We start from the raw sequence: 144,179 nt of genomic DNA on the forward strand, positions 1-144,179 counted from the left end.
AAGTATTGGTGGAAGGCATGTGATGCAGCCTATGGATCTGAGTGATCGTGTCTGTTGAGGCACTGTTAGTTGGTTTTTAGTGAACGATCTGAAATGTTAATCCATTTTTTTGTATTTAATGTTATCTAATTGTTTTTACGTCTTCTTGTAACCTGCCCTGAGCCTGCTTCAACGGGAAGGGCAGGATTAGGATATAAATCAAATACATAAACAAACAACAACTTTGCTGTGGCTAAGCAGGACAGTGCCTGGAGGGAGACTTCCGGGGAACCCTATTCCTACCACATGGAATCCCATAATGGGAGAAAAGCAAAGAAGCCCAACAGGAGCAGAAACTTTTCACTACTTGGAAACAATTAATTATACATGCAAAGTTGTTGCCATTGTAGTTATCAGAGCATCTTTCTGAAAGTGTTGCAAGACCTGCCTTCAGGCCTCAGTTGTCAAGGAAGAGAAAGATTTTTCAACACATTTAATGAAGAGAGATTCTGCTTTGTTTTGAAAGGTTATTTTTGTCACCCAGTCCAAATAATCAGTGTGGGATGGACTATAAGCAGCACTTAAAACTCTGTCTTTAATCAGGCTTTCCAATTTCCAACGAACTGAGCAAAGGTTTTGTTAAGGTCCAGTTTCTCAACATCTGGGGATAATACCTCCCCCCTCCCTCCCCAAGAAGAGTACAGTCACCATATTCTTCACAGTTAGAGTTGGAATGTTAGTTCTAGATTTTAGAGAATCTAGGGCCGGAATCCCCAAACTGTGTGAGCCATGCATCCAGTAACTGAACCTAAAATTCTTGATAGCAGAGGAAGTCTAAATCATAAGAGACCATTCTGTCTCCTTCCCAGTCTCTTAGGAGCAAATGATTTCCCACATTTTTGCATAATGTGTGATTTTATAATCTACTCATTCCTGATACGGAAACTGAGCAACATTACCCATTCTCAGAAGAGTCTCTGTGTTGCATCTCTGCACACGTCATTACTCTGGGCTTGCCTGCTTGCTGTAAGAACACGTGCCAGACCAGGGTCTGGAACAGTGGCAGACTCTTCTGAGGATGAATGATTCCAACTCTTTGCACTCAAAATATCCTCTCCATGAAAGAGTGGCACAGGCTTCTGTTAGATATGTCAAGCAGCAGAAATACAAGTGGCAGAGATAGCTTTACAACAACAAAAAACTTTGCATACTAATGACGGAGGGTTTTATTGGGAGTTGAAAGAAACAAAACAATACAGGAATAAACATCCTGTCTTTTCGCTAACCTATGTCTTTCCCCTGAGACTTCTAAACTTCGTGTGAAGAAGGACTAGAGAGACAAGAGCAATAAAGTGAAACCTAATGCTTACTTTTCAGTCCAACCAATCCCAATGGATTGATTACCCAACCCCTATGCTAACTAACCGTGCATTTTGTCACCTAGCTCTGGTAGCAAGTTAGAGTCCTGTGGCACCTTTAAGACCAACAGAATTTTATTCAAAGTACGAGCTTTTGTGTGCATGCTTCAGAACATGGCTACCCACCTAAGACATCAGCATGCATAAGCAAACAGTTAATTCTTTCATCGCTTCAGGCAGGGAACTTGCTAATCTCAACAGCCTCCAATGGAGCTAGATCAAGACAGAGAGCTGTCTGTAGCAGTAGAAAAAAGTAAAAAATCCAGCAACATGTTAAAAACTAGCAAAACTTGTGGTAAGGTATGAACTTTCACAAGTCACTGCTCACTTCTTCAGGATCATTGACTTGGACTTCTCATTTTAAGTTACAGAGGCTTTAAAGGTGTTTTTCAAGGGTGTTTTTCACTGACAGGGGTTGGGAGGGGTTACGCAGGAAACCTGTTTCTCCAGAATCCGCCTGCCCTTTTTTTGTGTGTTGTCCTGGCCTTTCAACATACTGTGGCGGTTTCCATCTGTTGTAGTGGTTGAGACACAACCAGACCAGGAAGCACACACGAAGGATAAAGAGATGATACATCAACAAATTTATTATTTAGGGCTCGCCAGAAGGGAGGCTCTGGAATGTCTAAAAAAGGCAATCAGCTTTTGAAATCTCTCCTCTCTGTCTGAACTTGTACTCAGTCTCACCTCTCTCTTTCTTAAAAAAAAAAATCTCAAAGCCCACCTTTTCTCCTTTAGACTTTGCATAACCTCTTTGTTTTGAACTGTAACTGTTATAAGAACATGTGACATGCAAGTGTGCTACTTTCATCTCCCTTCCTTTTCCTCTGTTATTTTCCCTTAACTATTTTAAGATTAGCATGGTGAAGGATAGGCATCATTCTATATTTCCCCTATTAAACTGAGAGGCATGTGTATATTATAACTATGCATTATCATTGTACCTAATTGTAAACCAGGCCCCGGCCCCAAAACATCCACAAAATGAAGCCACGGTTGAAGATAAAGGCCTACAAGCCTGAGGAGAGCCTCAAGTTTACAGGATTTTTTTTTTTAATGCATTGAGCTTAAAATATCTGCAGTTTGAAGATAGGAATGCCCACTGAAATTTTATGAGACTATGTTTTAAGAAACTGGTTGCCGTTTTGGGAGTTGCAAGGGAATCACAGAAATATTGCTGAGCCTCCCACGACTTGGTTTCTGTAAGTCTAAGACTGAAGGGGGAGACCAGAATAAGTAAACCAGGGAAAAGGGGGGGAGTTATGTGGGAGAGAGAATAGAGGAGACACTACAACAGGAGTGAAAGAGAAAAAGCTGAAGACCAACAGGAAACTAGAGTGAGGGAGGAAATAATGTAAGGAAAGTGATGCAAGGGGGAAATGAGAAGGTTCCCTGCTTGTAGTATATTATTGTGCAAGAACAGCAAACAACCAGAACTTGGATTCCAGAGAGGCGAAGCTTTGCTATCCACTGAACTAACTTGAAAATCTTCAGACCTCATCAGATTCTAAATTAACAAAATTACCTTGGCAATGAAATTGGATCCTAAACCCAGGATTTTCTCTCTAAGAGTCACAACACTGCAAAAATGACCCACTTGTTCTTTATGTTGACATCAGAGCACCAAGATATAAAGAAAAAGAGATTGGCTTTGAAGGTAACTGTTAGAACTGAAAGCAAAGTTCCAAAATAATTTGAAACTGTTACTGGGGGAGCGGATTAGCCCATAAATGTGAGGGATAGGAAAATGATAGAATTTAATGTTCACTTTTCTACAGTTCCAGATTCCAAGTATTTCTCAGCATTAATAAGGTCAATTGCCCTTGGCTGGGAGGGAGAGGGGTTTCATGCTCCCTTTCACTTTTTGTAAGTTTCAACATATATTTTAAGGGTCTCATTCTTACCCCAAGGCCACTGAAAGGAAAGTGAAATGAGTATATAGGATTAAATGCATACAATTATATATTTTCTTAATTTTCCCACTCATCTCTTTGTTCCTGTTTTATTCCTGTACCCTCAAAGGAATGATAATTCCCCTGTCCCATATCTGGTGGGATCTGGTGGCATGCTCCATGTAATCCTCAACATGTACTTTTAATTTATTTGACTTACTTTGGGGTGTCTTCAGTCCCCATAGGGGACTGATGAAATGCATTGCTCATTGGCCCAAGAGTTAGTTTCATAATCTCAAATGTTGTATTAACAGTTTGATTTCATCCCTTTGAAGTGTGATCTTTTGGCTTCTGTCACCAGTTTAAAACAATATTTATCCATTTAAACTTGCTTAATTTCACAATGGAAAGTTCTACCAAATGCAGCATTTACTAAACCCAACAGCTACAGAAGGCTTCTGCGGGGGTCTGTTGCTGAACATATTTATTTAGACTTATCTGTACTTCTTTTCTCCACAGAGTTTAGGGTGACATATATTTTATCCTATATGTCCTATCCTATATTTTTTTCTCACAGCTGCAATATAAGGTAGCTAATTCCACAGGACCGAGCGAAACAAAATCAGTACCTTTGACAAGCGCACAGGAGATTAGGCTGAGTGTTATACTGAAGGAATCTTTCCAGTTCTACATGTCCTGTTTCTACTGCCAATAATCTGATGCACAGCAATTTTTAAAATTACAGTCACAGAACCTTTATTGGCATAACAAAAAATTACATGTTTCGTTCCTCATAAGAAGAGAGAATATTCATAATCTGTTTTCTTCCCATTTGTAAAAAATGGAGAATAAATTCGGCAGCACCAAATTCACTCCCTTCATCCTTAAGCATTAAAAGAACAATAGTTCTTCTTTGCTGCCTCTTTAAATGGACCGAGTTCTCAGAAACCCATAAACAGGGAATCACTAATAAAAAAACTCCACACTGTTGGTCATCTGAACCAGGTTCCTCTTCAGCACAGCAGGGTTACTGAAAGTCAGGGAAAGTCAGGTCTGGAGTAGTGCAGTGGTTTGAATGTTAGACTAGTGCTGAGAAACTCAGGTTCAGATCTCAGTTCAACATTCTCTGTAGTCCTCCTCACAAGATTATTGTGAGGGGAAAATGTTGCAAGATATTATGGGTCCCCATGGGGGGGAGAGTGGGGTATATATTAGATTTGTGAATCACCCAATCACTGAACACAGGGGGCTCTGGCCATGAGAGGGTAGTTTAAAGTAAGGAGAAGCAGGACAAAATAGGCAAAGAACACACCCAGAAGGTGCTCATGAGAAGATGTGCAAGTCAGAAAGGGTCTTTGCAAACTGGAATGGATATCTCTTGTACCATTGGAAGAGCAGAGCGTTAAAAAAATGTGGTTCAACAGAAAGTGACTTGGATTTCTGAAAAGGAGGGGGGGGCAGGAATCTTCCAGTTGGAACTACTATTCACACTGAGACTCACACCTTTCAATAAGTGATCACACTGCACAAGATCTCAGGAACTATCTACTTGTTTACTTCCCAAGGGAGGTCCAGAAGAGCTGACATAATTTCCCTGTCCTCTGTTTTATCCTCACAACAACCTGGGGAGGGTGTGACTGGCTCAAGGATTAAAGTGGCTCGGAGGTGTGTGCATGCTCTAAGAAGTAAGAAGCTGACGCCTTTCCCCTCTGAGAAGGAAAAAGATTTACAACCTAAAAGGAACGTAAACATTCCTACTACAGTGTGAGAAATAAATAGGAGAGTGTCTAAGGGAATTGAGAATAGTCTGACTCGAAAACTCAGCTGCTGCGTGTGGTAAGAAAACTTTTATTAAACTTTCAAGATAAGGAGTCGACACTAGCCGTGATTGATTGCTTAAAATGGCGACTACCGTGAAAGGGCTATCTGAGCAAATGACGCAATTTCAAAACTTAATGTTAGAATCTAATGAGAAAATTAGAGCTGAAATTGCAGAAGTAAAAAAGGAAGTGTCCCAATTAAATATGGAATTAAAAGGAGTCAAAGAACTGGCATTGAAAGTTGAAAATGCCACAAAAGAAAATAAGGTGCAGATTAACCAGCTGAAGAAACAAATTACTGAGCTTTCGGACAGGAATAGAAGGGCCAATTTAATTGTACATGGAATCTCAGAAGAAGTGGATGCAAAACAGCTAGAGAAGAGCATGATGGAATGGATTTCAGAGCAGGGAATAAAATTAAATGAAGAGCAGATAGAACGAGTTCACAGACTGTGGAGTAGAAGAAGAGGAGGGGAACCACACCCTGTGATAGTTAAATTTGTGAGGGAGAAATTACAAGTATTCCTAGCTCTGAAAAAAAACAAACAACTGGAATATAATGGGAAAAAGGTGTTTGTGAGGCAAGATTTTTGTCAGGAAACATTGCAACAAAAGAACTTAATGAAACAATATGCTGAGAGGCTCTTCCAGAACAAAATACAGTTCACATGGGCTTATCCAGCTTCTATAGTAATTTTCAGAGAGGGGAAAAGACTGATGGCAAGAAATCCAGCTGAAGCAGTGAAACTATTAGAGAAGTTGGGAATCGACACAGGAGACACTGGCCCCCAACCGATGAAGGAGGCTTCAATATTGGAAGAAGAAGAAGAATCTTCCACACACCAGGACAAACAGCAAAGGACACTCTCATAAGAAAAGGGAAGTATTCATAAAATAAAATAAGAGGTCATAAGTTAAGGATATAATTAAGTATGAAGGAGGGGGGGATGTGCATACCCAAAGGCATAGAGAGGGGATGAGAAATCACCACCAGTTACAAGCTCTATGTCAGGGGCAGGAGGGAGGGGGTGGAGGAGGAGGGGGAAGGGCAGTTGGGAAACAGGAAGGGAAGGAAAATAAAAGTAAATGTTTGGCCAGAGGGACGGGGGAATTTTAGTGTAAAAGAATAAAGTTAGAATGCTGAAGATGCTTTCACTGAACATCAATGGTCTAAATTCTAATCTCAAAAGGTATACACTTGCTAGATTTATAAAGCAACAAAATATAGATATTATGTGCTTACAGGAAACACACAAAGCCAAAAAGGATACTAAACCATTATTTAATGACCCCCGGTGGGAGGTTCTAGCTGAAGCAAGAAGACTGCAAAAGCAAGGGGAGTGGCAATTTTGGCACACAAAAAGAATGATATTAAATTGATAGAGGTATTAAGTGACGGGGAAGGAAGATATCTCTTGATATCAATGTTATCAGAATAGATTGATAACATTGATAAATATTTATGCCCCAAACAAAGGAGAGAAAAAATTTCTAGTAAAGGTTTTACAAAAGTTACAGAGGTTCTCTGAAGGAGAAGTAATAATAGCAGGAGATTTTAACACTGATGTCACTAAAGACAAGACAATTAGGTGGAAAAAGTGGAATCTGATAGAAGCATACGAAGCTTTAGGTTTGAACCCCCAACCAACTCACTTTTCCAGCAGGCACAAAACAGCTTCATGCTTAGATCATATAATCTTTCAAAGATCAAATAATTGGGAATTGACAAGAATAACAACGCAACCAATATGGATCTCTGATCATGCCCCATTGAGTATAGAAATAGAAATAAAAGGTGAACAGGTTAAAAGAATATGGAGATATAATAATATGATTCTGATTAAAGAAAAAGATAAAAAATTATGAAAAATCAGTTAAAATTATATTTTAAGGAAAATAGAGGGACAGTGGCCACAGATATTCTTTGGGATGCAGCTAAAGCAGTAATCAGGGGACAATGCATAATGAAGGAAAAGGAAATAAAAAAGGATGGTTTTCTAATAAGACAGGAAAAATACAAGAACTGAAAATGTTACAGAGACACCAAGTAAACAAATTTTGCCCAGATAGGCAAAAATTAAAGAATTTAAGAGACAATTAGATTCTCTTGACTCTATGGCACTCTGAAAAAAACAAACTATGGTAAAGAATGAATTTCAGAGGATCACAATAAACTCAAATAGGAGATTGGCAAATGCATAAGCAAAGGGTGAAAAGTATAAGAACACATGCAAATATAACGCAGAACCCGAAGGAGATTAGAGAAGCCTTCCTGGATTTTTATAAAACTTTATATGCAAAAAAAGACATAGTCGAATTTGTGGAGCAAATAGGAATAAGTTTAAAAGATCAGGATAAAGAAAGTTTAGAGAAAGAAATCACTACCCAAGAAATAGTTGAGGTAATAAAAGGTTTAAAAACTGGCAAATCTCCGGGATTAGATGGCTTTACAGAAGAATTCTACAAGGAAATGAAAGGAATATTGATCCCAGAACTGCAGTGTTTAATACTATCATCAAGGGAGGAAGGGCTCCTAATACCTGGAGGAAAGCAGAAATAACTTTAATAGTGAAACCTCAGAAGGATCCTCAAGAAGTGAGCTCATACAGACCAATAAGTTTATTAAATCAAGACTATAACATTTTTGCCAAAATAATGGCAAACAGACTGCGAAACGTAATACCTCATATAATAAAAGAAGAGCAGTCTGGGTTTGTGAAAGGTAGAAGTATAGCACACCCCATAAGAAATATATTAAATGTAATATGCCATAGCCAGGGTAAGAAACTAGGATTACTTAAATTAGATGTATATAAAGCATTTGACACACTGTCCCATGAATTTTTGTGGTCCATAATGTCGACATATGGAATAGGCCAGCCATTTATAAATACAATTCAGGAAATTTACAGAGAAGATACAGCAGTTGTAAGAGTGAATAACCAACATACGGAACAATTTCCAATTTTAAGGGGAGTAAGGCAAGGCTGTCCACTTTCACCAGCCTTATTTATAATGGCAATGGAACAACTGGCTGAAAGAATTAGGAAGTCAGGCAGGATAAAAGGATGCAGGATGGGCAAGGAGGAGATGAAAATTAATTTATTTGCAGATGATATAATTATGATTATAGCAGATCCCAAAGAGGGAATTAAGGAAACGAAAATCATATTAGATGACTTTGAAGCGATATCAGGATTAAGAATTAATATGGGAAAATCAGAAATAATGTATTATGAATTTGAAGGAAAGGAAGGAAATTAATAGGTTAACTAAAAAAGGAATGGGAGTCAAGAAATTTAAATATTTGGGAACAGAAATTTATAAAAAATATTAATAAGATAGTGGGAAAAAACTATTAAAAGGTATGGGAAAAGATAACAAGAGATATGAAGGGATGGAGGAGGAAAACCATGAGTATAACTGCCAAAGTAAAAAGTGTTACAATGTTTTGGTTACCAAATTATATTTATTTCAAACAATACCATTAGAAATGGACAAACAAAAAATGAGTAACTGGAACACAAAAATACAAGGATGGATTTTTGGTACTAAGAAATTTAGAATTGCAAAAAAGTTAGTATATAATCATAACTCTGAACTAAGATGGGGAGTACCAGACATAATAAATTATTATGAAGCTTTTCAGCTTAAAGCATTATTAGAAATAGAAAAAGAAGGGAATCAGAAATGGGTTAGGTTTGAAAATGAAGCTAACAAAGGGGTAGGGAAATTTGGTATTTTTACAAATAAATGGACTAGAGATCTTAAATTGGATACATGACTAAGGAAAAGTACATTAATGATCTGGAGAAAGTGGCAGCCAATGGTTAAAACGAATATCCAGATGGTCACCTTTGGAAACTTTGGAAGAGGAAGGCATAGACTATAGATGGGGGGAACTACTTAAACAAAAAGGATATAGTAGAGTACGGGACTTGTTATCTGCAAATATCTTTAAACCATTTCAAGCTCTGAGGAGGAGTGCAAAATACTGGTTAAAAGCTGCAGACTTATACACAAAAATTAAAAAGATAATTGGAAATAGTGACAAATATTGAAGAAGAGATTTATAAATTAATGGAAAAAAACAAAAAAAGGATTGGTAGGTGTAATTTATAAGAAAATGACCTCAAATGAAGAAGGGATAATAGCCCACCTTCAAAGAAAATGGAGTACAGAAACAGAAAAGCAAAAAAAAAAAATGGAAGGAATTAAGGGAATAAAAATACATAAGTTTAGGGAAATGGAGCTAAAATTTTATACCAAATGATATAGAACCCCAGCCAAGTTAGCCAATATGTTTCTAGGATAAATCCCAAACTGTTGGCATTGTAAAAAAGTGAAAGGATGGTACAACCACATGTGGTGGGAATGTCATGAGGTTAAAATAGTATGGGAAAATATAGTAAGAATAATAAACAAGCTCTTTCAAGTAAAGCTAAATATAGATTTTGAATTGATGTCGATGAGCACTCTAGGCAATGCAATAATAGGGAAAAAGAACCAAGCTCTATTAAAAGCGATGATACTAGCTGGTAAAGCAGTAATAGCAGTAGGGTGGAAAGATAAAAATAAATGGAGAGAAAGAACCTGGCATAATTATTTGTTTGAATTTGTTCAGTCAGATATAATGGACATAACAAACCAGGATCTGCCATGGGAAGATAGAACATCGAGGATCAAAGAAAAGTGGTCTCTTTACCTGAGTTGGATAAAAGAGGAACAGAAGGAAGACATTCAGTGGAAGCTTCAAGCCCTCTGTAGGCCCCTGGCTGAAAGTTTAGATTGAGGAGGGAGGGATGGGGGAGAAAAAATTATAACGGAACAATGAGACAATGGAAAATTGTACATTCTAATTAGTAAACAATAAAATATTAATTTTTTAAAAAAAAGGATTAAAGTGGCTCACTCTCCCTTCATCTATTACTTTGTATTCTCTCCTGGAGAAAAGTGTTTTCCAAATCCTAAAATCACTTCCATTTTGGAAATGCTGGGAATCTTCTAGGCGCCCCCACCCCCACTTGTGGTGCCAGTAGCATGCTTATTATTCTTATTTTTAAAAAGGTAAAGGTAGTCCCCTGTCCAAGCACCAGTCCTTTTTTACTCTGGGGTGACCTTGCTTTCACAATTTTCATGGCAGACCTTTTACGGGGTAGTTTGCCATTGCCTTCCCCAGTCATCTACACTTTCCCCCCAGCAAGCTGGGTACTCATTTTACCGACCTCGGAAGGCTGGAAGGCTGAGTCAACCTGGAGCTGGCTATCTGAACCAGTTTTCGCTGGGATCGAACTCAGGTCGTGAGCAGAGGGCTCCGACTGCAGTTCTGCAGCTTTACCACTCTGCGCCTCGGGGCTCTGTATTATTCTTATTACTTAGTATTAAACGTCAGTTTTCCACTAGGAGGAAGGTTCACAGTGTGGGGATCGCAGCGGTCCCTGTCCTTGTTTTGAGTTATCCTTACATAATGGCAATTGCGTTAACAGGGCACACCCAAATGCATTCAGAGAAGAAGGGGGGGGGCAGAAGGTCGGGAAGTCCCGAGGAAGACTGTCTGCGTCCCATGGCAAAGCAAACCGTCGCAGCTGTGGCCAGCGCGCGGCTCTGGGCTCTTGCTCTCCGGAGTCCCGCAGCCCAGAAGGGCAGGGAGCGGAACTGACCAGACGTCGCCTTCCTAGACGCCACCCGCGCGCACCCGGGAGAATCGGCTTATTTTAAAATAATCATACTAATACCATCTGGATGACCCCCAACTGATCCGATTGTTTCCAATTCGCTTCTTACCTCCGAGGAGGCGGCCAAAGTCGATGCCCAGGACTCCGCTCAACTACGGCTGCTCCGCGGGGTTCTGTTGCCGAATCGCTTTTCTGCAGCAGGTAGGTTGCGCCGCTCCGCTTGCAGTCGCCTCTCGGGAAGGAGAAGCGCCCTCGGGGTGGCTCGCTCTCTCCTGTGGACCGGGGAAGGGGGAGGGGAGCACAAATCGAAGCTTCTGAAGGGATCCAGAGGTGCAGAGACCGAACCCGGGTAAAGCCCCGCCACCCGGGCCAGGATCTTCGCTGCTTCCCTTCATGACTACGAGAGGGAAGCAACTCCCAGGACCTCGCCAGTTCCCTGCTCCCAGCCGGGCCCAAGAGGGAGCCCGGATCCTGCCCCTCCCTCCCTCCCGCCCAGACCCAGACTTCATCCCGGGCAACTTTCCTGTCTTGGGGCGGGGGGGGGGCGGCAGCGGCCCCTTCTAGAGACAGGGGGACCCGCGCCGGGCTCGCCTAGCGCGTACTGACTGCAGAGCGCCGCGGCGCGCCGCCCAACGGAAAGCCGAGCCCGGCCCAGCCGCCGCCGGGAAAAGGCGCTGCTGCTGCGTCCTCCCGCCCTGCCGCCGCCGCCTCTGCATTCAAACGGCCATGTGACGCGGAAACCCGGCAGCGCCGCCGGCCCCCAAACAGCAGGCAGGCGGCCGCTTCCCTCCGCCCCGCTGCCCGCCCGCCCGCCGGCCCGCGCTCTTGCAAGGGCAGCCGCAGCGCTTTCCTCTCACCCCCTGGTGGGCTTCTTTCCTCCCCTCCGTCCTGGCAGCGCCGCTTTCTCGGAACAGAAGCAAACTCCGCCGGAGGAGGAGGAGGATTCGGCTGGCACCGGTAGCGGTCGCGCTGAGGCGGGTTATTGGCCGTCTGCTCGGCCCCGCCCCTCGCCTGTTCCCATTGGTTGCCTGTCTCGACCCAAAAACTGGTGTCTGGGAGAGCTCCCCCCCCCCGCCCTCCTGCTGCCAGCCCCGTCGCGGCCACGTGAGGCTGTGGTTGCCCATCCTCTCCGGCTCGGCACAAATGGAGTCGCTGGAGGCTTTTTTGAACGCAAACAAGGCTGCCCCGCTGGCCTCCCCCGACGGCTCGCTTGCAAGCGAATGACAGCGCCGATCCCGGCCTCCAGGGGGAGGAGGAGGAGAAAGGGGCTGGGATGGGAGGGAGGAGGAGGAGGCGGCGGCCTCTCCCCTCCCCTCCCCTCCCTCCCCTGGCTCTCGCCCGGGTGCGCAGGAGACCAAGGGGAGGGGAAAGCGAGAGGCCCGGCTGCGGGCTCAGGGCCAGGCCGGGATCCTTCCAAGCGGTTGGCGGGAGGCGCGGGACCTGAGCGAGCACGCCCCCTCTTGCCTGCGCCGGATGCACAGGAGCCCGGCAGGCATCTTGGGTGCTGCGGCCACCACGCGCTCTGCCCTGCGATGGGAGCCCGGCTCAGGTGCACCGTCCGCGTCTGGGGGCCCAGGAAACCCTCCCCGCGCCGCCTCCAGCCCGTGCTGCTCAAGCTGCTCCAGGAGCTGCTCAAGAAGAAGCCCCGCCGGAGCGGGCCCCTCCGCCACTCCCTGCTGCTGATCGTGGAAAAGAAGCGCCCCCGCAGCCAGAGCGACCAGACCGCCGCCGCCTCGGACCCGAGCGGCAGCAGGTAAGGGCCAACCGCCCCCCACCACGCCTCTAGTCTTTCCCCGACGGTGCTGCCATTGCCCGGCCCTTCTGCACGCACGCCACTTCTTGCCCAGGCGGCTCTTTTGCCTCCTGCAGAGGTGTCCAGGGCTGTCATCTCTCTGCCTTTCCCTCCTTTCCCGAATAGGCCATCGCATCCTCAGACACCCCTTCAGATCTCCTACAACACGGGGTGTTCTTGGTTTCTTTTCTCCATAGGCCTCCCCCCTCCTGCATGAAAGAAAGAATTCTTCCCCACTTGCAAGCAGTGGAAAGGAACGGACGGCCTACAAGCCATTGTTCGGCCTTCCCTGACTGTAGGTGCCCCCAAGTCCCTCCTCTTTTGAAATCCGTAGGCTGATTTCCCACATTGAGGGGAACTGTTTTTGCCAGGCGAATCCTACCAACAACCCCCAGCAAACCACAAGACCTCACTACTGAACCCTGCCAGGAAGGGAAATAAAATGAGAAGTCGCCAGGCGTGATCGTGTCCTCCACTCGTCCAATTTGATCAGTTCATTTGTATAGCAGCAAGCTGGCTGCTGCTGCTCTTTCCTCCCGGCCTTCCTAGGCCTCAAGAACCCGACTTGCTCTTTCATTCTCTGCTCCTAAATAGGTAGGCCTTTGCTGATTCAAGGGGAAAGGGCAGCCCTATCTGATGTAGCAAAATAAAACAAGACTGGTGGCACCTTAAAGATTAACACTGCTTGTTTCAATATACGCTTTATTTATCAAAACAGTCTGGGGTTTTTTTGTTTTTTAATTCTCTTGTGATGTGCCTACCTCGAGGTTTAGCCTCAGTGCGGATCCCAGAGCTCAGCTACCTTGGAGGGCTTTTTTTTTTTTTTTTTTTTTGCAAAATGGTGTTGTGTTATTCAGAGGACACAAAATGGAGCCAGCGAAGCCGTGCAACAGTTGAAAGTCGTTCAGCACTCTCACTCAAAGCTGGAGAAGGTGGGGGGAGAAAGAGAGAACAAAACAGTTATATAAAGGCGCTCAGTTTTTGCAATCAGCAACGGAGCTGAAAGAATCCACTCGGTTTTTCCACACTCTTCTTCTTTTAATCTCCCTTCCTCCATATTTTGTCTTCGTATTACATCTTGATAACATGGGAGGAGGGGTGAGAATAATGAGAACCAAATTTCTCCACACAATCTTACTCCATTTTGGCGGCTTTATGATGTTGTTTAACATTCAGTAGTGCCCAGTTTGCAATTTTAGGGTGAGTTTTGTCGATTTCTGTGCGGTGTCTCTCGGGCACAGTCTGTTCTAGTCAATTTCCTAGACGTGAAAACTTTTTCCTTAATTAGCATGTCTTGGCTCTTTTTCGTCTTGTGGTCTCAGACTACCTACCTTGATTTTGGGAGGTTTTCTCTGGCATGGCCGTCTGAGATAGTGGCAGCCCAAAGCACTGAACTACTGGGTCAAAAAAATAAAATCAGATGTGAACGTAATTTAATCCCTGGACAGAAACCTCTCCCCTCTGACCCGGAGGCAAACTGAAATTTTAAAAGGCTGAAATTAACAAACTGATATTAACAAAGGCAAAAATTTACAGGCGGTCAAAATATTCGGTGAAGTGGATTACTTTCCCCGGTTTTGCTGCTAATTAGTACCAAAGAGGCAGCGTAGGGTCCTTCCTTCTAGAGCCTGAGGGTTGTTTTCCCGCCTGCCTGAATCGCCCCCAACCCCGATTTTGCCTTTTGCTACCTATGGAATAGTTTAACTTCTTTAACACCTAACTTAATAGGGAAATATCACTTTCACAGCCATTTATCCCTCATAGTATCTGGTGGCAAAAAAGACTCGCTTTTTGAAGGCTCCCAGGCTTACTTTTTAAAAAATCTTGCCTTGTACATTGTACAAAAACATTTGTTTCCTGAAAAATCCTCCTTCATGAAAATATGAAATTCATTTTCCAAATTATTTCTGAATGTCATTTATTTCAGTTGGGAAAATGCAAGTTCATGCTTACCTCCCCCACTAAAACTGAAGGTGAATTTTTCTATTATTGTTGTTGTGGTTATTCACAGTCAGATGTTTGACTGGTAGATGGTGTTCTGCAGTTCGAGATCTAGCCAAGTTTTGGGAATTGCAGATTTATTTTGGCAGAATTCTTCTTGAACCAAGCAACAGTCTTCTGGAGCTGAGCTGGTGTTATATTATTATTAGTATTAATAGTAGTATTATAATATTGCTCAAGGGTCTCTGTGAAAAGAACAGAGATTAAGGCACAACATACTATCGACTGACAGTTTTAGAAATAGCGAAAGTAATTACTGTAATATCTGGAAATAGGCCAGTGAATATGGAAACCTATAGTTTTGAGTGTGTATGGTGCAATGAGTAATATAATATAAAATAAAGGATGAAGTCAGCTCTGTCCGATCTTCTCGCCTTTGACATCGCCGTTTCGTGCTGGAGCTCATTTCCAGTGATAAGTAGGACTGGGAGCGCAAAGCAGCGAGGAGAGGCAAGGTAAAGGGTCCCATGGAAACCAGTGGTGGGTCTCTGGGCACCCAAATTGGGCCGGGGCTATACAGCTTCGCGCTCCTGAGTAAGTTGTAGGCAATGGACTGGGGAGGCCTAACCGTGGAGAATTGATTGGCTTTTGGACCGAGTCTACTTTCTCCTTCACAAAAAGCCTAAATTCGTCCAAATCTTGACTCTTTCTGCCTCGGAATTCGATGCACGGGGCTGTTCGTGATGAGACGGAAACCATGCAACGATTCTGTCGAACTGCCCCGATCCAGAGATTTGTGTGCCAGGAGGCGGGCGCAGCTTCCTAAGCCTGCCCGCTTCCCAATAGTGTCCTGCGCAGGTCAAGCTTCCACGTGCTTTCCAATGGGGAGGCCGGAGTTGTGTTGGGGGGGGGGGGGAGCTGCTCGATCTCCCTGTTGAAAAGAATGTGGGTTGCTCTCTCTCTCTATTTGTGTGTGTGTGGGGGGGGGGGGGTTCTTCTGAATGGCACGTCAATAAAATAGGGGAAAGAGCAAGGAGCCCTGGATGCCGGTAGCAGAATAAAGGATTTGGGGAGGGGGTGGGGTGGGCGGGTATGCGCGCGCACTCACACCCTATCCAGCCCCCTCCCCCACCTCCAGGGGCATCGGGTATACCGTGGGAGGGCAGTAAAGGAATGTTCTTCTATGGATGAACTTTTCGTTGCTTTTTTAAGACGAGAAATTGGAAGCCCCCAGTTTCCATCCTACACTGCCTAGAGGGGGGTGAGCCAGGATCTCGCGGGTTGCTCGGCAAAAGCCCGCCTCGGCTCTGCGAAGGGTTTTTGCGCGGCTCAATATGGCTGCTCCTATGAGCAGAGAGTCCTGGCGCACGTGCTTGCAAACAGGAACCTGGGAATGGCTTGCGCTCGCTCTCATTCCCCGGCTCTAGAAATGCAACAGCTTCACCAACAGAGTGCCTGCCCGGGTGTTCACAAACACCTACCGAAAGCAAAAATGAAAAAGGAAGTTACACAATCCTGGACCGGGGGTGGGGGTGGGGGGGTAGATTCAAACTGTCCTCCTTGGCAAGGCAGGGAGATCGAAAGGCAACACGGTTGCTTGATTTTGCAGTAGGAAAGAGGCCTGTACCAAGCAAGGGCACAGAATCAGTGGAGGTGGTGGGGAGATCTGTAACTGAAAGGGGAAGTGCGATTTGAAATGTAGGCGGAGTGGACTGTTCCTGGAGCGAACTCATGGTGTGCCTCAGCTGCTCCCTTGACTGCAAGTAGTGGAGTGCAGGGGTTGAATTCGGGCGGCTGTCTGACTGGAAGAGCTTGTGGTGGAAACTGGGAAGGGCGGGGGCGGCGGGGGGGGGGAGGGGAAACCCCGCGATCCCACTCGCGCAGAGCAGCAAATCCTTGGGAATTGACTGGCAGGTGAGCGGGGGCCCGGAGAGGCAGGCAGGTGGGTCCTTTCCCAAAACTGCAGCCCATTTGCTCTAGAGTAGACCTGTCCATGTGACTGGAACTGCCCCGGAGTTACAGCCTGGAGGAAAATGCGCAGTATCTCGAAAGAAGCTTGATGGGATATTTTTTTTAATTATTATTTTACATTCTTCCCCAATGAGTTGGATGAGGCAGGGTAAAGCCGGGAAATAAACACTGAAAATAGCTATCTAGGAGAGTACATAGAGGCCCCGGTGTTTTCCACATGGCAACAGGCTTATATGATTTCCCTTTTGCTGCTGTGACAATATACCTGGCAAGTTTTCCCACCCAAACTCTTGTGCCGATCATGTTCCCCATCCTAACACTGCAGGCCTGTCAATACGGCGCTTGATGTACTATCATGATAATATCATAACGATGTGTCTGTCTGAATTGGACGGGACATACAATAAGTGAGGCGACAGGCGCAGGCTGGGGCAGTGAAGATCAAGGAGAAATCCGGAAGGCAGCTGAAACAAAGCCGAACTGTTTCTATGGCACACAAAAGATGCAGGGGTTGCATAACAGGATGAACGCAGAGAGGGGGTCTTGTGCACGTTAGTTTCTCTACCGTTCTTAAAGCCGCCTTTCTCAGCCAGTTCCCTTCCGTAATGAGGCCCTGTTGCCGTGGTTTCAAAAGCCTTCCTGCAGAATTCAGGTTTGCCTGGTGCGCGGAATGCCAGCCAGCCAGCCAGCCAGCCAAATTGGGGCTTTCTCAGGCAGGCCGAGCCCGGGCACCACAGAGGATGCGCCTCCAGGGGCGGCTCTCGCAGAGGCCCGGCTGGAGGATCCAGACTGGGAAGGGGGGGGGCAGGAGGTTCTGAAGATGGAGGGGTCAAAGCCAGGAAGGGCTTAGTGGGTGGGGCTTTACCCTCCGTGCCCTTAAACGCTTCAGCTGCCTACTTGCACTGACTAAACCTCTGCGATTCGTGGGCTAGGCCTGTAGGCCTCTTGGCAACTCTGCTCAGTGAGGAAAGAAAGGAGGAGTGGGGAAGCCCTCCTCTTCACCTGGGAAATTCCCTCAGGTGTGCATTTCATTGGAAACCTTGGGGCCGGGGCTCTTGCCCTCCCGGGCTGCTCTGAAACACGCTGGCCCATTTGTGGCGCCGCTTTATTCAGCCCCATTTCTTTCAGTGCGACAGTGCGGGAGGGCCAGAGGGTTGCCGCAAAGTTTTCGGAGTCTCGTGGCATCTCGGAGACGAAGCTCATTGGATTCCGGCGCTACCTTTCTTGCACTAGAGCTTCATCAGCTGCGCACAGAGTGGATCCCGAGGGCAGGGGTTGGGTTATTGATGGTCCACCTGCCTCACTGTCACTGACAGCAGAAAAGAGCAAGCGTGGTCCCCCAGCACCGTCAAGACCAACACAAAGTGCGGTGTGGGAGGAGCTTTCCTGAGCCACTGCTGACTGCTTCAGATACTTTGGAAGCAGCCAGCAGTCACTCCCGAAAGCTCCGACGCGGCCTCAAGTTTTGTGAGTCTTGAAGGTGCCGCTAGACTCTTGCTCTTTTCAGCAGCCGCAGACAGTCTAACTCGGCTACCCATCCCGATCTGTCTCTCTGAAAAAGCCTAACTATGTAATCAAACAACTCTGAAAATGTCCAACGCTGCTCTTGTTTTGTTTATACGACAACTCAGTTGCTTTCCTTTTCAAATATTAGAGATAAAGGCAATTGATACAACTATAGTATAAATTCACAGAGTCAGTCTCTGGCTCAAAACAGTAAATACAGAATTGCCATTCACATGAAGCAACAAGAGAGAATATAGTCAAGGTTCCGCTCCAGCCTAAATATTCATGTCCAAAAGTCTGAACTTCCATAAGGCACTTCATGTATTGCAAACGCTCCTCTTTTTAACCTAAAAGGCTGGATGTGGTCCCTCCCGGACTGGCTGCTAGCTTCCTGGTTGCCACGTTTCGCCGGGAGGTTGATCACATCAATTGCCTCAAACCTTTCTCCACCCCAGCTGCTGGCGTGGAGAGGCTGCTGATGTGGAGAAAGGTTTGAGACCGTTGGTCGAGTGTAAAGGGGAAGTTACCTGCCAGCGGGTTTGGAGAGAAAATAGCTGCTCAAGCTCCCAGAGGAACAGGGCATCCAGGAAGTTAGCCGCGGGTCCGGGAGGGTCCGCATTCAGCCTTTTAGGCTATGAAAAGGAGTGTTTGCGATACAAGGGGTGCTTTATGGAAATCTTTTGAGACTTTTGGACATGAATGTTTAGGCTGCAGCGGAACCGTGCATATATTCTCTCTTGTTGCTTCATGTGAATGGCAATTTTGTATTTACGGTCTGTGAAATTATACTATAGTTGTATCGATTGCCTGTATCCCTAATATTTGAAAAGGAAAGCAACGTAGTATGAACAAAATAAGACATTTTGGACATTTTCAGAGTTGTTTGATTACATCATTAAGCACAGTAGTTTTGGGGGGTTTTGCCTTGCTTATCTGTGTTTCTTCCTTTCTTTGTGTCACTGAGAAAGCCTCGCATGCAATCTGGATGATGAGACACTTAATTAGAAGTGGACTAAGATTACGGACGTGTGGACAGGCGTACAGACGGGAAATGCAAATGCAAAGCCAAGCAGAAAAATGTAGGAGATAATTAAAAACAAAACAAAACCCTGCCTTCATCAAGGAGCCATGAAATGGCGGAAGAGCAGGGCCTTTGGAGCAGGTAATATCTGTTTCTGTGTTACCAGAGACCTGGAGACCAGCAAGCCCTACGAGGAAAGGCGGAGGGATTTGGGATTGTTCAATCCGGGGAAGAAGAGGACTTTGGGACGGTAAAGAAACTTACTCAGAGCCTCTCTAGCGGACCATAGCCCTGCATTTCCAGACGCCAGCAGAAAGAAAGCAAAGGAGCTTCCGGTTGCCGCTGGGGCTGGCTTCCAGGGGCCTTTTGCTGCGCTACCTTGCCTGGGGCTCGCTCTGCCATTGCCAGGCGGAGGAAGGGCCAGGCCGAAGCTTGGATTCTGCCCGTGGGGAAGAGAGCAAGGCCTCTCCCTTCCCTTCCCCAGACCCGCGAAGCCGGCCAGCGCCCAAGAGAAGAAGGGCCGCCAAGGGCGAATGCCTACCAAGAAAGAAGCCCGCAGTCCTGCCCTCATCCAGGCTTGAGCCGGGCCTAGTGCTTCAGCCTCAGGTTTATGGCCAGAAAGGTCCTCTCGGAGCCGGGGTCCGGCACCAAAAGCTCCAGCAAGGCACGCTTAGGAGAGATTTTCCAAAGCCACCCTAAAAGGCTGGCCGTGCGGGCCCGCAGCTCAGGAGTCCCAGGACACTCCAGCCTCTGCTCCGATCTCTTTGGCCACTGCCGGGATCACTAATACAGCCAATCAGCACTAAAGTTGGGTGGGTTTCACGAACCCCCTTCCCAGGAGCTGAGGCGCAGCCAGCAAATCTAGAGCGCCTCACAAGGGCGGAGGGGGCTTGAGGGTAGATAGCCGCCGCCAGGCTCCTCTGCCAACCTCTTCTGTCTGGACTATTATTCCCCCTCCCCTCTCCGTTCTCGGTGACTGTCTTGGAGGAGGCAGGTCCTGCGGCGGCCCAGGAAGCAAAGTCAGGGAAGAATAGCCCCACAGCAGTATCGCGCTTTTTAAAGACTTCAGCCAGGGGGATTCTTCGGCCGGCTCGGCGGATCTGTTCGCCTGTCAAGTGAGAGAAGAAGCCTTTGGGAGTCCCGGCCTGCTCCGCATCCCGCAGGCGATCCTCGCAAGCCGTCCTGGCAGAGCTCTGCGACGCCGCCGGCCCTAAGGAAAGGGCTCTTGACCAAGGGAAGAGATGCCGCCTCGCTCGAACAGGACGCGGAAGAGGGGCATAGGCATCCCCACACTCACACGACAGACGAGGCACGCCTGTGGAAACCACCCGCTGCTGTCTTTCTCCGGCAGGGTGAGTCCATCCCCGCAGGCGTCGCGCGCGCACCTTTAACAGGAGGGACCATTCCGAAGGGGCCTGCTAGGAAGGACAACCGCAGCCTCTGGCCCAGTCAGTCTGTCCCGTCGATGGCTCTGGACTTCTGTCGGTGGCCAACTGAGATCGCAGCCTGGCTCCGGGGAGAGTACCAGGGGCTTCGCCTGGTCACCTCGGAGGAAAAGGACGATTTAAAAAACCTAGATGGACATATAAATCAGGCTCTCTTTTTTAAAAGACAGTTTTGACTCTTTTCCAAAGAGAGGAGGGAGGAAAAGGAGAGGGAAGGAAGGGGAAGAGAAGGAGAAAGGGGAAAGAACGGAGAAGAGGAAAGGAAAGGGGAAAGGAGAGGAGAGGGGGAAGGGAAGGAGAAGGGGAACGGGAAAAAGAAAATAGGAGAAAGGGAAAGGCAGGAGAAAGGGTATGAAAAAAGCAAAGGAGAGGAGAGGAGAAAGGGAAGAGAGGACTTTCTAGAGAAGGGAAGAAGAAAAGGAGAGGAGAGGAAAGGAAAGGAAAGTGAAAAGGAGAGAGGGAAGGGAAAGGAAGGAGAGGGGGAAGGGAAGGAGAAAGGGAACGGGGAAAAGAAAAGAGAGAAGAAAGAAAGAAAGAAAGAAAGAAAGAAAGAAAGAAAGAAAGAAAGAAAGAAAGAAAGAAAGAAAGAAAGAAAGAAAGAAAGAAAAGGGGAGGAGAAAGGGAAAGGAAGGAGAAAGGGAATGGAAAAAGCAGAGGAGAGGAGAAAGGGAAGGGAGGACTTTCTAGAGAAGGGAAGAAGAAAAGTGTTGGAAGGAAAGGAAAGGAAAGTGAAAAGGAGAGAGGGAAGGGAAGGAGAGAAAAGGAACGGGGAAAGGAGAGGGGAGAGGGGAAGGAAGGGGAAGGAGAGGAGAAAGGAATGGAAGGAGAAAATGAAAGGAAAAAGGAAAGAACGGAGGAGAGGAGAAAGGGAAGGGAAGAAGAAAGGGAAAGGAGAGGAGAAAGAAGAGGAAAGGAAAGGGGAAGGGATGGGAAGGGAAGGAAGGAAGGAATCATAGAGTTGAAAGGAACCTCCAGGGTCATCTAGACCTATCCCATGGGAAGGAACTGGTTTTCCTAATGTGTGTGTTCATTCTGTCGGTTATGTTTGTTGCTGGGGGCCTAGGCATTGTAAAGATTGCGAGCAGGCCTGGAGAAAATGTCCTCTTCCTTCTAACAGAGGTTTTGTGGAATGTTATTCAGCTCCCTGCCCCGGAAAGGTTCAAGTGCTCCTATTAAGTCTTTGCTAAAAGAACAGTGCATTTTTCTCCCGACCTGTTGTCACCCTAGACAGGAGACCAAAATTCAGTTGAAAGCATCTGATCCGCTCGAAGAGTTCCCCAAAGGTCGGGCGGAAGTACTTTCCAGCAAACGGGGACCCCCAGCCTCTGCTTAGGTGACGCTGCTTTCGGAAGCTCCCACCCAACTCTTTTGGTTGCCAGAGCTGCCCGGAAGGGACTGGAGGGGGGAGGGATCCCCCATGGTGCCCCCGGCCGCCTGGATCCTCCTACCTGCCCTGCAATGCGGTTGGCCGGAATTCTCGCTATTTTGCTCCAAGTTTTCATTTTTAAAAAGAGGAAAGGGTCTGTGGCCATGCCAGCCCAATCAGGTCATGCCACCCCTCCTCCACCAGCGTCGGTTAGCGGGGCGTGTAACAGAATCGGAGCTTCTTTGAGCCCTGAGCTGTGGCTTAAAGCCCGAGGGCGGTGTATCCTGTATGGGGCAGCTTGCCTTAGATCAGGGGCTGGGAACTTCCATCCCGAGGGCGGTATAAGGCCCTCGGGGTCACTTGGTGTGGCCCTCGGGGATTGCTGGGTGGAACCGAGCCATGTGGCCGCCTCCCTGGGGCCTGGCTGGCTAGCGAGGATCGTGGGGGCCAGCCGCGCTGTGCAGCAGCCTCTCCAGGGTCAGGCAGGAATCACAGGGCCCAGGTGTACTGAGCAGCCGGCCAGAATTGCTGCGGGGGCTGGAAAAGTTATTGTCACAGTTCAGTTTGCACTTGATTATCCCAGATGGTGGGGCCTAATATGCTAATGAGTGTGACCTAATATGCTAATATTGGGGGATGTGGTCTGATATGCTACTGAGTTCCTGCTGGGCTTTTTCTACAACAAAAGCCCTGGACCTATGCATTTGCCTAGGGTGGTGGGCCGTGTATGTGTGTGTGCCAGATTAGGCTCTCCCCACATGACTTCAAATAGAAAAGCAATTATTTGCATTAATTTTGCTGGCCTGAATCATTCTCCCTCGAGCACTGTTTTTTAAGTTGATAATTTTTATGGCCCTCGAATGGTGTTATAAATATCCATATGGCCCTTGGCAGATAAAAGGTTCCCCACCTTAGATGATTTATTCTGGCTTCTTGAAGGGAATCACGTCAGCTCTCCCCAGTCTCGGCTGCCCCAAACCCCCTGGGAAGTTCTGCCCGTAGCCAAGCCACGTCTATAACTGGACCGGTCACAACAAGCCTGGCGGGAAGGATTGGGGACAAACTCTCCAAGCTCACTGGTCCGATATCTTCAGAGTCATATGATGTTGTCGTTTTCCTCCCCCTTTAGGGACCTGATCCCGGTGCCGAAGAAACACTGAAACCCCTCCCCTCCCTCGCCCCCCAAGGGGGGGCTCACACAAACGGTAAGTCCCCAGCGGTCCCCTGCAGGGCTGCTTCGGCTTAAGAGGCGGGTGGGAGAGGCAGAGGCCTGAGCTCTTCCCTTCCATAGGGGCTGCGCGGCTAGACACTCTGACGTGGACTCAGCGGGTGCCTTTGACATCTCGGGGACTCCCAAATAGCTGGTTTGATATTTTAAACCCTATTTGTGTCCCGATCGTTCTCCAGGGAGCTGGGACAGGCAGGCCTAACCTCCACACCCACCCACACATACCAGCAACCTCTTTCCAGCTTGGCCCGAAGAACAGTGGCTGGCCCTCGGGCCACCCTGTGGATTCACAGGACCGGGTGCTGGGGAGCAGGTGGCTTTGTCCGGTTTGCTAGCGTGTCTCTGGGAAGGCTACTTCCCGATCTTAGCCCCAAGCTCAAACAGTTGCTCTTCACAAGGGGCAGGGGGGAGACCAAGGACCGGGAGACAGGGCTAGATCACTTGAGGGAAAAGTGCAGAGGTTAGTTTGGAAAGAGGGGAGGAAAGGGTAAGAGAGGAGGGAACGGGTAGCCTATTCCCCCCTCCACACACACACACACACACACACACACACACACACTTTCAGCAGATGTACTTGGAAAACGCATCCCCTGGAATTCAGAGGGCCTCACTCCCGAATAAGATGCCTGGACTCGGAGAAGTCCTTTTGGCAGGGCCTAGAAGTCTGTCTGGGGCCTATTCTAGTCTGAGAAATGGCCTTCAAGATGTCCATTTCAGAACCCGTTTCCAGCTCGGGGTCTCCTTCTTTCCTCCTCCCGTTCCTTCGGGTTGCCACCGAAGTTCCAGGCAGAGGCCCGATTCAGCAGGAAGAGTCCGCTGGTTTCCTAGAAGCAGCAGAGGCGACTTAGCTGGTATGGGGGCGGGGGGGGGATGGGGCGTGCTTGGAAGATGCTGGGAAGCCTGGCTCGGTAGGGAGAGGCAACAACGGTGCACGAGGGCTGATCACGTGGGCGCTCTCAGGTGCTCCCTCAAAGGGAGCCCTGGCCATAGTGCTGATCCAGCTCCCAGCCGCAGCCGGCACGACAAGTTAGTCCTCTTCCAAGCCAGGATGCTACTTGCCGGTCCCTGGGTCCTGGCCTGCTGCCTTAGGCCAGCAGTGGTTGCCCGCGGGCCCCAGAGAGGAGAGCTAGCAGCTGCCCTATTCCCCCACCGACCGGGGGAAACCCACGGCCTCCGCCCGTCGCGGGAGCGGCAATCCCTGCAAGGAAATGAGGCGTTCCTTTCCCATCCGGGACCCCCAACGTTTTCCTTCTCCTGAAATGTTACACCGAGCGGAACAGATACGAGCCCTTCACCCCACACCGTTCGCTTGCCCAGCTTTTAGGATGGCTATGGGAGAGAGGGGAAAGGCTGAATTTCTGGCAGTGACCTGATCAGCGAGGCTGTCCTGGCTACCATGGAGGTAACACCGGAGAACGCCTGGCCTTGCTCAGATGTGCTGAAGCCCTTCGCGTCCCCGGAGCTGGCGTTTACTGCATTAGGCTGAGGCTCGCGGGGACGTCTCAGTGTTTCGCCTCGAAAACAACTTCCTGCAGGTAGAGAAACAGAGTCTCAGGAAGAAGAAAGGGATGACCCCCCCCCCCTTATTAACGCGCTAGCTTCCGGCATATCGGGGTTTGCATGCCAAAACGAATTCGGTGTAGGGCAGGGGAAGCCAAACTGTGGCTGGAGAGCTCTTTCACACATACTGTGTGGCTCTGGAAGATCCCACCGCCCGATCAGCTGGCTTGAAGAAGGCATTTTTCTCTTTAAATCAATTCTCCAAGCCAAGCCAGCTTTTAAAGTTAAAGTTGCTTTCTTTGCAGCTCCCTCTCCCCCCATCTATTTGCTCGCCTGCCTGCCTGTCTTTCTGCTCTCAAATATCTAACACTCATGTTTTGCGGTTATCAAACATCTGACGTTTATTCTATGTGGCTCCTTCATTAAGTAAGTTTGGCCATCCCTTGTGTAGAGTTTTCCTTGTGCTGTTGCCTTTCTACTTGCAGGCAGTCTCCCCCCCGGGGGATAGCTGTGCCGCCCTAAACTGATGCCTGAATGAAACGAAATCCGCTCTTCTTACAGGGTTCTCCTTCCGCTCCGCGTAAAGCTTTCCCCCCCTTCCGTGCAGCTTCTTGTGCGCGCTCTTGGTGACGGCGAGGGCCCTGCGGGATCGCTTGATAAAGGCTGCTTCTCTCGCTGGGATGATGATGGCATCACAAGGGGTTCCGAAGGTGAGCGGTTCAGTCCTCCCAGCAAGCCGACCCGCAGCTCACATCCCAGAAACCTCTCTCGTGCAGGGCTTCCCAACCTTGGTGAGCCTGGAGTTCTGACACCGGCAAGCACAACATGGCTGCCGCAACATGACTGCCACAGGAGGCAGAGGCAGTCCCAAAACCGCTGCCACAGCCGCCCGAGGGAATGCTGGCTGGCGTCCTGGCGGCAGTCGCTGCCCAAGCAAGGTTTCTGCAAATCTTCACAGCCGATCCAGTTTCCAATAGCCTATCAGAATCTTAGCGGGGCAAAAGCCCATTTGCCCCCCCCCCTTTCCTAAAAACGCTCAATGGGCTCCAGGAAAGAGGGCCACAGGCGTCTTGGCTTGGGGGGCCGAGGGAAGTCAGCAGGACTGTCCCCTAGCGTGAGAATTGCAGGAGGCTGTCCGCCAACTCAGTATACTGTAGTTAAAAGAATCGGCGGACTTTTAACCCATTCACTTCTTCTTTTAGAATATGGATACCACCACCACCATTTCAAAACACTTTTTGAGGATCTGGAACAGCGTTGCCAACTGTTTGGAGAAAGAGAGAGAGGAAGCTGACTCGCATTCACTATTAGGGACCACATTCGTTTCCTCTTAATTTCCCCTTTTTTGGAGGGGGGGAATCTGTAATGAAGAATACTCCCTATCGATGCAACATAAATTGAAAAAAGGAGGGTGACCTGAACTTAATTCTCCCCCCCACACACACACAGCCCAGTTTTGCAAACAGTTGGAGGTTTCCAAGATTTTCGATGCCGATTCATAGACTTCTGGCTCTCCCCTTCCGACGCTATGCCGCTTACTTCAGAGTAGAGTTCAAAGAAAATACACAATTTGCTCGTGACCAAAGGAAAGCCGCAGGAGTTTCGCCCAGAGTTTGGGGGGGGGGGGGGTAATATAAAAGAAAATGTAATATCTTCAGCATGATATGGGAGATTTCCCCCCTGTGCTGCTTAGAGGTATTGAGTCACTCTTCTTGGTACTGAGGGGCCATGCTCCGTCTGAGTCATCAGGAACGTCCTGTGACCAAGAACTGCAGCGTCTTCCCTCTTGGGTGCTCATCTGGCGGGGCTTTCCAGCAACCGGCGTGATCGGCTGTTTTTTTCTCTTGGCAAACGCAAAATTTCCTCCTAGGACCTCCTGCTAGCTAGGAATTCCCTCCTAGCAAGATCCCAGTTTCCGACAAGCCAAATAGTAATCTAGAACGCAGTCCCTAATCATTTCTCTAAGCAACCTTGTGAATCGTTTCCTACAGTGCAACTGTGGGGATTTGCAAGTTCTCTGACTGAAGTCATGAACGAATTGGCATGTCTGTTTACGCATGCTAATATCCTAGCTTGTTAAGTTTAGGGGCCCAATGGTATAGCCTGCAGGTATTTGCCGCCAGAACAAGGTAACAAATGCCTGATTAGTTAGTACCGGGGTTCTCCAATGCGCTGGAGATGGACTAGAGACTAAGCCTTGGCTTTCAGCTTTATTGCTTTTAACAGACTGCATTAATTGCCTTGTGAAACTCTCACAATCATTCTCCAATTCTGCCTTTGCTGTTCTATCCAGATCAGATGTTCTTACCGTTTGTTCATTTCACTATTTTGCCACTGGATTCTACCACTTTGTATGCTTAGCCACTGCCCACCAGCTGTATGTGGCACTGCTTACTGTACCCCATTCCATTGTGTGACGAAGTGTGCATATATAGGAAAGCTGACATTCTGAATAAAATGGTGTTGGACTTAAGGGTGCTACTAGACTCCTACTTTGTTCTGAGGTTTAGAAGTGTTAAAGAAAAGATCTAGGTGAGAGCAGCTAGTAAGGATGTTCATGCTTAGTTTTGTTCGTTTGATCTTCCAGTTTACCCATCTTCATTAGTAAGTAAAGTGTTTTAAAGCTAGTACCGTGTGTGCTGCAACTCTATCGCCTGCGAAGAAAAGCCCTCTTGAATAATTCAGTTTTGCCGTTTTAACGCGGGTTCGCGCATGCGGTTTTAACCTGTCCCGCAGCAGGGTCTCCGCCCAGGGAAGCTTCCCTTGACCACTGGGCATCTCTCTGCGCCAGCCAGACATGTGAAAAGCGGAGGAGCCCCGTGAGAAAAAGCGACCCCCAGATCAGACTTCGCGGTGCTGGGAGACTTGGGAGAATCCTGTCTCGCTACACCAACCCTCGTCGGCGGGTCTTGATCCACGGGGGCTGCATCACTCCGAGAGACCAGGAAGAGCGAGGGAGGTTCGCGCATGCAGATGTGTGTGCAAACAAAGAAGGAAGGGCTAGGGGTGATTCTCGGCAAGAAGCCCTCACCAGTTCTCAATGCCCTGCAGGACTGTAGGCGGAGGGCGAGTTTATGGCGACAGCTCAGAATCATTGCCCAGCGCAATCCTAAACTGTTGCCACTTTAAGCCCCGGAATTTAGAAGGGTGTGATTCTGTCTAGGATTGCATTGCACCTTCCTTATGTGAATTGGGTTGAAGTACATACTGCACTCAAAAAAAGTAGTGCTATCATTCCCAAACAAATCTTTATTCTGTAGTGTATCAATTTCGCATGTGAAACTGGGGCGGGGGGGCAGAGTTCTGGAGGAAATGTTTCTACCTTTTCTGTTTATCCGTGTGGCTGCAGGTACCATTGGGGGAGGTGGGATTCTCTGCTGGAATACAAGTTATTTTCGCTACAGCATTCTCTCATGTGAAAGTGAAAGAAACGAATGCCTCTTCTAAGTAACAAGCAGTCTTGCACTGACCTGAGGTACTTCTTAGAAGAGTTTGCAGCCTGATTCAGTGATCAAACTCCGAGGTGAGCTTCAGAGCGAGCGCAGTACCCAAGCGTGGGACTGCACAGAGACCACGAAGAAGATAAAAGTTTGAGTCCAGTGGCCCCTTTAAGACCAACAAAGTTGAATTCTGGGAATATGCTTTCATGTGCATGCCCACTTCTTCAGAAGAATAGTTAGGTACCGCAGACCAACCAGGCAGTAAATAGCGTGAAAGTTGAGTGAGATTTACTTCATAAATATGCAGAGGATCCAACTGTCAGCATCATGTCCTGTCTCCATCCCCCTCCCCCATCACTAAGATCGAAACAGTGGTTCCCGGCCATTTTGGTCAGGCGGCCCACGAGTCCAAATGTACTCGGTATGTTGACCCATCCAGGGTTGGTCCTTGGCACCCCTCTATTCCAGCATTCCGTTTTCTACAGTGCCCAAGCAGACGTTTTGGAGAAAACAAGAAACATCACGGGGTGGAGGTGGGGGTACAGCTGCCTCCATGACCGACGCCAAGCAAATCCGAGTTCTTCTCCGAGGGTGCTCGGAAGGCGCTTCTCATGAGTAATGCTAATGAGAAAACTATGCCTGTGAGTTAGGCTCCCAACGGGAATGGAGGGGAAAACGCTCTGGCTCTTCGATAGAGGCTTCACGAGATGCTTTTCAGGAGGCCATGGGATGTCCCTCGGTGCCACCAAAAGCTCCAGCAGACCATCTCCGCACTGAAAGGAACAGGACAGTCTTCGCCACGCCTGTTGGCAACTCTGCCGGTGGGCTCCATCTGTCAGGACTTTGGCCAGCTTTCTCAGGCCAGGTCCGACGTAGGAGAATGGACCCAGAGAGGTCTTGTAGCGTGCTCAGACTCAGAAACGAGGGGCCTTTGCTTTCTAAGCAATTCCTCCCCATTCAAGAATCTTTTCAGCCCTGTCTGCCACGCGAACCTCCCATAGGCGCCGGAGAGTTTCGGGGGGATGGCACAAATCATGAACCAGCCAGTTCATGAGTCAATGATTCGGTTGGTGCCGAATCCCTCGTAGAGAGTCAGGGATACTGCCACAGGAGGTGGTGGCAACTACATGCATAGCCAGCTTCAAGAGGGGACTGAATAAACATATGGAGCAGAGGTCCATCAGTGTCTATTAGCCACAGCTTATCGTTGGAACTCTCTGTCTGGGGCAGTGGTGCTCTGTATTCTTGGTGCTTGGGGGGGCACCGTGGGAGGGCTTCTAGTGTCCTGGCCCCACTGGTGGACCTCCTGATGGCCCCTGGGTTTTTTGGCCACTGTGTGACACAGAGTGTTGGACTGTATGGGCCATTGGCCTGATCCAACGTGGCTTCTATTAAGTTTCTGCGCCTTCAAGCCAAACGATTTTTTTTTGGGGGGGGGGGGAATTAATCCAATACAAATGAATTGAACGAACAAACAAAGGAGCGAATAAACTGTCCAAGCGGGTTAGCAGCATTAACAAACTGCCCCCGCCCCCCGGGCTGTGGTTCTTTAAGGTAAAATGGCGGCGGGGGGGGGGGGCATGTACGCCACCCTGAGGTCCTAGGAGGAAACCAAATGATCAAAAAGACGAGCTCTCGCTTCTTGAGAGACAGAGTGGGGCAGGAGGGGCCAGGCGAATGCCCGCAAGTTTTCTGCGAAGGGGCGGGGCGCCAAAGGGCGGGCGTGGGGGCGGGGCGAGACGCTTCCAGGGTTGATCGCGCTGTCGGTTTTCGCAAACGGGAGAGGGGGGAAACGCCACCCGGCTGGCCTGCCCTTTGCTTAGCTTAGCTTAGCTCCCGGGTCCAATCAGGGCAGAGATCTGCAGGTGGGGGTGGGGGAACGGCGCCTGCCCCGTAACTTGTCCGGGGGCGTGGCCTTGGGGCGGGTTGCGCTCCTCTGAGTGAGTGCTGTGCCAGGCGCGGGAGGCCAAGGCGATGCAGGCGGACTGGCTGGCTCGGGCGGCTGCGGCGGGAGATCTGGCGGGAGTACGGAGGCTGCTGCAGGAAGGAGCGGACCCCAATGGGGTTAACTCATACGGCAGGACCCCCATTCAGGTAGACGCGGCCTGTCTGCTGGTGGCCATGGGGGGCAGTCTTTCTAGACGGCGGAGGCATTTCGACGCAAGAGCCGAGTATTCTGATGGGGAGGGGGCACCCGAGGCGCTCAAACAAGCGAGCGGCGGTTGTAGCAGGAGGAAATGCAGGAGCCCTCCACGGAACACAGTCGGGGCCAGAGAGGCAGCCGAGGCAGGCCGGGAGCCGGGAGTGGGTGGTGCTGTCTGTGCCCTCCTCCCCCAACAAAGAAAGGGCTACGACCCTCGAGCCGGTCCCCCTCCCCAGCAGCGCCGGTGGGACTCTGGCTATTTGGCGCCGATGGCCGCAGTGGCATGGAGAAGGCTCTGGGCGCTTACTTCCACGAGGACACCTGCAGTTGTATTCTTGTTTCTGAAAAAAACAAACCCAAATATGATTTGCTAGCCCACATGCTCCGGCCATTTTGGAGCTGAGCAATGTAACTTATCCCGTTTTCCGACTTTGTCCTCGGAATAGAGGAAGACCTTTCTTGCGCAAACGCTAGATAGAGACCCGAAAAAGACAGCGGTTTGCCTTTGCAGGAGATATCCCTAAGGTTGCAGGTCACATTTCGTTGGTATTTTGAGGAATGCTGAAGCTTGCTTAGGTTGTTGTTGGTTTTTTAATGCCCCAAATCATGCAGGTGTTTGCAGATTCCTTCCCCTTCCCGCCCCCCCCCCCCCCCCCCCCCCGCAATTTAGGTCCCTACAATGTCGGCTTTGGACAGCATTTTTGTTGTTCTTGGAACCTTGTAAGGGAGGCTAGTGTTATAGGTAACTTTCTGGCCAGAAATAAAGGCAAATCTCTTTGATGCCCCAAATTTTTTTAATCAGAAATTTGATGCCCAGATTTGATGTTCAAATTTCTGATGAGGTGCGTTCACAGTACACTAAATTATGTGTTTTGAAAATAGATTTTTTACTGTGAAGGAATAGCAAAAACCCAGTTGCAAAACGCATTATTTAGTGCAGTGTGAATGCACCCTAACTGCCCGTTTTCAGACCTTGCAAGCGGAAGATTGCCGGTCACATTACGTAAGTGTATTTAGGAATGCTGAAGCCTGCTTAGTTGTTTTTTTTTAATGCCCAAAACTGTGCAGCTGTTTGCAGATTCCCCCTCCCCCATTTAGATCCCTGCAGTTTTGGTTTTAATTTTTTTTTAAAGCCTTATAGTATTATAAGATAAGGTAGTGTTATAGGCTACTTTCTGATCAAAAATTTCTGACAAATTTCTGATCAAAAATTAAAAACAGATTTATTTGATGACCAAATTGGTGATCAGAAATACAGGCAAATTTTTGCTTAGAAATTAGTTACACTAACTGCCCGTTTTCAGATCTTGCAAGCCAAATATACCTTCTTTGCACAAACGCTGCATAGATGACCTGAAAATAAGTCTCCAATGCAGTCAGCGAGGTCCTTTTGAGTAGATATGCAGAAGGTTGCAGGTCACATCTGATGTTAGTGTTTTTAGGAATGAGAAGCCTGCTTAATTTTTTGATGGCGCAAAAGCGTGCAGTTGTTTTCAGATCCCACCCCCACCACCCACACACATAATTTAGTTTCGGTTTTGGGTCTACATGATCTTTGTAATTCTTAAAACCTTGTTAGACGGGTTAGTTAGTGTCACTAAATACTAGAAAATAACTTACTAGTCAGCAGTTAAACTAACTGCCTGTTTTTGGATCTGGCAAGTGAAATTTACAAATACTTTCTTTGCACAAGCGGCATATAGATAACCTAGGAATAAGCCCCAGTGAAGACATAAGAACGTAAGAGAAGCCATGTTGGATCAGACCAATGGCCCATCCAGTCCAACACTCTGTGTCACACAGTGTCCAAAAAAATTATACACACACACACATACACACACACACAATGTGGCTAATAGCCACTGATGGACCTCTGCTCCATATTTTTATCTAACCCCCTCTTGAAGCTGTCTATGCTTCCGCCGCCGCCACCTCCTGTGGCAGTGAATTCCACATGTTAATCACCCTTTGGGTGAAGAAGTACTTCCTTTTATTCGTTTTAACCTGACTGATCAGCAATTTCAGCGAATGCCCACGAGTTCTTGTATTGTGAGAAAGGGAGAAAAGTACTTCTTTCTCTACTTTCTCCATCCCATGCATAATCTCGTAAACCTCTATCATGTCACCCCACAGCCGACGGTTCTCCAAGCTAAACAGCACCAAACGTTTTAACCTTTCTTCATAGAGAAAGTGTTCCAAACCTTTAATCATTCTAGGTGCCCTTTTCTGGACTTTTTCCAATGCTATAATATCCTTTTTTGAGGTGCGGTGACCAGAATTGCACACAGTATTCCAAATGAGACTGCACCATCAATTTATACAGGGGCATTATGATACTGACTGATTTGTTTTCAATTCCCTTCCTAATAATTCCCAGCATGGAGTTGGCCTTTTTTATTGCAATCGCACGCTGTCTTAACATTTTCAGTGAGTTAGTTGTCAGTCTCTGCCAGTTCACAACCCATCAACTTGTATTTGTAGCTGGGATTCTTGGCCCCAATGTGCATTACTTTGCACTTGGCCACATTGAACCTCATCTGCCACGTTGACGCCCACTCACCTAGCCTCAACAGATCCCTTTGGAGTGTCTCTCTGGTTCTCACCACCCTGAACAATTTAGTGTAATCTGCAAACTTGTCCACTTCACTGCTCACTCCCAACTCCAAATCATTTATGAACAAGTTAAAGAGCATGGTACTGAGCCCTGCGGCACCCCACTGCTTACCGTCCTCCACTGCAAAGATTGCCTATTTATACTCACTCTCTGCTTCCTATTAATCAGCCAGTTTTTGATCCACAAGAGGACCTGTCCTTTTACTCCATGACTCTCGAGCTTTCTAAGGAGCCTTTGATGAGGAACTTTATCAAAAGCTTTCTGGAAGTCAAGGTAAACAACATCTATTGGGTCTCCTTTGTCCACATGTTTGTTCACCCCCTCAAAGAACTGTAACAGGTTAATGAGGCAAGATCTTCCCTTACAGAACCCATGCTGAGTCTTCCTCAATAACCTGTGTTCATCAATGTGCCTACTCATTCTGTCCTTGATAATGGTTTCTACCAACTTTCCCGGTATCGAAAGACTGACTGGCCTGTAATTTCCCGGATCTCCTCTGGAACCCTTTTTAAAAATGGGGGTGACATTTGCTACCTTCCAGTCCTCAGGAAAGGAGGCAGATTTCAATGAAAAATTACATATTTTTGTCAGAAGATCCACAAGGTCAACTTTGAGTTCTTTCAGAACTCTTGGATGTATGCCATCTGGACCTGGTGACTTATTAGTTTTTAATTCATCTATCAGTTGTAGGATCTCCTCTCTTGTCAGCTCAACCTGACTCAGGTCTTTCAACGCCCCTTCCAAAATTAGTGGTTCTGGAGCGGGAAAACACTTCTCGTCTTCCACAGTGAAGACGGAGGTAAAAAATGCATTCAGCTTCTCAGCCTTTTCCCTATCCTCCTTCAGTAATCCTTTTACCCCCTGGTCATCCAAGGGCACCACTGCCTCCATGGCTGCTTTCCTGCTTCTAATATATTTGAAGAAATTTTTATTGTTGGTCTTTATGTGTTTTGCAATATGCTCCTCATAGTCTCTTTTTGCCTGCCTGATCACAGTCTTGCATTTGATTTGCCACAGCCTGTGTTCCCTTTTATTAATCTTACTTGGACTAGCTTTCCACAGCTTAAAGGAGTCCTTCTTACCTTTTACAGCTTCCATTACTTTGTTTGTTAACCATTCAGGCCTTTTCTTATACCTGCTTGTGCCTTTCCTAACTTGTGGTATATATTTTATCTGAGCTTCTAGAATTGTAGTTTTAAATAGCCTCCAAGCTTCCCCAAGGGTTTTGACCATATTTACCTTTCTTTTCAGTTTCCTCTTCACATGCCTCCACATCTCAGAGAATTTACCCCTTTTAAAGTTAAGTGTGGTTGTGCTGGTCTTTTGGGGCAACTCCCTATTTATACAAATGGTGAAATCAATAACGTTATGATCACTTCTCCCAAGCGGTGGGATCACTTTTACATCTCTCACCAAGTCTTGGGCATTACTTAGAACCAAATCCAGGATCACCCCACCCATGGTAGGTTCTGAGGCCATCTGCTCCATAGCACAGTCACTGAGAGCATCAAGAAACTCAATCTCTTTTTCTCGACCTGAACACATATTGACCCAATCAATCTGCGGGTAGTTAAAATCACTTATTACAACACAATTTTTACGTTTAGCCGCTATCTTTAATCCTTCCATCATATTATAATCGTCCTTTATCTTTTGATTTGGTGGCCGATAACAAACTCCCATAGTTAAATTTCCTTTTGGGCCCTCCATTTCGACCCAAAGACAGCTATTTCTTTTCGAGCAAATATGCATAAGGTTGCAGGTCATATGATGTTAGTGTTTTTAAGAATGCTGAAGCTTGCTTAGTTTTTTCTTAATGTCCAAAATTGTGCTATGAAGTAACTAATTAGTAATTACTAATTGCCCGTTTTCAGATCCTGCAAGTGTTCTTTGCATGACCAGAATCATACTTGCAGTATATAGAAAGTGCATTTAAATTCTAATTTTAATCCCAGAACAGGTCGCGCAGATTTGTAGCAGCATTCACTTTGAATCAGGATCCTGCAGCCTTCACAGTTGCAATCCTACGCGGAACTACTCCACCACCCCACGATGCGTTTACATTGGAGTGACGCAGCCTGGGATTGCACTGTAGAAGGATTCCGAAGCAGCTCCTAATTCACACCTGCCCATTTGGCTAAAATTCGGATTTCCATTTCCACCTCTAAGCTGCCATCTACACAGTGAAATGCATCTGGATGCTGAAGAAACCGGAGTAATTCTGCATAGGACCGCACTCTTCATGCGGCAGGAAAGGGGTGCGCGGAGCAAAGAAAGGAGGCGCGGCAACGGGCTGACAGTCTCTCTCCTCTTCTTTCCCTCCAGGTGGTCATGATGGGGAACGCCAAAGTGGTGGAGCTCTTGCTTCGGGAAGGAGCCGATCCGAATCGTCCGGATCCCGCTACAGGGTCGCTGCCCGTCCACGACGCAGCTCGCCAGGGCTTCCTGGAGACGCTGCTGGTGCTGCGGGCTGGCGGCGCTCGCCTGGATGTGCCCGACGCCTTCGGGCGCCTTCCCATCCACTGGGCCGCCCAGGCCGCCCACCGCCACGTGGTCCAGTTCCTGCAAAGTCAGACAAATGGCCCCGCCGGGGACACCTCTGCTGGGCGCGAAGGGGAGAAGGGCGCTCGCTGTCCAGAGGGGTCTCCGCCTGGCCTTTGAAAAAACACACGCTCATTTATAAGTCGGGGGGGGGGGGAACCCCGTCAATAAAACGGAATTGCTCTCCTGCCCTCCTTGTGTTCGATCTGTCTTTTGCAGGGAGCGGGACAGGCACACCTGAAGGAGGGGCCCACCTTGCTTGTGGCGCCGGCATTCCTGGCCTGTCCATGGAGCAAGTGGGAAAGGCCCAGCACTAGTCGCCTGGTGGCCACAGATGGCAACGGAGTCCACAGAAGGGCTTCTGGTCATCCCAGGCCGGGAAGTGCAGTGGACTTCGCCTGGCCTGGGCTCCAGCCTGCCCCCTCCCTCCTCTGGCCGCTGATGTCAGGAGGGGGGGAGGGAGCTCTGCCCAGCGCCTCGCAGGCAGTCGGGGCCCTTTGGTGCCAGGAGGCTCCGCTCGCTGACTCCGGAGCCGTGTGGATTTCGCCCCTGAAGCCCTCCTTCCTGGCGGGTCTTCTGCTCACTCTCTCCAGCCAGGCCAAACAAAAGGCTTCCACAAAACAAGCAGGCGCCACGTAGGTCCCCTTTGGGAGCCCGCGCTGAGTGTCAGTGTGAGCGCGCAGGAGCCTCGGGGGGGCAGCCTTTAAAGGGGGGGGGGGCAGTCTCTCCCAATAGGCGCGATGAGCAGGCTCATCTGTGCGAGGGTGCAAGAGTGAGCGACAGCCCCCTTGGGAAGAGAGGGGGAGTTTTCACCGCAGCCACCGCCCCCCCCCCCCAAAAAAAAACAAACAAACCAGAAGAGAGCTTTCCTTCACGCCACCCCGAGGAACCTGCAAAAGACACCCACTCGGAGCAGGCATACTGGACAGGGAAAGCCCCCCCCCCCGCGCTTCCCCCTCCTTCGTACTAAAGCAAACGCCGAGAGCCGGGCCCTTGTCTGCGCCGAAGGCGACCTGTGCGGGAGCCCCAGCCCTGTCCCCTGGAGGGGGCTTTTCATTTCCCGAGGCCACCCGGCTCTCTCTCGGGGGCACTCCGGGCCCCGCGGGTTTGGGGGTGGAGGCGCCCGCAGGCATCCCGGGGCCAGGTGGGCCGCCCCAGAAGGGAGCCGGGCCGGCTGTGCGATGCCTGGAGGGGGTGGGGTTGAGCGGGGCGGCTCCTGGGGGCTGGCAAAGGCCTGGGCGGGGGTCTGCTGCTGCCTTGTGCCGGCTGTAGGCTACCTGAAGCCAGAGCGGGAGGCAGCCCGCCAGCCCGGACATCCAGAGCGCCGCCTGGGGGAGAAGGGCCTTCTGACTTGGCCTTTCCGACGCTGACACCCCCCCCCCCCTTCCCCGCCCGGCCGAGGCTTCAAAAAGGAAAAGAAGCTCCCCCCTAGGGCGCTGCGCAAGAATCTGTCTGCCTCGCCATTCTCTCCATCAGGCGCTGGGAATCCTGACGGGTTCAGTCTGCCAGGCACGGCCCCACGCAGTTCCCCCACCACAGCCTTGCAGTGGAGGGGCCGAAGCCCAAACGCCCTCCCCACATTGTTTCGGTTTTAAGGAGGCCAGAGGTGCCTTTTTTGGCCTAGGTTGAAGACCGACCCGCCGGATGCTTCCCTCTCTTTTGTTCAGCTCTTGGTCCACCCAGGTGGGGAGTGAAGCTGCCTCTTACTGAATCAGGCCCCTGGTCCAGCTCAGGCCGGATGATCTCCTCAGACCGGCAGCGGCTCTCCGGGAACTCAGGCGGAGGTCTTTCACATCACCTGCTGCCTGATCCTGTTCACTGGGGGTGCCAGGAATCGAACCAGGGACCTTTTCCATGCCAAGCAGATCTTCTGCTCCAGAGCCATAGCTCCCCCCCCCCCATTTTTTGTAGGACCGGGCGCAAAGAAAACAGTTTGTAAAGAGCAGCTAGAAAGGAAGGCCTGCTTACAGGCAGCCCCGGCCCTGGTGCGGAGGCGCTTATTGAGGTCTTTGAAGCAACCCTCAAGGTGATTCATTTCCAAGTAGGAAGGCGCTCTCGCTCTCGCTCTGCAGTCAAGAAACAGGCGGCCCCAGCAAGGAGTTTTCAAGGCCAGAGGGAAGCAGAGGTAGGTTGTCCTTGGTGGTCTCCACATCTCCTGAAAGGGCTCCTCTGAAATGTACCTCTCCCACCTCTCACTTAGTTGCGGGCCAACGAGGAATAGACCAGGGGAGAAAGAAGACCAGATCGACTCTAGTCTATCCAGTAAAGGTTGGGCAATTTACCGCCCCCCCCCCACCAGCGGGGCTGGCCCTAGACTGCCTGGCACCCTTAGACAAGACTAACTTCTGGCGCCCCCACCCCCAACATCGCGGAATCACATGGGGAAGTCCAATCTGGTGCCCTCAGAAGGCTGGCACCCTAGGCAACCGCCTAGTTCGCCTAGTGGCCGGGCTAGGCCTAGTCTCATCTCCCCCCCAAGTCTCACCAGGGTTGTTATGAGGGTGGGTCGGACCAGGAGGCAAGGCCCTAGTCTGCCCTGAGCTCCTGGGGGGGAGGATAAAACCAGGAGATGGAGAAAGGTTCGCCTGCCTGAGGCCGCTTCCATTGAAAACGAGAGGAAAAAACCAACAAGCAACCCAAGTCAGCCCGCCCGAAGGAGTGGCTGAAAGGCCCGGCTTTCTCACCTGCCCCACCAAATGGCCGTCGGAGGGGAGATGAAGGGAAGGCGACTCCAAGCCCCTTGGAGACTCCTTCGGGCAGAGACAAGCTGACCAGGGAGAGATCGCAGGAAACTACCCGCAAAACAGACCTCCTCGGCTCATCTTAGCTCCAGCGTCCCCTCTATGCTGAGCTAGTGTGAGCTATCTCACAGTTTTTTTAGCTGCCGGCTCGCACATTTTTATTTTGTCTTAGCTCAGGAAGGATGGCTCCAGAGAGTAAACTAATTCATGCAGTAGTCAAGTTGTTCACTCCCGACCTGAATGCCATTGCCAGGAGCTCACAAAGTAGGAGTTTGGCTCACAGCTTAGAGGGAACTTGGTTTGGCTGCCCTCCTTCCGGGAACGTCGTGCTTGGCCCCTGCTGCGGAAAGGGTGGAGTTCTTGGGATTACTCCCGCTCGCCTTTAAGACAAAGTTAGAGTTCAGTGACACCTTTCAGACCAACCAATTCAGCCCAATTCCGCAGGGCCTGTAAAACAGAGCTCTTTGGCCAGGCTATCAGCTGAGGCAGTGGGCGGCTCTTACCGGCCTCCCCCCCACCCTTCATTCCATCCCAGTGCTACAAGACCTGCTGGACCTGGGCAATAGGCCATCTTAGTAACTAGCTGGGAAATGAATCATTGTTCAGTATTGTGAAGGGGGAGGGGAGAGAAGAGGGAGAAAGGTCTGTCATTGTCAACCCCGGAAGAAGATCACCAGAAGATCACACAAAAGGACGGAACCCTGAAAAGTAAATTACACAGCTTAGTCCTAAACAGAGTTACTCCAGTCAGAGTCCATTGATGTCCCTGGGTAACTCGGTGCAGGATTGCACTGGTAACGCTGAGCCATCCTTTAGAATTTGAGTGGGATGTTCATCTATTTCACAGATTTCCCCTCCCCGGTTAACCAGATACCCTGAGGCTACCCACAAGCAGTGCCCTGCCCCCTCCCCACAAGCGTATGTGTCAAGTTGCAGCTCTGTAGGCTTTTCAAGGCAAGAGAGGAACAGGTTTGCTATTGCCTTTCTCTGCACAGGGACTGTGGAATTCCCTGGGGGTCTCCCATCCACAACCAACCCTGCCTAACTTCTGAGAACTGAAGAAATCAGGCTCACCTGGGCCTTCTGGGTCAGGCTCCAAGGATGTGTGCTAGAGAAGAAACAGTCAGGACCTGAAATAAGTTACTAATCAACATCTCCAGGAAGCTCAAAGCAGTCATCTTCAAAGAAGTATGCCTGCTGTATCTCTGCATGTGCTAACATTCTCAATTGCTCAGTGAAGATGGGTAATTCTGAGGTCCATCAGTGCCTATTAGCCATAGCGTATTGTTGGAACTCTCTGTCTGGGGCAAGTGATGCTCTATATTCTTGGTGCTTGGTGGGGGGCACAGTGGGAGGGCTTCTAGTGTCCTGGCCCCACTGATGGGCCTCCTGATGGTGTCTGGGTTTTTGGCCACTGCTTCATGTATACTTGAGTTCTGATTGATAAAGCCTAGTAACTCAGCAGAACTTAGCCACCCTAAAAGGAGTCTGCCTATTGGAACTCTGCAAGAATCAGTATTCTGGGCTTGCCCTGCTACGGAGGTGATTAGCACAGGAACACAGGGCTGGACTCATGGATACTGAAAAAGTAAACCTTTGGGGGGGTGTAAGAGTGAAGCCTGTTTCCAATTTTAATGTGTGCCTTTAGAAGTACAGGAAACACTAATCTAAAGAGACCACCTGTAGCACCTGTAGCAGTTGTTCAAGTAATTCCAGCATTTGTTTAGGGCAGCAGAATTTTTAAGGGTGCTATAGGACACTGCCCCACTTTCCCCGCACAAACTCAGTGCTGCACCAGAGGGACACAACATCACAGAGGATGGGAATAGAAGGACATACCAACAACCCTGATGAATCAGTGGCCCATCTAATACAGCATCTTGATTCACACAGTGTCCAACCTGTTTGTCCTGGAAGGCTAACCACCTTGGCATAGAGGCCAAGGCCTTCCCCTGATATTGTGCTTAGCACTGGCATTCAGAGGCTCACTTTACTCCACAGCTAGCAGGCATTGATAGACCTTGGGAAGTCATCTACTCTCACAACCATCAGCACAACCAATGGCAATGAATCCCATAATTCAGTGACTTATTGAGTAAGGAAACATTTGAATTATTAAAGATTTAATTCTGATGCTGTGATGAGGGCCATTTCTCAAATATCGGAGCAGGAGCCATTCAGACAAGGATAATGTTGGCATGCAAAGTCACAAATAAGTGAGCCCAGGAAAATCCAGAAGGAAATTGTTTTACCTTTAACCTCTGTTTGATCTTGTATGCAAGCTTAACAGGTCAGTATCTGGTCCCTGTGCTCTGGGGGCGGGGTGGGGGGGGTGCCAAGGACCACCATTCTTAGAAGTAGCCCTGTAGCTGTAAGGATGTGTTAACTAATGTAGAATGTATTATGTTATTCTCTTTTATCCCAAGTACCTTTTCCTGATGGCAAACTTCATTTCTTTTGATAAGCAGAAGTCCACCTCTTTTTATGCATCCACCTCACCTCTGATTTAAAATTAATATCTTAGTCTAGTTGTGATTTTGGTTCCATTGTACATTTTCTCTGTTTTATCTTTGGCCTAACATGTGGAGAATCTATGCAGAGGATAGGTGTGCATTTGGGTATATCCATGCAACCCCCCCCCCCCCAGAAAAATACTTTACTGGTATTTTCAAGTATTTTCAAGTCAAATACACATCACAAAATCTGTCAAGCTATAAGGCATTCCCAATTTCCCCCAAACCCGGATTTTTCCAGTTTTTGTAAATGTTCAGGAATTCTGAATATCAGCTGTTAAAGGGGTGCAGAGTTGTCCTATGCCATTTTTTTGCATTTAGTACTGGTTTCCAGTGCAACAGGAGCAGGTGAGAGGGGAGGGGTTGAAGCACTTCTGAAAAGTAAACGCAATGGCACTTTAGGGGAAGCTGTAGTGTTGTTTGCCCAATCAGAGTAGATGTTTTCTCGGGTTATTTGACTTCAAATGAAGAGTCCAACAACCCTGTTCCATCCCCCATAGGGATCCTGAAGAGCTTCTGCTTCTTCTTCTTTCTCCTCCTCCCTCTTCCCCTCCTCCATCTTCTGGGCTTGACTGGGGGTGTTTGTAGGAGGGAGGTATTTGTAAGTTTCCTGTATTGTGCAGGGGGTTGGGATGCTGTTGGTTCTTAGCATGGGAGACACTCACTAGTAGTTGCTTCAGCCTTTCCTCCTTGCTTTTGCCCTGGAGAAAAAAAGCTGGCCCTCATTGGAAACAATGGAAGATGGATGTAGGCACCTTCTTTGGGGCACCATAGAACTAGACCCTCTGATACATTCTTCCTGAAATTTGGAGGTTCCTCTCAGGACAGGAATAAGCAGCTCTGCTGCAAATTCAGTGTCTCTACATTTTTTTAAAAAAAGAGCTCCCCCAGAAATCAGGATAACTTCCCCATAGACTACATTGCACCCCAAAAAATCTGGATTTCTGAAAAAAGTTCAAAATCTGAATACCATACTGGTATTGGAATATGGGGATATCAGGAATACCAATATTTTCCAGATCCAAATACCCAAATCCACAAAATACCAAATTCTGATGCACACCCAGTGCAGGGTCTATGAGTGGAGCCTGGCCTGCTATAGCTTGATGTGGGTAGCATAGCCAGCTCTCCCACTGGAAATAATGGATGGGGTGTTGTGGGGCAGTCTGTCTCACACCAAAAGGAAGGAGGGAGGGAGAGAAAACAGTCAGGATCCCCTTACTAGAAGACAGCTATGTAAAGCTTCAGTGGGAAGGAGGGACTGCATTGCTCAAAATGACAAGTAACCTCCAGACAGTCACTTTGTCACAGCCTAACCTACTTCACAGGCCTGTTGTAAGCACAAAAGTGTGTGTGCGAGGATCATTTTTAGGCTCCCATTTTATGCCAGGCACTTTTGAGAATTCATTTTTGCTTCATGAGAATGGAAAGTGGTTTCTAAGACCCACTTGTCACTTCTCTGCATGTTACACACTACAGGGCAAAGCTGTGAATAAACTATCTTTTTGGGAAGCTCATCTCCTCTTACCTATCTGATCTGTGCAGTGCCTCTGTAAGCATCCATGTGTCTCTGTAGGCATTCAAGAAGAAGCCCACCCACCCTTGCACTCACCATGAAAGCCTCTGGCATTGATTTTATACTTTTTCCAGTTGGGTGGGGGAAAGCTGATATCTAAGTAATTAAAAAGGGATAATTATCAAAACATATGAGAATTCTGCCTTTGAATGAATGGTATCGTGACCACAGAAGTGTGGCTTGATTCTCTGGGAAACATAGCTTTCAAATTCCTAGCAGAAAGTTTGTGTTTGTTTTAGGAGTGTCATCAAAGGGGATTCACAAGCCATATGCAAAAGCATCCACTGCAGAGCCCAATCATGTGCGATATTGTGCAACACAAAACATTTAGGGGAAATCCAGAAAGCAGACAATGCAAAAAACGAGCGAGCTTATGATGCCAAAAAAATAAAAATAAATCAGGTTCTGACTTTCTCCAAACGGATACCCAATAGAGTCTTAATTGGGCAAGGGGAGGAAGCAAATAAGCAGTGTGTATTAGTAGTTAAAGAAATGAGCTGATTGTTTTAGTTAAAAGCAGTCCTCCGTGATGAACGTTCCACTCTACCCCACCCCCATTTAGTGAAAGATCAAAGAGTGAATCTAATGCCTGAACTTGCCTTTGGACTGAATAATTTTTTTTCTATGTGTATGTGAATGCATGCCTGCAAATCATGGCAATTTCTGGTAACACCTACTGGGCATGGAGGACCAGAGAAGTGTCTTGATACAGCCTGCTTCTGCCTTCTGTTCCTGGTATTACTATTCCAATTACTTGGCAGGGTTGACTCTGCCTAGCTTCCAAGATCTGATGAGACTGGGCTAGCCTGGGCTATCCAGGTCGGGGCTAAATCATGCTTTAAAAAAATTACTGCTCTTGGGGAGAGTAAAATAAGTAAATAAAGTCAGGGAACAGTAGAATTAAAGTAACATGACTGGGCGTGTAAGAACATAAGAAGGGCCCTGCTGGATCAGAGCAGGGATCCATCTAGTTTGGCATCCTGTTTCACAAAGTGGCCAACCAATTACCCAGAAGGGCCAACAACAGAGCACAGAGGCCAAGGCCTTTCTCAGATATTGCCTCCTGACTCTGGGATTCAGAGGTTTACTGAGTGTGGGGGGTCCCTTTAGTCACCAAAGCTAGTAGAATCTGATGGGCTGACCCTCCATGCATCTAATTCCCCTTTAAAGCTGTCTATTCCTGTGTCCATCACCACATCATAGGACAGTGACTTCTACATTTTAATTATTCATTCATTTTTTTTTAAAGCATTTTATCTGTGCTGAATCTACTGCCCATCAGCTTAATTGGATGCCCTTGAGTTCTAGTATTTTGGGAGCAGGGAGTAAAAGTTCTTTGGCAACTCTTTCCACCCCATGCATAATTTTATAAAACTTTACATGCTTCCTCCCATAGCCATCTCTTTTCTAAACTGAAAAGGCTCCAACTCCTCAACCTTTCATCATGGGACTTGTGCTCCAACCTCCCAATTGCCTTGGTTGCCCTCTTCTATATTTGTTCTGCTCTGCAATGTCCTTTTGGAGATATGGTTATCAGAACTACACACAGCATTCTAAATGAGGCTGCACAGATCTATATAGGAGCATTATAATATATTTTTTAAATGTTTATTCTCTTCCCTAAAAATCCCTAGCACAGAGAGATCTATATAGGAGCATTATAATATTTTGGGGGGTTAGGTTTTTTTAAGTGTTTGTTCCCTTCCCTAATAATCCCTGGCATAGAGTTTGCCTTTTTTATTGCTGCAGGACACTGCACTGAGATTTTCATTGAGCTATTGACGATGACCCCAAGAGCTCTTTCCCTCTCATTCTCAGCAAGGTCAGACCCTATTACCATAAACTTGAAGTTGAGAGGGTTTAAAAAAAAAAAAAACAACCAATGTGGATTGCCTTACTGTCACCTGCAAAGAACTTCATTTGTCATAGTTTCCCACTGTCAGTTTGTAGAGATCCTCCTGAAGCTCTTCACAGTCATCTTTGCTTTTAACCATCCTGAATAATGTTGTGTCATCTGCAAATTTAGCCAGTACACCGTTCACTCCTCCTGCAGTTCCAGACCAAATTAAATAGCACCAGCCCCAATAATGATCCTTGTGGGCCTTTACTGCTTTCTTTCCTCCATTGCCAGAACTGCTTATTCATTCCTACTCTTTGCCATTTTAACAATTTCTAATCCATAGGAGGAACTATCTTCTTAAACCATGACTGCTTAGCTTACACTTTGATAAGGAATCCTGTCAAATGCCTTTGGAAAGTCCAGAGGTATACTGTGTACTGGATCACTGTTATCTACATGCTTGTTCGCTTTCTCAAAGAACTCCAAAAGGTTGGTGGCTTAACAGTGGGATCCTGTCCTTGAGTTTTACCCACTGACCAAGGATAGGATTGCTACTTACCTTCCTAATGCTGGCAGACCACTGACAAGCTAGATAGATCCAGGTGGGCAGCTGCATTGGTCAAATCCACATACATTCTTTCTTACACATCAAGAGTGAGGGGGCACATCAAACAGAACAAATATTTCAGGCAGATTCCATACAACATCCTGCATGAGATGGGTACATTTTCTACATGACTACATCTCTCCTAATTAGTGAGGCTCTGAATGTATTTTATTTATTTATTTATTTATTCATTCATTCATTCCGGGATTTATACCCCGCCCTTCCCACGAGTGGCTCAGGGCGGCTTTATGTAATGTATTTATTTAATTGATTTCTATTCCACCCTTTCCTGCGAACGGGCTCAGGGCGGAGTACAACATATTAATAGCAACAGTAATAAATCACAATGATTAATTAATAAAAACAAGCCATTAAACAATAAAAATCAATTAACAATAGATAGTGCAATTCCAACGAGAGGCAATTCTGGCACAACAAAGATAGAATCAGCGCTGTGCTACAGTAGTTGGCCCGGTAAGAGATGGCATGATACAACAAAGGAGGCCAAGTTAGATGTAATGTGGACGTCCACTGCCTCACCCAAAGATCTGATGGAACGGCTCCATTTTACAGGCCCTACGAAAAGATACACACTCAGGTGAGTGCAGAGCTCAGCTAGATGGGACACAAGGGTATCTCCACTGCAGTGGTGCTAAGAGGCTACCTGTCCCCCACACTGGTTCCTGAAGCACCAGGAAGGGTGAAAGGACTTACTCTGTCATCTCTGCTCCTCCCATTCATTTGAGATGGATGTAGTGAAAGGATCATGGAGATGAACACTGAAGGGTGGTGGTAAATGGAAATGCCATCATCTTTGCTGCAAATGTGTTCTTGGTTCCTACAGCAGATGGCTGGGATAGGGTCATGTATGCTGTGGGGATGGGGGTGGGGATACAGCCCAGTTCAAGCCCCTGGGAGAATACAAAGAAAGGGCCTTCCAGATAGGACACTAGTATAGCCAATACTGTGTACTGTGTTGGTATAATTTATATGGTACCAATGGTCCCAACAGCAAGAAATGTTAGCCTGAGAAGGGCAGTCACTTATGGATTCCACAAGCAAGTTTTCTGCTCAGCTCAGTGATTGGAATGGCAAACTTTGCTTTCCCGTGTGATCCAGGCATTTTCTAGTAGAAGGGCTGTTCTGCTGTTTATGTTTTGGCTGCCAGTAATGTAAATACTTAGAGCTTATGGGCTTCACCTAAGATCTGAACAATGAGTCACTGAGCAGGAGGAAGTGCTCCTTATACGTTTTTTTTTTTTGCGGTGTGCTAGTGCAAGGAAGGGTGTGGAATATGGTGTGATGCTGAACCTTTTGTTGATTGGTGCCTTTGCAGTTGGTGGGGGGGACGAGTTGCAACATATCCTTTGAGAGCATCCATTGTTACTTTTCTGTCAGAACTCCAAAAAATCTTCTTGTGCCAACTTTGATATCTTCTGGGTGCCTTGCAAAGATGTTTCCCCATCTGATTTGCCTCTCCTTTTAAAATCCTGCTCCCCACTCCTGCCTGAAACATGTTGGCTTGTTCTGCTGCTGTTTTATGCTATTTATGGGTTTATTTACAAGTTCTTTGCTCCTCGGCTGTTTGTTTCATTTCTGCTTCTCTGATTTTATATCACTAACGTCTTTATTTTATGTGCAATAGCTTTATTCTGTGATGTTGTAAGCCACCTTGAAAATATTTTGAGATGTGAGACACATATTTTGTCAAATTACAGTGCAATGGAGCCACAGCTGTGTACTAGAGCCTCCGCTTTACATTGAGTAGATGCCAATATCATGCTCCATCACCCCCAGTTAAAAATTACTTGGTGATATGAAGGACCACTGCCTAAGACCGTAGAGAGCCATTGCCAGCCAGAGTAATCAATAGTTACCTTGATATGTTAAGGTTATGGTTCAGTACAACGGAGCTTCATGTGTTCATTCATCTATTTGATTTAGAAGTTGCATGCATGTTTGTCCAGACCCTACAGTTGGTTATTCACTTGAAAATACAACTCATATTTGCAGGGCTGCCTCTATCCAAAGGTATGCTCATCAGACCACGGATTCACAATGGTTCTTCAATTCAGGTCAGTGAGCATGATCACTCTTCAGGCTTAGTCTTTCTTGGTGGCCATTCCTGAAAACAGAGAGAAGGCCCCAACCTTCCAGAGATTCTGGGGGTTCTATAAGGATGAGCCTTTCCAACATGGTTTGGAGGGCTTCTGCATGGAAGTCATTTACTAGGATGGGTTAAATGGCTTGCTCTTTGCTTATCTGTGTTGTGCATTAGAAATAAGATTTTAGCTGGTTTTAATTATGCCAGTTGCTCCGAGTCTCACTAACAGGGAAGAAAGCAAGACATAAATATTTTATATTAAATATGATAAAAGACTCAGTGGTTCAGGGCTATGAGTGCAGGCAGGACTTTTTTTGTAGAAAAAGCCCAGCAGGAACTTATTTGCATATTTGGCCACACCCTGACACCAAACCAGCCAGAAAGGCATTCCTGTGCATTCCTGCTTAAAAAAATACCGAGTGCAGGTCATTTTGTAAACATTACGCCAAATACATGAGTACTGAGTAGGTGACAAGTGATGCATGATGCATCCCATTCCTCTACTGCATACAGGTCCCTGCAAATTGGACTTGCACAATCGATCCCAAAACAAAAGGACCTCCCAGAGCTAACATAACTAAAGCAGTGGTCCCCAATCTTTTTGGGCCTACAGGCATCTTTTGTCTGGTGGACGCAGCCATAAATCGTTGCCACAAAAGGCAGAGCCAGCCACAAAATGGCTGCCACATCTTACCTTGGGTCACACAGTGAGGATCCTTGTGCTACAGTGGCAGCTCCCGCCAAACCAACTTAAAAAAAAAAATCTGCACAGCCAATCAAATCTCCAACTGTCAATGAAAAGCTTTACTGAGCAAAAGTCACACCTGGCCCTGCCCATTTTCTAAAAACCCTTGGCCCAGCACCAGTGAAATTGTCGCTGGGCACCATGACACCATGGGCACCACAATGGGTACCTCTGAACTAAAGGAAAGCCATAAGCAGGAAATACCAGTTTCCCTTCCTCAAGGTTCATATAAGCCAGCCTTTGTGGTCTCTTGGAGCAGGCGTAGAAAGAACTTTTAATTAAAACAAACTTCCTATAACTTGTGTCACAATGAGTCACCCAATCTAACATCCAATCTAACAGTTTAAGCTGTGCTTGCTTAAAGTTCATTAACATCCCGAGGAGCTTCTCTGCTTAACCAGAGCAAGCTAAACAACAAGCAGGAGTTTTTTACACACACACACAAATTCTATTCAATGAAGATGATGAACAAGAGGAGGTTACATTTGGTTTTATTTGAATCAAGCAGCAACACATTCTTTTCTTAAAGGCAAATGTGGGCATTCAGCATACATAATAATAGAAACAAACTGCAAGAATACATCTGTGTGTATATTGAATATGTTCATCCCAGCTGTTCTTTAAAAGTCAGATTGAAACCAAAACAGTCTCCAGAGACATAGCAGGTTCATCATTCAGTATTTCTCAGCAGAGGATGCCAGAAAGAGGCTTAAATGTTTTGGTACAGAATTTTGTTATTACTGAGCAATATTTCTAAGCACAGCATCTGTGGAACCACTATGAGAAACCACAGGGTTTATGCTTAGCTGACTGCTTTGATGGCTAAGCCATGAGAGCAAAACTGACAAGCATAGGCTTGGGATGAAACCCTGCATGGTGCTGTTTGGGAAATTAAGAGGCTAGTGTGGTCCTGCCATGTGGGCTGCTGACTGCTATGTCTTCCTGTATGAGCTCACTGGTGGCTGGAACTCATTTCAAGAGGTGGCCTTTTGGCACCTCACAACAAAGCAATTGGAAACTGCCTGCCACCAGGGCACCAGCACACGGCCAGTTCTGTCCAGAAAAACTTGTGGACTTGGGGGGGAGGGGCATCAGAAGGTAGTCACTGAATCAGTGTGAGGCATGAGCAGTTGGGTGGTGATAGAACATGCATGTGAAAGAGTGTGGGGAGGGGCACTAGTAACCAGAATAACAACAGCAAGGGTGGGATAACACGTAGAGCCTTTCACAGAACTGCTCCACATCTTGATACCCACACTTTGAGCTAACAGCATTATGCCATGTTCTGAAAAATCCAAAAGAAAATGCATTTGCAGAAGGGGAAAAAAAACATTTTCATGTTAAAAAACCCCAAAAGATTACAAAGCATTTGGAAAATAAAACATGATTGATCCCCAAAAGATTACAAAATGTTTGAAAATAAAACATGATTGAGGAAAGCTCCATTAATCTTTACTAAAAAAATTCTTTAGTGTTTTAAAAAAATGATATTGAAAGAACAGACAGCACTGCAACTGATCTGTAGATCTGCTTTCTGAGATTTACTCTGTTTAGACAAGTGAAGAGCACACATACTAACCTTGCCTTTGCCTTGACGCTTTTAGACTGGGTGATGAGACACTACATGAACCAGAAATGTAGTCCTTCACATCTCGGGCAACAAGTGTGATCCAATTCCTATTCTGTGGTTTGTATGTTTTCATCTCACCCTCTTCAAACCTCTACAAGATTTTTGTTTCCAAAACGAAGAACTTATTAGCAGACAAGAATGAAAATGTTGCAAGTTTTAGCTATATTCTTTCAGGGTACTTGTCAGTTCTTGGAATATTGACCTTATTGTTTGGGATCAGCTTCAGAAAAATCTTCTCAAGTTTTCAATGTTTTGGTAGCATGACAGACAACTGCACAGCATTCTGAAAGACAAAATCAGAAAGAAAATATATATAGGATGTTGCAAAAAAAAAAAATACATGGGGCTGCCCTTGAAGACTATTCAAAAGGTGGTACAGAATTATGCGGCCACAATATTGACAGCAGTGGATCATATTTGACCTATCACTCTAATCTTGTTCCATCTACACTGATCCCCCATTTGCTTCCAGGCTCAATTTAAGGTGCCAGTTATTGATATTTAAAGATCTATGTGGCTTGGGACCAGCATATCTGAAGAACTTACTGCTCCCGTAGAACACACCCATCAACTTTGGTCATCTTCAGGGGCCCTTTTCTTTGGGTGCCATCACAGTCTGAGGCTAGGTGAGTGACAACCCAAGAAAAGGCCTTCTTGGTTGAGGGACTGAAACTCTGGAATTCCTTGCCCAGGGAGATTCGTCTGTCTCCCTCTATCGTTGCCTTCTGCCAGCAAGTGAAGGCTATTGTGTTTTATCGTATTCTCTCATGAACTTTTAGCCTTCTTCCTTGTTTGTGTGTTTATATGCTTCATCTAACTGTTTTAAACATTTTATATACCTTTACAACTCTGAATAAGTACAGCCTCCAAAGTTACAACAGATCACTGCTATTGTTCCAACAGCTGATGCAAGCATGCATGAGCAAATATGAAGAGAGCAGAGACCCTCCAGGCAACAAGGGTGGCTCATGCTGAAGTGGAATTTGGATAACTGTATGCAAAAACAACCTTTTGGATATGTTCTATTAACAAAGCAAACTTCATTGTAATACATGTTTTTATTCAATATCAATCTATTGTAAGTCAGTTTTAAAGGTTTCGTAATTCAAAGTTATAAAAATTTCGTTTAGACACATTGCATATTTGCATTTTAAGGATTGCTTAATTGTTGAAATGATTTAATGTTTGCCATCCTGGGGACTTTGGAATATAAAGATGGAATAAACATTTTTTGAATAAAATAAAATAAAGATTTGCAGGAGAGGGAAATCCCTTCTGCTTCCCACTGCCCCTGCTACTAGTTGCCCTTTTCTGCCCACCTCCACTTTTTGCTTCCTCTTTTCAGGCCCGCCCACATCATTTTTGTTCCACTTCTCTTGCCTCCCCACTGCTGCTTACAGTGGCTTTTCACTACCCCTCTCTGCCCTTGTCACTTTTCGCTTCCTTCTCACCTCCCAGCTGTTACTTTCAGGTCCTTTCTTGGTGAAAAGCCTCCCATGGCCCAACTGTGATTTGGAAGCCCTGGGCTGGTATTTGCCATTTACTGGGGCTTTCAACCTCTTCCATATATCTTTCCTTCTTTTCAGATTTTTATGCAAACCTGGAGCTGTCACAGGTTGGTAGGAAAATCACCCTTCTCTATGCATCGCCCCACTGCAGAATTTTTGATCTCTATTTTGGGCCCATGTTCAGAATTAGAAGTGTATTTGAGAATAAGCTGCAGCTGGTTCTAAGCCAGAGATTCCAGTGAGGCTCAAGAGACCTTAAACAAACGTACAGTAAAATGTACTCTGGACACTGACCATCCAAGTGATCAAGCAACTTCATTTCAAGATCAGGAAGTTAGAGTGAAAAGCTTGGGAATCCTCTGGCAGAGGTTGTCCTTGAAAGGGCAGCTGCTGTGAGAGCCCTCTCAGCCTCACCCACCCCACAGGGTGTCTGTTGTGGGGGGGGGGGGAGAGATAAAGGAGATTGTGAGCCACTCTAAGATTCAGAGTGGAGGATGGGATATAAATCTAATATCTTCATCTTCTTCTTCACTTGAAACAGCTTGAAAACAAGTATGCTGGGGAATCTTGCAGAAGAATTCACACTCATTTCACTTAAAAACACTTAAACTACTTAAATTTCCAAACTTAGCTGCTGTTTTTTTTACTAAGTAGCACTTGTGTTGTAATGTCTTCATTGCTGTGTCACATAGCAGACCCAATAATTGATGACTAGGCAGTTAGTGGTGGTCACTGGGAGGTGCTGCTGTGCTCCTGCCTGCCTCTCCAGGACTGCAGGCAAACAAGCAAGTAGCTGGTGGTGGGGGGGGGAGAATTCAGGTCTACCCTGACTAGTAGATGTGGAGAAGGAACCACCAACCAATCTGGTGGGGAGGAGAAGCTGCTGGCAACATGAGGACAAGGTGAGGGGAAACCTCAGGAATGGTGCTCAGGAGGCAGCAAGTCTATGCTGTTTCCTTGAAGAAGGGGGCAGGAAGTGAAGGCTGTTTCTAGAACCAGGCAGCAATGATGACAGCTTCTTGGTGGTAGGTTTTGCTGAGGCACTAGACCCATCCTCAGAATTTGGACTCCGATGCCATCCCTGGCAATCTCATATTTCATATAATCTATCAGCTATATGTGTATGCATAAGATTGTTTAGAAGGATGCCTCCTTTCAGTTTTTTTATTCACATATGAGGATCCACACACAACCACCCCCTCCGTACTTTTAAATTGTGCTGGGTTTCTGTCCAGTCCATGGAACCAATCTGAGGTATAGCAGTAAGCAGTAAACTGGTTGCTTTATTTGCATTTTCTTTCAGCGTCTTTAGCACCTTGTCCACTGAAACCTGAAAATACAACCAAAAGTCAGTGAATTCACTTACATATTTTATGACAATACACTTTCCCCCTTGAATGTAAGCAGCGCACCACTTCTCTTGAAATCATGGAGATATCAGACTCAAAGCAAAAGTTCACGCTTATTCAAGATTAAAACTAAATGACTGGGCAAAAGTTATTTGGACAGATGTAAAGCAAAAATACTGTTTATCATGGTACTAAATAAATAAAAAAAATTAAAACCTATGAAGTGTTCCTTCATTAGTGGTAGTATATCCTCTCTAACAATAGTTTAAATCAGCACACCCCAGAGTCAAGATATAAGCAAATGTAGCTGACAACTGAATATGCCTATATGCATACGTTAAAGCTGTGGGGGTAGGGGGGAAGAGTGGAAGCTTCTAATTTGAGATGCTTCTCCAAACAGTTCCACCAGTTTACAGTCCCAGTTGCTGCCCTGTTCTTTCAAATGGGTGCCATCTGGAACACCTTTCCTCTTCACTGGACAGGCCAGCAGAAAAGCCTCAAAGAGCCAGACTCGGGGTTCTACAGCTGTCCACCTCACCACCTGTCTCTATTTTTTTTTCTTGCAAACCATCTAATTGGATACTTACTGATAGGAAGAAATTATTTTTGGTTTGGTTTCGGAAATAGCTAACTTAAACATTCCAATTACATTTTCTTCTCTGAAATCAAATTACTAGATCTCTAACTTCAGCAAGAAATCAAATTACTAGGTCTATTCTTTCTCTACTCCAGCAAGAAATCCTTTTGTTATCAGCCACTGCCTGTCATCTGCATGTGGCAATGTCTTCACTGTTTCCACATCCACAGTGTAAAACAGCTTTAAGTGAGAAGCAATGAATATCCATATTCTCCTTATGCAGCTATAAGGAATGCCTGTACCCAGACTGCAGGCTGGATTCTAATCAACTTTCTGCTGGTGAAAGAGGAAGGGGGACCCTCTGGGCCACTGCAAAGGCTGTGCCAGGATTACAGGACCCAACTGGACAAAACCCACAGAGGGTGCAGCCCTTGGTGGGTAGATAAGTTGAGGTTGAGCAGAAAAACAGGTGGGATCCAACCCAAAGTAGTTAATTCAAGAGCGATGCTTTCTATAAATCCAATATATTAAGAATTTTCTCAGAACAGATGATGGCAATGAACTGGCACTAGGCCCGTTCCTCATAGGGTAACATGTTCTCCATTTTATCTTTGCTTCCACAGCCAACTTGTATGGTGACCAGTCAGCCGCAGAACTGAGCAAGCATGCTGCATACATCCATCTCCTTCCTCATTCTGGGCTAAGCACCAAAATCTTGCACCATGTCAAATAACAGGAAAAGCATCACAGCCGGCTTTCTACAGAAACTTAGACTCACACCAGTTTTGATTATAATAAGAAACCATTATGACAAGAAGCAGAGATAGCACGGTAGAGTCATCTCTTCTTAGTTTAATGGGCTGAATCTAGTACCCCTGACAGCTTTATTAATCTAACCTACTTCACAGGGTTGGTGGAAGGATAAATGGAGGAGACAAGAATGATGTACACTGCCCTGTGCTCCACAGAAGATGGATAAAAATGTACTAGATAAATGCTTGCTTCTTATAGCACTTGCAGCCTATACAAAGTACACAACTGTACACTGCCTGATGCTTTATCAATCTAAAACAAAGCCTCTTTGTCAACATAACGATTACTTACCTTCATCTGAACAAAGTTTGAGTTCAGTGCCGCCTTTAAGACCAACCAAGTTTTATTTTGGGTATAAGTTTTTGTGTGTATGCCCACAAAAGCTTACACCCAGTCCCAGAATAAAATTATGTTGGCCTTATAGGTGCCCCTTGTTCTGCTGCTTCAGATCAACATGGCCACCCACCTGAATCTATAATCTTCATCTGCTACCTGTACATAATGTACAGATTTAACATTGTAAACAATGTTAATGGCTTTATTTTTTTCCCAAGCTTGAGGCATGGCAGTCAAGTGACTACTTAGCATTTCCACTATGTCATATCATGAATATCATTCCCTTGCGATGACTCACTGCAGCTTTCTTTCTAGGACCCACCCAAAGCCACCTGCACCACTTGGATCCTGGACATACCCTGTTTTCTTGTACGGCTGTTGGGACTAGCTGGTAAACACTTCTCTAGGAACAGAATTACATTCTAGAAAAGGAGTTAGCAGCCTTTATAACTGAAGAACCAAACTATGTCAACATTCAAAACAAGAGATCAACAAAGAGTCACTACGAGAAAGCCTTGCTGCCTTAACTGAGAATATGCATCTTAACATTAGCGATAACTGACACGATGATTAATAATCTGTAAAATTTCTGGTTGTTGCAATTCATTTATTAGTAAGTGGCACAGGAAGTCTCACACTTAAGTAATAAATACACATGGGGGGCACCCTGCGCAATTGTTTTAGTGCATTGGCCTAAATGAACTGTTCACCTCTATCATCATTTTCCTTTAGGTAAAAGTCCAATAGTCCCATAAAAATCCTTGCCTACCACCTAAAGCATGGATCTCACAGTAAATTCAAGATAATGGAAGGGGGAAGTGAGACTTTTGCTAATTCCCTTGTTCCACTGCAGACTTCTGGCTCCCTCATAAGGGGAGGGGGTCTCCTGCCCCCCCCCCCAAGAGAAGGATTTGGGGAAGCATTTCAAGCTGCAACAGGATGGGGGTGGGAGACAATAAAGTCCTGTTCCATTGTGAAAATAGCTTCTTTTAGTGGAGATTTACCATGGGATCCAAACTCACATTTGTCTAGTGTGCACTGTGATAGTCAAAGTGCTTCACATCCATTATCACATTAATCCTTACATCAACCCCTGTAACATAGGTCAGTATTATTATCCTCATATTGCAGGTGGGAATCAAGCAGGCTTGTAACTACAGTGGGTCCCAGTCTCTCTACCCTTACCCTGGTGGAAGGCCCCCAGCCCCACCACTTACAGCCACCGCCTCTCTTTCTCTTCCAGAGTGCTCTCAGAAGCTCTTCCAGTGGGCTCTTAGAACCTCAGGCTGCCTTTCCAGGGGGTGTGCCTACAGGCCAGCCAGCAGAGCTGCTGGACAGGGGCGGCTTCAGGGGGCAAAGTGGACAGGTGGGGGCAAAGTGGACAGGTGGGAAGCTGTGCCAGGGCAGTCCAGGGCAGCAGAGGTAGCTGGCATGGGCCCCAACATCAGTGGTTGGCTGACTGGAGTGCCCAGCAAGCACTCATTCTGAACAACCCAGGGCTGAGCCTGCAGCTAGGAGGCACCCCAAGGAGCTGGGCCAGGCCAGCATTGTTGACCACTTGCTGAAGGAGGGAGAGGAACGAAGAAAGGAGCATGCACAGAGCTGAGGCAGGCCTGGCAGCAGCAGCAGACAACACTCCCCTCTCCTGCACACAAGTTTAGAGCTGGCATTCAAGAGACCACCAGCTTTTCTGGGGGACGGGGAGAGGAGCAAATGACCCAAGGCGTTTTTATTTTATTTTTGTGATACCACTTTTGGGCCTCACGGCCCCGACCACTTTCCTCAGTGCCCCTCCACTTAAAATTTTCTAGCTATAGGCCTGGAATCAGGGGAAAGAGTCCTAGAGATTGCAGCATGAATAAGACAAAACTGAAGACTTTTAAGTCTCAGCTATCTGCTACACTAGCTTTTAAAAGTGCTTCATGATCTGGAGTGGTAGGACTTCAGTCATGAAAAATACATATTTAAAGAGTTTACAGACTGCCTTTTCCTATAGTGTGGACCCTAGACTTTTATAATTATCCATTGCTTGTTTAGATGGGATTCTGCCTGCAGCATCACTCTCTGGCACAACGTTCACTGTTTCTCAAAGTGTGCATGTAGATTTAACTCTCTGTAAATGATCTACAAAATACTACTCAGAAACAACAACACACCACCAAAGAAAGATTAGAGTTCTTACTCACAGCTTCTTCATGCTCTTTCCAGCAATCATAGTCTGTTGCCATAGCGATACTTGCATAGCAGAGGCCAGCTTCCTTTGCCAAAATGACTTCAGGAGTGGTAGTCATGTTGATTACGTCTCCCCCCCAGCTGCGAAACATCAGGCTTTCTGCCCGGGAACTGAAACGTGGCCCTTCAATTGTGATCATCGTCCCCTTTGAGTGGCATTTGATCCCCAGCTTCTTTGCAATATCCATGAGAACCTTTTAAAATGCACACACACACACAGAGCAAGGATAAAATTATTTGTAATTTTTTTAGCCCTGCTTTCCCACCATATGTCACCCTCAAACTGGCTCAGATACTTCCATCAGAAAACAAGACAAACACAGATGGTGGGCAGATTTCTCAATATCCTTGAGGAGAAATTACATTCACCCACAGGTGCCTGTGAAAAAAGTACAATGCTGCAAGGTAATTTCAGAAGTTAGCCATGTTGCTCTATTGTAGTGCAGCAAAATTCAGGCCTAGTAGTACCTTAGAGGCCAACAAAATTTTCAGGGGATGAGGTTTTGAGAGTCAATGCTCCTTAATATCTGTTCTCAAACGCTTATACCCTCCAAAATCCTGTTGGTTTCTTAAGGCACTACTGGACCTGAATCTAACTTTGCAAGATGTTTAAAACATCCACTGTTAATGCTCAGAGGTTAAGCTAAAATAATAATAATAATAATAAAACCCTCATACCATTAGACAGAGGCAAATGGTTTTTCTATCTAAGCTTCAGTCTGCCAGGTGAGCAGAATGCTAGTTCATACACTGATGTGGGAAAGATTAAAAGAACTTTTCCTCTGGCCCCAGACTTGGGCAAAGAATCTGGCACCTGGCTTGTAATTTTCCATCATACAGGAAGTTTGGGGTCTGACAAGAGTTTAATGGAGGAACCTGGATTCTTTGGGGTTTTTTCTTCTTCTTCGGGGAAAACAGGAGACAAAAACTTGAAATTGATACAGGAAGACAACTCTGCTTTGGCACATAAAAGTTTTAAGAACATGAGAGGTTTGAGTAAAGGTTGGGAAAGAGAGAGACCCAAACAGCCTTAAACAGAAATCTGATTGTGCTGCTGTTTGCTGGATTTACCCATCTTCACAGGATCTCATTTTTTTTTTCTCTAGAGTGGTCAGAATATCAGGCTAGGATCTGAGTGGTCAGCATTCAAATCTTTGCTCATAAAACTTGCTGGCTGCTCTTAGACCCAAAAATGAAGATCAGCAGTCCTCATCCCATGACTTGCAGAGAGTCACCATTGATCAAAAGAGCCGCATGCCTACTCTATGTATTGTACACCACCCCACTGAACACACACATACAATAGTACAAGACATAACTATTAATATCTACTGTATAACTATCAATATATCTAATTCTCAAAGTAGCCATATTTGTGGATACTTAAATCTGGAGACTGGAGGCAGGAACAGACACGATGGATCTTTATACAAGCCTGAGGTTTGCAGAAAAATCCAAACTGGTGGTGCTGTGGGGAGACAGTGCGTATAGTTTCAAGAAAGAAATGCTCTCCCAGTGGTCCATGGCAGGGGTGGCTTGTCAACCACAACAATATTGTCAGTCTTTAAACCCTGCCATCTGCATGCTTCACTCAGGTGCAGTAGTAGCTACCAGGTGACTTGATGCCACACAACATACTTGGCCTCAGCAGCAGCCTCTGCAGAACCCAGGCAACTTGGCTTGGCACAACTCACTTGAATGACTTGCTAATACTGCATGACTTCTGATACAAGGCCAGGCTTTTCCCAGGAAGAGGCTACCAGGGGGAGCATCAGAGGGAAAGCCAAAAGCCAGTGTGATATAATCATTAGTGGCAGACCCAGCTTCAAATCCTCATTCTGTCATGGAAGCTTGCTGGGTGACCTTGGCCCTGTCACTCTCTCTCAGTCTAAGCTATTTCACAAGGCCAGTATGAGGATAAAATGGAGGACAGGAAAATGATGTAAGCTGCTTTGGGTCCCTATTAGGGAAAAGATGGGAAATAAAAGAAGTAAATAATAAAGCTGAAGACTGGGGGTGGAGCAGAAAAAACAAAAAGGCAGGCTAATAAGTAGGAAGGAAGGAAAGAATAGGGGAAGGAAAAGGGGGCTGCCAGGAGAGGCAGAGGATGTAGTACGGGGAAGGGGATAAAGACAAAAAAGAATTGATCCCTGCAAGTCCTTGCAGGTTCCCTGCTTGCAACCTTTCTAATTATCTACAGCTCATGGAGGCTCACAGCTTACCTGTCCTTCAGACCTTAAGGCTGTTTCAAGATGGAAATTACCTACCAACAATGCTACTGGGCAATGGCTTTGCTTGCTTTCCTGGAACATGGGGTGGGTGACACACTGAGGCATGGTGCTCAGAAGAGCCACCAATAGCATGCCAGAGAGTCACGAGTGGCTCCCAAGCAATTGCCTGAGTAGGTATTAAATACTGCAAGGACCAAAACAAGGCAAGCACTGCCTGACATTGATCAAATGCCCAGCATGCTGGCAGAAAAATGGCAGATGCAACCATTTATTTGCACCTTTTCAGTATTTCTCACTCCGTATTTTCTTAAAAATGCATTTCTCAATTATTCTTTTTAAAACTCACCATCCCTCTTACAACTTTTAAAATGCAAAAGAAGATGCTGAAGGGTTTAAAAACGGATTTAAAATAAACGGCACAAGCAAGCTGCCTTTAAAAGTTCCCCATGAGAGAAAGAGCACAGAGAGCAGGTATGTAGACTATGATACCTAATCAGTTTTCTGGGTGCTAAAGCACAATGTCAATTACTAATAAATAAATGTATTGAAATGCTGCTGCAGCTAAAAATAAATCAGCGCCAGTACAATTACAATGAGCAGACCGTTTCACACTTTATGTGGCAGCTGGGCTGCACTGACATTCTCAGCAGGTGAAGCTGGAAATACAGATGTGCCTCCCTGAGCTTTCAAGACGACTAACTAGGGAGACACAACAGGCACAGCTTGATGGGGAAAATGAGCATCCTTTGAGAAAGTGACTTTCTCTTACTCCTGGTTCCAAAGTTGGGTCACCCTGCTTCCCTTCATTATGACTTGTGTCATGAAGTGCTCTCTACTCCTCTGTAAAGAACCGGGAAGTGGCCTTGTATGTCCATGTTTCGCTTCAGAACACATGTTCCTAATAAATCTTCTCACCACTATAATTTTTGTCCAATGAAGGCTCTTGCAGCAAAACCACCATAAATTGTAGCATGGAGGAAGGACAGGGAGAGGCAGATTGACACTTTCTTGGAGTAACTATGGATCAGTGGTGAGAAGTAAGCTGTCATCCTTTGATTACATTTTATGATTTTTCTGCACTCCGTTTAATCATTTTTATGTAAAGCACAGGCTAGAATCCAAAAGGCCACACAGGATGTTCCATTCATGCACTTTCCTGGCTTTTTAAAAAAGCATTCTCATGCAAAGGACTCTTTAGATCCCAGCCATAGGCTATTTCATTTGAGTTAAGGTGAGATTCACTAACTTCTCTGGTTTTGGCACAGAAAGGTTCTGCCATCGAAATGTGACATACTCCAAGAAGGCACGAATGGTTCCCATCATAAAAAGTCAGATGCCTTTTGGTTGTCCTGCAACAAAAAACAGAAGAGAACACTTAAAGGGAACATTTTAAGGACTGGCAAAAAATATGAAGGCATTTAAGCCATAGCCAACTCTACAATGAAGCAATTTGAGATGGTGGCTTCAGGTGGCAGTTGCTGGAAGGCAAAGCAGTCTCTACTTAACTCAGATCACTACATTGCTTCTCAGGAATCAGACACCTTAAACCCCCCTTCATTTTCCAGACTTTTTGAAATACAGCACATCAGGCCACATGTGAGCAAATAGACTTCCTCAACTCTGACATTTCAAGAGTTTGGGAAGCCCTACTACATACACAGCTTGCTGCACTATGTTTAAAGATGCCCGAGGAACAAGGAGAAAAGAAACATGGTCTTCGACTCCTGGGTGTTGCAGAGGGTGTCCATAGGATGGAGTAGTGGCTGAGGGCACACCCTTTTTGAGTGCCACTGGCAATGACAGTGCTATCAACACGCCTGTTTTCTGTACTGAAATTTCAACAAAGGATCATTGCTAAAATAAGGGCCATCTCAGGAAGTGCCAAAATAGACTGAGCTTCCTAGATAATAATTAAAGCAAATCAACTATAATACTCTGTCCTAAGAAAAATTAATGGGAAAATGAAGCAAGTATTAATTAAAAGAAAAATGAAGCAGTCCCAAAGCAAGTGCTTTAAGAATGCAAAACCACTGCAATATTCCACACCCTGCTTAATTGGGAAAGGCAACCTCTAAGAACACAAATCAAAGACAAAAGCCAGCATTTCCAATCTGAAACAGGGTCTGAAATTCCCTGTTCCATTTCAGGTAATTCTGATCTGAAACTAAAACAGGGAATTTGGGGCACTGTTTCAAACCAAAAATGCATTTCCCTAGAACCTACACAGTTACCCACATTTAGCAGAGTTACAGTGAGTACTACAGAGAAACTACACATACATTCCTATTGTTGGGTGGAAACAGATCTGGAGAAAATTACTGTCCAGCGGGAAGACCCTGAAAAACAATCTTAAATCTTGCCAAGAACTACCTTCCTCATTTCTGAAGAACTATGGATGAATTTCAGTGATGCTCTGTGTTTTTAAAAGTTCCTTTAATTAGTTTTCTTTCTACTGACTTATTCTTAGATAGAAACTAATGTGTGTGTTTGTAAAAAAAGGAAAAGAAAAAGCATACCAGCAGCTGCTGACAATGTACAATGGTCAGTACAAACAAGAAACATGCATAGCACCCTCCACTGTGAGTCAGTCAGCATTCCAACTGTAAATGTGCCAAACCTCTTCCTGTATTATCTTTTAAAAACTCACAGAAATGTCACCTGTCTTCCAGCTCATGAGAAAAGGCTGCAGATCTTGCCAGAATAGCAGTGCAACCCTAAACAGAGCTACACGCTTCAAAATCTATTGGAAGTCGGTGGGCTTAGAGGGCTGTCATTCTGCTTTGGATTGCACTGTAGAACATTCAATGGCTAGAACAGAGGCACTAAACACATCTGCGGATTCCTGGCCAAAAACTCCAATGCTTAACAAAACTGGACTGGATGGGTCATTGGTCAGATACAGCAGAGCTGCTCTTATTGATTCAGAGTACCTTCATTTGTACATCGATAGTCAAGAAGAATATTTTGACATAGGTCAAATCTAATTTATTTCTTGTTAGACTTTAGTCTGCTGATGCAGAATCTCATTTACCTGTCTATGAACTGGTCAATCATGACAATATCTCCAGGCTGAATTTCTTCTCTTAAGGAGCCGCAGGCAGTAGTTGCTAACACATGAGAGCAACCCTCTTCCTTTAACGCCCACAAATTGGCACGGTAGTTTATATTTGAGGGCATAACACTATGATGTCTTCCGTGCCTAAAAACACACGAGGCAGGGGAAAATGCTTCAGGTTAAAATGCAAGGAAGAAACACACATTGATGGGCCACTGGGGAGAGGTGGCAGTCACGTGAACATATACAATCTCAGTGTCTGGCTTTACATAATAATTCCATTTATTCATACACATATGGGAAGCCAATCTAAAACTGAAACCACATGATGCTCTTTACTAGCTTAGGATCCCTGATATCAGTTACTTTGGAACTGGAGCAATGTTTCCTCTAAGTGTTATGAGCAAAAATTCTACCTTGTTTTTATTTATTTATTTGTGGTTTATATCCCGCCCTTCCCACCAGGTGGCTCAGGGCGGCTTACAACATATAAAATCTGACATAAAAATATAAAATTATGCATAGAAAATTATACATTCCACAATTTACATAATAAAAATCTAAACATTCACATAGTTATGTACTTAAACCATTCAAGACATACGGCAGTCTTGCAACTACACTCAGTTTCAGTGCTGGTTAGTTGTGGGCCAGCCGGAAGAGGACTGTCTTACAGGCCCTGCGGAATTGAACAAGGTCCCACAGGGCCCTTACCTCTTCCGGCAGCTGGTTTCACCAGGAAGGGGCCATTACAGAGAAGGCCCTATCCCTTGTAGTTTTCAAACGGGCTTCCTTTGGCCCGGGGATAACCAGGAGGTTTTGAGTTCCCGATCTCAGTACTCTCTGGGGCACATGTGGGGAGAGACGGTCCTTTAGGTAGGCAGGTCCTAGGCCATATAGGGCTTTAAAGGTGATGACCAGCACCTTGTACCGAACTCGGTAAGATATTGGCAGCCAGTGCAGAACCCGGAGTCCCGGCCGAATGTGCTCCCGTCTTGGGAGACCCAATAGCAACCGGGCAGCAGCGTTCTGCACCAACTGCGATTTCCGGGTTCGGCACAGGGGCAGCCCCATGTAGAGGGCATTGCAGTAGTCCAACCTTGAGGTGACCGTTGCATGGATCACCGTTGCTAGGTCGTCACGCTCCAGGAAGGGGGCCAACTGCCTTGCCCGCCTAAGGTGGAAAAATGCAGACTTGGCAGTGGCTGCTATCTGGGCCTCCATTGTTAATGAAGGCTCCAGTAGTACCCCCAAGCTCTTGACCCTATGCGTCGCAATCAGCGGCGCACCGTCAAAAACCGGTAGGGGGATTTCCCTTCCCGGACCCCAGCGGCCCAAGCAAAGGACCTCTGTCTTCGCTGGATTTAGCCTCAGCCCGCTCAGCCCGAGTCACCCAGCCACAGCCTGTAACGCCCGGTCCAGGTTTTGTGGGGCGCAGACCGGCCGGTCGTCCTTGAGCAGATAGAGCTGGGTGTCATCAGCATACTGGTGACAACCCAGCGCGTACCTTCGGGCAATCTGGGCGAGGGGACGCATATAGATGTTGAATAACATCGGGGAAAGAACCGCACCCTGGGGCACTCCGCAGTCAAGCGTGTGCCTCCGGGACAGCTCGTCCCCAATAGCGACCCTCTGACCCCGACCTTCAAGGAAAGAGGAAAGCCACTGCAAGGCCAACCCCTGAATCCCCGCGTCGGCGAGGCGGCGGGCCAGTAGCCGATGGTCGACCGTATCGAACGCTGCTGATAGGTCCAACAACACCAGCACCACCGAGCCGCCCCGATCCAGATGCCGTTGCAGGTCATCTACTAGGGCAACCAGCACCGTCTCCGTCCCATGGCCCGGGCGGAAGCTGGACTGAAGAGGGTCAAGGACGGAAGCATCATCCAGGAAGGTCTGTAGCTGCCTCGCCACTGCCCTCTCGATGAGTTTGCCCAAAAAGGGCAAATTTGAGACCGGCCGATAGTGTGCCAATTGGGCCGGATCTAATGATGTTTTTTTCAAGAGGGGACGGACCACTGCCTCTTTAAGCGGTGTTGGAAATTGCCCTTCCATCAGGGATCTATTTATGATATCCCGTACAGGATATCTAAGCTCCCTCTGGCAAGATTTAATAAGCCAGGAGGGACACGGGTCCAATTTACAGGTTGTTGGGCGTGCAGATAAGAGAATCCTGTCAACTTCATCCAAGCTGAGAGGGCTGAAACCATCCAGAACACAATCCGAAGACAGGCACGGAGCCTCGGTTTCACTTACTGTTTCTAATGTGGCGGGGAGGTCGATGCGGAGCGACGCAATCTTGTCCGCAAAAAAGTTCGCAAAAGCCTCGCAGCCAATCTCCAATTCTTTAAAATTTGGTCTGCCCTGAGGCAGTGTTGTTAAACTCCGAATTATATTAAATAGTTGTGCCGGGCGCGATGTTGCGGACGCAATCTCAGCCGCAAAGTATGTTTTCTTTGCAGCTTTGACTGCCACCTCATAGGACTTCATATTCTCTCTATAAGATGTTCGAGCCGCTTCGTCTCGAGTACGCCGCCATTGCCTCTCTAGTCGTCTGAGTCCCCGTTTTAGTTGTCGCAACCCCTGGTTATACCAGGGTGTCGACTTCAAACGGGGGCGCAGAGGGCGCCTAGGTGCGATCTCTTCGATGGCTCTGGAGAGTCTATCATTCCAGGACTCCACCAGATCATCCAAGGAATCGCCAGGGGGCCCGGGATCCCGCAGAGCCGTCAGGAACCGTTCCGGGTCCATCAGGCTCCGCGGACGAGCTAAAATACGCTCTCCGCCTAAACAGGTTTGGGGTGGCACATCCACCCGAGCCTTAAGGGCATAGTGATCCGACCATGGCACTGCTCTAGCAGTAATATCGTTCACTAAAACTCCCGCCACGAAGACCAGGTCTAACACGTGCCTCGCCTGATGAGTGGGCGTTGTGACAACTTGGGAGAGTCCCAGTGTCGCCATGGATGACACCAGGTCCATCGCCTGACTGGAGGCTGCGTCGTCGGCATGAACACTGAAGTCACCCAAGACCAATAGCCTTGGGTACTCCAATGCCCAGCCCGCCGCGGCCTCCATCAGGGATGATAAGGCGCCGGCCGGTGCGTTAGGCGGACGGTACACCAGCCAGATCGCCAACCCCTCCCCAACGTCCCACATCAGGCCGACACATTCATTGCTCACAGCATTGTGAGCAATGCTCCCTCTAAGCTGTGGAGTCTTGTGAGCAAACATTCTACTTTGTGAGCTGTAATGTTGTGAACTACTGTATAAATTAGTTTGCTCTGGAGCCATTCTTTATGAGCTGAGACAAAAATGTGCAAGCTGAAGGCTAAAAAAATGTGAGCTAGCTCACACTAACTCAGCATAACTCAGAGGGAACACTGGACTGGAGCTAGAAGACCGTAAGACAGAAGGCACTCTTCTGTTAGCAGGCACTCTTCTGTCAGCAGAAGGCTAGGTTTCTAGTGTGTTTACATCCATTCAGTTGTAGCCAATCCAGAGGATGCCAATCTCAGGAGCGCATGTTGTACCACCCTCTCCCAGTTCTCTTCTATCCCCTAAAAAAGTGGCGAGCCTCAGTACACACAGACTGAGGCTTACTGGGACCCTAGGTTCTACCAGCAGGACTGCCTTTTCCCTGTAAGTTCTGCTGTAGCAGTTTTGTGGCAGTCTTCTGAAGCTGTCATCATGGAAATGGGTAAGATCTACAGCTGCCCACCGTTGAGTTTTCTTTGCTGCAGCACACATCTTGCAGGAACAGCCTGCCTGAAGAGGTCAGAAAGGTTACCACATTTTTATCATTCTGCAGAAGGCATAAAGCAGAATGACTAAGGAGGGGGTTTGTGTAAAGGGAACAGGGATGTAGTAATGTCTGTGAAGTTCTATGGAATTGATGGCATTATTCATTGCATAATCTATGCTGTCTGTAGTCTGTGTTGTTCTTAACTTGGCAATCTGGTTTCATTACATTGCCTGGTTGGATCCAGCATGAAACTTCTCCTTGCACAACAGCTTCTTGCACAAACAGAAATGAAAAATAAATGACTCTTATGCTAAGTTAAATGTATTGTATTCTTGCTTGTATTTCCTCTTGGGGCAAGATCTTGTGCAAAAAATTTCTCGGCACTATAATCAATGCCCCTCTAAGATGTGAAGTTTTGTGAGCAAATATTTTACTTTGTGAGCTACTGGCATGAAAGTTATGAAGCTACTGCACAAACTAGTTTGTTCTGGGACCATCCTTCCTGAGCTAAGACAAAGCCTGTGAGTCAGAGGCTAAAAAACTGTGAGCGAGCTCATGCTAACACAGCTTAGAGGGAACACTGACTATAATATAAAGGGACGAAAGAGCTAGACATTGCACAAAATTTTGTGCAAGTGGAATTGCACTAACTCTGTTTATGTTTCCGTTTGCACATCACTGGATCCAAGCCCTTATTTGGATTTTTAAAAATATAGTATTCTGTCCTTATTGAAATGTTTTAAAATGTATAATCTGCCTTGAGTTCAGCAAGACAGACAGACTATAAATGAAGTAAGTAAATGAGTCCCAGCTGAAACCCTACAAACCTTAGCCTTTAATGCACTGGGATGGAAGGTTTTTCTCGTGTTTCTATATCATATACCCCCAATATCCCAAGAACTCAAGGCAGGTTACATTTCTAAGTTCATTTTCATCTACACATCCACCTTGTAAACAAAGTTAGAAGGAAAACAGTGTCTTGCACAAAGCTGCCAACTGAACATGGAAAGACAAAGAGAAATCAAGAAGGAAAAACATACCAACCTCATCTGTATTAACTGGAAAACTTCCCAAATGCTCAATTTACCACCAATACTATGTGAATCTTTGAAACCAACGCCTGTCATAGAGACCACATTTTCTAATACAACTATTTTCTAATACAATACCACATTTTCTAAAACATTACTGAGGACTCCACATACCTGGCCAGGAGCACACAGTCAACGTTCTTTATCTTTCCCAAAATCAAAGCATCTGATGGCTAGAGTAAACGAAAGAAAACTAATAAACATTACAAAGTGCCACCCACATATTCAAGATTTTAATTGCCATTAACACAGGTACAAGAGGAATTAGAGAAAGAGAATTGCACTGTTTAACAACTGTCATTCCTGAAAAAGGTTCATCTTGAAAAGGCATGATTTTACCTTCTTCTGCAAATAATCCACCAATAGTAGTTTCTTAAATGCCATGCTCTTAAAGAACAACAGGTGTGCTCTTTCAAAATTCCCATTCATGTCAATGAGAACTACTCCACAACAGTTCCTAGCAGAGTCTTGGTTATGGATAGATCTATGGGGTGGCTGCTGATGGGGTCCTGTGATGTCCATTCAGAGCAGCACCATAGGAAAGGCAGGTATTTTGTTACCAGAGTCATGCAGGATGCTAGAAGATGACCCATGCAAATCCAGTCACTGGGTCCCTGTAAGCTCTGTGAACAGAAAGGAACTCTGGCACATGCAGACTACAAGGACCTGACATACTTAGGGAGAGTATTTACACAATCAACCTTGGGCTGAATCTAACTGGCTTTTCCAGTGTTGAAAAAGGGAAGAAGGGATTCTCCCTTTGACCATTAAAAAAGCCAAGGATCATGGGACATGCATGGACAAAAGCCAAGTGGAATGGGGGCTGTAGCATAGACTGGAATTGTGCGACCAAGTGAAAAATAACTGGTTGGATACAACCCCTGTGTGTGCATGCCCTATGACATTCCAGGTACAGAACCCACAAACAGGAGAGCAGGCTGCTAAAAATTATATCCATGAATGCCATCTATTAAGAGATATTGCCAGGAGACCACACATAAGTGGCAAGTCACACATGGGGCACAATCTTGATTGAGAGTGAGAGATGTTCATTGAACATAACAGGGTGTTGTAGAATTGACACCCAAACCCACCCATGCCATTATCACAAATTGTATTAAAAATCCACTGAATTTCATCAGTTGCCACACAGCATAGTGGACTGTTCTATGAGAAAGTCCATCAGATTTGCAGTTCTTGGATACGTTACTGTTTGTAAGCACCTCCCTAACTGCCATACATAAAGTACACAAACAGGATGATCAGTGACAAGTACCAAGTTATTCATACCTTTCCATATGGTGTATCGACATATTTTTCTGTTCTGCCTTCTAGTATGTCAGGGTCATCCAGACCAGTCCCTCCAATAATGCCAATCTTGCAGAGAAAAAGTACTCATTAGAAATCTTAAACTAAACACATTGCTCCTGAATTTACTCCCAAAACCTCACCCTATAAAGTGTGTTATGCACTGTCAAGTCATGTCAGATTTTTGGTAACCCTAATGACCTCCAAAATGTCCTATTATTAACAGCTGTGCTCAGGTCTTGCATATTGAAGACCGTGGCTTGCTTTATTGAGTCAATCCATCTAATTTTGGGTCTTCCTCTTTTCCTACTGTCTTCAATTTTCCCTGGCATTATTGCATTCTTCTGTGAATCCTGTCTTCTTGTGATGTGACCCAAATACCCTATAACAGTGAACCATAATAACAATAACGTAACATAATAACATTGTAACAAAAACAACAACAACAGAAGATAGCAGAATAGAAAAGAAAAAACAGGATGAGACCATGAAATACCAAGACGTATGACTAAAGTTAGAGTGGCCCAGGAGAAAAAGGTTACCATTGTGCCAGTTGTCACTGAGCCCTTGGAGCAGTGCCAAGAAGTCTCAAAAACACCTAGACATTCTGGGCATTGAGCTCAGATCCAGAAGACAGTGTTGTTTGGAACAGCAAGAATCCTGCAAAGATAGATCGGCAGTCTCCAGTCAAATACCTATGAGAATTAAAAATAACAACACCAAATAACACCAGCTACACTCCAGAAAACAGTGTTGCTTGGAATAGTGAGATTCCTTTGAAGATATAGCTAAAATACGTAAGAATTTGGTTAGATCCTGAATTGCAGAACGCCATCTACCAGTCAAATATCTGTGACAATTCAAAATAATTATTATAGCAACTAGGAATAAGTTGTAATTATTGTAGCAGTTGTAATTCTGAGTGATCTCCATCCCTCACCTGGAATTTGAAACAGTGGTTCCCCAGGAGGAAATTACATTATACCTGTCTGAGGTTCCACCCCTTAAATCTTTAGGAATTTTCTAACTTGGAGTTGGCAACCATATTTCCTTCCCTTTATCTGCCCTTCTTGACTTCAGCTTTCCACTGCCTTCCCCTCCCTGAAGCCTCTACATAGAGAAATGACAGTCTTTCTCTACAGTGCAGGCAGGGGGGGCGGGGAACCAAAACAGCTTACATCATTCTCCTCTCCCCCTTTTTGTTCTGAACAACAACCCTGTGAGACAGGTTAGGTTGGAAGTCTGTGACTGGTCCGAAATCAACCAAACAGCTTCCACAGCAAGAACCTGTGTCTGGCAGACCACGCTCTGAAGCCCTGACTTCTATGCCCTCCTCAAACACCACCACAGAATCTCCAGAAATCTCTCCCCAACCTGGAACTGGCAGCTGTAGTCAAGACGGGACCCAATGCGTTCTGTCTCAGAGGCCTTTAGTGGTACCTTTCAGACCAATCGTCTGTCTCTGATAACATTGTTGGTCTTAAGCACAAGACTTCAATCTCTCTGTGTGTCTTGCTTTCCCTGCATCTCTCTCTCTCTGTGAATCTGGTCTGTTGCAACAAGACATCATTTCCCCCCTTTCCACAGGAGGATAGGGAAGAGTCCTCAGCCAATCAAGGGAAGCCTTTCTCTGGCTGTTTCCCTCCTCCTTCCTCACTCAGCCAATCAAAGGAAGGGTTTCTTTCTCTCCTCTGTGAATCAGTGTGACAGTGGGAGAGCAGGGAGAGCCAGTAACTGCCAGAACTAAGGATGGCTGCCTATTACTGACAGAATCAGCTTTGCTGGCTAGCAAGAGCCACTTGGGCGGGGGGGGGGGGGAGAGGAGCAGACTCAACCAACAGAATGCAAAGTATTTTTGATTGATAGTTTGACAGGCCAAAAGTTGATGCACCACAGTCCCACCCAGTCCCAATCAATCAGGTTGGTAGGTTTTGCCAAGGCAAAAGGGCTTTTATTATATTATAGATTACAACGATAACAATAATGACACAATTGAATGAAGGCCACAGAAGCAAAGAATGTATTTTGTCTGAGATTCAAGATTGCTTTTTGCTAGGACTGCAATATTTGAATCACTCAGCAATTTTTAAAAATGTCTTTTATTAAGCACTTACAAAGCACCACCATTGTAAGAAATGTACCATCTCCTGTGAAAGAGATAATGGCAAAACAAATGAAAAGTATACATTTATCAGCAACAAACAAAATATACTTTTCTCTTTACAATCTGCTGTATACCAGGGGTGGTCAAGAGTAGCTCTCCAGATATTTTTTGCCTACAACTCACATCAGCCCCAGCCAGCATGGCCAATGGCTGGGGCTGATGGGAGTTGTAGGCAAAAAACATCTGGAGAGCTACCTTTGGCCACCCCTGCTGTATACTAATTTACTTCACATTCTCTACTTATGTGTGTGTGGACTGGTAAGTTCCATTTCATTATATCTGAAGAAGTGTGCATGCACATGAATGCTTGTGCCTTGAATAAAACCTTGTTGGTCTTAAAGGTGCCACTGGACTGAAACTTTGTTCCTCTGCTTACAATGGCAGTGTAAATTCTTTCACTGGGTGACAACTCCTGCTTGTTTCTCCTTTATTACAAACTTTCATAGGTACAAATTAAAAGTAAATCCTGCCTAAGGCTTCACCAGCCACAAGACTTGTCACTACACTATTTATTGATTCAGGAACTTTATGTCACTTTTCCAGACCAGCTTGAAGTGGTTCACAACAATACAAACAAATAATAAAACCACAGCATAAAACTATTTTCAGAAGCTTAAAATGACAGTGATAAAACAGTCCCTAGGTTAAAACCTTGTAGGATGGGCAGTGCCCCAGCCTGGGGTTTTCCAACTTAGCAAGTTATGGGCAGCAAGCCAACTCAGAAACAGGAGAAACTGACATGGCCCTGTGTCCCACTTGCCTGCTTAAGACTGCCTACCACCAACACCACTGTAGTCTCTGAGATTCTTAGAAACTTTCCACCTCTTAACGGTAGATTTGAAGTAACATGAAAAAATGCAGCGGTTTATAAATCCATCTCTGTGACAGAAATAAAGAGTCTAGCAGCAGCTTAAAGACTAGAGCTGGGTTTTTATTTGTTTGCAGCATAGTTTTTGTACACTTCATCGGATTAAGGTTGGCTCTAGCATGCGCACTAGGCAAGCAAGCAAAACATTTATTGTTTAGGACATATAGAGTGACATACACAAGGCAAAGGCAAGAACACAATAATATTAAACACTCTTAAAAACATAATTAAAAACAAGTGAACACCTTCACAATACAAAGTTAAGCCCCTCTCTGGATCATAATGGTGAAGATCCAGTAGCATATTTCAGTTGCTCTACAATTTTAGTCGTTTTTAAAATCTGTTTTATAATTGCTTTCCCCCATGTTTCAACATTTCTACCTGATTATAATTGGAAGTACAGAACAGACAAGAATAAAAATGAGAGCTGTTGGTTTGGTGCCTGGCTTTGATATCACAGCAGCTCTGTCCTTGGAAGTACTGAGTTACTTAATTACTTCTCTTACAGATAACTACTGAGACCTAAAATGGGGGGAAAGAAGTTGGCCTCTGGATTTCAGCTCCCCACCAAAATAATTACATACAGACAACTCTCTTTTGAGAGAAACAGTGACATTTCTTCTCATTCTACCAACGATAGGTTTATTGCATTAGAGCAAGACGAGCTCTTACAATCAGCTCTGGACTTACACCGCTCTAATGAAACTGACAGAAATAAATTTCCTAATACAATTAAGAAATAACCATTGAAGTCAACACTCACTCATAATGAAAGGTTATTTTCAGAGAGCGAGGAGCCAGCTATGCAACCCCAAAAACACTCCATGATGAAGCTTATTGGAGATCATTGCTCATTAACCAGGGAAATGGTAATGGCCAGGGCTTTTTTTGAGCAGAGGAGCACAGGAACGCAATTCCAGCTGGCTTGGTGTCAGGGGGTGTGGCCTAATATGCAAACAAATTCATGCTGGGCTTTTTCTACAAAAAGCCCTATGTATAACAATGTTAATATCAGGGGGTGTGGCCTAATATGCAAATGAGTTTCTAACAAAAAAGCTCTGGTAATTGCTATTTTTCAAGAACTTATTAGCATCTCAAGCAAGTTAGATACACTTACCAACACAGTAAAGGCTATTAACAAGAAGACATGCTATCACTTACAAAGGAGTGAAGCAGGCAGACCTCCTATGTTACATGTGCAATTCCCCAATTTATTTTCAAAGCTACCTACCTTACCCCAGAAGATGAGGCTATTTCAAAAGTGAAAAATGCAGTGTCTATTCTCCGTTTCCAAACAATTCAAGTGGTGCTGTATTATCTCTTTAATTACCTGAACTATAATTGCTAGGCTATAAAAGAAGTATCATGCTTTCTCTGAGTCAGCTTTTATGAACTGAGTTCCATCTAATTGATCTTGTAAAGTTTGAAAGACTTCCTGATAACTTTTGAGGGTTCAGATTGTTCTTACCTCCTCAACAATAACTTTGATGTTGCTAAAAATGAGAAGATACTTTTAATGCGAAAATTGCAAAGGAAACAAGGTATTTGCAGATGTGAAAGTTTTCCCACTTCTGCCAAAAAGTACATCTGCACCATCTCCGGATTCTGTTCCATCTCAGGATAGGAAGGACAAACCAATCCTAGCTCCATGGTTTACATCTAAATTTATCTCCACCAAAAAGACTTTACAAGATGAGCAAGTTTACGCTGGCTCTACTTTAGATAATCTAAATAACTCTACCCAAAGCTACAAGTCCCAGTAGGACCGCTTCAGCAATGTACCATAGAGAGAGTGGTAGCCAGGAAGAATTACAGATCTCAAAATCATAATACAACTGAAAAGATGGAGGACCCAATCTCCCTCTCAGCTACATCCTGTACAACTGTGATCGAAACCTCCATGCAAGATGAATCAGCAGTTGATGATGTAGATGATTTTTCTTCCCCCTGAGCAAATGGAAAAAACAAGTTTGCGCTTCCAGCTGGGTTTGATATTGACCGAATGTGGGGGCGTTCTGAAGTGACTGTTGCTAAATTCTTTTTCAGATGGGTTAGGGACTGATTTTATGACAGTTTGAGGTTTTTTGTTTGTTTTAAAAATATTTCCCTTTTTCTCTCCATCATCCTATCCCTCCCTTCCCTAAATAGTATTTCTCAGGGCTTTTTTGCAGCAGGAGCATATTTGCACATTAGGCCACAAACCCCTGATGTAGCCAATCCTCCTGGAGCTTATAGTAGGCTCTGCACTGTACAGTACAGCAGGCCCTGTAAGCTCCAGGAGGATTTGCTACATCAGGGGTGTGTGGCCTAATATGCAAAGGAGTTCCTGCTACAAAAAAAGGCCCTGGTATTTCTGTTGACCACTGTCCTTTTTTCTCCCTCTTTCTTTTCACTTTCCTTTCCTGAATAGCATTAACCCAGATTGGAATTGGGTTTTGGAATTGTTCCTTTTCAATACTAGGGAAAATGGGGTTGGACCAGAAGTGGAGAGAGGGCAGATTGTGACATGTAGGGTGATGGGGTGGAGGTAAAGAATTCATTGGAACAAAGGGTACCTTGGCTTGGTTTGTGTTGTTTTAGCCTCTCTTAAGGTTCAGAACTTATATCATGGGTTTGTAAGGGAGGGTAGATCTTAAGGTGGCAGGAGTGTTAGGATTCATGAAGAATTTTACTTAACACTACCTAAAGGATGTAGCATCCTCTCCTTTTTGATATTGTTTTGTATTCCCATTCTAGGTTTTAATGTATAATCTCCACAGTTAGAGACCTCAAGGGGTGCACCTTGATTTTAGCAAAAATATCTAAATGAAATTCCCATACCATAAATCATAATCATTTGTCCATATTAGTGAATACAAATTTCATCCACAGTCAATTCTGACTGACTAAGTCAAAGACTGCAGTTAGATCTATGAAAGCAGCAAGTATGGACTTGAGACTCAGCTGGGCCAGCTGCTAAAAAATCAAGTGATGGCCAATAGTACCTAACTCTTTCCTGAGTCCTGCTTGTTCTGGATGGATAAGCTGATTGAAACTCTCCCAATCTGCACATCAAAAATTTGCTGTGCGGTTTAGCAGGTATGTCCCAAAACTGAACAGGACAATGGTTTGGGGGATCTGATTCACAGCCTTTTTTTTTTTTTTTTTAAGTACAGGCACAACAATGTTTTGCTTCCAACCATAAAGAAAAACACCAGTAGAATTAACCTGGGCAAACAGTTTCTCAAAAAACAGGTGATCACCAGTCAGAAAAATGTCTGTGGAGGGGTCAAATCTTTACCTGAGAACTTAGCAAAAGAAAGAGAGGCAGTAAGACTTTCTGTTTGAGAATCTGAGATGGGAGACAAAAGAGATAACGAGGCGAATGTTAAAAAAATAGAGCCTGTCTGGGTCTAGGATGGGCGGGACACCAAATACCTCGCTAGATATATGCCATTCTCCATTCAAAGAGTTTATTGTTAAGCAATGGAATAGTGGTCTCAAAGCAGGTAATGACTCATTGGAGCAAACTCTCAAAAGTTCCTTCCCTTAGTGCCTGGACAAAAACTGTGTATTGAACCATGGGAACCATTTAATCCTCCTTACACCAGGTTGAGAGCCATGTGGCGCAGAGTGGTAAAGCTGCAGTACTGCAGTGCAAATTCTCTGCTGATGACCTGAGTTCGATCCCAGCGGAAGCTGGGTTCAGGTAGCCGGATCCAGGTTGACTCAGCCTTCCATCCTTCCGAGGTCGGCCAAATGAGTATCCAGCTTGCTGAGGGGAAAGTGTAGATGACTGGGGAAGGCAATGGCAAACCACTTCGTAAAAAAGTCTGTCGTGAAAATGTCATGATGAGACGTCACCCCAGAGTCAGAAATGACTGGTGCTTGCACAGGGGACTACTTTACCTTTTTGTTACCTTTTTACACCAGATTGAGTTCCTACTAATGGATCACAGGCTAAGCTAAGATAAATATTCTCAAGGTCAAGCATTACATTTAAGAGGCAATGATCACTTTCAACCCTATTACCAACTTCAAAACAGTGTGTATGAAGCAGCAGCAAAGATGATACTGCAATATCAATTGTGCTTGTACCTCAAGAACAATATGCAAATGTGCCCCCTGAGATAACAAACCTACTACCATGCAGACTGCAGCTCACAGAAGGCTAATAATTCTAACAACCGAGTTTATTGAGAATCCAATTCTGTGATGATTGGTCTAAGAGAATAGCTTATTCTGCAATCTGATCATTGACATAAGATCAGAAGACCCTCCCCGCTTCAAATTCTGGCATTTAGATCTCTGCAAAAAGTAAAATGCAAATCAGGATACTGAAAAGACAAATCATCCCCCAAAAAATTAGTCTGTCCCCAAAATTAGTCTGTCCCCAAGGCACTAGTAGGGGCCCATAGGAAATTTACTACAGAAGGCTTAGACAAGATCACCTCGGCCACAATCTCCCTATAAGAACCACAGGCAGGGAGTGATGGACAGCTGTTCCTCATTTCACCCATAAGTCAGCTGTCCCAGCCTATCCATTATAACCTGCTGATCAGCACTGAGCAAAGCTGAAACAGACTTTATTATAACCTCCTCCAAGTCATTGCTATCAGGAATATATATAGAATTAGACTCTAAGGGAAGTAAAGAATTATCTCATCTAGTCAGATAATGCATTGGAACACTGAACCATCCTGTGGGTACCTGTCCCTTGCCACAGAGTTTCAAAGGGCATGAAGTTTTCAATCTAAAAAAGTGGAGATAATAACGTGTTAAAAATCTCCTTCAATTTTAGAAAGTGTTTTTAAAAAACAAGTAATGACGGAATGGCTGAACTGCCAAATATCTGTAAGATTTTACACTCTGTTCTAGAGCTATTATGAAGCTCAACTGTTCTTAAGTCAAAGGATCTAATTCTGCTATAAAAAAGAGTTCTCAAGTAGTGTTTGGAACAAGATTTAGAATTCTAATAAATGATGTGTCCATTGAATTGACAGATGATCAGACATATCCTGGAGGCTGCAATACCAGCAGATAAAAGTCTTCAGCATTGCTAATGGGAATCCATTTGACCATTGTTCAGTTGTAGGACCATCCTGAGCTGGCAGAACATGAGGGTGCCTTAGCTGACCATGTGGTGGTATTAGTGCCAGGTTCCACTGCTAGATGGATAAGATGATCAAGCTTAAATAACACCAAAGATCCTCTCCACAGTTGTTGTGGCCAGAATAGAGAGCTTCAATGTAATGGGGGCATCTGAGCAACCAGTGCCCTTCACAGACCTCCTGGGAGCTGCTCTTGCACTATATAATCCAAGGGCAGGACATCACTCAGAATATCTGCAACATGTCTGGATATTCCTGAGTAGTGGTTTGAATCTGGGATATTGTAGACATTGTTTGGAGGAGCAAAAAGAATCTCCAATTTTGCTCTGCTTAGGAGCTGAGAGAGAGAGAGAGAGAGAGAGAGAGAATCACTGGTGCTTCCGATTAAACATTGCGCCTCAGTTTTATAGTTGTTTCTGTACTATTCTGTACTGTTCTACCCATTCTTGGTCCTCCTAGAATCCATCAGGAGCAGTGGATTTTCAGTCCAGCTCCTACTCCTCCCTATTCTGTTTGCCTCTTCAGAAAACCATGGCAGTTAATACAACTCAGCAACAACCCTTCTTTTGTTCAGTTCAGGCTGATAAAACCCAGTCATTTATCTTCAGACGAGAGATAAAGAGACTTTCGTAGTGTTTAATTAAAATTCCACTGATAAAAACAAAATGTAAACGAATTATAATGTTCTCCTCAAAAGGGAACCCTCCAGTCTTGCAGACTCTTGTCTCTTGATTCCCGAGAAGGAAAACTTATCACACAAACAGATTAAAAACAAATTAAAATAAATTAAAAGGAGGAAGATCTCAGGACATTGGCACTACATGCCATCTTGACTGGAAATCCACTAGACAGACATTTATGTCTGAGATTACAGGGGGGCAAAATAAACCACCAGGATCAAGGGCATTCCTGAAATGCAGGGAGCACAAGGTAAAACAAAATATATACAATGCAAATCTAATCAATGAAGTACAGCAGGGGTGGCCAACGGTAGCTCTCCAGATGTTTTTTGCCTACAACTCCCATCAGTCCCAGCCATTGGCCATGCTGACTGGGGCTGATGGGAGTTGTAGGCAAAAAACACCTGGAGAGCTACGGTTGGCCACCCCTGAAGTACTGCAGTCATTTATTAGCTTTGCTCGTGAATGCCATTTACTTAGAACAGTCAAACTGGTATAATAGTGGTTTTGAAAATTTTTGCTTTCGGGGAACCACATCTCCATTTTGACTCATCTGATATGGAATCCTTGCAAATTGCAGGGGATTCTGGGATATATTCTGTAATGCAATCTGTTTACATATGGTCCTGGCCATCCTGTTCTTCACATTAATGGGCTTAAGTGCTTTCCTCACATTAACTAAGAGAGCACACTTATAATATACCCCATCCTTTTCAGGAACTCATTGGAACTTTTCAGTTTTCAAAAGAGACGACTAATGGAAGACATGATTGAAGTTTATAAAATTATGCACAGGGTAGAGAGTGGACAGAGATAACTTTTTTTATCCCTACCCCAAAATACCAGAACTCAAGAGCATCCAATGAAGCAGATGGGCAGCAGGTTCAGGACAGACAAAATGGGTAATTAAAATACAGAATTCACACAATGGGTGCTTGAAATATGGAATTCCCTGCCAGCGGTTATGATGACCATAACCTTTGACAGCTTTAGAAGGAGATTAGATTCATGGAGTCTATCAGTGGCTAATAGCCATGGTGACTAAAGGGAACCTCCACATTGATATGCTGAAAATCTCTGACTACTAGTGCCAGAAGGCAACATCAGAGGAAGGCCTTGGCTTCTATGCCCTGTTGTTGGCCCTTCCCAGTAATTGATTGGCCACTGTGTGAGATAGGATGCTGGACTAGATGGGCCCTTGGTCTTATTCAGCTGTGTGCTGTAAGGGAAGCTCAGGAGTAGTACGTAGGTAAGATGGCTTTCAAAATGGCTTGTCTGCCACTTGCAAAACCCTTTCCAATATATGCTGGCAAAATAATTTTAATAAATCACAACAGCAGCCTGCAAGCACTCCATTCCAATCTTCCATATCAGAAGTACCAATTTTCATGGTATTTTGCACATCTCACTCGCAACCACATCATTCTCCACTACATTGGTTTATAATTGGAATCTTTCCTTCAATAAGCAAAGACTGTGTGGTCCCCTAATTTTCTGCCAAGTGCACTGTTTTAAACTGTCACACCATGGGAGTATGCTGCCAACCGCTCAGAGCAAATAGGAATTTTTATTTATTTGCTGCCATCTTGTGGCAAGAATTCCTCCAGTTATGCAAAAAAGGGTAGGGACCCAGCAGATTTCCTATTTCCTCTGTGCTCACAGAAGTACTAACAAAGAATGTTGTGGTTGCCCCTAAACGTTATCCCTAAGCATCAGTGCTTAGTTCTCGTGGCCATTTTTTACACACTCAGAGAAATGCTGTTTGCCACAGCAATTTTTATCCAGGCCAGTTTTGCCCAGGAACCTGGAAGGGTCTCCTCCCCAGTCTCCTGGACATGGAGCAGGTGTCACTGTGTTTGTGTGTGACAGGCATTTGTGAATTTCCTACACTGTGCAGGGGGATGGACTAGATGATCCTGCAGGACCCTTCCAACAATATGATTCTATGATACCATCCAGATCAAGTAGTAGAAATATAGCTATTACAACAAAGACTTAAATGCTTGGCCCAAAATGAATCCCAGTTAACTGAAGGCTGAACCTGTCCTTATAACATTCAGCAGAACTTGTCTTCCCCGAAGTATAATGGACCCAAATATATATTTTTATAAGTGAGCAGGGTTTTTTTTGTTTTTGCTGAAGTTTTTACAATATTCCTGAAAAGCAGGCTGAAGATTATTGATGACATCTACTCCCTGAGTTCATGGCAAAAGCAGTATTTTGAACTCAGGAGTGACTTCTTAGATTAGGGCTCAACACATCCCTAAGAAAATGTGCAAAGGCTTTTCAGATACTACTGTTACAGAAACAGCAGCAAGCAGCATGGAAGCCCTTCTCCCTTTCCCTTCATTGCACCAGTGCTCAATTGCACGAAGGCCCTGATGCCCTGGCACCCCACCCCCCTTCTCTGCTGAGCCATGGTGTGATGCTAAACCATGTTTCAGCTATGAATGAAAAAATCTGCCTATAAAAAGAGGAAAGGAAACGTGTAGTACCTCTCTAACCTCCATGTGCCTCTCAGCAGAATTTAGCTCTGGGCAGAACATCCTCATGGACATTCCACCTGCAGCCCCCTCCCTCTCTGCCCCCCCCCCCCATTCTCCTGAAAAAGGAGTTTTTCACTGGGGAAAAGTTGAGTTGTGCTTGGATTGGGCATGACATCATGTGGATGGTCCCCAAAACAGTGGAGTCTGCCCATATAGGGAAAAAACCTCTGGGTGGAAGCAGACTAGTCATTTACCACATTAGTCACAAAAACTTAGCATCAGTCATAAATTGAGCTCTTGGCACAGCACCCCCAGGGCGATTCTGCTCCTGCTTACTCAGCAGAAAATCCCAATGTTCTCCCTCTCTTTTAGAGGAATACTATAAGGGCAGTGATTCCAGTTATTCTTTTGCCATTTGCAGTTATTCATTACTAGGGGTTCTGCATGACAGTAAGAGCCATCAGCTTGGACTTCTGAATGTGGCTGTTCTCAAATACAAATTTGTTATTTTCTGCCTTGCAACTGAATCCTTTTATTGCTGAAGCAGCAACTGATGTATCTTTGTTGCAATTGTTTTAATCACCAACTCCTACGCAGTACAGGGAAAGGATCTCAATAGGGTGGAAATAACAGCAAACAAAAATGTACAGACCTAAAATCTTATGTATCCTAACCATTAAGCAATGGTCGCAGTCCAGCACAGAGTTATGGACAACTAGGCCCAGAAAAGTCAAAAGTAACTCTGTGCAGAATTGCACAAGTGAGAAGAAGAAAAAACGTTGCTGGATCAGACCAATGATCCAGTTACTCTTTTTCCACAGCAGCCAGCCAGAAATTTGGAAGGGATGCAAGCGAGGAACAAAGCCAAACTTCACACTGTTATTAATCTTATGCAGTGCTACTCATACTGCCTCTAAACATGGGAGTTCCATTTATTACCCTGAAAAACAGTCACTGATGGACTTCAGGAATATCTAATTCTCTTTTTAAACCACTTATTAATTACATCCTGTGGCAACAAGTTTCACAAATTAATTGTGTGAAAAGTTTTCTTTTAAACTGTCCTGAATCTACCACACATCTACCTGGTGGGAAGGGCGGGATATAAATCACAAAATAAATAAATAAATAAATAAACAACTGACAATGCAATCCCAAACCAGATTTACTCCCTTCTAAGTCCACTGTTTTCAGTGCTCAGGATGGCACATTAAATGCACAACTTCTGCTAGTATGGAAGGGGAAGAAACAAGTTCTCAACAGGGCTGCTGAGGTGACCTGCACAAGGGCTGTGAAGGGGCCCCTTCTAACCAATTTAAGTTTTATATTTGCACTGCAGACACCTTTTAAGGAACCAAACCAATATATCTAATTCTCAACTGGGCTCTTTCTGAGGATACTTAAATCTGCAGATTGGGTGCTGAAGGAGGGGAAACAAGATTGACAGGTATCAGGGCAGGGGGTGGGGGTGAGAGGAAGAGTGATAGGGTGGGTGACAGAGAAAGAAAGAGCTGGATGGTAGGCACTGGGTAAGGAGAACAAGAACAGAGAGAAAGTAAGAGAATAAATTCAAACTCATGACAGAGAGCCAGTTGGGTGTAGTGGTTAAGTGTGAGGACTCTTATCTGGGAAAACCAGATTTGATTCCCCACTCCTCCACTTGCACCTGCTGGAATAGCCTTGGGTCAGCTATAGCTCTGACAGAGGTTGTCCTTGAAAGAGCAGCTGCTGTGAGAGCCCTCTCAGCCCCACCCACCTCACAGGGTGTCTGTAGTGGGGGAGGAAGATAAAGGACATTGTGAGCCGCTGTGAGACTCTGAGATTTGGAGTGGAGGGCGGGATATAAATCCAATATCATCTTCTTCATCTTGATATACACGGCTTCAGCACTGCCAGGTCACAATGTTCTATAGGAAAGGAAAGGTCTCCTGTGCAAGCACCAGTCATTTCCGACTCTGGTGTGACATTGCTTTCACAACGTTTTCACAGCAGACTTTTTACGGGGTGGTTTGCCATTGCCTTCCCCAGTCATAAGAACATAAGAGAAGTCATGTTGGATCAGGCCAATGGCCCATCCAGTCCAACACTCTGTGTCACACAGTGGCCAAAAAAATTATATATATACATATACATACATATATATAAATATATAAATATATATATATATACACATACATACACATACATACACACACACACACACTGTGGCTAATAGCCACTGATGGACCTCTGCTCCATATTTTTATCTAACCCCCTCTTGAAGCTGGCTATGCTTGTAGCCGCCGCCACCTCCTGTGGCAGTGAATTCCACATGTTAATCACCCTTTGGGTGAAGAAGTATTTTACACTTCCCCCCCAGCAAGCTGGGTACTCATTTTACTGACCTCGGAAAGATGGAAGGCTGAGTCAACCTTGGGTCGGCTACCTGAATCCAGCTTCCGCCAGAATCGAACTCAGGTCGTGAGCAGAGAGTTCAGACCACAGTACTGCTGCTTTACCACTCTGCGCCATGGGGCAGTTCTATAGTAACTATATAAAATTGGGGCAGAATTCCCTTCTATACTATGCATTAAAGTCATCAGGTCCTGACTCAGTCCCCTGCATTAGTGTTGTCTTATCTATCAACTTCCTTCCTGTTAACACTAGATGGCCCTCCTACACCATATTCCATGTGTGGTTTTGCCAATTTTCTCCTTAGCTCTTCCTTTCAACTGAAGGTGTGCCTTCCAGCTAATCTTGCCTTAGCTCTGTTTTTCAGACCGCTGTATACTTTATTTCATTTTTAGCTCAGCCCCCTTCCAGTTTCTTTCTTTCCTGTCACAACAGAATCCCCCCCTTTTCTGGACCTTACCATCATGTTGAGGATTCTTAAGGTCATCTTCAGAGCTAGTGTGGTGCAGTACTTACAGTGTTGACTAGAATCTGGGAGACCCAGGTCTGAATCCTTGCCATGAAAGTCTGCTTGGTGACCTTGGGCCAGTCACAAACTCTCAGCCTAACCCACTTCACAGGAGAATAAACATGAGAAAGGAATAATGTTGTAAGCCAGTTTGGGTCCCCATTAGACAGAACAGTGGGGCACAAATAAAGCAAGTAAATAAATAAATATTTGTTTCTCCAATGGCCATGTTCTTAAGCTGCTTTCTACCTCTCCCTCCCTCAAGGTTCTATTTATTTCATTGCCTATTTTGTGTCTTTCCTGTACATATTCCTTGACTCTCATTAACTAGTAAGGATGTGAAATTAACACACAAATATAGACTGCATTCAGATATCATGATAAACCTCTGTCTGTGATGGGCACAAATAACACAGTAAAGTGTGGTATTGTGCTTCCCCTCACCTCCACCATCCTCCTTCCCTCACCTGCAGGGCCCTGATGGAAGACCTTCTGGTTTAGGTAGCCTTGAATCAAGCTCCTGATTGTCACAATGTCCAAATGCAAGCATCAGAGCAAGCTTCCCAAAGCAGGAAGTGTTCAGCAGCACTCCGCACACAAGGGGAAGCAGGGAAGACAGAAAGCAAAATATGAAAGTTCCACAAGCAGAATTCATTCTCATCAGAGAGAAACAGAAGTTTGTCATAATATCCAAATATGACCACAGACCGTGTAGCTAACTGAACAGGTGGAATGCTGATGACATTCCGTAGCGCCACACCAGTTTAGCTAATCAATGCCAGCAACTTTACTGCTGCAACTGCAAGGCAATATAGATGGTTGCTGTTGCTTACTGTGCATTTTGCAGTCTGTTGTATATTGGTAGTCTTTCACCAGGAGCTCTGATACGACAGGGAAAAACCATTACTCACTGAATGTTAAACGGCTGCAGAGTTACATAAACCAAGCAAATTGTATAATGAAGTCAGAGAGGAGCCACTGCTCCATTAGAAGCTATGCATATCATATTTGAACACTGAAGTCAAGAAAGGCTCCACGGCAGAATCAAAAATGCTTTAAAAAGAGATAATGCCACTTGAGGCAGACAGCTACAGCTGTGGGTTATGGGGAGGGAACAAGAAAAAAATGCACTGTTTAAAGCCCTAAGAAAACAGCTCCAACCAGCTACTCTTATCAAATAGAATTCCAAAGGGTTGGGTCCTGTTCACTGAGAGTATGACACATTTGCAGATGATTCCCTGTCTTTCCTTCTCAGGCCCTTGAGATTCATGAGAAACCAGTGCTGGGAATCAAGGGAACCTTGTATCATGAGCCACCACAGTACAGGCCTGGTAAGTAGGGGGGGACTATGTGAAACTGCTTCCACTTTCTTCCTCCATCTGATGCAGTGAGGAGAAGATGTGATTTTGCTTCTTATGGCAGCTCTGCTGCTTTGAAGTATTATTTTATTAAGATAATCCCAGTTGGATAACCATGTTAGTTCATAGCTGCAGAATGTGTGCATGCATTTATATCCTGCTATTCTCCGCAGTTTCTATTCCTTTGCTCAATCATCAACTGAATGGGAGGCTGCAACCAAGAAGTCAGAAGGAGATGGAGATTGGGAAGGGCAGTCATGAAGGAACCAGAGAAGATCCTAAAGAGCAAGAATGTGTCACTGGCAACCAAGATAATTCATACCAGAGCATTTCCCATCACTATGTATGGGCATGAAAGTTGCACCACGAAGAAAGCCAACAGGAAAAACACGTTGATTCATTTGACATGTAGTGTTGGAAAAGAGTTTTGCAGATACTGTGGATCACTAAAAAGGTATATCAGTGGGTTTTAGATCAAATTAAGCCTAAGCACTCCCTAGAACATGGGTGTCGAACTCATTTGTTATGAGGGCTGGATCTGATATAAATGAGACCTTGTTGGGCTGGGCCATGTTGGGCCAGACCATATGTGTACCTATTTAAGATTAGATAGCAGGGATATAAACATTATAAAGGACACAAACACAATTTAATTTTAAAAAAAAACCTTAAAACCACGCTTAAAATATTAGCACTCCTTGGTCTTAATGATGCTTTCTTTGTATTTCACCTATGGGATCCAGGGAACTGGGCAAAAGAAGCCCTGGCTCTTTCCTTCCTTCCCCAGGGGACAAGGAAGGGGAGGAGCCTTAGCCAATGGAAGGAAGAGAGGCTTGGCTCAGTAGCTCTGCTGTGTGATTGAGAAAGCCTGGCAAAGCAAGCTCTGCCTCCCCACCCCTTCCTCCCCAAGGGAGGAGCCTCAGCCAAATGGAGAAAATAGAGGCTTTGCTCCGTAGCTCCTGTGCAATTGAGCAAGCCTTGCAAAGCAAGCTCTGACACAGAAGGAAGCAGATGACAGCGAGTTGCTCAGGGGCCTGATAGGAGCCCTCTGAGGGCCTGATTTAGCCCCCCAGGCCAGATGTTTGACACCCCTGCCCTAGAAGCTAAAATGACTAGACTGAGGCTATCATACTTTGGTTACATTATGAGAAGACAAGAGTCACTGGGAAAGACAATAATGCTAGGAAAAGTTGAAGGCCTCAGGAAATGGATTGACTCAATAAGGGAAGCCACAGCCCTCTGTCTGCAAGGCTGCTAATGACAGGCCATTTTGGAGGACACTGATTCATACAGTTGCCATAAATTGCAAGTGATTTGACTGCACTCAGCACACACACATTCTCCCCACCCAGTTGGTGCTCAAAGAAGCTTAGAACATAATTCTCCCATCCTCCAAGCTGAGGACATGCAACAGACCCAGCAAGCTTCTGTGGTGAAGGTGGAGATTTGAACCCAGGTCCCCCAGTATTCTAGTCCAGCGCTCAATCCACTACATCATGCTGGCACTCAGTGGCATTCTGAAAACTAATGACATTTCAGCATCTGCTTTCTGGAAGCAGAACTTACTTTACATATGAAAAGATCAGTGCCTCTAATGCTAGAATACACTGGGCTCCTGCCTTGTTTTATTAAAAGCCTTTTAAATTTTATTTTCTGCTCTAAGGCCATCTGCTGATTTTCAAGTTTGCGGTGTTAGACCAAATTCCTGGCATTTTTATAATTAATTCATATACTTTAAAAAATTTTACTGGCTGGTTGTAACTTATCATATCCAATCTATTAGGACTAGGAATGGAATCACACAATCCTTAACAGCATTTCCATTCCACAGCCTCTAAAAGCTGCATGTCAACAGAGCTTCTGTGGCATGTTAGGGAAAAACAGGCCTGTTGCTAATGTTATGGCTTTGTTCTTTAAAGAAAAGCCAACCATATTCCCCAGGTACATGGATGAATGGTGCAGGGCTTTCACTTATGATCACTTAAAACTATAAAACTGATTTGTTAGTCTAGTTCAACTTCTATATTCACATCTTGCCTGATCAAGGGAGCACTCCTAAAGGGACCTTCTCAGAAATGTCCCATTTGGATTCAATGAGGTTTACTCCAGGGAAAAAAAATTTCAGCCTACACTCTGAGAATGCAATCCTATGTAGGATTTCAGTGCCACGCTGCCCTGCAAAAGGGGTAATAACGGATGTGGGAGAGAAGCCTCTTTCAAAGTTTCTTTAAAGTAGCCGCCAGCGTTCTAATTAACAATAGACACTGGTAATTGTTCCAGATTAACTCATCTGTGTGTGGTCTGGTGTACGGGCCCATGTAGAGAAGCGGCGACAGCGTCTTAAAAAAAAAAAAAAACCCTGTAGAAATAGGGGGGAGGGGGAGATAATATCCAGAAGTAAAAAGAATAATTTAAGACAAAGGTTAATTCGTGTCAGGTTTGGGGCTCCGTTTTCCAGACCAAGCTTTATGGGCGGCCGAATATGCGCGATCAGTGCCTCTGAGCACGCAATGTGTTCACCTCCCGTTCCCCACAGAACACACAGACAAGGCCACACCGCATGGCTAGCATCCCTGCGTGCACCTCCGTTCTTGTAAAATAAAATATTTTTAGAAAACAAAACAAAAACCTGCAAGAAGGTGCTACAAACGGTTCTGCGAGCCCCGGCAGAGGACATTTAAACGTCAGGAGCGCGTAAAGGCGCCGCAGCATTGGCTTTCAGAACCCGGACGCGACGCACGAGCTCCCTTTCCTCGTGCTCAGGGCCCCGGGCGCGTGCACCCCAAAGAGGGATCCGAGAGAGCGCCTCCCCCCACCCACCCCGGGGAAAGGGGCACCCCAAAGCGGGGAAAGAAAGCACGAGGAGCTCCATTTCCCCCTGAGTTACAAAAGAAAGGGAGAGCTTACCTTCACCGGCGTAGAGACAGCAGCTGTAGCCATGTTGGTCGGAAGCGAGAGACTACCGGGAGGGAGGGAGGAAGAAACGAGAGGCGGTCCTTCGCTTGACTGGATGTTCGCCCGCCTGCAAGGAACAGAAAAAGGAAGCGATTTCCCGCCAGTTCTCAACTCGCGGGAGGGGTAAAGGATGAACTGTTTCCACCAAATCAAATACATGACATCGACTTTAAGAAAAAAAGTCCCAAATGTCCTCCGTGGTGGCACTTTATGACATGCAGTGCAAGTTACGTTCTTTTCTCACAAGAACTCTGTAACAGTCTCTGTTTAGGAATAGAACAAAGTGGGAGTCCAGTGGCCCCTTTAAGACCAACGAAGTTTTAGTTGTTTATTCATTATTGTTGGTCACTGGACTCCCACTTTTTTCTACTGCTTCAGACCAACTCAGCTACCCGCCTGGATCTGTTCAGGATTGTACTGATAAAGAGTTTGGTAGCAACATCGACAGGTCCTGTTCCCTCACTTGCACATACTTTGACTACATTTTGTGCAGTTTATGTTAAAAACGATGCTGGTTAAGCTACTTTGGTTGTAGATGCAGCCAAATCATGTGATTAACATGCTTTCTTAGAATGTGATTATTGTGTTATTTAAGGTAGCAGAGTGTCAGACTAAGGTATAGATTTAGGTTAGAATACCCATTCTGCTATGGAAGCTTGCTGGGTGACCTTGGACCAGTCACATCCTCTCACAACCTAATCTGTGCCACAGGTCCCACCTGACCACTGGCAGGGTAGGTTTGCCAGCCTCTAGGTTGGGAAACTGCTGGAGATTTGGGGGGGTGATCCCCGGAAGAACAGGGACCTCAGTGGGGTGCAATGCCTTACAGTCCACTCTCCAAAGTTCTCTGGGAGAACTGATCTCTTTAGTTTGGACATGAGCTGTAATTCTGAGGGATCACCAGGTCCCACCTGGAGGTTGGCATCCTTAAGGTTGTTATGACAATGACATAGAGGAGAACAATGTACTGGGGAGAAAAGTGGGGTATAAAAGAAGGAAATAATGTTCATACACACACACACAGTCAGGTGACTAGCCATGCTGATCTGAAGCAGCAGAATAAAGTTTGTGTCCAGTGGCACCTTTAAGACCAACAAAGTTTTATTCTGGGTATAAGTTTTTGTCTGCATGCACACTTCTTCAGATTCATTGAAACAGAAGTCACCAACCATTACATATAGGGTGGGAACATTCATTCCAGTTGCCAGGATGGTATCATCCTAAAACACTTTCCGGGAAGTAAACTCCATTGAGTGGACTGGATTAGGATTCTGAGTAGGATTCTGCATAAACCTTTTTTGGATTGCTCTCTTCCTCTTTCTTGATTGTTCTCAATAGTAGGGTACCAGCATATATTTCAAATGTGTTAATTCAAATATATAGGTTTAAATTAAAAACACCACCATATGCATTCTTAATTCAGAGAACCTACTTTTAGTAGCAGAATATATTGATTGATTTAAGTTTTTATGTATTAGGCTTGGATCTGAAGTCCTGTCATACATTACAAATATTGTTAAATAATTATTTATGAATGTATCATTTCCTAATGGAAATCATAAGTACTTTCTATAAATGAGTGAGTTCTGAGAATTTTGAAAAGAGGATTTATGTTTAAATTAACATACCAACGTTACAGTCTTGAAGATGTTACTATAATATTAGATACATTTATTATATCTAAATGTTTTATGATAACATGAATAAAAGCTTCATGGCTTTAATTTTTTTTGTAAAAATATAACTTAACAATTAAATAATAGTTACAATAGTAACCCATAGCCTAGTGGCATCTTAAAGACTAACATTTACATTTACATTTTTGTTGCATCAGCACCCTGTGTGGCATTCAGGCTACAGTTGAGAGAACAGAATTCTTCTATCTCAGTCTTCATCTCATTGTATCTGAACAAGTGTGCATGCACACAAAAGGTTATACCTTAAATAAAACTTTGTTGATCTTAAAAGTGCCACTGGGCTCAAATTTTGTTTTTCTGCTTCAGACCAACACAACTGCTACCTATCTGGATCGACCTTCATTTCATTCTGTTGGACTTACTGCTTAAATAGACTCTTTGACCGATAGAAAAGTCTGTGGCAGTGAAAACAGCAGGCTCCTAGTTCACCAAAAATACTTTATTTCCACATGGGGATTTCTCCCTTGTGAAAACAGTACGATGCCCTTGCTGTCTGGGAGAACATCTGCCCATTTCATGGCTTCTTGGGGTTCCTCCAGATTGCAAGTGGGAGAATTTTGGATGCTAGTACATCAGGAACAAGGCTATGTTAAACTTTGTCCCTGATGGGCTAGTTTACCGAATACAGAAAGCTGCGTTCTTTCTTAAAGGAACACTCAAAAACACATAGTCTAACATGTATCACCACAAACTTCTGCCACCTCACACAGTTTGTATTCATACAATAAATACCTCAATGTATGTATTCATATATACCTCAATGTCGCACAGTTAACATCTGAACAACTTCCAAATAAAATACTTCATTTGAGGCAACAGAAGAACCGATGTTGGCTGCTCTTTAGTGAATTGGTATGCTGTGATTATATTATCAGTTACAGCATTTGTGACATCCAGAAATCATCCTGAAGGCCAAATCAGATGAGAGGCAACATTTTCCCTGTATAGAAAAGTTCTCTTTATAGGATCGTCTGTGGGTTTTTTTTAAATACTAATTAATAGACCCAGGTTGGTGTTCTTAAAATCAGTGAAGGGGTCTTTCCCACAATCTAAAAGGCCTTTCCAAAGCTCTAGAGAGCTGGTTGCAGAGAAAAAGAAGTTCAGGTGCTTTTACTTTTGTTTTTCCTTATGGAAAACTGCAGTTTTGTAGACTTAACCCTGAGCAGCCAGTTAGATTCTTGAAAACCTCAGATAGTCCTGAATGTCAATATAGTATAGCAGGGTGCTGGATTAGGCGTTCAGTCATGAAGCTTGCAGTGTGACCTTGGGCTAGAGACTTTCTCTCAAACCTAGCCTATCACACAGCATTGTTAAGGAGCTAAAACAAAGAGGGAAAGCTATATATATCACCCCAGACTCGTTGGAAGAGTGAGATAAAAATATGATATAGATGAGTCTTTCTTACCTCAGCCTGGCTTGGCACCTCTTCTCTCAGAACAAATGTGAGGCTTGGTTTGAATGGTATTCTTCTTGTAATTACCATGCTGCAGATTGGCTGGCTTGAAGGAATGCCTATTGTTGCTCTCCACTGGTATTCTACTTGTCGAATTGTCAAAGGAAGTCTTACCCCAATGCCATAGGACTCCAGTGTTCTCTTTTTCAAAGGAAAGCAGCCCAGAAACTGCTGTCTTCACCACATGGGGAAATATATGACACCTATGCTTCTCTACCACCTTTCCTTCACTCCCTAGCTTTCACAGTTGTCCAGATACTTCCCAATATTTGGGGCATCATCTGAAAAAGTCCTTGGGCATCCTCTCCCAAAGAAAATTCAAAGTGTATACCCAAATTTAAAATATTTCCAAACCATCCAGAAAGCTGCCATTTGCCACATACTTAGTTCAAGAATCTCTGATAACTAGACTTGTCTATTATTTGGCAATTTTGTACCTGGACATGTAGCTTATCAAAATATCCATTTTCAGAATTCCCAGTTTTAGCGTGTTCTGAAAATGTGGGATAAGAAGAAAACTTTGGATTTGCACCTGAGAGGAAAAATCTATGGTGGAAAATTTCACATTACATGCAGCTTTAAAAACATCAACGTGGGGAATTTCACAACTGTGGAAATGGTCTGTGTGACCTCCCTTTAATTGCAGTCTCTCTAACCTACCTTTCAAGTTTGTTAAGAGGATAAAATACAAGGAGCTTGTATAAACCATTCAAAATGGCAGAATAAAAAAATATATTCCCAAACGGAACAAACCAAAACTTTGCATTAGACTTCAGTTGCTTGGATTTGTGTGTGAGGTAATGTATGCAGAAACTATATTTGCAGGCTTCGTGTCTGTTTGAATATATATTATTATGTGTCCCCACTTCTCCTAACAATGAGAGGTTTCACTAGCATCCATCCTACGGAGGAGAGAACACCACAGACTTATTGCATTTTGTATTATCTACTCTATTTGCAAATATATAGGCAAACCACAACTGGAGGAGTATAGAGGCACCCATACAGGACAGGGCAGAGGATCCTCTGCTTCACATCAGATCCCCAGAGAGAGAGATAGAGATCCTGCACCCCCAACTTCACCCAGCTCATAGTGATTGCCCTCTTCTCTCCAACTGTTTCAGAATCAAAAACCAGCCTTTCTTTTCACACAAAAACCCATCTGTTCTTTCCATCCAGCTAGGCTGGAGGCTCACTTCTGCCAAATCCATATGAATACTTGAACAAAACTATTTTCTGACACTAATGTCTATTGTGAAGATCCCCACAATAGCTAAAATATGTTGCCCTTCCTTTTTTCATGGAGGATAGATCACAAAAATGTATTCCTCCTTTAAATTGAAAAGGAAGGCAGCATGGTATAGCCCAATCTCATCAGATCTCAGAAACTAAACAAGGCCAGTACTCGGAAGGGAGACCATCAGGATGACTCTGTGAAGAAAGGCACTAACTAACCGCCTCTGCTTCTGACTGGACACCCCTCCCTTGTTGGGGTTGCCCAAAGTGGGCTGTGACGAATAGTCACAGTAGTAATACAGTTAGCTGTCCTGAAGATGGCAGCACATCCATACATTACTGCTTTCATAAAACAGATTTGTCCAATGCTTTCTTTAAAAGTTGTCTTTTGCTTAATTGCAGGTAGATCTTGTTTTAAAGAAGCCCTAATTCCTGCACACTAAGCTCTACTGCAGGTTTCACAAATCATTTTATTTACTTATTTTATTAGATTTTTATCCCTTCGATGGAATGAGGCTCAGGGTGGCTAACAACATAACAATACAATAACAATAATGTAAGTTATGAACAATTATGAAGAGTACTGTTTTAGAACATGTGGGGTTAATATAATAGCAATGGGCTAGACAGAATTCCAGTTTCCTTTCCCCTTTTAAAATTCATGAACCATGTGGCTAAAACATAAAAGGCAATGGTTTTTAAAATACAACTTTGAAATATCAGCTTTTTTAAAAATGCCACTGGAATAAAGGGACCTCCAAAGAGAAGCTCCCAGACAATGTCACGCCTAATTGTAGAATGCCTTGTCTGACTCTGATATTTCCCCATTGCAGCAGAGACAGTAAAATCCCATGTTCTCCAGCTCAAAGGAGGAAATAGCAGAGTCACCACAGGCCAAGAATCCATGTGGACTCTCCACTTGCAGCCTCTATGTGTAGGGGTGGAGCTAGGGTTGCCAAGTCCAATTCAAGAACAGGGCCGTATCTGGGGGGGGCAGAGGGGGTGCTTGCCCTGGGCACTGACTGATGAGAGATGACAAATTGGGTATGGAGTCCATTGTATTCTATGAGACCATAAGAAAGAATGGCCCATAAGTGGGCATCATTTTTTTAATTTTGCCCCCCCCCCCCTTCAAAAAGCATGTTCAAGAAATATCTGTGGACTTTGGGGGTGGGGCCAGGAGACATTGGGGGTGGAGCCAGGTTGTGACAAGCATAATTGAACTCCAAAGGGAGTACAGGCCATCACATTTAAAGGGGCTGCACACCTTTTAAATGCCTTAACTCCACTGGAAATAATGGATAGGCGCAACTTCTTTGGGGGCTCATAGAATTGGACCCCCTGATCCAATCCTTTTGAAACTTGGAGGGTATTCTGGGAAAAGGCACTGGATACTATGCTGAAAATGTGATGCCTCTACCTCAAAACACAGCCCCCCCTGAGCCCCAGATACCCATGGATCAATTCTCCATTATACCCTATGGGAATCAGTCTCCATAGGGAATAATGGAGTGTCCAGCAGACATTCTCTCCCCTGCTCTCTGATTACCCTGAAGTGGGGGGAGGCCTTCCAAACCAGGGAATCCCCTGCCCCCACCTGGGAATTGGCAACCCTAGGTGGAGCTAGGTCCTGCCTTCAAAATGGCAGTCTAGATTTACCTTCCCTGTAGCTCTTTCAAGGTCCCCCCCCTTTCCCTGCCGAGCCACACTAGAGCACTACAGCGTGGCTTGGTTGGGAAAAGGAAAGGGAGGGGGCAGACTACTACTATGTCTGTTTGACTGGGAGTGCCAAAATTACCATTGTGTCTGTGTTTTTGTGCAGGAAGGATTGAGATAAGAGGGAGGAGCCAATAAAAAAATTAAAAAAAAAATAAGAGGGAGGAGAGAGAGGTAAGGGGGCAGCGGCAGCAGTGAGCTCAGTAAAAATAGGGATCTGTGGGCCCTCTTCCTGCCCAACCTCTTCCTGCTGCCGGTACTTCCATGGTGGGACATATTGTTGGTCGCCTGTGTAGAAGTAAACTCAAATCCATTGCCTATACTTTGATTCCAACATCCTCCCCCCCCCCCGCCCCGACCCAGGCTAGCTCTATTTCAGCGCAAGAGGAAAGGAAATCATTATTTGTGAAGAGAATCTCCAGTGGAAGACCAGCCTTGCCAAATGATAAAATGACTTCCATACAAATCGCAAATGCCAAATGCGTCACAAACTCCTGACCTAATCGGACTTCCAGGGTTGGAAAATGACGAGCTGAACTGCTTCTCAGAAGGGGAGCAGGCTGGAACTTCTGTTCGGGGTAGTGGAAGGCAATCTAATGCCTACTGCCTACTTTTCTCAGTCAGAGATCAGTCCAAGATATGCATAGGAAACTTTGAGGAGATTTACCTTGGCTAAAAGGGAGTCCCGGGCGGGGGGGCTCCTTTGAGGCTTTGAGGGGTCTCCGGAGATGAGTTGCATTTTCATCATCTGCAGAAGTTTCCAGAGTCATTTATTTGACATAAGCTCGACAGGCTCCTAATCTTCTTTAATACTGCTAAACATCTAAAGCTATACAAGACCGGTGTTGATCTGGATAACTACAGAAAAGGTACAGATTACTATCTTTCATTCTGGGACTAATTAAAGTTAAACAAAATAAAATCAGAAGGTGGGAAATTGAAATCTAGAAAGCTTGGAAGAAGAAGGGGAGAAGGGGCGAAATTTGGACTTTGTAAATTTAAAGGACAGTGCTAAAAAGTGGAAAGGAATTTATTGTTTTGTCTACTTGAGGTTTTGGAGAAAAAGCCCTATCGTCATAGATTTGGAGCTCCCACAGCCAACTCGGGAAATACGTCAAGTATCGTGAGATCTCTCTACCAGCGAAAACGGGATTTGATGGCAAGCAAAACAGGAAGTATCAGATGGAAAAGGGAAATCATTGAAGCAGCCAGCCTACTCTAGGACTATAATATCATAGAAAAACATTGGTGGCCATTGCTAGGAGGCTAAAATTTAAATAAAATTTTTAAAGTGTTCAGGACATTAAAAATTGGTGGAGTCGACTGAGGTGACAATTATAAGGTAAAGATTATTGGACATTACTGTTAATAACCATTTTAGAAGCCTTTAGAGGAAAAAGGAATTTTTTTTAAAGTGAAGCAGAAAGTCACGACTGCCATTTTGGAAAAAATAAAAACTTTAAAAATTAATATCCGAGGACAGCGAAATTAGGCTTATTGGAAAGAGCAAGCCTCACTCTTTTAAATCTGATAGTTGAAATTTAATTTGGTGAGGTCAAAATTTTTGGTGTTTTTACATGTCAGACCACAAGCAAACCTGAGCAAGGACTGCTTCACTGGAGAAAATGCAGGACCAATTAGATGCAATGGAAGCCAGGATAATGAAAGGGATGAAAGAGATGATAACTGCTTCCAAAAAAATTTAGAAAAGATATTGAAGAGCTAAAAAAAGATATAGAGGATCTCAGAAATGAGACTGTGGTGACATCAAAAAAAGTGCAAGAAGTGGAAGGGAGAGTCAAAGTACATGATTCCACCTTGTTAAAAATACAAGAAAAAGTGGCAATTCATGACTGCAAATTGATGAGACCCAGATACGTCTGAGAGGAGTACCTGAGGATGAAGAAACTGATTTGAAAGAATATATAATAAAAATAATTGCAGAATTTTTGGAGGAAGATCCTGGACTAGAAACATGTATGACTATATGTATAGAGTGAACTCACTATATGCCAAAAAAAAAATCTACCAAGAGATGTGGTTATAAGATATATGACAAAAGAAATGGTGGGAAAAACCATGAATAAAAACTTTGAAAAGACATTGATAGTCGGAGGCAGCAGAGAAAGAATTATGAAGGAGTTGCCAAGACAAGTGATAAATGACAGAAGAGCATATAAGAAATTGACAGAAAAATTACGGGACAATGAAATGAGGTATAGATGGATAATACCTGCAGGTTTGAGCTTTGAGCTACAAGGAAAAAGGATTACAATTACAAGCACACAGAAACTGCGTGGATTTTATGAAGAACATAAAGAATTTGCGCCATGATGGATTACAAATTATTATCTTGGAATGTAAATGGACTAAATTCACCACAAAAAGAAAGGCAACATTTCATTGGATTAAAAAGCAAAATTGTAATATAGTTTGTTTACAAGAAGTATATATCAAACAAAAGGATTACACATTTTTATGGAATAAGCAATTGGGACTAGAATTTCATTCATTGGCTGAACAGAAGAAAAGGGGAGTGATTTTTTATATTAAACAAGAATTGGACCTGAAATTAGTGTTTAAAGCTAAAGATGGAAGATTTGTAGCAGTAGAAATAATGTTAAATGCAAAAAAACCCATTGTTACTGGGAGTGTATGCACCAAATGGAGCAAAGGATGCTTTTCTAAAAGACATTATACAACAATTTGATGAAGTGACATATGATCAAGTTTTGATAATGGGGGACTTTAATGGAACAATTAAGAACACACTGGATAGGTCTGGGGGGGGGGGGAAATAATAAGGAAGGAAAATTGCCAAAGTCTTTTTTTGAATTGGTCAAACAAGAAAATTTGGAGGATATATGGAGTAAATCTAATCCTGAAGTGCGGGATTATACTTTTTTTTCAGCAAGACATAATTTTTTTTCCAGAATTGACATGTTGTGGGGTACTAAAGATTTAGGCCTTATAACAAAGAAAATAGAGATTTTACCTAAAATAGGGGCTGATCATAACCCAATAATGTGGATTACAAAATTGTCTAAAAAGTCGAGAAGATGGAAATTGAATGAAGATTTACTACAGAATAAAGAAATAGTGACATCTCTAGAAAATGAAACTAAATAAACGATAAAGAAGATATAGAATTTCAGACGGTGTGGGATGCTTATAAAGCAGTAATGAGAGGAATACTGATTACATTGAATAATAAAGACAAGAGGGCAAAAGAAAAACAGATGCTGGACATTCAAAATAAAATAAAGAAAAAAGAAGGGGAACTGAGAAAAAGGCCAGGGGAAAATAAAATTATGAGGGAGATTACAATATTACAAACACAAATGAGACATTTGTTAAATAAAGAACTGGAATGGAATCTGAAAAGATTGCAGCAGAAATCTTTTGAGGGAGCAAATAAACCTGGAAAATATTTGACCTGGCAACTGAAGAAAAAGAGAGAAAGTAAAATTATTAATAAAATTGTGGTGGAGGGAAGAGAGGTGATAGATCAAGAAGGAATAAAAAGAGAATTCTTTAAGTATTATGCCAAATTATTTAAGGGTGTTAAAATAAAGAAAGAAAAAATTGAAGAGTATTTACAAAAGATTAAAATAGCACCCTTAACAGAAAATATGGGGAAAGTTTTGAATGATCCAATTGAAACATAGAAATTGAAGCAGTTAATGCCGAAACTTACGAAATTGATGGACATGATAAGAATAAAAGGGAAAATACCAAATACGTGGAAGGAAGTTGTTATTTTGTTGATTCCAAAGGAAGATAGAGATGTCACGAATGTAAAAAATTATAGACCAATCTCACTATTAAATAATGACTATAAAATATACACAAGAATCTTGGCAGAACGGCTTAAACAACATTTGACAAATTTTATAAAGGAGAATCAAGCGGGGTTTCTCCCCCAAAGGCAAATAAGAGACAATATTAGAAGTGTTGTAAATATTGTAGAATATTATGAAAGACATCCAGAAAAGGAAGTAGCATTATTCTTTGCAGATGCAGAGAAAGCATTTGATAATTTAAATTGGGACTTTATGTTTGCAGTAAGGGAGAAAATGGAGTTGGGGGAAAACTTTATAAGGATGATAAAAGCAATATATACTGAACAACGTGCAAGGCTATGTATAAATGCAGATCTTACAGAAGACATGATAGCAAAGGTACAAGACAAGGCTGTCCACTTTCCCCACTGTTGTTTATAATGACTCTTGAAATCTTACTGATGCAAATCCAAGAAGATAAAGAAATAGAAGGATTAAAAGTAAAAGGATTTATTTACAAATATAGAGCATTTGCAGATGATATAATGTTTATAAATGAAAATCCCATACAAGTCACACCTTTGTTGTTAACTAAAATATAAGAATATGGGGAATTGGCAGGACTTTGTATTAATAAAGAAAAATCAAAACTTATGCAAGTAAATAAGCAAAAGGAATTGCAGAGGCTAACGGGTTGTGAAGTTACCTCTAAAGTAAAATATTTGGGTGTGGAGATAACAATGAAGAATATTGATTTGTTCAAAAATAATTATGAGAAGCTATGGTGTAAAATGGATGAAGATATGTTAAAATGGAATAAACTTAATTTGTCATTGCTGGGCAGAATAGCTGCAATTAAAATGAATATTCTACCAAGAATAATGTATTTGTTTCAAACTATCCCGATTGTGAAAGACAGTAAACAATTTAATAGATGGCAAAGAAAAAATTCAGAGTTTGTGTGGGCTGGGAAGAAACCAAGGATTAAAATGAAAATTTTAACAGATGCAAAAGAGAGAGGCGGATTCCAATTTCCAGATTTAAAATTATATCACGAAGCAGTTTGTTTAGTGTGGATAAAAGAATGGATGATGCTGTTAAACAAAAAACTCTTAGCATTGGAAGGTCATGGAAATAAATTTGGCTGGCACACTTATATGTATTATGGGGGAAAAAAGATGGATGTTTTTTTCTCTCACCATTATATAAGAAATAATTTGCTAAATACATGGATAAAATATAAGAAATATGGAGATGATAGAAAACCATTATAGATAGTGCCAGCAGAAGTAATAAAAATAACAGCTGAGACGGGTGAAGAAAAGTGGTTGTCATATAATTTTTATTTTATTTATTTTTATTTATTTGATTTAATTTATATCCCGCCCTACCCCACCGAAACGGGCTCAGGGCGGCTCACAACATAAAGGTTCTAATAGTAAAATTCAAATTTTAAAATACAATAGCAATATACATAATTAAAACATTAAAATCAATACATCAATCCAACAGTGTGCTATCTATAGACTTCCTTCAGTATTTTGGTACCGGTCAGTTATAGGCCAACTGGAAGAGGACTGTCTTACAGGCCCTGCGGAACTGTCCAATATCCCGCAGGGCCCTGACCTCTTCCGGTAATTGGTTCCACCAGCAAGGGGCTGTGATTGAAAAGGCCCTGTCCCTGGTTGACTTCAACCGGGCATCCTTTGGCCCGGGGATTACAAGGAGATTTTGAGAGCCAGATCGCAGTACTCTCTGGGGAACATATGGGAAGAGACGGTCCCTAAGGTAGGCAGATCCTGGGCCATATAGGGCTTTAAAGGTAATAACCAGCACCTTGTACCAGACTCGGTATATTATTGGCAGCCAGTGCAGTCCCCGGAGGCCCGGCTGAATGTGCTCCTGCCTAGGGAGCCCTAATAACAGCCGAGCGGCAGCGTTCTGCACTAGCTGCAACTTCCGGGTTCGGCACAGGGGCAGCCCCATGTAGAGGGCATTACAGTAATCCAGTCTTGAGGTGACCGTTGCATGGATCACTGTTGCCAGATCGTCTTGCTCCAGGAAGGGAGCCAACTGCCTCGCCCGCCTAAGATGAAAAAATGCGGACTTAGCAGTGGCTGCTATCTGGGCCTCCATAGTTAAGGCAGGCTCAAGTAGTACCCCCAATCTCTTGACCCTGTGCACCATTGTCAGTGGCACACCGTCGAGAGCTGGAAGGGGAATTTCCCCCCCCCCCCCAGACCGTGGCGACCCAAGCAAAGGACCTCTGTCTTCGCTGGATTTAGTTTCAGCTTACTCAGCCTGAGCCATCTAGCCACGGCTTGTAATGCCCGGTCCAGGTTTTCTGGGACACAGTCAGGCCAGCCATCCATGAATAGATAGAGCTGGGTGTCATCAGCATACTGGTGGCAACCCAGCCCATACCTCCGGGCAATCTGGGCAAGGGGGCGCATGTAGATGTTAAACAACATTGGGGAAAGAACTGCTCCCTGAGGCACCCCACAATCAAGCATGTGCCTCTGGGACAACTCACCCCCTATTGCCACCCTTTGTCCTCGACCATCAAGGAACGAGGAGAGCCACTGTAAGGCCAACCCCTGAATCCCCGCATCGGCGAGACGGCAAGTCAGCAGCTGGTGGTCAACCATATCAAACGCTGCTGACAGGTCTAACAACACCAGCACCGCCAAGCCGCCTCGATCCAGATTAATCAACTATTAAAAATACAAAACTATTAAAAATACAAAAATACAAAGTGGCAAAATAGAATTGAAAACTGCTGAAGAGCTGAATAATAAATACGAAATACTGCTGAAAAGCTGAATAATAAATACGAAATATGATTAAATACAAATGCAACAAATAAAGAGCTTGGTGGATAATGATATTAAAATGGAAGGAATAAGAAAAGAGCAAACAGAAATGGAAAGAGTTCTGCTTGGAGACAATGAAAAATTGATTTCAAAACTATATAAATTACTTTTAAAATGGTCTATGGAAGATGAAGTAGTGAAATCTCAAATGATTAAGTGGGCAATAAATGTAAATAAAGAAATACAGATGGATATTTGTGGAAGAACTCTATGAAGCTTTCGACGTATCATAGTATTAAAGAGAACTGTTTTTAAATGATGTATAGATGGTATATGACTCCTAAAAAGTTGGCAAAGATGAACAATAAGATGCCAGACAGATGTTGGAAATGTAAAAAACATGAAGGTTCTTTCTACCATATGTGGTGGACTTGTGAAAGAGCAAAAAAGTATTGGCAGATGATTCAACAAGAAATTTCTAGGATCTTGGGATATGAATTTAAGAAAATTGCAGAGACTTTTCTGTTGGGATTACAAATGGAAACATTTCCAAAAGAAGATAGAACTATAATTTGGTGCTTGCTTTCAGCTGCTAGGACATTATATGCGCAGTTGTGGAAGCAAGAAAAAATACCAGAGAAATGGGATTGGATTGTAAAAGTTATGACATGGAGTGAAATGGACAAATTAACAAGAATTTTAAGATACTATGGCTTAGAAGTTTTTAAGATGGAGTGGAAAAAATTCAGAAGATATGTAGAAAAAGAGTGGAAAATAAAAGGACCTTGGACAATTTTTGATAATGATTAAGTCTTAGAAGGAAGAAGAATGTAAATTTTTGTTTTTATTAGTTAAGGGTACCTTTTAATAATAGTATTATAAGTAAATAACACCAGCGGGGGTCAAGTAACGGGGGGAGGGGTGGTTAGAAAGTAATATATGGGATAGATAAAAAGAAGTTATTAATGATGCAGTACCATATGTTACTAAATAAAAATTGTTTTAACCAAAAAAACCAAACTCCTGACCTAATCTATCCTTTGGTTGTTGGTAACTGGCTCTGTTTCTAATATTTTGAAATGAAATTCTGCTGGCACTTAATGTAGCCAACTTGTGTGTTCTTACAAACAAAACAGTGTACTTAAAGCTTGTTTATTTAATCCATTTATACCCTACCTTTCTCCCCTTATGGGGACCCAGAGTGGCTTTCATCATTCTTCTCTCCTCCACTTTGTCCTCACAACAACCCTGTAAGGTAGGTTAGGATGAGAGACTGTGACTGACCCAGCAAGCTTCCATAGCACAAGTATGGATTTGAGCCTGGCTGTTCCAGATCCTTCTCCAATATTCTTAACCAATGCACTGTACTAGCTCTTAAACAAATGGAATTACCACACAGTTTAATGGAATTTGGTAAGCTACAAGGACCTTCATGGGTTAATGACACTTATCCAGTGAACCAGGCACAAATATAATGTATATTTTTAGAAAGTATTATGAAACATCAATCTGATTAGAGAACATCATATTAATTGCAGCATGTTTGCAATATAAAAGGCATGAAACAACTGTTTTGCAAACTGCAGCAGTCCTATTGCAAATGAGCATCAGGCTCTGATTTCTTTAAAATCCACTGACGCTTGGTGATTTTTGCAGGAAGAGAGAAGGAAAGAAATATGAGGCTGTCAGCCTGTGAATTACTTGCCACATTCTCCATTTTTAAGAACAAATTTACTTTGGTGCACCATTAAGCTGTTGAGAATTGGTACCACAAAGAGGCAGGGCCCTTTAAGTGGTGGGGGGGGGGGGGGGGAGAGATGATCCCAGCATGAGAAAGCAATAAGCTGGGGAAGGGTTGACATATTGTCCATTTTCTTGTTCAAATGTCACTGGTCATGAACCAACTTATTTTGGCTGCCTACTTTTAAATTTCTGGGGTTGTGAATAAAAAGGCTTACTAAGTATGGATGCAAAAGCTGAATAGTGAAAAAAGCTGACAGGGAAAAAATATTCATTTGAAATGTGGTGTTAGATAAGAGTTTTACAGACACCCTGGACTGTCAAAAAGACAGATCAGTGGGTTCTGGATCAAATCAAGCTTGAACTTTCCTTAGAAGCTAAATTGACCGAACTGAGGCTATCATACTTTGGCCATGAAAAGACAACACTCACTGAAAAAGACAATAGTGTTACGAAAAGCTGGAGGCAGCCAAAAAAGAGGAAGACACAACGTGAGATGGATTGATGCAATAAAGGAAGCCACAGCTTTCAGTTTGTGAGACCAGAGCAAGGGCATTAACAATAGGACATTTTGGAGGTCATTAATTTGTAGGACCACCAAAAGTTGGAAACAACTTGATAGCACATAATATACAATAAGAAGACCATTCACTCTTCCTGTCTGTACAGTTTGTGCCCCATCAAAACATAGCACATTGGCCATGGATGTCAGTACCTCAGCCATGCAGTCCATTTCCTATTTTGGCTGTTTGCCTGGGACAGCAGAAAGAGGGATTGTTGAGTTCATTGGATAAGCCATATGTGGTTGGTCTGTCATGTTTGTCTTGGTGAACCATAGCATGTACAGGCCTGTTCTGATCCGAGCTTGAAAGGCTTACCAGAAGAAGAAGTCAACTCAAAGATTTTCACCTCTATGGAAATGATATGAAATTGGCTACTAAGCCTCTCCCATAGCAACACAAACCCCATTGGCTGCAGCACTGCTTTCAAAACACCTGGATGGCCCACTCTCCCAGCTGACATGGATTTCCTTTGACCTGGAGTCTTTGGGCAAATCCTTGCTGTCCTCTCTCTTTCAGTGTTCTCACCTGTGAAGATGTGAGGATAATAATAACATGCACTTACATTTCAAAGTGTGTGGATTAGCTAGCTAAATGTCTCTTGAAGTCTTTGAAGATGAAAAGAGCCAAATAGTGTTATTAATATTATTATTTATAGATTATCATAACCAAAACAGAGAGAGATGTAATTGTCCTCATATACCATGAGCTGCTCATATGTTAGTTCAAAGCAAGAATGTGCATATTAATTTTTTTTTTTAAGTCCAGGAGAAAAAGAGCAAGAGAGAGCAAACAAGCTTTTTTGTTTTTAATTTGGGGGTTGGAGCAAACAAGCCGGACTGACTTATCTTTTACATTCATTCTTACAGCTTCCAGTTTCTCTATATAATCCTATTTTCAAAGATCAGAGCTATATAAACATGTAGAAAAGGATCCAGTTCTTGTGCTTGCTTTACTATCTCTAGAAGGAACATAGAAGAAAGGACAGATCTACTCAGTGGAAATAAAATTCCTCAAGAAGTTTGAAAAGCAGCAAATGTGATTAAAAGCATCATCCAGGTCCAGATCATTGGATTCTCAATGGTGATCGGATCCAGGTCCTAATCAAGTTGCAGAAAAATGCTTTTTGAAAAATGCACGGCATTCCAATGACTGCAGTTCAGTCACAGCCACTTGAGGACCTTGAGCAAAAGAAACTTATAGTGCACACCTGAGTCAAGTTGAATCCATGGAAGTCAGTGGGCTTAAGACTGCACTGTTAATTATGCTTAAAACCAGTCAAAATGAATGGAAGTTGGCATGGAATCCTAGGCAAACTTACACCCTTTTGAGCCCATGTACATAGAAGGCTGCATCTCACTTGTTCCCACTGATGTTAAGGGGTAAATATGACTAACTTTCTCTGGATTGCAGCCAAATCTGATGTGTGAAGATAATTTGTCCTCATTAGTTTATTTAACAGCTGTAGATCTTCCTGACTGGACATATACAATATATTAGTTTTGCACTGAAAACTGGATGAAATGTATAGAACTGGAATGCCCAGCACTGTTCCTATTTTGAAACTAATCTTAATAAATGTTAGCACGCCACCGTGTTCAGAAACCAAGCATTGCATTTGAATTTATTCTGCATTTTTCCACCCACCCCAGAAATGCCCCAATGGATTCACATCATGAAGTCTATAGAGAAAGAGAGTGGCAAGAATGCTAGACACTCTTGAAACGTCCATACCTGCAGTTGCACCACCATTCTGCAAACTGAATTCCACCATTAAGTTTGCAGCAATTTAGATAGACAAAGGCACTGTGCAGAGAGGCCACACCTGAGAATCTGCAGCCATATAGATTCATCTTTTCATTTCTGATCTGCCTCCTTTGCTCAGACTAGGGCCATTCCACTAGGGATCTCAGGGCAAAGTTTAGACTAGGTTAATTTTCATGTTTCCCAGTTCAGCACTTTTTTACGTCCTCTGCAGCCCTCAATTGCCATCACCAACAGCCGCCAAGTATCCTGGCTATTTTAGATTGGTTAAGTGATAGCTTACACAAAGTAAGGTTCTTGGGCTTTCTCCCTGCTCTTAGTCATACGTGTGTCTGGTTCCACAAGCCATTAATTAATCTGCATGACTGCAGTGCCCAGATTCATGACACCACCTGTCTCCTAAAATCTTTTGGGGCCAGACATCAGCAACTTCTTTATGTGGTTCTGCTGGCACTTGCTCCATCCTTACCGACAAAGCGCCATCTTTCCCAGGGCTTTGCTCAGACTTGTGGGGCAGGATTACTTTGATCCCTATCATGAAAAGCAAGAGAATGAAGGTAGTTCGTGGTTTGTTCATTTTTATAAGAGGCGGTTTTTCTATTATTTCCCTTGCGTGCTCTAAAAGTGCAGCTCTTGTAACATCTATTACAATAAACAACTTAGAATTTGTATCACACTTTGTATCGGGACTCACACTAGTTAAACATGAATGCAGAATCCCTTATAAGCCTTACAGTACCTTGCAATACAATTCTGGGACTCCTGCCTTATACTCTGAGACAGCGAATTATGTACAATCCTACTGAAATATGTGATCACCATTTTGTGTGAATACAATAATGCAGTACATGCATCTTCCAACTTTTGTATAGATATTCCAAAACCCAGATTTGTGCAGGTGTATGTTTATACATACATACTGAAGCATGAAAATACAAGTGTTGCCATCCTCATACAAAATGGCAACCAATATCAGGAGGATCATGGGTAGCGCACTGTCATGTTATGTGAGATGGGAGAACAAAAACTGTAATGCCTGACCAAGGCTATAGGCTTTGCTGGTTGTGGTCCTCATGCAGGCCCTTACAGTATTCTTTCACCAGAAATGGATGAAATATTTCCTCCTGAATGATGTCTAGATTCTCTGGTAGGTTCTTCATAGAACCCATTTGTCTCCTATCTGTATTGTATGAATGGATTCCTAACCTTGTGGGTTGTTATCCATTTTATTTTTCAAGTAAGAACTCAAGATGAGGAAAGAAGCATAACTCAAGACCAGGAGCTACTCTAATGTATATTGCTTTGCTAATAAAACAGGGTATTGTTCCTGAACCCCCTCTATTAATTTCTTAGGTATGACCTGTTTGCAGTCTATTGAAACACTTAAGGCATCACCCTGAGCAAAGAATGATACATAAATGGTATTGTCTCAAAAGCAACCCTGGAAGGGTTTATAAAAATGCTTAACAGAGACCCACTGAGTCATCCTTTGTCTCCAGTTTCTTCCTTGCTCCAGGGGTAATCCTGCTTATGTGCTGACTCAGCCTTGCTGGCCAGCAAGGAGTTGGATTTGAAGCCAAAATTCCACCCTTTTATTGCCCCTGCCTGCCTGCTTGCTCACTCACCTGCTCCGGGCAGGAAAATATCATTTCACATAGGCTCCAGCAGGGCTGGAAAGAAGCGTCTAACTTTCATTTTGACAAAACCAACGTCACAATCAAGATCTTAAGAAACGGCTTTCTTCTGTGGAAACTGCAGCAGAAACAGGGGAAATGCCTTCCCTCTGTGAAAATGAACTGCAGGCATCACAAAGTCTAAAGTCCTTACCCCTCGGTCTGTTGCAAGTGATGTTGGCACTAGTTAAGACTTAGGCAGAAGTTATATAAAGTACATTTCTAAAAAATTAACCTGCTCAACTTTGTGTTGCATCTACTTCTTCTGTCTGTCACGCGTTGACTTGTTTCCTGGTTGTCCTTTGTTCAAGTTGGTTCTTCCCTCTCTGTCCCTGAGAGAGCCCTTCTGCCTGCATTCCTCACTCTTAATTTTTTTGATAGTTTTCATTTGTATTATAATTTCTATTTTATTGATACTCAAATGCTTACATACATGTTACATATAACATACACAAACAAGCCTGTATGCGTGTGTGTACACATATGATTATCCAGCATATATTTAGTGTTAAATAGTTCATCAGTATAAAACATACTTCAATATTTGTTTTTACATTAATTAATGCAATAGACATAACTCACTATATTTATTTGTCTATTGAATTTATTAACCACCTTTCTCAGTAAAACCAGACTCAGGGCAATGTGCAGTGTGATTCTACAAAACAGCAAATAAAACCAATTAAAACCAGGTAAAATAATAAAAACACAGTGGTGTAACTAAAGATGCCACTAAACTCCCTGCAAAGCTGCTATTTCATGGGGGAAAGGCAGGGAAGTGAGAGTGCCAAGATGGGGCCGTAGCTGTGCTTAATCAAACACCTGGTAGAACATCTCTGTCTTGTATGCCCTGTGGAACTATAGCATGCCCTGCAGGGTGCAGATGTTGTTTGATAGAGAGTTCCACAGGTTGAAGCCAGGGCAGAGAATGCATAAACTAAGCATATTTCACTTCAGCATCGTTCTCCAATTATCATCATTAGCCATATATCTAACTCAGAACTTGACTCCCATGCAAACAGAAAAAAAACCAAAGAATGGGGCAGTGTTGGCACTCAAAAAACTATGGGGGAGGAGTATACCTTATCTCCCTGCACTGCAGGCCCAATTAGGATTGTGCACTCACAGCAATTTTTAAATCACCCCCATTAGGCTTTAAAATAGTGATGACATCCCCGTGTCTTATAAAAAGGATGCTATCATGCCCTGTTTGTCCATTAGAAATGTGTTTCTGGGAATGAATATTAAGTCAAACAAGAGGCAAAATCTTTCTGTTTCTGTGAAGAATACAGACTTAATTTGTTGGGGGTCTCATAAATTTTCTTAGCCTGAATTTAAAGTGTTGGAACATAATTTTAAAGCATTTGAACAAGGGTTGACTGATAAATCAGAGAGGAAACTAATATCAGATTCCATAAGGGGGTGGTTGAAGTAGATGAATCCAAATATCTCAAAAGACGAATATGAGAGGTTGCGATCTGAAGAGAAACCAGAGCATAATATGAGAGATTTTGCCTAACTTGAAGACATATGAATCCTTATAATTAAACACTGGGAAGATATTCAAAATAGAAGATCAAGTAGAACTACAGGACTGTTCTAATAGGGACTATCCAGAACAGGTGAAGAGTTTGAGGAACTACTGAGCAAGCTGAGGGCAATGGTGACCAGCACCATCCACTCTTATGTGGATGGCTTTCCAAGTGCATTGGGATTTGTCTGATTTTTTTTTTTTTTTGCTATATTGTTAGTTTGATGGCCTTATCACTTCCAGATTCCTGGAATGCTGCAAGAAACACCCTAAAACATACAACAAAGATCCAGAGCTCTCTCATGGTGTAGTGGTTAGAGTGTCAGACTTGGGAATCCCAGTTCGAATCCTTATTTGCCATAGATATTTGTAGGATGACTTTGGCCAGTCACTCTCTTTGTCACACTCTTCCTCACTCTCTATCTTGCTGGGTTGTTTTTGTGAGGACAGAATGGAGAGTGTTGTAAGCTGTTTTCAGACACAATTGGAGAGAAACACAAGATATAAATATCTAAAGGAAGATTTGGTCAGCCAATATCCCTGCTAAATAACTATAACAAATTATTTACACTTATTTTGGCAGAGCATCTTTATACATTTAAGGCTGAATATACAGACATGAATAAAATTGGTTTTAGCAGTAGACAAGTTATTATCTGGTAATATCAAAAGTATAATTAATTTGAAAGATTATTGTGATTCTAATAACTCTTTCATACGGACAAACTGCCACACTGGCGGCAGGACATGCTATATATTCCCTAAGGGGTCTTCTTGGCAGGTCATTTTAGTCTGGTATAGTTTGGGAAACAATCTCAGGAGAGAGAGAAAACCCAAACACAATGTCTTGGCTTGTCCATAACAAGATATACCCAAGAAGGAGCAGGCAGATCACCAGAAGGAAAGGAGACTAAAAAGAAGCATTTATTATTTGCCAGAGATTAAACAACTTCACAGGTATAAGAAAACACTGCTCTTGCCTTCTCATTCAGAAAGTCTTTAATCTCCCCCTCCTGAGGTGGGTTATTCTTACAGGCCAGTTTTCTGCAGTTATTTAGGTCAGTACCAGAATTGATTGAATTCCCACTGACTCTCTGGGATTGTTTGAAAGTACCTGAAAAGGGGAGAGACTTTGGCAGAAATGTATGAGAGTTACAGACTGAGCTCTGGGCAGCATAAATAGGTCAGAAGAAGACCTAGTCCCAGTTTTCTGCTGTAACTGAAGTTATCTTTTGCTTGGGGAGATGGGCATGCAAGCAAATGTATGAGAATTTGCAAGCAAATGTTTGAATCTATTATTCTAAGTTGGAAGCAACTTGATAATGCATAACACACTCACATTAAAGATGTGTGGGGAATAAAACATGGTAATATGAGAATCCCTGCTTGGTGGTTATTCCAGACACCACTGTAATTTCATTCTTTATTAGCCTTGAAGTAATCCATGTGCATTTCCTGCACACATACATTTCCTTCTCATTTAAGAAGCTGAACAATTGATGGTTTATTTTCCAGAAGGACTAAATTGTCATACACTACTAAGGCAACTTCTTACTCTATATAGTGGAATAAGACTGGAGAGGTGGAATTCTCATCTAGTGACTTGCAGAGGCGTCACTAGGGTGGGTTGCACCCTGGGGTGTAACTGATTCAAGTCACCCCCCCCCATTGGGCATCACCCCTTTTGGAGGGCTGCGTCACCCCCTCCGCACACAACCCCGCCCACTTAACATGGCTCCTCCCTCATCCACCCTCTGGTCACATGACCAGCCCCCATAATCCAAGATACCAGTTTTGCAGCATTTAAGTTTCCCCCACTCACCCACATGCTTTTAGCTGAGCCGGCGGCAGCGCGGCCCCAGTTTCAGAATCCTGGCCAGCCCACACACAGCAGCAGCGTTCTAGTCCTAGGGCCAGCCCCTTCCTGTTGGGGGGGGTCATGGGTCAGTGCCTGGGGCCAATGAGAATGCTCTGGGGGAGGGCCGATGGCCCCCTTGGCCCCGCCCTAGTGACGCCGCTGGTGACTTGTGTTGTAGGCTAACCATGTAAATTTCAACTCTTCCATGTCTCGGGAGGCCATTCTGCCACATGGCTTTTGCTTTTAGATTATTGAACTAGTGTAATGCTCCCCTCCCAGTAAATCTGGTGCACTGTGACAAACGGGGCTGGGGAAGAGGACTGTAATTCAATTATGAGCAGCCAGATGTAGCATCTGCTGCAAGGTGCATAGGCAAACATTGTAAATCTGCACGTGGGTGCAACAGTTCAAAGTCAAAGAAGTGATATAGGCTGCAATCCTAAGAACACTTCCCTGGACATAAGCCATATTGACTTAATTCTGAGTAGACCTGTTGATGCTTACTTCTCATAATTTTCCTTGGTAACTAGGATGAATTTATATTTTTCTGTCATTTATCCCCTCCTCTGCCTGCCCCCCACTCTCACATGGCAAATTTTGGATTATAAATTTTTAATAAAAGGGATCTGTCTTTTTAACTTTTCTAAACCACAAAGTACATTGATGATATCATGTAAATAAGTAAATTATAAGTTAACATGTTGCAGCAATTGTCGTGCAAATTTCACTCACAGGTTGCATGACCCATTACTGGATACAGCCTTGATCTGCATTTCCTGTCTTTTGTTACCTCTGTGTTACCAACTTCACATTATGTAATTGGATCTCTCTCTGGTAATTCATTTGTCTTTGTAAAACCTGGCAGTTCAGTATGCTGAAAGGTTCAGAAGAATTCTACCTGGCAGCCTTTTGACAAATCGGTTTACCTAATCTGACCTGATCCATACCTTTTGTTATAGACACAGAGAGCTGCTTTTCTTGTCTCCCAGGGCTTTAGATGTGGAATTAATGCTCTTTTCAGAAATGGGGTCCTGTTTCCTCAAAGATAACTGGAAGCAACAAGAGATCAAAGTAAATGGAATGTAGAAAGTAGCCATTTAGAGAGGATGTCCAGATGTGGAAGAGACTAATGAGTAATAATCAGAGAGAGAGAGAGCAGCATGCAGCAGCCCACACAAAAACAGACTGAAAACCCACAAAAAGGTACAACAATCTTTATTAGCTATGGCAATGTTATTAAATGGCCACAGATCATTTTGAGCGTCACTGGAGCATGAATATTATATACTCTTGCATTGTAAAATACTTGCTGACAGCTCAAAAGAAATATCTTCCAGATGAGAAAAGGAATCAAGTTCCTTTGAGTTTCAATATGACAGACATTTAAACTGATGCAGCCTTTCTCATTCCTGTGTAATAAGCAGGTTTCCCTTTTCTACAAAAGGTTCAGGGGCCTGGTCATCATTTTGCATCTGGTCACCCTAAATTTGGTTTTATCAGTAATGCATGTCAATTCACATAGGAATTAAAATGGCAATAAAGACTATGTATGGGGCATACTCAACACATTCTATGGATCCTTGCCATAACAATATATTTAATGTAGGCAAGATTATTGGAGTCTGTTGACTTTGACTAATTGAACCTGCAAAGTCTGTTGCAGGTGCCCCCTGGCTCCTAAGGTGCATTCTGCAATTGTTTGGGCTCAGGCTTCCTCAGTGGCTGTCCCATACTTGTGGAACAGTCTCCAGGAACAGGTCATGGTGATGTCAAGTCCTGGGCTTTCCTAGTGAAGCTATAAAACAAAGTTATTCTAAAGAGTTTTGGGAGGCAGTCGGAGCCTGGCAAAGGAAGAATACTACTGGTGGTAAGATGTTTTAGCTTAGTTTTTGATCTGGTTTTAATATATGACTGTTGTTTTTATGTCTTTTGCTTAATTGTTATGCTGTTTTTCTGTTGCTGTTCTCTGCCTTAGATCCTAAGGTGCTGGGAAGAAAGGCAGGTACTAAATATTGCAAATAAATAAATAAAGCACAGGGTTATGTACATTGCACAAATCTTCAATTTGCATGCCTTTGCCCAATAAAAGACATGCAGCCAAAGTCCATGTGAGGAGGGGGGGAATTGCAATAGATTGTAGAGCAGAAGTAAGCTAAGGCCTGCATACCAAGCTGCTCCAACCCTTTTCAGGGTGGTCAAGACCCTATATACCCTTGATGACACTCTGGCACATGTTGGCATATACACATACTCAGGGCTTTTTTTGTAGAAAAAGCTCAGCAAAAACTCATTTTCAAATTAAGCCACACCCCTGATAACACCATTGTTTTACACAGGACTTTTTGGCAGAAAAAGCCCATCTGGAATTCATTTGCATGTTAGGCCACACCCCCTGACATCAAGCCAGCCAGAACTGCATTCCTGTGCATTCCTGCTAAAAAAAAGCCCTGCACATGCTAATTGGCTGCAACATCCAGCATAATTTCATCATGATGGGATGGTGGCTCAGTGGTAGAGCATCTGCTTGGGAAGCAGAAAGCCCCAGGTTCAATCCCTGGCATCTCCAAAAAAGGGTCCAGGCAAATAGGTGTGAAAAACCTCAATTTGGGACCCTGGAGAGCCGCTGTCAGTCTGAGAAGACAATACTGACTTTGATGGACCAAGGGTCTGATTCAGTATAAGGCAGCTTCATATGTTCATATATGAGAGTCAGCTACACATTACCGATACGTTTTATCAAGTTGGTATCCGTTCACTGGCTACAAGCTATGGCGCATCAAGAAATTCAACATGCATGCATCTTGACCAGTTAAATCTGGTTTTGGTTCTAAGAACCCCTACTTCTATTGTTATTTAGAAATGCAGTAGAGATTCAGTAGGACATAGTGAAAGTTATATGTGTTAGAGATAAGAATGGTATGTTAGTTGTCTTGGTCTCAGTGCCTGTACTGTGAGTAACTCTCCTGTCATTTTCAGCCAAGCCTGAGTGTTAACTCTTGAAGATGTTGCTCCTGTAGACTTGTGGCCTTCCTAGCTAAAACTGTGTCCCAAATCTAGGTGGTTAATTGAAGGAGAATCTGCTTCTCTTATTTTTTGTGGGAGTAGAGTCCACAGACAAGTTCTGTCAGGTAAACATCTGTACATCTGGGTACCTGGGATCTCGTCTGGCAAGCAGAGGACAGTATGTATGTTGGCTTAGTTATACTTCACACTTTCAGACCACTTCAGTCATCTGAAATAACACCAACTTAAGTTCATGGTTTGAAAGCACATTATAGTTTCCATTCTTTAAGGGTTGCATCTGCAGATTGTTGGACATTGGGCTATTAACACACTATACCAATTATTCACAACTTTATTTGCGTGTGTGGGCATGAAAATCCGGGAGTTGAATGACTGAGAAAGTCCAATGAGAGTGCAATTGCCAGTGCTGCGCGAATACACTTTATAGTTGCCTCTGGAGTCCTTAACTTCAAGACATACTATTGGTTGTGTGTGTATAAAGTGCCTTCAAGTCAAAAGGACTTTCAAGGTGAGTGAGAAGCAGACATGGTATGCCATTGCCTTCTTCTGCAATGAATTTTTTTTATTAGAGAGCCAGTTTGGTGTAGTGGTTAAGTGTGCAGACTCTTATCTGGGAGAACCGGGTTTAATTCCCCACTCTTCCACTTACAGCTGCTGGAATAGCCTTGGGTTAGCCATAGCTCTCGTAGGAGTTGTCCTTGAAAGGGCAGCTGCTGTGAGAGCCCTCTCAGCCCCACCCACCTCAGAGGGGGAGAAGATATAGGAGATTGTAAGCTGCTCTGATTCAGAGTGAAGGGTGGGGTATAAATCTACAGTCTTCTTATCATCATCATCATCTATACAATATGAATCTAGCAGGGTTGTGGGTGGCTGAAACCTGGGAACATAGTTCAAAAGCTTTGTGCTGGAGCTTAAAACAATCTTTTCTGTTTCTAGGAACTACGTTCCTATTTGTGTTTCAACTCTAAATTATCACCTGGGGGATTAAAATGATTTATTTAATGTTTATGTTTCTCTAGCTGCCTTAGACTATAGCTTCATCACTTATGCTTTCCTGGAAAGGGAATTAAGATTAGCTTGCCATACTGATTTGTACGGTGGTAATTTTGTTAGGAGATTACTGAACCTGCTAATAAAAATATGTTTTATTAAAGGAACTTCAGACAATTCAGTGACTTTTCCCCTTAAAACTTAAACAGCAGATAACTGCTTTTTGCTGAAATGTTGTGCTGAATTTACAAGACAGACAGAATCCTCTGTCAACTGCAAACTCTTTCAACCAGCTATATTAATGAAAAACAATCTCTTAGTTCACATATCCATCCCTTTGTGCCTTGCCCTTAACAAACTATTATCCTTCTTTAAGGAAATTTTGCTAAGCAAGAGTTGTCTGTTTCCAGTCTTCATTTCACGTAAAACCCCTCTAGAATATTGTAATATGAAATAGCAAAATGATAGAATAAATACATAAATACTGATTATGGAGTGTTTTTTATTGTTTAGTGTTTGTAACAAATACCTTATTTATTTATACATACATACATGAGAGCCAGTTTGGTATAGTGGTTAAGTGTGCGGACTCTTATCTGGAAGAACCGGGTTTGATTCCCCACTCCTCCACTTGCACCTGCTGGAATGGCCTTGGGTCAGCCACAACTCTAGCAGAGGTTGTCCTTGAAAGGGAAGCTGCTGTGAAAGCTTTCTCTGCCCCACCCACCTCATAGGGTGTCTGTTGTGGGGGGAAAAGATATAGGCGATTGTAAGCCGCTCTGAGTTCAGAGAGAAGGGTGGGGTATAAATCTGCAGTCTTCTTCTACATACATACATACAATTTATGGATCACTCAGTTCCTGAGCTCACAAGACTCTGGGTGACATACAACAATAAGTAAAATACAATATAAACATTATTAGAGTACAATAACATCATTCTGTGTAACCTAAAAACAGTTCCCAGATGGTGTCCATGAATCCAATTTCTTCTTTTTAAAACACAAATAATTTTATTGTATGAAAATAAAATACCTACACTGCACACCTGAGAAACAATTCTTTTTTAATTTTATTTTTATTGCAAAATAGATACAAGATATTAAAATCTACTATGTACAGTACTGAATCCAGTCTCTTTAAACCAATTCCAGACTCCATTGCTGTCTCATGAATAACGGAGGAGGCCAAAAGGAGAAAAAAGATGGAAGAAAAGAGGGTGCCAGCTATGACAGAGCCTGTCGCTGTCCTCAACCAAAACCCTGGTGGAACATCTCTGCCTTGCAAGCCCTGTGAAATTGCATTAAATCCCACAGGGCCTGGATGTTGTTTGGCAGAGAGTTTGACCAGGTCAGAGCCATATTCAAAAAAGCCCTGGCTCTGGTTGAGGACAGCCAAATGTCTTTGGGGCCAGAGATAACCAGCAGATTGTTCTCAGCAGAGTGTCATGCTCTTTGGGGGACATTCCAGAGGAGGCGGACCCAAGGATATGTGAGTCCCTGACCACTCAAGGCCTTAAAGATCAACAACAGAACCTTGAACCTGACTCAGTACTCCACTGGAAGCCAATGTAGCTGGTGCAGCATAAGTTGAATATGTTCTGTCCATGATGTTCCTGACATGACTCATATTACTGCATTCTGGATCAGTTGGAGTTTCTGGGTCAGTCTCAAGGACAGGCCAACATAGAGCGAGTTACAGTAGTACACCTGGAGGTGACCATTGCATGGATTACTGTGGCTAGATCAGGCAATGACAGGAAAGGGGATAGTTGCTGTGCTTGGCATAGATAGAAGAATGCCAGCCTGGCAACATTCATTGCCTGGGCCTCCATCGATAAGGAGCAGGCCCAGCACTAAGGGTTCTGGTGCCCCTAGGTTGAAGTCTGTTCCCCACCCCCTGTACCTTCTTGTGTGCGCAAAGCACATGCACCGCGATGATGTCACTGGAAGTGACACCATTGGGCTGCAAATGCCAGCACCCAGCCCTTCCCTGCTTCAAAGGGAGTCAGCTGGCTCCCTTTAAAGCAGGGGTGGGTAGTCTGCGTGCACAGCACCAGCGCTCACCCCAACTGCTGCTTTGAAGGGAGTCAGCTGGCTCCCTTCAAAGCAGGGGCAGGGTGGCCTGCACGTGCAGCACCAGTGCTCACCCCAGCCCTTTGCTGCTTTCAAGGGAGTTGATTGACTCCCTTCAAAGTAGGGGCAGGGTGGACTGCGCGTGCAGCGCGAGTGCTCACCCCAGCCCTTCCCTGCTTCAAAGAGAGTTGGCTGGCTCCCTTCAAAGCAGGGGCAGGCAAGGCGCGCAGCACCAGCACTCACCCCGGGCTTTTGCGGCTTTGAAGGGAGTCAGCTGGCTCCCTTCGAAGCAGGGATGGGGCGGGCTGAGCGCTCGCAGCAGGAAGTGGGCACGGGGAAACAGAGGGAGGCAGCGGGGAGATGGGGTGCCTCATGGCCTACTCCCATGCGCTGGCCCTGATAAGGAGGTATTCAGGATCATGCCCAAACTCTTGACAGTTTGCACTGATGTCAACGGTGCCCCATTAAGAGTGGGAAGTTTGTACCCCAATCCTGAAATCCCCCACCCACCACAGAACCTCCATCTTTGTTAGATTCAGCCTCAGCTGACTCTTTTTTAACCATCTCACCATGGCCTCCAAATTCATGGCCAAATTGTGCTTGGTGGTACCTGGGTGGCCACCTATTAACAGATATCACTGGATGTCATTAGCATACTGCTGACACTCCAGCCCTAAACTCTACACAAGCTGGGTGAGGGGGTGCATATAGATGTTAAAGAACATCAGGGGGGTGATTGCACCCAGAGGGACCCCACATAATAGTTGACACCTTCTCCCCCAGTGCTACCCTCTGTCCGCGACCAAGGAGAAATGAGGAAAGCCATTTCAAGGCTACCCCACAAACTCCCACATCAGCGAGGCAGTGGGTCAGTAGGTCATAGTCCACTACGTCAAACAATGCTGTGAGATCGAGTCAATCCAGCTGTCTGTTGTCCATCACAGTGACCAACACTGTCTCCATTTGTGATGAGGGCAAACTCTGGACAGGACCACTCTCTCAATTGCCTTCCCCAGAAACAATAAGTTTGAGACTGGACAATAATTGGAAGGATCAATAGTATCCAAAGATGTTTTTTCAAGAGCAGTAACACAACAGACTCTTTCAAAATCTCTGGATAGACCCCTGTTTCCAGGGACAGATTGATAATGCCCATCAGTGGGTCCCATATCCTCTCATTGCCAGCCTGTCAGCCATGAGAGACACAGATCTAAGAGGCATAATAATAAAGGTTTTGTAATCATAAACTATAATAAAGGTTCTGTAATGATAAACTGCACATAGTTGCACAAATGCTATTCAAAACAACAGACCCTTTTTCTTTGTGAAAATGTTCAAAACCAATTAAATGGACCTCGACGCCCTCTGCGACCCCGGACTAGGCTGGCGCCGTGGTATACCCCGGAACTACGCCAGCTGAAACAAGGCCTCAGACGGCTAGAGAGGCAATGGCGGCGTACTCGAGATGAAGCGATTAGAGCATCTTATAGGGAATTTATGAGATCCTATGAGATGGCAGTCAAGGCCACAAAGAAAACGTATTTGCGGCTAAGATTGCTTCCGCAAATTCGCGCCTGGCACAATTATTTAGGATAATTCGAATGCTCACTACATTGCCACAGGGCAAACCAAATGTTAAGGAATTAGTGATAGGCTGTGAGGCTTTTGAGAAATATTTTGCAGACAAAGTCCAATTGCTTCGCTGCGACTGCCCTGCCATATTGGATTCAGTATGTATACTCGAGGCTCCGTGCCTGCCTTCCAGTTTGATCCTGGATCATTTTAACCTGCTCAGCTTGGAGGAACTTGACAGAGTCCTCTCTACTGCACGTGCAACAACTTGTGATTTTGACCCATGTCCCTCCTGGCTAATTAAAGCTTGCCTGGAGGAGCTAAGATGTCCTATACGGGACATCATAAATAGATCTCTTTCAGAGGGCCGTTTTCCTGCCCCTCTGAAGGAGGCAGTGGTCCGCCCTCTCTTAAAAAAGGCTACATCAGACCCGACCGAATTGGCACACTACCGGCTGGTCTCAAATTTGCCCTTTTAGGGCAAAGTTATTAAGAGGGCTGCTGCATTGCAGCTGCAGAGGTTTCTGGAGGATGCTTCCACCTTAGATCCATTCCAGTCCGGCTTCCGCCCAGGACACGGGACGGAGACAGTCTTGGTCACTCTCATGGATGATCTCCGGAGACATCTGGACTGAGGCGGCATGGCGGTTTTGCTGATGTTAGACCAATTGGCTGCGTTCGATATGGTCGATCACCGGCTGCTGGCCTGCCGCCTCACCAATGCAGGGATTCAGGGGTCAGCCTTACAGTGGCTTTCCTCTTTCTTTGAGGGTCGGGGACAAAGAGTGGCAATTGGGGGAGAGCTGTCCCAGAGACACTCACTTAATTGTGGGGTGCCGCAGGGAGCAGTTCTCTCTCCGATGCTATTTAACATCTTTATGCGCCCCCTTGCCCAGATTGCCTGGAGATATGGGCTGGGTTGTCATCAGTACGCTGATGACACCCAGCTCTATCTATTGATGGGTGACCGGACTGGCAATGTCCCAGAATATCTGAACCGGGCATTGCAAACCGTGGCAGACTGGATTAAGCTGAGTGGGTTGAAACTGAATCCAGCGAAGACAGAGGTCCTTTGCCTGGGTCACGGCAGTTTAGGGAATGGGGTCTCTCTCCCAGTTTTTGACGGGGCACAACTGGTAGCAGTGCGCAGAGTTAAGAGCTTGGGAGTTCTACTGGAGCCTTACTTGACAATGGAGGCCCACATAGCAGCTACTGCCAAGTCCGCCTTTTTTCACCTTAGATGGGCGAGGCAGTTGGCCCCCTTCCTGGAGCGCGATGACCCGGCAACAGTGATCCACGCAACCGTCACCTCGAGGCTAGACTACTGTAATGCCCTCCACATGGGGCTGCCCCTGTACCAAACCCGGAAACTGCAGCTAGTGCAAAATGCAGCAGCCAGGCTGCTATTGGGACTGCCTCACTGGGAACATGTGCAGTCTGGGCTGCAGGAGTTGCACTGGCTGCCAATTGTTTACCGGGTTCGTTACAAGGTGCTGGTCATCACCTTTAAAGCCCTATATGGTCGAGGACCTGCCTACCTTAGGGACCGCCTCTCTCCATATGTTCCCCAGCGAGCACTGCGATCAAACTCAAAAAATCTTCTCAAAATCCCTGGGCCAAAAGAAACCAAATTAAAAACTACCAGAGAACAGGCGTTCTCTTAGGGTTGCCAAGTCCAATTCAAGAAATACCTGGGGACTTTGGGGGTGGAGCCAGGAGACTTTGGGGGTGGAACCAGGAAACATTAGGGCTGGGGCCAAGATCAAGGCTGTGACAAGCATAACTGAGCTCCAAAGGGAGTTCTGGCCATCACATTTAAAGGGACGGCACACCTTTTCAATTCCTTCCTTCCATAGGAAATAATGAGGGAAAGGGACACCTTCTTTTGGGGCTCATAGAATTGGACCCCCTGGTCCAATCTTTTTTAAACTTGGGGGGTGTTTTGGGGAGAGGTACTAGATGCTATACTGAAAATTTGGTGCCTCTACCCCAAAAAACAGCCCCCCAGAGCCCCAGATACCCACGGATCAATTCATGATTTTCTATGGGAATAAATCTCCATAGGGAATAACGGATTTCCCAGCAGACATTTCCCTCCCCTCCCCCCGCCCTCTGACAACCCTGAAGCGGGGGGAGGGTCTCCAAACCGGGGGATCCCCTGCCCCCACCTGGGGATTGGCAACCCTACGTTCTCTACAAAGGCCCCCCAATGGTGGAATCAACTGCTGGAGGAGCTGCGGGCCCTACAGGATCTTAACCAGTTCCGCAGGGCCTGCAAAACTGCCCTCTTCCAGCTAGCTTTTTAAGACAGAACTCCTGATAATATCAATAACACCGAGCCATCTTATAATTTGATTGTACCATAATGTCATACTGTTTTATTGGTTTTATTGTTAAATTATTAATTATATTATATACTGTTTTATTGTATCATGGTTTTACCATGTCTTGTTAGCTGCCCTGAGCCTGCCTAGGCGGGGAGGGTGGGGTATAAATAAAAGTTTATTATTATTATTATTATTATTATTATTATTATTATTATTATTATTATTATTATTATTATTATCTGAATGTCACACAGAAACTCACTGAATGTCTTCAGCAAATCAGCGACTCCAGTTCAGACCTCCAGAGGTGCCACCCAGGCTCTAGTTCTTTGGTTTTGTGCTGAGGTTGCTTCTCTGCAACCCAAAGAGATGTGCCCTGAGAGCTGCTCTCTCTTTTCCAAGTACTCATGCACAGAGGTCCAGAACTTCTTCAGGCATAGAGCTTGTCAGAGCTTCTGTATGCACAGAGAAATACTTTATGAATTGAATGATGTAAACAGTTATGTGCAGAGCAAATAATAATATAGGAATGCCTGTGAAATTTTAATGTTACTTCTTCAGATATACAGAGCTATACATAAAATGCATTATGCTTCCCTCTAACCTTTTAATATCTCCACTTCCCCACTTTTATAAACTTGTTGCTACAGATCCCAGCACGGATCCTAAGCCCCTCAGCACACACATTTGATACCAGTGATCAAATATCAGAAGAGCCTTTTATTCTGGGACCCTGGGCAAAATTCAAGGCAGGGCCCCCAGAATCATCAGTAAGTGTGAGGGGAAGTGATCAGTCTTGACCACCCTGCAGCTGATTTCCCCTGCAATGCTGCCTGAGTCCCAGGTGGCATGCGGGATCAGCTATACAGCAGTCAGGGGGCCTGAGTGCCGTCCCCCTTCCTGAGTCTCAGGAAGTGCAGGGGATTCGTGGTGACTCTGGTGATGAAATCTTCAGGGCAAGGGCTGGGACACCTGGCTGCAGAGCAGTAGGGGTTCCAGGACAGGGCCAAGATCAGCTGCTCCAGTGCCATAGGGTTATGACCACCCCAACTGATAGAAGAGAAAATGAATCAATTCTGTCTGTGTGCCTGTTTAAAGAGGACCACATTGTGCAGAGAAAGCAAAGGAGGGTGACAAAAGACCAAATACAAGACCAAGGGATAAAAACATATTCTGAAGTCTTGAGGAAATCTTATATTAACTAAGCCCAGTCCGAACTGAGCCGAGGTCAGTTGGCTCCTCATAAATATTGAAAACAGATCCCTCAACACACATGTGTAACAAAGAATCAGAACTTGAACCCCTCTCCCTCCCTGTTGAAACTTTATGTATGACTCATCTGGAAGTAAAAGCTTAACAATCCATTTTTGAAAGCAACAGAATACAGTTAGAGTCCAGCAGTGCCTTTAAGACCAACCAAGTTTTATTCAAGGTATAAGCTTTCATGTGTACACACACACACTTCTTCAGTGGTAGCATTATAAGAACGAAAGTGGCAGCAGAGAACAGGAAAAGCTTTCTGCTGTCTGAACTGCTTTCATTATTATTACCATTAGAGAGCCATCTTCTAGGCCAAGGTGTGGAAAATTAGCTGATGATTCTTCCTCCACCCACCCCCTCAGGGAATTTAAAAATTAAAATTTCCTTACCTGTGTTAGCACCTGGAGTGATATCTTCTCCAAAAGTGGATGTATAGAATAAACTTGGCTTCTGCAAAATGGCCTCAGGTGACCTGAACAAGAATATGCAAAAACATGTGCTTTGAGAACAGCTTACAAAGAATGGAAAGAAACAAGTAGTCTTATCAGGAAGTATTACAAAACAGAAGTGCCCTCTACAAAGCCCTGATCCTACAAAACCTTAGTTCATCTCAGTAGCGCTTGAATGAGCTCCTCCTGGAATTAACTGATACTGTATAAAAGTAAGCATGATCTTTGAGTGATGAGGCAATTACCTGGGCAACATGAGCATCACACCTTGGAGCTAAGCAACGATCTTAACTAACATGGGTTTAGAAATTGGAAACGGAAGACACTTGGAAATGGAACAAAGAAGGTCTAAGATTCTAAGTGGGCTGGTGGATGGGTCTCATATGCATGCACATCATTGCTTGGGATCAGCTGATGGCTGCCTACTGAAATGCCATCCACCTGACCTGCCCAGCACAGCCCACCTAAATCCCTCCTGTCTCACAGTGGATTTTGTTTAACATCACTGTCCCACAGCCTTTAATCAGTCTTGATCCCCGAAATAATAGAAGTCACTTCAGCTATTATTCCTGTGTGTACAACACAGTGCTTAAAGGAGCTAAGCAGCATAAAGAAATTATTATTTACTTCAGAAGGGTGCTCGTTATCAATAGTTTAAAAGCATCTGAATTTAAAAATCATTGTTTTTGTTCAACATAAAGTTGGAGTCTAGTAGCGGCTTTAATACCAACAAAGTTTTATTCAGAATGTAATGTAAGGTTTTGTGTGCACACTTCATCAGATGTGGAAATTGGATACAATATAGCCCACCAGCTTACATTCTGAATAAAACTTTGTTAGACTTAAAGGTGCTATTGAACTCCAGCTTTATTCTATTGCTTCAGACCAACACGGCTGCCCACCTAGATCTATACTCATTTCTGATTTTATCAGTTCATAGCCACTTACAGTGAAATCCTAAAAAGACAACAGGATTGTACTGTGAGGCATATGTAGATGTTTGGTCTTGATGAGAGATTGATAGAAGGTAATGTCAATGACAAGGAACTTCCTGATTCTCCACCCATTTATTTGAAGCCCCACTTAAATACTTGGCAGTCTCCCCCTCCCTCCAAGGAATGCTGCCTGTGGCCTGTTCACACCTACTACTGACTCAGACTCTGTGGTCATAACACAGTGACAATTTGAATCAGTATACAGAATGTCCTTAAGTGAACTGCAAATGCCCCTGGATGCTGGAATAGAGAGCACTGGAATCAAGCAATGGTAAAATGTGTCTAGCCTAATAAATTAAACGTGTGACAGAGAAAACCAGAGGTTAAATCAAACTAGATCTTTAATTATCTTGAATTAAAATCTGTATCTGATCCATAGTGTACATACCTCAGGTTTAATTATCTTAATCAGGGCATCTAACTCATGCAAAGCTGAAGAAAAATGATTAAACCACATCATCTCTATTGTTTATCACTTATAAACTAGTATTGGCTTCTTTCCCTACACACATACACACACACACACACACACACACACACACACACATATATATATATATATATATATATATATATATTCAGATACAATTATTTGGCTCTCTTTCAATTCCTCCCCAGGCTTGTATTCAACATTTCAAAATGTCAGAATATTTGATTTTTGCTTTGCAAATAACAGCTCCCTGTTTGGTACAAATTAACATAGCTTCCCCTTGATCATGTTCTTCAAACAGCCGCTGATGCAACCATTTTCATTTATTACAGAAGAGCCCTGACCTGGATAGCCCAGGCTAGCCCAATCTTGTCAGATCTCAAAAGCTAAGCAGGGTTGACCCTGGCTAGTATTTGCATGGGAGACCACCAAGGAATTTCAGGTCGCTATACAGAATGAGGCAATGTGTTCTAAATCACTTCTGAACACCTCTTACCTTGAAAACACTACAGGGTTACAATAAATCATCTGCAACTTGGTGGCAAAAAGAGAGAGAGTTTAGCACATGCTTAATTTTAGGGAGTAAAGGGAATGTGTGCCTGTTTTATAGAAATGAAAAAATGTCCCTAGGCATCCCCCAGACACAGCAGGTATGGTGAAATGTTTGACACTGCAAGAGACAGGAACTATAATGGGACAGGAATACAATAGGGTTAAACTGGAGTAATTCTGCCTAAGACTGCTTTCTAAATAGCATTCTCCCATATGCGTCTTCACAGTTGCAAAACAAAGGCAATGAGAATTAAACAACAGAGAACCTGTAGACTCAACAGTCTTTTTGAGAAAACTCTCAACACAGACAAGAAAATGTCAGCACTTCTCTGTTCTTGTATGGGATCCAAAAGCATAGGTTTTTGTGCATGGCATTCCCACCAATCAGTGCAATCCACCAGGCCCCAGAAGATAAAGGATTATTGCCCTTCCTTTGTGATGTCCAAATGTTATTAATTTTTAAATTTAGAATAGTCACACTATTTTTAACAATGGGGCAGGGCCACATTATGACTTCATGGACCTTAAGGTACTTTTGCCTTCATGGGCCCCTCCCACCATAATAATATCAATATTTAAAATATTTTGATATAACTTTAAATACTTTAACCATTTTCTGCTTTAGGCAAAATTGAATACATTTTCATGGGCTCTACACATTTAATTTTTTTCTGATGTGAGGGGAAAAAAACTAAAACATTTTCTTTGACCCCAAAAGTTCATTTTTTTCCTTCTGATTTACAAGAAATTAAAACATGTGCCTATTGTGCCAAATGGATAAATCAGCTCTGAATGAGGCATGTTTTGTCTGGATTTCAGTTCATTAATATTTGAATATACATCCCTGCTCTATGATACACTGGGTAGATGTTCTTATTACCAACAGGCTCAGCAGTAAAGAGGGAGAGGAAGAAGGTACTCAAATGTCATACAAAGTTAACATGAGCAAAAGATTATAGACTTTGAGTAATATTCCTTTTCCTTTGTACCCTTAGAAGCGCATTGATTCACAAATCTTGAGCAGCAGAAGATTATGAGGGATTACTGTATTAAACCTTTGTAGAAAAAGCCCAGCATGAACTCATTTGCATATTAGGTCACACCCCCTGACACCAAGCCAACCGGAACTGCGTTCCTGTGCGTTCCTGCTCAAGAAAAAAAAAGGCCTGGCACTTCTCTGGACGTGTATCTTGTATACATAGGTAAAAAGATCCTGAGTGAACCAAGTGCCCACCTGACTAATTCCCCAACCTCATTTTGAGGGCATTTCGGCTTACACTGCATGAATTAGTTCGCTCTGGGGCTATTTTTCCTGAGCTAAGACAAAAATGTGTGAGCCAGAGGCCAAAAATCTGTGAGCTAGCTCACACTAACTCAGTTTAGAGGGAACACTGCTCACAAGGCAGATTATTCCATCTCATAGGAGTCACCACAGAGACCGCTCACATATAGGTGGCTGTCTGGCTCACCTATTAGCATAGCTGTCTGTCTTTATTACATACAAGGCTAACTAAACCATACCATACCAGCATTTCAGGCCTTGCTAAAAAGCAGTGCTTGAGTCAAGGCCTTAAGGCAGCTTGCAGTACAGCCAGCCTTCTACACAGATGGAGAGAGAATCACAGAATCTTCCAGTGACTTTTGGTATACTTTCACTTTGTGCAGGAATGGCCAAATTCTGAACCTGCATGCTGCCTTGGGCAAAAAGACCTCTTGAGCAATCGGTGGTTGCATTTGAATAATGCCTTGTTATTAGTAAACAAAGAAAAGTCACTGAAAAGGAATTAAACCTCTATATGTGTTTAGAAATTCTCACACTATACAATGAGAACAGAATGATTTAGCCAGGGGTTTTTTTTTTAGAAAAAGTCCAGCAGGAACACATTTGCATATTAGGCCATGTCCCTGACATAGCCATTGTTTCACACAGAGCTCTTTTTCTAGAAAAAGACCAGCAGAAACTCATTTACATGTTATGCCACACCCCCTGGCACCAAGCTAGCCAGAACTGCGTTCCTGTGCGTTCCTGCTCAAAAAAAGCCCTGGATACAGCTGATGGGTAGGTGAAAGAAGAAATGATAGCAAAGACTCACAGAGCAGAATCAGGACAAGTGATGGTGATGTAAGAAAGTTGAGTATAAAAGCTAAAGATTTATGCATGCATACAAAAGCTTACATTCTGAATAAAACTTTGTTGGTCTTAAAGGTACTAGTGAATTCCTACTTTGTTCTATTGCTTCAGATCAACATGGCTGCCCACCTAGATCTAGGTAAAGATTAATTCAGTTTGACAGAGTGTAAACAAAGTCATGTGAGAGGAGAGCGATAAGTCTATAAACTATCTGGGTGTTTGAGAGCTTAGATTACATTAGGATTCTAGATGCGTTATACATTAAGTAAGACATATTAATCTAGCGCTTAACCATGTTAGTGCCTAATAGGGAAATTATTCCTTAAACAGAATGCCACCACAGAAAAGGCCCTATCCCCATGCTGGTACTTGCTTAACATCTGAAGCTGGGGACACCAGAGCAATCTTAAAGTATGGATGGATTCATCAGGCACCTTGTCCCAGACTTTTTCTTTTCTTTTCTTTTGTCATCAGGGCACAGTTGACTTATGGCAACGCCTTAGAATTTTCAAGGCAAGAAGACTGCTGATTCTGTGAACTTAGGCAGATCAGGAGAAGGAAGGCAGGAAGGGCTGAATCAGTGGTTAGGTCTTGTGGCCCTTTCTTATACATATAGGGAAATGCTGATTGCCACTTTGGGGTCAGGAAGCAATTTTCTCCAGGCCAGTTTGGCCCAGGATCTTGGAGTGGTTTTTTTTTGTTGTTGCCATCTTCTGGGCATGGAGCAGGGGTCACTGGGAGTATGGGGGGGAGATACTTGTGAATTTCCTGCATTATTCAGGGAGTTGGACTAGATGACCCTGGAAATCCCTTCTAACTGATTCCACAAGCTACAGCTTGTGGTGCTTGTATAGTCTTCTTGTGTCTAAGCCTTGTTGGCTGCAGTGCCATTGCTGGTAGAGGAGGTAAGGAGTGTTCTTCATACTTTCCCAAAAAGTATAAAGTTGTGTTATTTGGTAGGGAGTTTTTAATGATATTTTTGCAGTTGTGTGAAGTGGAGCTTGCAAGGTTAAAGGATGGCCCTGTTTTGGGGGAGTGGATAAGTGATAAGTCAGGGATTTTTTGTAGAAAAAGCCCAGCATGAATTCATTTGCATATTAGGCCATACCCCCTGATGCCAAGCCAGCCGGAACCATGTTCCTGTGTGTTCCTGCTTAAAAAAAACCCCTGGATGTTTGTAAAGAAGTGCTTGTCAATATGAACAGACATGCACTGAACCACATGAGAGTTCAGCTTCCTCCCCAGGTCTTTAGTAGTTCTTCTGGATACATGTGGTTATTACCAGATTGTAATGTTCATATGTACAAACACACACATGGACACCAAATGCCTGTGTCTTGCTTCCCTTCCTTTCCCCCAACATTCTTTCTGGATTTTAAATATTACTGAATGAGATCTTTAATTATTATAACCAGGTCCATTGTAGCATTGTACATTCTATGGACTAATTTAAAATTAAAAATACAACCCAACCACTTACTACTACACAATTTCAAAATCTGGTACAGGACACGCTTTTTTAGGTTACATACACATGTTGTTAGATATTGCACTATTATAACAATTCACCTCCAGGATTTTCCTGCCTGGACAGGAAAGTGAAGTGAGCCATTACAATAGCACAATATCCTACGACATGTGGACCCAGTCTCAGAAGAAAAGCACATTGCATATCACAGGGAGAAAGGAACTTTCAGTAATGTACAAGAACAAATTCCTTGATGGTAGAATATGAGTGCTGGAAATGAATCACACATTAGTAGATCTATTTTAATTCCATCCATGTAATTAATTAATTAAAATATTTATATACTGCCTTATCTCCTTAGACTCAAGATTGCTAAATTGTAAGGGGAACACAAAAACTACACTCTAGTCCATTAACAAGACTAAAATGACACACAGGTTAAAAATGCACAGATCAAAGATACAGCTAAATTGGCACAAATAGGGTTTCTTGGGTTGGGAAGGGGTTCTTGTTTGTTTGGCCATCATATCAGACTTACAATCAACTTATGGTGACCCCATAGGGTTTTCAAGGCAATAGACATTCAGAGACGGTTTGCTATTGCCCACTTGTATAGTTATGCTGGTATTCTGCGGAGGTCTCCCATCCAAATACTGACCAGGGCTGACCCTGCTTAGCTTCAGAGATCTGAGAAGACTATCTGAGAAGATCATTTTACATGCCTTCATCTGTGAAAACGCTGAAATGTTTGGCAATCCTCTATCAAAATAAAGGATGATTTCCCTGCTTCAGTATATTTCATGCCTTTCATCAAGATTTTGACTGATTGCAGCCCACTTCTTTAGACTCCAAATACTTCTCATAACTTTAAAGGTTTAATAGTGCATTAGTCATTTAACCCAAGGAGAAATCTTTCATAAGGAGCTGTTAATGAGATGGTGCATGTCTGTTTGTCTTGCAAATGCTTCTTGACCTGCACATATGAAATTTATGCAAACCATCACAGACGATGCCAGGATGCCCAGCACTGGGATGGAATGGGGCGAGGTGTCAAATTATTTATTACATATCACTCCCTCCACCCTCAGCAGTTGCAAGAGATTTTGAAAAGGAAGCCAAATTAATCGCTCAAAGGAGAAAGGAAATCTGCACAGACTTGCCTCAACTTCTTTTATTTTGCACGTTATTCATCTGAATACAATACCTGAAGAGGTCTGTATACAACAAATATTAATATCTCCTTTTTGGTAAGAGCGGGCGCATGTGTGTGGAATATGCAAACTTTAAGCTGGGGGAAAGAACTGGATGAGTCATGACTCTTGGCAATAGAAGAAAGAATGACAGAGTTTGGCAGCACAGAAAGAGCATGAATGATCAGTTACTTGACACCTGAATATTTCTATTGACGTTTAATAGACGTTTGCTTTGGAAGCTGGAGAGAAGGTAGTGTTGCCACAGATTGGGTCTGATCTGGCTACATGCCCAGGACTTCCAGAAGAGGTTTACCAAATGCTACCAGAAATTAACAAGGGCCCTCAGACAACAACTTCCTCTTGGCCCTGTTAACACAACAGGACCAAAACCCCATGTTGCATGAAACCCAAATCACAAGTCTTGCACAGTTCCATGATACCATAGAGTAACTAGAATGTTGCCCCCACAGTCCCCCTCTTGGCAGCCTGAGGATTCCCATGCATCTGCTGAGTTGTAGGATTCCAGTAAGAGGCAGGATGAGATTTTGCTTAGGGCAGGGCTGCTAAGAGCCACCTTGTCCCCTGACAAAAATTCCACCTACCCCCACTAAAAGTAAAAATAAACTGAAATGCATTCGCTAAACGTTGGATGATTCCAGCTTCACTTGGCCCCTCAATCTGGGTCTCAAAAATGGTGCAAAGCCCCCAGCTTCCCCCTATCAGTGGCCCAGGCTTGAGGACCAAGTGAAAGGGTTACAAATCCTGCTTTGAGCATGTAACTCTGCATAGGATTATGCTCTAAAAGGCCCAACTAAGAGACAGTCCAGAGGGGAAAACACAGAAATCCATAGCACTGTATCAAAAATCATGTGAAAGTTATATAATTTAACTTTCTCTATCATTACTTTATGTGTGGACATGAAACCCAGGATGTCTGCTTTTAGTTCCCATTTTTTAGGTAATATGTTAAAGTTTTAAAGAGAGAGAAGAACTTATGTTTCATTTTGTGGCCTATATTTTACTATCTCCAGAAAATATGAAGAGACTATAAGAATCATAGAATCATAGAGTTGGAAGGTACCTCCAGGGTCATCTAGTCCATCCCCCTGCACAATGCAGGAAACTCACAAACACTTCCCCCTAAATTCACAAGATCTTCATTGCTGTCAGATGGCTTTTATTAAGTAGTTCCTTCACAATGGTATAAATGCAAGGCAATTTTCATTACTAAGTGTTTTTATTATTATGCTGCAACAGGCTTATACAGATTATGTAACAGTATGATTCAGTAAGTTATCTGAGCAAGATGGCCATCTAGCCTCTGTTTAAAAACCTCCAAGGAAGGAGAGCCCACCACCTCCCGAGGAAGCCTGTTCCACTGAGGAATCACTCTAACAATAGGAAGTTCTTCCTGATGTTGAGCCAACCCATTGGTTCTGGTCCTATCTTCCAGGGCCACAGAAAACAATTCCACACCATCCTCTATATGACAGCCCTTCAAGTACTTGAAGATGGTGATCATATCACCTCTCAGCTGCCTCTTCTCCAAGCTAAACATCCACATAAATATGTGTTCTTCCTTTCTATCCCAAATGCATACAGAACAGTTAACAAGGATGGGATATCAGGACAACAATTAAAGATTAAATAATAAAAACAGATACTTAAAATATTTCAAATCAAAAATGAAAACCTAGAGAAATAATTTTAGTGAGAGGGAAATCTTAAGTCTTTATTTCAGTCTAAATGTACTGAATTGAATTTGCTCATAAATTCTTATTCAACAATTTCACACTAGAGTATTTCTATGAAGTACCTCTGTTGAAGAATTGCACTGTTGGGTTACAAACAGAAAGAACAGCTAGGTAGACTGAAATGGCTGCAGTTTTGTGCGTCAGAACTGTGACCACATATTATAGAGAATAAATGGAGAAAAGTTACCTAAGTACATGGAGCTAAAACCTGCACATGGTTTTATATATTCATCATTCATTCTTTTTATTCTATAAATATTGCCTAGCAAGTTTAAAGACTTTTTACAATAAGATACAATTTAACAAATTCTCATTGTTATTATCAGTAATAATAAAGTCATAACATTTTGTTTTAGCATTCCATTTATCTTTCTGCAGGGCTTTTTTTGAGCAGGAACGCACAGGAATGCAGTTCCAGCTGGCTTGGCATCAGGGGTGTGCAAATGAATTCCTGCTGGGCTTTTCCTACCAAAAAAGCCCTGTGTAAAACAATGGTGCCATCCGGGGGTCTGGCCTAATATGCAAATGAGTTCCTGCTGATCATTTTCTGCCCCAAAAGCTGTACCTTTCTGTAATAGTGCATGCCATAGATGGAAGGCACAATATTACTAAGCAAGAGGATCATGTTTCAACAATTCTAACTGATAACCAACAATCAAAAACCAAGTGTATAAGCAGAACACTGTACAAAAATGACATCAAAAGATAAAATAATTAAACTACATGGAAGCTAAACAATCCAAGAAGGAAAAGAAAAAGATTTTGCTTGCTTTTATTAAGTAGTTCCTTCACAATGGTATAAATGCAAGGCAATTTTTATTACTAAGTGTTTTTATTATTATGCTGCAACAGGCTCATACAGATTATGTAACAAAAACAAATGATTCAGTAAGTTATCTGAGCAAGAGCTACTACTTTCTATGAAGGCAAGTTCTGTTATCTCATTAGTTTCAAATATGTTTGTATATGCCATCAAGTCACAATCACCCTGTGGTGACCCCGGCATAGGGCTTTGAAGGCAAGTGAGAAACAGAGGTGGTCTGCCATTGCCTTCGTCTGCAGAGTCTGCCTTGGTGGTCTCCCTTCCAAGTAACAAACCTGCTTAACTTCCAAGATCTGACAAGATCAGGTTGTATCATGCTGCCTTTTCTCCCCAGTTTCAAACAGAACACTTGAAAAGGCTGGGCTTTTTTCTCAAAGTACTAGTTTATGGAACTGAATAATTCAAGTTTCTTAAAATTTCTCAAGAACAGGCCAACTCTTGGTCCTCACCTATTTGTTCAGGAGAGGACCTTTACAAAGGAACTAGGTTGTAATTTATTGTGTTAGTTATTTTATGTGTTATTTTGTTTTTATGGCTTTGTTTTCTAATTTTTGGAGTCTAGATTTTTTTTGGGGGGGGGGGGTTGCATTCAGGTGGGTCTGAAGCCAAAGAACAAAGTTTGAGTCCAGTGGCACCTTTAAGACCAACAAAGTTGAATTCTGGGTATAAGCTTTTGTATGTGCAGTGTGTGTGCACATAAAAGCTTATACCCAGAATTAAACTTTGTTAGTCTTAAAGATGCCACTAGATTCAAAACTCATTGTCCTGTTTTTTATATTGTTTATGGGATGTCATGTCTTCAGCACTCTTTTATTTGCATTATTTTCCTTTTTTGCAATCCAGTCTGATTGCATTATTTATTGAATGACTGATACTGTTAAAAAACATTTTGTAGTTTGCCTCAAGTTTCAGTGAGAAAAGTGGATTACAAAAAAAGTAAAGAAAATAAATAAAAGCTCTTTCCTGAATTAAGTAGCAAGAATCACTGAATCTGATATGAAAATGACTGGCTCCTGTTACAGTAATGGAAGCAGCAAAAGCAAGCCACTCACACACAAGGCAGGACTCTCTGCATTGACAAAGGACTTTCCATACATGTAAAGGGGGAAAACTTTATCCATTCGCCAAAAGAAAGACACACCAAAATGATGAGAACTAAATGTGTGTCCCTAGCATTTGATGCTGAGAGCTGTCAGTTAAAGGGGGGAAATATGGGGAGGGGAATTAGCCCCTGTTCAAACCCCTGACAACTGACTGAATCTTGGAGGAGAGAATTCAGGGTGAGAGTGAGAAGGATTTCCAAATTAGTCTTCAATGGATCCTGACAGATCTCCATCATTACCTTGCTTTCTATTATACAACTGAAGTAATCCACACCAACTAGAAAAAATAACAATAAACTAAAAGTATTCCCTGCTCCAACCAAGGGATTTAAGGTTTTTGGCTGAACACAATATGGACAGAGCTCTTGAGCATGTTCTGGATGTGTGTCACAACTATATCTGTGATAATTTGACACAACTATACATTGTCATAGTTAATTCAGTACAAAAGTTTCTCACAGAAATAGGCTTGCCAATCCCCAGGTCCCAGCGGGGGTTCTCCTGCTTTCCCAGGTTCCTTCCTGCCCCCAGTCAGCTGGCCGGTGGGGGAAGCCCCACCCCCACAGCCATCATGTGCCTTTCCCCCTCTGGACGCTTCAGTCTCTACTTGAGAAAGTCTTCCTCTTTGGATGGTGTGTCTGCATCTTTAAGGTTGAAGGGGAGCAGTGGGCGGTGGGGAGGAGGCAGAACAACATGGCTGTGAAAGGAGCCCAGACCCTCCATTTGTTGTACAATCCTTGCAGAGGTCATTTGCATAGTGTGAAGGTAAACTTGAACCTTTGGTTGCCATGTGTTACTGTGAAAAACTTGAAAGTTCAGCAACTCATGAGTAGAGGTGCCAATCCCCAGGTGAGGGCAGTGGAGCCCCGGTTTGGAGGCCCTCCGGCGCTTCAGGGTCATCAGAAACGGAGGGGGGAGAGGGAAATGTCTGCTGGACCATAGGGTATAATGAAGAATTAATCCCAGGGTATCTGGGGCTGTGGAGGGGCAGTTTTTTGAGATAGAGGTACCAAATTTTCAGTGTAGCATCTGATGAATCTTCTCAAAATGCTCTCCAAGTTTCAAAAAAATTGGACCAGGGGGTCCAATTAAGGAGCCCCCAAAGAAGGTGACTCTCAAGCTTTTTAAGGAGCCTTTGATGAGGAACTTTATCAAAATCTGAGACTTCTATTAGCCACACTGTGTGTGTGTGTGTGTGTATATATATATATATATATATAAACTTTTTTGGCCACTGCGTGACACAGAGTGTTGGACTGGATGGGCCATTGGCCTGATCCAACATGGCTTCTCTTATGTTCTTTTTATGTTCATTAAAAAGGTATGTGGTCCCCTTAAATGTGATGGCCAGAACTTCCTTTGGAGTTCAATTGTGCTTGTCATAACTTTGCTTATGGCTCCACCCCCAAAGTCCCCAGATATTTCTTGAAAATGGACTTGGCAATCCTACACAGAAAGGCAGAAATGCTCAAAAATCTCTACATCAATATTTTAGAGCGATTATGATTTTTTCTGCCCTGCTTCTCCTGTGGTCAATTCTAAAATGGTTCATCTTAGCTAACTGGGTGAAGTAGCTAGAATGCCACTGTGACGGTAATGAACGGGTTAACGAGAAAACTAAGGACACATAGAGCCTGCGTCAGATGACCTGAGGGTGGGGGCCAGAGTGCTCGGAACTCTCAGAGGTGATTGACAGCTAATGGCTGGGGCAGTTAGTGTCTGACAGGTCTGAAGGGGACTGCTGAAGAGAGCAGTTGGTCTGAGAAGGAGCTGAGGCAGGAGCTGAGGAGAGTCTTCGAGAGAAGCAAAGCTCACTGTTCACTCTATTAAGACAGCCAAGGGTCTGTGTGTGACTAAAGGAGAGTCACAGTAAAAGACCTGAGAGGTCACAGACACAGAGACACTTCTCTTAAGAGCTAAAGAGGTGGTTGAGGGAAAGATGTGGGTCTAGAAGTCTGAAGGGCTGGGAGAAAAGACACCAGTCGACTTAAGGGACTTGGCACATTACACCCAAGAGGCCAACCTAGAATAGTGTTGGAGAGTGAAATCTATATGATCTGTGAAACCTGAGAGACCTAAGTGAACTAGATATTATAAAGCCTGAACTATGAAGAAACTGTTAACTGCTTGAGATACAATATAACCCATGTATATATATTTCCCATTCCCCAGTATTCTAATGTATTTCACTTTTAGGATAGTGTATCAGAATAATGCTTTTGTATTTACATACTCAAACTTAGGGATATTGGCTGTTTATCTCATTACATATATTAAACCCATCCTCTACTATATTTTAATGTATTTTTCCTAATGGCAAACTAGAATGATGTATATATTTATGTTACATGTTAAAAGGTAAATTAGTTGGACAGGGGAAACTTCTGGTAAAGAAATGTCTTCTTTTTGACTCAGGTTTATTAGCAACAGAATAATTAACAGGCATTCTCACATTCTGACATATTACTGTTTTATGATTTCCCATGCTAATTCAACCCAGATCAAAGGTTTTCTGAATTTGTTAATTTTACAATTCTGCTATTGGTTTTTAACTTTGTACCACTTGGCATTCCAAACCCCACCAGCTATATGTGGCTCTGATTACTGTACCTCATTCCTCGTCTAAAGAAGTGTGCATGCACACGAAAGCTTACGTTCTGAATAAAACTAAGTTGGTCTTAAAGGTGCAATTGACTCCTATTTTGTTCTGTAACAAGCTTGTCTCCTCCTCTATTCCAAATCAATTTCATCCAAAGAGGTTTATTTATTCACAACTTTCACAAACAGCTTTTCAGACATTGCAAAGCAATATACAGAAAAATTTACATTAAAATAAAAAAACAGCCACATAACAATTAAAAGCACAGCAATTAACAGTTAAGGTACAGCTATAGAGATCATAAAGCAGGAGACAGAATAACAATCCTTCACACCAAGCCAGCTGGAACTGTGTTTCTGTGTGTTCCTGCTCAAAAAACAACAACAACAAAAACCCTGATAGCAACTTCAAGCACTATCTGTAAGGACCTCCAAAGTGTGACATAGATAAATGACTTTCTGGAGTTCAAGGTCACCTGCAGAGGAGACTCTGCCAACTGAGCATAGATGTCAATCTGGCCTCCCTGTGAGATGGAATTTGGAGCAGTGCCTCTTGCACAGATCTTAAATCATAAGGAGTTCCTTCCAGGGGCTGTACCACTTCAAATTGCATTGGAGAACTACTCAGACGTTTCTCCAAGTTTACAATAACAAATAAAGAGCAATCTTTTCTTTTCCCTGACATACAAGTTTGCCACAAACATGTTTTTGATGTGGGAAACCAATTAGACATGTGACCTTCACATGCAGTGGCGGACTGGCCAGGGTGTCAGCTTGCCCAATGGCAAGTGGGCCCTGTTGGCCCCTGATGAAATGGGCCCCCTTAAATAATAGACAATATGTTAAAAATGTTAATGACCTTTTAGTAGTTTGAAAATATATTAGAAGGTCCAGTATTATTACTGTAATGCAACTTAAATTTACATTGTATTTAGGGTTGCCAGCCTCCAGATGGGGCCTGGGGATCTCCCGCTTTTACAACTGATCTCCAGCTGGCAGAGATCCGCTCCCCTGGAGAAAATTCGATCTGTATTTACATTTAGTATCTACTGTATACTGCCAGTAATGTGTACAAGATATGTACACCGTAATTACTAAAAATATATATTTATTTTGCAAAAGTTTTAATTGTACCTTTTCCACTTGTGTATTTTTTTTAAAAAAAAATATTTATTTCTTACAAAAATTAAATGATAGCCTTATAGTTGTGGGTGGCCCCCTGTGTCTCCTGACAACCAATATTTTTAGACCCAGTCCACCACTGCTGACGTATTCTGAAGTGATACAGTCACAGAAGAGGGTATTTCATGCGTTTTTAATACACTATGTACTGGGGCTGTGAGCAAATGGATCTCTGCCACATAGAACATAGCTTGAATGAATTGCAAATATTTCTTTATGTTTTCTTTCTAAAAAACTTCTTCTCAACTTGCTGAATGCAGAACTATGCTTTTAAACTTTCTCGAGCATTGTGATTAACATACAGTTTGCACCTCCACAGGGCATTGCAGGCAGGATCAGGTAAACAAAATGAGCCTTCCTCTGGAGTAACGTTTATTTATGTTTCCTCTCTCAGCAAGTTTACTCTGACATGTCTCTCTTCAGCAAACACAGTTTAAGGGGGGAAAATAGTTCCAAGTTATATAAAAATTTTTGGGGCGGATTGATACAAATACTTTAAATATATGGTTACCTTCAGATTCTAAGATACATCTGCTAAGATTCTAAAACAAGCAAAGTTTCAGAGTCCACTTGATCCAATGACAGCTAGCCTTTTTGACAGTCTGGGTTTTCTTCTTACATAGAAGCAAAACTGGGATTATATCCTGATTATGCAACTGAAGAATCCCATTTATGAGTTTGATGACTTCTGAAGGCATATGTGTCTGGTACTCTGCTTTTCAATGTGTCATTCATTCCTTCTGGCCTGACCCATGAAGGGGTAGCCCCTGAATAATTAATTAATACCCCCAGTAATAATAATAATTGCTATATTGAGTAAGAGCATGCTTTGCCTTCAAACTAAGGTGTCTTGTAAAACTGCCATTAGAAACTGACTACTGCCTAGCGGGTGTGAGCTCTTGCTGTAAGATTAGATAAGAGAGCAGCCTCCTACAGAAAACTTGCTGTAAATAGATAGTGTAGAGGCATCATGTCATGGAAATTTACTAGAAGGAGCTCCTTGAGGTGGGATCTTCGAAATCTGATAAGCTTGCGCCAGCCTACTTGCTTGCTTGAAAACTGTATGCACACCGGGAAATGTATCTCAGTCAATTTGGGGGCCCACGCTCGACTGAGTTTATGGTACCATAAAGTAAACCTCGCTTCATACCAGTAAGTCTGTGCGGACCTCGTTATTACTCTGCCTCATTTTGGTGCATTGACCAATGGGGAAATAACGGGGAGGATCTTTCCTTCCCCTTCGGTGGCTGCATAGCCATCCGCCTTCCACCCTCATGGCGGGAAGACCAGACTAGGTGCCACGGTCACATTTTTTATCGAGTCCAGCTCTCTCCGCCCCGGTGGAGGAAGGTGTTGGGTTTGCCGACCAAGATCCTGCATCTGGTTGAACCGACGAGTCCAAGGAATCAGAAGATCTTCAGGATTGTGAGTATGAACTGTCTGGGAATTCTAATGACCTTTCCTTAGGAGAGACGAAGGGTCTGATCACCCCTTACGTTCTGTCTATTAGGCTCCACTTTGGAGCTGAAGCACAGAAGCTAGGGAGGATTCACGAGGGCAAGATCTTCACTAAGCTCGACCTCCGGGACGCGTACTTCCGCGTATGGATTAAGGAGGGAGACGAGTGGAAGACTGCGTTCAACACCCCTATGGGACAGTTTGAATATCTAGTGATGCCATTCGGGCTCCAGGGCGCGCCGGGGTTTTTTATGAATTTCATAAATGAAGTGTTGAGAGAGTTTCTGTTTAAGGGGGTGGTGGTGTACCTTGATGACATCATTATTTACTCAAAGGATCTTGAATCCCATGTACCCCTAGTATGAAAAGTGTTAACTACTCTGTGTAAGAACAAATTGTACGCCAAACTGTCCAAATGTGAGTTCCACAAGACGGAACTAGACTACTTGGGATTCCGAGTGTCGGGGGAGGGACTGGCAATGGACCCAGCAAAAATCCAAGCGGTTCTAGATTGGGAACCACCCCGAACCCGACGGCAGTTACAATCTTTTCTCGGGTTCGCAAATTTTTACCGCGGATTCATTCAGGGGTTCGCCCGGGTGATGCTCCCCCTCACAGAACTTCTAAAAACGAAGGGGAAGGGGGAGGCAGCGAAAAAACCCGGGGCGCGCTTAGTCTGGACGCCGGAGTGCCACAGAGCTTTCCAAGAGCTCAAACAGCTCTTCACCTCTGAACCAATATTGGCTCACCCCAATGAACTAAAACCATTCGTGGTGCAATGCGACGCTTCCGACGTCGCCGTAGGAGCCATATTGATGCAGAGGAACGAAGAGGGGGAACTGCGTCCCTGCGCCTATATCTCTCACAAATTTTCCAACGAACAAAGAAACTGGTCGGTGTGGGACAAAGAGGCATTCGCAGTAATGTTTGCATTGAAAACATGGAGGTCCTGGCTAGAAGGAGCCCGAGTCCCATTTGAGATCTGGACCGACCACAAGAACCTGGAAGCCCTCACGGGCCGCCGCAAATTGACTGCCAAACAAATCCGATGGGCGGGGTTCTTCGCTAAATTCGACTTCGTGCTAAAACATATCCCGGGCACTAAGAACTTTTTGGCCGATGCACTATCACGCATGCCCCAGCACGAAAGTCAGCGGGAGGAAGTGATCGATTCCCTCATCCCTCCCTCAGTAGTCGCGGGAGGGGTCACCACCCGTTCAGGGAAAAAGACGGAGGCCCCGGGGTTGCCACCAAAGGAGCGCTTTGCATCAGAGGCAGACTTAGAAGGAGCGGAGCGCCCCGAAGGGCTAGAGCAAGGGGAGGGGGGACTGTGGTTCCACAAGGGGAAGATTTACGTGCCCAAATCCATGAGGAAAGAGGTCCTGGAACAGAGCCACTCTAGCCGCCTAGCCGGCCACTTTGGGTACGTAAAAACCCTCAACTTAATTACCCGACAATTCTGGTGGCCGAGGCTAAAAAGAGACGTGTCAGAATTCGTACTAGCATGCCCTACTTGCATCATGTCCAAACGCAGAGGGGGAAAACCCCCCGGCCACCTCGTCCCCCTCCCTACGGCCAGTCGCCCATGGGCCGTGGTGTCTATGGACTTCATAGTAGAACTCCCTCCGTCCAAAGGGAAGACAGTGATACTGGTGGTGGTTGACACTTTCTCAAAACAAGCCCACTTCATCCCCTGCAAGAAATTACCCACAGCCAAAAAACTGGCCCAACTTTTCTTTAATCACGTGGTCCGCCTACACTCATTCCCCGAGAAGGTCATTAGTGACCGCGGACCACAGTTCGTTGCCAACTTCTGGCGGGAGTTTTGCAAGCTAGCTGGCATCGAACAGGGCCTTAGCTCCGCTTACCACCCGCAAACGGACGGACAGACGGAGAGAGTGAACGGGCTTCTGGAGCAGTACTTGAGGTGTTACATCAATTACCAGCAAACAAATTGGGTGGATCTCCTACCGTTCGCCGAGTACGGCTACAATAACAGCCTCCATAGCTCCACCAAAACCTCCCCCTTTCAGATAGTTAACGGTTACGAAGGGAAGCCCTTCCCAAACCTCCCCCTCCCCGCGGGACTGAAAGAACCCACTTCGTGCCATCAATGGTGGGAGGGGATAAAGGAGGTGTGGAAAGTGATTCAGGAAAACCTGGAGGAGGCAAAGAGGGAGTACAAACGGCACTTTGACAAAAAACATGCCCCGCAATGGGAACTGAAGGAGGGCGAGACAGTGTTTCTATCCACCAAAAACTTGCCCCTCCCACAAGGGTGCCGCAAACTTGCTCTGAAGTACCTAGGTCCATTCAAAATAAAGAAGGTTATGAACAAAGTAACTGTGGAACTAGAATTACCCAAATCCCTGAGTAAGATCCACCCTGTTTTTCATTGCAGCCTTCTCCGCAAGGATCCTGGAGCTACGCAATTCCATCCTCGCCCCCCGGAGCCGCCTCCGACTATAGTGAAGGGTCAGAGTCACCATGAGGTGTTAGAAATCCTGGACTCTAAAGTCCAGAGGGGGACGCTGTACTACTTGATCAGATGGAAATACTTTCCCCCCAGTTGTGATGAATGGGTGAAGGCTAGTGATGTATCTGCACCGCAATTACTAAAGAAATTTCACCTACTGTACCCACACAAGCCCAAGCCGAAGAGCTTAGGGGGGGCAGTATGTCAGAACTTGTAACTTTTAATGCTTTGCTTTGACCAAACTGACTCCATGTTGTAACTTAAAGTGCCTGACAGCGGTCATTGACCCAGGCCCCTCTGCTATGCCAAATATTTAGGGCAGTGAGACAGGCGGCAGAGAGTCTCTGCTTAACATCCACAGGTGCCCTTTGAAGCCAGGCCGTTTGGCCTTCGCAACAGGGGGGCATCCTCCTTCGCTGATAACGAAGGCTGGGAAGAAGAGACAACCATTTGAGACCGTGTGAATTATTGTTTTATTATGCTTTGCTGTGGGCATAAAATGTAACCAACTGCCCAGAATCGCCATTACTGTTATTTCGTTACTATAGTACTGTCGTTCTTCAATAAAGATCCTAACTTGCAACAAGTATTGGACTCGTCTGAAGTTCATCCAAGTTCTGACACTGTGGTGTGTGTGCATGTGTGAATGAGAGGAGACGAAGCCTCTGAGCGAGAGGGACTTTCTCTTGTGCAGTTCCCAGTAGGGCAACCTCACTGGGTCACAAGAGAGAGGAAGTGAAAACCCCCAGGGCTCCCTGGCTGTCCAGACCCCTTACTGGCAGCTGCTGTTTTCTGTTTTTCCTAGAAGTGTCTTGTCTAAACGTCTGGTGCCATGGGTGGAAATCAGTCAAAACCCCCACTAGAGTACATGTGTAAAAACTTCAAGGAACATTTCTGTGATGATTATGGGGTCAAATTGACTCCTGAAACTCTGAAAGCGTTATGTCAGAAAGACTGTGTGGCCTTACGGGTAGAATGGCCACCCGAGGGTAGCTTTGATCAAGGCTTGGTTCACCATGTTTATAAGAGTATAACACTATCTCCCAACTCTGCAAGTCAGTTTCCCTCCATTGACAGCTGGGCAACAGCAGCACAGAAGTCTTACTGGTGGCCAGAAAAGTTGCAGAAGATGAAGAAAACATGGGTTTAGAGGGCTGCTGCCAAAGCTGCAAGTCACGTTATGGCTTTGTGCCAGGACGTTTTAACAAAAACAACAGTCCTTTCAAAGAAGGAAAAGCCTCCAGTGTTAGATGCGGAACCAGAAGACTCCTTGGCTAGTTCCCTACCATATGTTCCAGTGTATCCACCTCTCCCGATGCCACCAGCTGAAGGAGGTGCCGGGGCAGCAGAAGGTGAGGCCGAAGGCAAGAGCCAAGCGCAGCTAGTTAAAAGTGCTCCAGAAACCTTTGATGAGGAGAACCGGGAAGTAGGGACGAGTGAGGAAGCCGGGGCTGTAAAAGGGCAAGCAAGATCTCTGCAAACTTTAAATCCAATCCAGCAGCTGTTTACTGAACAATCGTTCCATGCAACAGCCCCCCTGATTCTCTACGCCTGTGTCTAATAGTCAGAGGTTAGCTGCACATTTCAGTTCACCCCTAGGGTTTTCCTCTAACACTGAACTCTCTCCCTATACTAAGCAAACTTCCAGCCCCTCCACGGTCTCCTCCTCGACTTTTCTGGGTTTTATATCTGGCGCAGAGGGCTCTTTTCTGGCTCCCCTCCAAGAAGTCCACATCCCACAACAGCCCGGCCATGGCATTGAAACCCGATACATGTACATGCCTTTCACTTCAAGTGATCTAGTAAATTGGAAGGCTCATACTGTAGCATTTTCTGAAAATACTACCCCAATGACTAATCTGCTAAACAGTATTATGGCCACACATCAGCCCACCTATGCAGACTGTCAACAGCTTTTAATGGCCCTCTTTACAACAGAGGAGAGAAGCCGCATTCTGCATCATACCCGAAAGTATGTAGAGGGAAAAGTCCCCCCAGAAACTGCAGATAGAGAGGAGTGGATAAAAGCCCATTTTCCTGCAACAGACCCAAAATGGGATCACAATGGCCATGAGTCCAAAGAGCGTCTACCAGAATACAGACAGGCAATCTTAGAAGGAATGAAAGAGGCAGGCAAGAAGCCTATTAATATGTCCAAACTCAGTAAAGTTCTCCAGAAAGTAGATGAGAGCCCTGGAGCTTTTGCTGAGCGTTTGATGCAAACATTCCAAATATATACTCCATTCGATCCAGAGGGTGCAGAAAACTTGCACATGGTAAATACAGCTTTCGTTGCCCAATCCTATGCTGACATCTACAAGAAGCTCCAGAAACAAGACGGCTTTGCAGGCATGAATTTATCCCAATTGCTAGAGATTGCCCAGAAAGTTTATGCCAATCGGGATGTAGACCAGAAACGGGAGGCTGAAAGAAAAATGAAAAAGAAGGCTGATCTGTTGGCAGCGGCACTGGCTGGACAGTCATCTGTGAGAGGCAGAGGGGCTATCCGGGGGCAAGGAATGAATGGCGGGAATCAAAGATCTGCAATGACTAATTTAGACCCAAACCAGTGTGGGTACTGTAAAGAATTTGGGCACTGGAGAGACTCATGCTCTAATCGACCCCCCCCCCTCCGCACACAAGAGATCCAAAGCACCCCTAGACAGATGACAGGACTGGAGTTTAGAGGCCATGGGAGCAGAGGGGCCAGAGGAAGTGGCCAAGTCCAGGGTGGCAGATATCGGAGGAATGAAGAGGAGCCTGTGTATGATCTGGACTGGAAGGATGGGAAGACTAGGACAGACTGGGCACCGATGGTCCTGGCCCCGCGGAGCCCATGGTCACAGTTGATATTGAGGGTTAGAAGATTCCATTCCTTGTAGATACTGGAACTGCACAGTCTCTGGTGCCTGTTAAGATTGCTCCTTCAATTCACAAATACATTAATATAATTGGAGCTACAGGGCACAAGCAATCAGACCACTTCTAGCCAAACGAACTTGTACAGTAGGAGGCCATGTAGTCTGCCACAATTTTGTCCATTTACCTGACTACCCAGTGCCCCTGATGGGAAGAGACCTGATTTCTAAGTTGCGGGTCAGATTGATTTTTGAGTCAGAAAGTCAAATGAACTTTGAGTTGCCTTACACAATCTCAGAAAGTTTGTATCAAGGTGTATATGTTCTAGAATGCCCCCGAGAAGAAGAGTGGCAGCTTTACCAACCAGCTCCTATAATGGCCATGTCAGAAGCCTGGTTTCAATAATTTCCAGATGTATGGGCAGAGGAAAACCCGCCTGGGTTTTCCAGATGTATGGGCAGAGTTAATTCTAGGAGCCATTCCAGTCCGGGAACGCCAGTACCCAATCCCTAAGAAGGCAGTAGCTGGCATCCAGAAGCACCTTGACAGGCTCCTCCATTATGGGATTCTTATTGAATGCCAGTCCTCATGGAACAGTCCCTTTTTGCCAGTCCAGAAGCCGGGCACTGATGATTACAGACCAGTACAAGATTTATGCTCTGTTAATTCTTGCACACAGACTCTGCATCCTGTCATTCCAAACCCATATGTCTTGCTGGGACTTATACCTGCCTCAGCCACCTACTTCTCAGTGGTAGATCTCAATGATGCGTTCTTTTGTTTAAGACTGGCACCTGAAAGTCAGCCACTGTTTGCCTTCCAGTGGGAAGAGAAAGAGACTGGTAGAAAGTTACAATATACATGGACCCATTTACCCCAGGGGTTCAAAAACTCACCCACCCTCTTTGGCAATGCCTCAGCAAAGACTTGAGCCGGTTCCCGACTGTGCCAGGAGAAGTTGTGTGCCTTCAGTACATTGATGATATTCTGATAGGGGCCAAACACTTACAGACTTGCCAAGATGCCACTGCTGCCCTGCTAACGCTCCTAACTGAGGGTGGGTATAAAGTGTCTCGGAAGAAAGCTCAGCTATGCCAAGAGACAGTGAAATTTTTAGGCTTCCATATAGTCCAGGGCAGACAGCAGCTAGGCAGGGAGCGAAAAGAGACTGTGTGTGCCATTCCTGTGCCCACTACAAGGCACCAGCTGAGAGAATTCTTAGGAAAAGCAGGGTTCTGCAGAATTTGGCTTCCCAATTTTGCTACAACAGCAAAGCCCTTATACAAAGCCACTAAGGGGGGAGAAAAAGCACCTTTTGAATGGACAGAGCAATGTCAAAATGCCTTTGAAACCTTAAAACGCCAGCTCATGCAGGCACCAGCTCTGGGACTACCTGATACCGACAAACTCTTTACTCTGTATGTGCATGAGCGAGAAGGAATAGCTGCAGGCATACTAACTCAATTGCTGGGATCCTGGCCCAGACCAGTAGCATATCTGTCTAAAGAACTGGACAATGTGGCCAAAGGTTGCCCTTCATGTATGCGTGCCATATCTGCAGTGGCAGAACTTGTGAAGGAAGCCGATAAATTTACCTTTGGCAGTCAGCTTGAAGTGAGATTGCCTCATTATGTGCAAGCGCTTCTTGAGCACAAGGGGAACTATTGGTTCACTAATGCCCGCATGGTCGGATACCAAGCTTTTATGTGTGAGAATGCCCGTGTGAAAATAGTGACTGTGTCAACTCTGAACCCAGCTTCCCTGTTGCCAACTCCTGGGGAAGAATTAGAACATAACTACCTGGAAGTTATGGAATAGATCTATTCTAGCCAGCCTGATCTAAAAGATACCCCATTTTCAGATCCAGATATTGAGTATTTCACTGATGGGAGTAGCTTTATCCAGGACAGAAAGTGGAGAGCAGGATATGCGGTCATTACTTTAGAGACAGTGATAGAAGCAGAAGTGCTGCCGGTTTCAACTTCAGCTCAGAAAGCAGAGTTAATTGCCCTCATCAGAGCACTCCAGTTAGCAGAAAGCTATTATTTACACAGACTCTAAATATGCTTTTATGACATTGCATGTGCATGGAGCCTTGTATAAAGAGAGAGGCTTAATTACTGCGAGTGGCAAAGGAATTAAAAATGGTAAAGAGATTTTGGAATTGTTAGAAGCTGTCTGGGCACCCTGGCACATAGCTGTCATACATTGCCGGGGCCATCAGAAGCCCCTAAGTCTGGTAGCAAGAGGAAATTGGAAGGCGGATTTAACAGTTAAGAAGACAGCACTAAAGCCTTATCAGGAAAGCACAGAAATTCTGCCTGTTTTTCAAGTTTCCTTAACCAAATGGAGTCCTTGGTATTCACTAGCTGAGGAGCAGTGGGTTCAAACTCAAGGGGCAGTAATCAAATGAAGAGATCGCTGGTATGTTCTTCCTGATTGCAGAATTTATATTCCAGAAACTGTCACATGGCCATTAATTCAGAATCTTCATGAGGGAACACATTATGGGAAGACTGCTCTTGAACGCTCTGTGAGTCAATCGGCATACATCAACCATATGAGTTCACTGACAGCTCAAGCCTCTGCGCAGTGCATTACATGTGCAAAGAACAATCCTAAGTCAGGCCCCACTCAACTCCCTGGAAGTCAGCCAGTGGCAGCAACACCTTTCTCCTCCCTAGTTGTAGATGCCCAAAGTTGGACATTACTGTTACATGTTTGTATTTGTTTGCACGATGTCTGGGTGGATTGAGGCTTACCCGACACGCACTGAGAAGGCCAATGAAGTTGTAAAAGCTTTATTTAAAAACATCATACCTACATTTGGTTTACCTGTAACTATAGAAAGTGATAATGGGATGTCGTTCATTGAGAAAACTGTACAAGGTGTATCTAAGTTGCTTGGCATTACTTGGAAATTGCATGCTGCTTACCGCCCACAGAGTTCAGCAAAAGTCGAGAGGGCTAGCAGATCTTTGAAGAACACCCTGTCTAAACTCTGTCAAGAAACCCATTTGCCATGGACTACAATGGTGCCAATTGCATTGTTTTGGTAGCACTGCCTGCCACACAAACAGCTTAAACTGTCGCCGTTCGAGATTGTTTATGGAAGACCACCCCCTATAGTTCAGGGAGTTCGGGACAACCCCTCACAGTTAGGGAGCTTTATAACTTATGAGGAATTGCAAACCTTGGGCAAAGCTGTAAAAGATGTGAATAGATATGTATTTGAGACTCTGCCATACCAAATTTATTCTCCTGTACATGCTTACCAGCCAGGAGACAGTGTGTGGGTTAAAAGCTGGAGGACTAAGACTTTACAGCCCAAATGGAAGGGCCCGTTTACTGTTCTTTTAAGTCCCCCTACAGCTGTCAAGGTCCAAAGAGTGGCAGCGTGGATTCACTGGTCTCATTTAAAGCCAGCTGCAGACCATTGGAAGGCACAGCCAGTCCTGGGGAAGCTATTGACTCTGAAACTTATTAAAGACTCTATCCGGCCTTAAGCCATCCAGTAAAGACTGTTAAAAGTCAATAACTTGCAACTGTTGGGATTTGCTTGAAAGCAGGTCCAGCACCCCCAAGCTTCATTGGCAAGCCTTGCTCCAGCCACCCCCGGAAGCTGGCTGGTCTACGCACAGCTGAAGCTTTGAAGACGCTATCTGGAGCAACATAGAGTTAGATATTTCTTTGTATTAGTTATTCTGAATCTCTTGAGCCTCCCTCATTATTCTTTGTGTTGAAGTGTGTAATCAAAGAATCGTGCATGCTTCAAGCACTTTTATTGCTGTGTTCTTTTGCTGTGCTTTTGCTTATGTGTGTAGTTCTCAAACTGTAAGATGTTC

At 44.3% G+C, this 144,179-nt stretch overlaps 2 protein-coding genes across 2 annotated transcripts; one reads left to right on the forward strand and one right to left on the reverse strand.

Moving 5' to 3' along the window:
* The first annotated feature begins 29,960 nt into the window (after positions 1-29,960).
* Positions 29,961-35,412, forward strand: LOC132570100 (cyclin-dependent kinase 4 inhibitor B-like). The gene is made up of 2 exons (XM_060236536.1): positions 29,961-30,088; positions 35,077-35,412. The coding sequence occupies exons 1-2, from the start codon at positions 29,969-29,971 to the stop codon at positions 35,410-35,412; spliced, it is 456 nt and encodes a 151-aa protein (XP_060092519.1). The 5' UTR covers positions 29,961-29,968.
* Positions 35,413-47,893: 12,481 nt separating this feature from the next.
* MTAP (methylthioadenosine phosphorylase) lies at positions 47,894-85,862 on the reverse strand. Its single transcript, XM_060237220.1, has 8 exons — positions 85,746-85,862; positions 67,276-67,362; positions 66,100-66,158; positions 61,126-61,293; positions 59,341-59,443; positions 55,818-56,057; positions 51,764-51,886; positions 47,894-49,331 (listed from the first exon to the last, which is right to left on the reverse strand). The coding sequence occupies exons 1-8, from the start codon at positions 85,776-85,778 to the stop codon at positions 49,293-49,295; spliced, it is 852 nt and encodes a 283-aa protein (XP_060093203.1). The 5' UTR covers positions 85,779-85,862; the 3' UTR covers positions 47,894-49,292.
* Between the last annotated feature and the right edge of the window lie 58,317 nt (positions 85,863-144,179).

The sequence above is a fragment of the Heteronotia binoei genome, chromosome 4 (genome assembly GCF_032191835.1).
Source record: "Heteronotia binoei isolate CCM8104 ecotype False Entrance Well chromosome 4, APGP_CSIRO_Hbin_v1, whole genome shotgun sequence".
Taxonomy (NCBI): Eukaryota; Metazoa; Chordata; class Lepidosauria; order Squamata; family Gekkonidae; genus Heteronotia; species Heteronotia binoei.

What these genes read in the sequence shown, in the direction of transcription:
- LOC132570100 (XM_060236536.1), top strand. Translation starts at nt 29,969, where the DNA reads ATGCAGGCGGACTGGCTGGCTCGGGCGGCTGCGGCGGGAGATCTGGCG. An exon ending in ACGGCAGGACCCCCATTCAG is followed by an intron (nt 30,089 to 35,076) that starts GTAGACGCGGCC and finishes CTTTCCCTCCAG; the next exon opens with GTGGTCATGATGGGGAACGC.
- MTAP (XM_060237220.1), bottom strand. Translation starts at nt 85,778, where the DNA reads ATGGCTACAGCTGCTGTCTCTACGCCGGTGAAG. An exon ending in ATTGACCAGTTCATAGACAG is followed by an intron (nt 59,444 to 61,125) that starts GTAAATGAGATT and finishes TTTTTGTTGCAG; the next exon opens with GACAACCAAAAGGCATCTGA. An exon ending in AAACCCAGCACAATTTAAAA is followed by an intron (nt 49,332 to 51,763) that starts GTACGGAGGGGG and finishes TTTGTCTTTCAG; the next exon opens with AATGCTGTGCAGTTGTCTGT.